Raw genomic sequence first — 144179 nt, 5'->3', positions numbered from 1 at the left:
ACACACAAATAGATTTACAGTAACGACAGACATTGGGTGTCCATTGAACTCACCTCCCAACTGTCTACAGGAAATTGCCTCAGCAAAACATTTCAGTCGTGTGATTTGATACTGCATCATACGAGGTTACATCAATGTGCCCATAGCATGAGCCACCAGAGTTTTAGCTCAACAAAGAAATCAATGCACTGCGGGCTCATAAAACTATTGAACTACCAGACGAAGAAAAAAGAGAAATACTCCCAGTCAATGAGCTGCTGCTTCAACTATTATGAATGAATGTGCTTGACGGGATTTAGTGGAATTTCTATCACTCTATGAGCTTCATTGTGTTTGACTATAGTCCCATCAGAGCTTTTCAGAATTCAAACATAACTTAAACCATTATTTGAACGTTATTTAACGCTTAACCCCAAATACTCCGCTGTGGAGATCAAGTGATTTCCCTGACAACACAAAGACACCGGTGTCAGGTCTCATCACCACAAACTCTCTTGACACCTTCGTTTTTTCACTGGGCGATATTTGTTTTCTTATTAATTTTTGCATCAGTCGCTCGCTGGCAGTGAGTCCAGCGGGGGAACTCCTGCTGTGCTCTCACATCGACTTCTCCTAGATTTCTACAGACATTATTCTAGGAGGCCAGGCGGAGAAGGTCCGCAGAAACTGCAGAGCAAGATGATGGTCTTGTCCCTGTCTCTCTCCTGAAACGTCTCCCCTACTCTCCTCCCTCCTGACCATCTGTTGTGCTGACTGCTGTGTGGGCTGATGCTTGTGGAGGAAACAGTATCCTCGACAACACTGGCTGACTGCGACCTCTGTGGCCTCACACGGGACAGAAGGTTAACTCCTGGCCGAGGTAGAAACCAAGTGGAGTTCACTTCAGATTCAGACTTTAAAAAACACAGTGACTACGTTTACATGGGACACCACTATTTCGATATTAACCTGATTAAGCAAATAGTCTGAATCACACACTGCCATGCAAACAGCATTTTCTGATTACCTTAACCTGAATATGGTCATACTCAGAATAAGCAATAAACAAATTAAGACATGTGGAGTATTCTGACCTTATAGTCACATTTTGTAGACATGTACATCTTTTAGCCTCCTATTGAAGGTTTCACAGCAATTTGTGACATCGACATACTGCAAAAGGAGTTGTAGCTTTTGCAAAATTAGAAAGAAAACACCCAAAACAAGGTAGCAACATACATTAAACTATTTAAGGTTGGGGGTTTTGAATTAACTGTTGGAGTAACGTTGGATGTAATGGAGTAGTGGACATCGGGGTATGCTCTGTAACATGTGAACAGGAATAGGAATGGAATATTCTATCAGCAACTCATCATAATCGAAATAATGTCTTCCTTTGAAGAGGGTCCATAATTGGAATATTGGTGTCAATGTAAACGTAGTCATTGTCTTCCAAGGCTGCAGCTCACATATATCCACCAGATTTTCAAACTACTTTCATTGAATACTTAGAATAACAGGTTTGCAAATATTGGCTATTGTGCAAGTTTACTGCCTCTAAATTTGACTCTGACAGATCCTGGTATTTATTCTATGTTCATTATTTCCAAAGATAAAGAAATGATGCAGCTGAATGCACTCCCCACTCGCGTTTAATGAAAGGAGGAAGGAAATTATGGCTGTGGTTGCGAGCACGGAAAGACTCAGTCATCTGGGGACACAGTGTGCTGCTCTTTGCAGAGGTGATGTTCCCGAGGTTTGTCACTCTGTTCCGAGACGATGGAACATTTTTACTGCTTTATTTACTCCTCAACCAGGCTTCGTTTTTTTATCATCATCTGCTATTGTTTGTTTTATCTCTCATTGATTTTTTATAACATAAGTGTGAAGCACTTTTAAGTGGAACTGATTGACTGCAAAAAGGAATCCAAAAGAAACTGCCTGAAGCTTTAATATTGTTATAGTATATTTATCGTCAGTAGATCATGAGAAGAAAGCCACTGTACTCACTAGTGACAGTGATCAGCATCCACCAGCATAGGTAAGATGATGCATCTTACCTATGTGTGCAGCAATGTTCTGTACACATCTGTCCTGTTTGACTCAATTAATTTAATCACTCTAATGGTTTGTCACACAAAAGTTACACACTCAGACAAACACAGTCCCATCATAAAACATGCAGAGAGCCGGGAACAGCCATAAGCATGCATTATCATTACAGATAACTAGTTCAGTTGTCATAGTTCACTAGTTCAGTTTTCATTCATCACATCCTGACCTATACAGTCTATGATCCTGACAAGTAAAAGGCCTTTATGCCAAAGAACATGTCCCAAATATGTGGAGGTATATTATCTAAAGCATCTTGGTGTGCAAACTTAAGTTAGTTAGTTAGTTTATTGTCCCAGAAGAGGGAAATTCAGTTTTACAACACTGTACATTCACCTGAACAAACCACGTCAACAGAGCAATAAAAACTGTGCACATCACTGAACAACAGTGATGGGGCTGTGCACGGTGACATTTATTCTAACAAGCTGCAAGTGATTCAAACTTCTTTTGGATTTTCAATTTTGGATAAATGGAGAGTTACATAATACAGATATATCTGCCTCCTTCCTGTCCATTTCACAAGTCGTTCTTTTCTCTCATTCAGTCTTTTAGAATTAGTACAAAAGAGAGTATGTGTGTGTGTGTGTGTGTGTGTGTGTGTGTGTGTGTGTGTGTGTGTGTGTGTGTGTGTGTGTGTGTGTGTGTGTGTGTGTCTGTGTCTGTGTGTGTGTGCACGCAGAGGTTTCACTACTCTCTCTCTCTGTCTCTCTCTCTGTTTGGTTTCAGTAAAAAGCTGTCTAATGTTTAAGACTGCAGTCACGACCTGGACAGTGAGTCAGCACCCCGACCCTGCTCCTCTCCACACACACCAATACAGACAGAGATTTAGCATATGATGCAGACAAACATTCATATTCCTGACACAATCAAAGTACCCCCCCCTCCCCGGAACCCAAAACCTCTATCTCTCTCACACACTGATGAACATTGGTAGCGCTGCGTCGTGACTGGGGGCGATGTGTTCCTCTTAATATGCACAGACGACTGTCTGAGGATCACACTGGCATGCTGGCACACACAGACAAAGATCCTCTCCTCTGCTTCAGCAGTGCAGAGTTTGTACTGTATTTGTGTATGTGTGTGTGACACTGTGAGAGAGAGAGCATCCACTCCACGGAGAGAGGAGCACTCTTGTTATCCAACATGTTCTCCTGCTGTGCCATGGTGTTAGCCTACATTACCCAGCATCCCGCAGTCTGTTGTGTACCCACATCACTTCCTGTTCAACAGTTTGTATTACACATTCCTAGACACCATCACATAGTCAGTGGAATGATGCTCACTGGCCTAAAAAATTGGAAAATCCCCCTTTTCCTACTCCTGAGGCTCTCCCTCTCTGAAACACACACATTCACGTACATTTGTACTTGTGCCTGAAGGAAACATCAGCAGCAGACACATGACCCTGTGAAATTTTGGTTTGAAAAATCAAGTGCCAAACAAATGGCATCACAATGCCACTGTACATCACTTTTTGATGGTTCAGGTTGACCCTGCTACAAATGACTTATCACCTGTTGCAGCAGCCTCACTGATCATAGCTGTGAATGTCTGGGAGCAGGGAAGTGCTATCTGTGCCACATGCTCTTCAGCTATGACATTTTTTCCGATTTGTTATACATTTGGTTGTAAACAGGATGTGCTGTCAGTGTCCCCCTTGAATCCACCCCAGCCGACCCCATGTCATATGACTCTCAGTGTCCCCATTCACCAACTTAAGAAACAGCTACGTTAAACAGTACTTCTGAGAGTCAGATCTGACTGGATTTCACAGACTAGTACACACACTGACCTGACAGAACACTATGCACCAGCAGTGTTAACTACAGGACTGGTACATGTTATCAACTGTACACACACAAAATACATGCACAAACCCCATGCACACACTCTTTTCAGCCACAACCTGACTGAGGCACATAGAGGCTTAGCAAACAAACTGCCAGACAAGCTTATAATAAAGAGACGCATCCCTATGGGGGCAAACGCACACACGTACAAACACACGTGCACACTAGATAATCAGACATCCATGTGATCGCATGCACACACACTCAATTGCAAACGCTCACATCCTCCCACCAGCACATGTGGACAGCCACGGCCAGGCCCTCAGTCTAGACAAGAGGCAGGGAAGAAGAGGAGAGAAGAGAGAGGCAGAGAGGAAGGAAGAGAGTAGGAAAAAAAGAGAGGTACTAGATGTACTTACCCCGTTTCTGGAGCCATCCCTCTCTAACGATGGTGACATCGCTCATGGTTCCTTCACGCCGAGTCTGATGCCGCTACACGCCTGCTCCACAGAGAGAGAGAGGGGGAGGAGGGGAGGAGAGGAGGAGAGGAGAGAAAGAGAGGGAGAGGAGGAGAGGAGGAGGAGGAGGAGGAGGAGGAGGAGGGGGGGGCCAGGCTCTCCCAGCCTCCGCGTCACTCTCCCTCCCTTCCTTTCCCGTTCACCCTCTTGTTCGCGCAGTCTCTCTCTCGGACGCGCACACACTGTGTTTGTGTACGCGTGTGTGTCGTTTTGCTTCCTGTTGTGGCTTATCTCCCTGCCTCCCCTCCCTCCCTTCTTCTTCTTCTTCTTCTTCTCCCCCTCCTCCACCACCTCCTCCTCCTCCTCTCTCGTTCCCTCTCCAGACCTTCCTCCTCACCAGCAGTGACTCAGCCTGGAAGGAAGTGAAAGGAGAAAAAAATATAATAGAGAAAAAAAAAAAAGGCATGGATTAATTTCTCTCCTCCTCTGCTGCTCCCTCGCTTTCCCTCCAAAGCCCTTTCATACAATCTGACAGGACAAACAACTAGTTATTGTGGGGACGACTCCACTCTTCCTCCACCCAATTATACACCCAGTTCCTCTTTCTGTCGCAAACACTCTCGCTGATAAACAGGATGAATTATTGCAGAGCTCTCGATGAAGCAAAAACTGACCTTGATTGCCAAAGAAACCTTCCTGAGCTCTACCTCTCATTCATTCACAGATCCTGTTTTATGCTGTTGAGCAGCTTGCGCCGTGCAGAAAAAGCCAGTCGAGTCTACCTTTCTGCGCTTGTGGTATTGCTGCATGTCAAATTATTTTGTCAACATGTGTGTGTGTGCGGGTGCGTAGGCTGATGTCTGTGCGTGGGAGGTGGGAGAGCATCTCAGGACCGTGGAGTAGGGCTCGGCTATAAATAGAAACAACGGCAGTTAGGGATGCTCTCACACTCTTTCTCTCTGCCCAAATCTCTGCACCTCTCTGTCGTCTCACTCCCGCTCCCCCTCCCTTCTCACTCTCTGCATAGCTGCCGTGTTCACCTCAAATGCACCCTACTACAATGTATTACACAACGTGCAAGCACACTACGCTGCTCAGCTTGAATGGAGAGCGGTGCTACGACGGTTATGGGCTAGCAGGCGTAGCTATCTAGCTGAAAATCAGTATTCAGATCAGCTAGTGTCTGCACTGTGCCGCCGACACTTGGAGGGACTGCAGCGTCATGACGAAGACTGAAACAGACTTGCAGACGCATTTACATGCAGGCACACACCCTAGTAGACGCTTGCTGTTGAAGCAGCAGAGTTGTGACCAATCCAAGTAAATACAGACGAGTAACAACACATCCATGTTCCTGCTCTCAAGGGATGCTACGGTGTCTTTCACTTACGTTACCGTTATTTTTTCAAATTTCTGTCCCTTTCATGAGCTTAGTTGCCAAAAGGATCAACTTTATCACTCAGAATAAAATAAAAATAGATGCAAGCACAGGCACAAAGGTTTTAGTGCATTCGAACTGACTGAAAATATAAATATAAATATATATTTTTGTGAAAATTAAGATGGCAACCATTTTAGTTCTAGGGTATTTTTTAACCAGCAGTTCCTTGGGCTGCTGTGAGTGGCTGTGAAATCATATAATTATCTAATAGTTCTTTGAGTCATTAATAAAAAAAAATTATATTTGCTTCTTTTCTTAAGTGTTAACCAAAAGGAAATCACGAGAACAAAGAAATAAATGTTGCACTCTAACGAGTATTTAAGAAAAAGCTTCTTGGATTTACCACATCTAATAATTCCATTGATCTCTGACTGTATGTCTGAAATGTATATCTTGAGAACCATTCATCTTATCAGCTTCACACTTGCTGTGTGCATTGGTAAGGGCACAAAGAAGTGCAGTGATCGAATTTGGTGCAATTTGGACACGTGATACGTTCAATATAAATAAACTTTGAATAACCAGCGCTCTGTAGCAGCTGCAACTGGGACTCATCTACGTAAGTAACAAGTAACAATAGAAAAACAGAGCAAGCGTCACTAAACTTAAACAGCAGCGGTGTAGCTTCAGGGTTCTGGGGACTGAGTCCAGCAGCCAGTCTTTACTTACTGCGGCTAAATTACTGTTGGCTATTTTTGTAGTTTCAGAAAGAAAGCTGCAACAAGTATTAAAACAGCCCATTTCAAACAGGCAGGTTTAGAGCATTTTTAACGACATTATCAATTGGTACCAACCAATCATCTACAGCTGCCATCAAATGTCTGATCTGACTCATAATATTGAATATTCCTTCACTTCCTTTGATTTATGTCATACTTTTAACAGTGTAGACTATTACACTTAAATCAAGTTTCTTCAGGAATGTGTTATAGACACGTGAATATAGAATATTTATATTCGTAGAATCTAAGGTAGTAGGTAAAAAGTGCTGTTTTTGTACCGATAAAAAGAACTTGGCTCAAATCAAATTCAAATGAGACCCACCCCCAGTAATTACATCCAAGGGTATTGAATCCTTTTTATAGGCACTGTGCAATTCTGGATTAAGCTTTCACACTGCCGTGTAATTCAATGACGCTTCAGTTAGCTTTAACCTTAATCGGGTCGAGCACGGCCCTGATCACACTTAGTGCAGGACAGGTCAGAAGAGCGCAGAACAGGTCAGGAGTCAGGACAGGGTGTCAGAGGGCAGGACAGGGCAGGATAGGGCAGGACAGGGCAGGATAGGGCAGGATAGGGCAGGACAGGGCAGGATAGGGCAGGATAGGGCAGGACAGGGCAGGACAGGGCAGGATAGGGCAGGATAGGGCAGGACAGGGCAGGATAGGGCAGGATAGGGGCAGGATAGGGCAGGATAGGGCAGGACAGGGCAGGATAGGGCAGGATAGGGCAGGATAGAGGGCAGGATAGGGCAGGATAGGGCAGGATAGGGCAGGATAGGGCAGGACAGGGCAGGATAGGGCAGGATAGAGGGCAGGATAGGGCAGGACAGGGCAGGATAGGGCAGGATAGGGCAGGATAGGGCAGGATAGGGCAGGACAGAGGGCAGGATAGGGCAGGATAGGGCAGGACAGGGCAGTGGAGGGAAGGACAGGGCAGGACAGGGCAGTGGAGTGAAGGACAGGGCAGGACAGGGCAGTGGAGTGAAGGACAGGGCAAGCCGGGGCAGGAGAGGGCATGAAAAACCAACCAGGTCAGGGGAAGAACCTTCCAGGCAACATATGTGATACTGGTGTGTGAAATTAGTGCGATCAGGTATTTGAGAGAATAGGGCTGTGAATCAATTGATTCAACTAAATTCAATGTTACCCTATGTTCGTTCACGAGCCTGTTCTACATCATGCATCAGTGATGTGACCTTAACATGAGGAGATCTTACAAGGTGAACACTTATATTGTAATTCCCATTAATTTTGAAGATTCATTTTGAAGTTGCTGGTGCAAACGTTTTCATTAGTTTGATAATAAATAATTCAGTAAATTGCAGTTGTGTTATTATGAAACTGCCCAAACATTTAAGTATTTGATGCTTTTCAATACTTAGGAGTCAGGAGACATTTCAGCCAGATTCAGAAACATCAATGTAGGAGATTGATGATTCAGCTGCAGCATCAAAACATGATTCCCATCCTTTTCATCATCATTAACATCAAAGACATAATATTAATACTTTAATTACAAATTTGCACGACTGAAGTTTCAAGGATGTTTGGTCCTCAATCCTCCATCCTGTGGCTTGTTCTCATCGATGAACTTTGTTGTGTGAATGTAGTTTTGAAACCTTAACCGTTCTGGTTTCTATTGAAGTTGTTATGTACAATATTTTACAAGTATGTCTGAAGACAGTTTTCTTTAATAACTGATAATTAATTAACTTTTATAATTTTTATAAATTTCTTTCGTTTCTATTTTTAGGCATTTTTCTTATTTAATATTATTTCTCAATCTTTTTTATTTCCTCTTCTTTTAAATGTCATTTTAACATGTTCTTATGTTACTTTAAATCTGTTCTCTCATGTGAATTACATTGTAATATGTTTGTATTGTTTACCTATATGGTATGGAACGTACTTTGAGCTGCATTTCTTTTATGAAAGGTGCTTCACAAATAAAGTTTATTGTTATTATTATTATAAAGACAATTTAAGGAAAAAGCAGCAAATCTGTTTTTGATTTGAGAAGCTGGAGCCATATATAACTACTTTTAAGATTATTTATTTACTCATGCCATTAGGAAATCATATTATATATTATAAATATACATATGTCAGATAAATGTAGTGGAGTAAAATGAAATGACAAATATAGAGTAGCACGAAAGGAAAATACTGAAAAAGAAAGTATTAAAGTGTGGTATCTACTTGAGTACATGTACTCAGTTACACTGCACAGTCTCTACCAGGATCTACCAGGAGCCTGTTGCATGACAGTCAGGACGTTAAACAACAAGCAGAATCACAGACTGATCGACATGAAGCTTGGTTTCAGCCCGAGCTTCGTCCTCAGGTGATCTCTCCTCACATCGCAGCATCAGAGCCACACTGTGTGGAGCGGTCTGCCATGTTCACGGTCCCCAGCGGGGCAGCAGCTAGCTGGCGGTGTTACCTGTAGCGGCAGGTGCTGCGGTCTGTCCCCGTGCACCTGCTCCTCCTCATCGGCCGTCACGTAAAGCTATGCGGGCCGGACTCCGAGCCGAGCCGAGCCGAGACGAGCCAGGTTAAAAAGGGACCGGACCGGAAATAGTCGTTTGAATCGCGAAAGGCTCAAGAACGGGGACAATTTCCGCGGAGGGAAAACGTCACCGCGGCCGAGCGGTTGTTTTGACTTTCATGGAGAGCTCGTGACGTCACCCGGAGGAACGGCAACCCCCTTTCTCTGGAGGCGCGCGCGCAAACACACACACGCTCACACATAGAAACACACAAACACACACACCCACCCACACACACACACACACACACACGCGGGTCCTACCGTCTCGCCTCGTCCCCCAGTCCTCGGTTTGTGAAGATGTCCGCTCCGCCTCTGGTTCTCCTCCACTTCATCTCCCACATCCCGTGAGTCGGTGCCGGATAAATACTGCAGCTATCGCGAGAGTCAGGTGTTTGAGAGCCAGACGGGAACAGGCCTGAAGTTTCCTCACGAGGAGGAGACGTGATGGAGACGTGATGGAGACGTGACGGTGACTGTGGCCTGTTGGTCATGGAGCCTGACATGTCCTCCAGCTGCACTCACACAGCAGGGCCCACTCAGGAGTTAGTTAGGTAGTTAGTTAGATAGTTGGTTACTTCACTTACTTACTTACATACTTACTTTGTTAGATAGTTAGTTAGTCTCTTTGAGGTAGTTTTGTGTCTCTGTACATTTCGTTTGGCATTTGCGTTTGTACACATTTTGTGATTTTTTTCGTACACAATTTGTGTTTCCTTGTATTTGTTTTGCGTCTCTTCATACATGGTTTGTGTCTCTTCATACATGGTTTGTGTCTCTATGTACATGTTTTGTGTCTCCATGTGCTCATTGTGCATCTTAACTCGTTTCGCATCTTTACGCATTTCGTTCTCTTTGGTGTTGTTACCTCTCCCGTGTCACCCATGTCTGATTAGGACACCCAGAAAATGTTGTATCATTTTCTTTAACATCGCAAAAAAGGACTTTTCTTTTTACATTTTAACTCATTTCCCAGGTAATATAAAAAATGGAAAATGCCGGAAAAAGTTGCCAACAGTTTAACAGTGCTACTGAAAATCCCTTAGACACTAATAACACTTGCATTACTAGCGGGTCTACAACTAATTACATGAAGGCATCTGATGTCAGATGGTAAACTTAGCCCCTGGTTCTGTGGGTTGGAGTCAGTCAGTCTTGAGCAGAACCAAGTCTTTGTTGTACTTTGTGTAGCTGCGAGCTTATTGTTGCTTTGCTTAATGACTTTGTGCTGTAGGTTGTCAGGCATCAGCTGGTTCGGCTTAGCAAACATGTCCAGTTCCTCTTGTTTACATTTCATGCCCAATGCCTGAAGGAGCCGATTCAGACGTCACGGCAGACTCGTGTTGAAGAAGTTGAGGTCGGTTCATGATAAGCATTATGTATAATAAAGATGAGACACAGAGATTCATTTAATGTTTATGATGCAGAACATGTTTATTTTTGACAGGAACATTGTGGTTTCTGAACAACAGTGAGTCAGTGAAGTCAGCTGTCCTTACTGCACCTCTTCACATGAGCACATCGTATCATCTTCAATGCTGTTTGCAGCCGGAAGGATCAGACAGCTGCACAGCACATGACTGAAATCTCTGCTCGGCAGCTGATAGTGTAAACAAATTGTTCTGTGGAAGTTTACGGCTCTGAATTGTTGATACAATGCATTTTTTGAATTTTCTGTGCAGGTTGTTCAAAGGGTCAACTGCCCTCGTAGTGTTGTTATGTTCAGGGTGGTGGTGAGATAGAGGACATTGTCCTGTGCATCCTCCTCTTCTAACATCGCAGTAAATATATTTCCCCTCGTGACTTTCCCACATGTTAAAATTCTGTCTGATAATTATCTAAATCTTTTATATTTTCACAATGGAACAGTGATGTAAATTAATAGAATCAACAAGGACATTGTCCCTCATCTGTTCCCTCGTCTCTGTCTCCCCAGGTGGCATGTGGAGCTGGGCAGCAGTGGCAGAGGGTATAGGTATGGGGCCATGGCTGCAGACACAGGTGGACCTAGTGTGACATATGATATATGTGTGTACTGTTCTGGCCTCTCTTAACACATACACACATTGCCATCAGCTGGCCTTTTGCTCACAGCCCTGCGTGCAGAGGGGAGTGTGAGCAGAAACCAGCAGCCAGGCTAGGTGTGTGTTTGTGTGTGTGTGTGTGTGTGTGTGTGTGTGTGTGCGCTTGCGTGCGAGTGCATGCAGAGGAGGCAGTGGAGGTGGGGGTAAAGGGACAGCTTGAAAAAGAAAAAGGCATCGCAGGGGAGACCTTCTGTCGCCATCGCTGTGGCCAGACGTGTCCCTCTGACATACACGTGTACACACACACACACACACACACACACACACACACACACACACTCACACAACTTAAAGTCAGCTGTCAACTTCACATGTTGGTCCTGCATTCTTACAAAAACACATCAGTAAAATGATTTGAATGACCTTTGAATCAAAGTAGAATTGGACAACTGGAGACGCCTGTAAACAATAAACCTAAAAGAAACAAACAAGTTAAAGGAGTTTCATGACACAACATTTTCTTAGACAAGGTCTGAACAGTGGTTTATTAGTTGTAGTTTATTGTAGTTTGTATATTCAGACCTATAAACCTGGGGAAGAGGAGGCAAATGCACAGTGCTGATTTGAGGTAAATGTTCATTGTTAGTTCAACATGTTGAGGTCACTTTTATTTGTATAGCACCCAATCACAACGCACATTATCTGAAGGCACTTTGCATAGTAAGGATAGTGTAGCTTTATCCGCATGCTAACAGTGGTTTTATTACAATTTTACTATGAAGAAGACGTACATTTGTGTGGCTTTTGTTTGGCAATCTCTTATAATTGTTGTCTCTTAAAATCACATGTGAATATCATGATGGAGCTTGAATGTTACAGTTTGATGTGCAACCATCAAATCAGTGATGAGTAGTTGATATTTTTAAGTCATGACCAAAGTGGGGGACCAACTGACAGACTTTATTATCAGAGATTATCATTTATTTGCCCAAAACACTGATAGTATAAGCCTCAGATTATATTTTTCAGGGCTGTTACCAGATTCCCAGCATTTGTCAGGTGCTCAAGTCACAGTTGTTTGTCCTTCCCTTTATTTAGGTCTTTGTGGCCTGTCTTTTCCTTTGGGAACCCCATGCAACAGTGGCCCCTGGGCCGATGGTGCCATCACACACACACACACACACACACACACCTGACACTCCAAAGTGACACCAGAGCACAGGAGGTCTGTTCAGGTTGAAAACGACACACACATACACAGACAAACACACTCCAGCTTTTGACTACAACATCCCTACCCCCATTCCCATACCTCCTGTCTCTGCCCTCCTGCCACACACATACCCCCTATCCCCCACCTCCCATCCCATCCATGTTTGGGACTCCGTTCACCTCCTGCAACACACCCAACCCTGCTCCACCTCTCCACGCTTCCCATCCATCCCCACTAACCTTAACTCCAGCCCCAGCTCCCCAGCTCCCAAAGCCCAGGGAAGCAGCAGCCGTGCTGGCCGGCCCAACACCCCGTACCCCTCCAGCCCATCCCAGGTCGCTTTGAAGTGACTTCAGGAGAGAGAGGTCAGCCTCGCCCCGGAGACCAGCATAGAGGTAGGGACAGCTGCGGTCAAACAGATCCTGTGCAGGGGATACGTACACACAAGAGCAGACACACACACGCGAATGCACACACGAGACGGGACAGAGCAGCTGCAGCCACAGTGCTGAAGGTGTGCTGTGCAGCAGGACAGCTTGGGAGCCAGTATGGTCCAGCATGGCTCTACGCTGCTCTGTTCTGTTCTGGGTCACCTATTTTGCACTCAGGTGTGAAATGTGTGCTGTGGAGTACCAGATGACCAGATAAAAAAAAAGATATATATTAAACTTCCAGCCTCTAAACTATTTTTATGCCTTTTTAATGCCGTTGCTGCAGAATCCAGGTTGATGTATAGAGAAAGATTATTTGAATAAACCTTTGATGTAGGGCTATTATAATTGATTTAAGATGTTATTTTGTTCCGTCCCCAGTATGTGATGATGATGGCTTGGTTTAAAAATATATCTGCACACTTCAGCAAATTGAGTGTGTTCATCTTACGTACTGTGTGCAAATGAAAAAACAAGGTTAGCATTTTTTTTAAGTTAGACCTTGATGCCATTAGTTTTAGACTTTATGTTTGTGTTTTTGTGGGTGTTTGTCTGTGCATATGTGCCTACATGTGTTTGCCTGCTAGCCTGTTTATGTGCTCGTATATGTGCATATGTCCACATATGCACATATGCAGCGTGTGTGCACCTGCGTGTATGTGGACACCTTCTGCTCACGTGCAGACAGGTTGCACTGCCCCCAAAAAACACCCTGTCCCCCAATCCTCCATAACACACACACACACACACACACACACACACACACACACACACACACACACACACACAAAATACACATTTATTTTTATGAACCTCTGCTGTTACTGAATTACATTTCAGTTCACATAGTGTCGTACGTTGCCTTATCCCTTTCATCTTATCATTCCACTGCATTTAATTGCAACAGACTCTGATACATAAAGAAAATGCATTCGGAAATATATGCATAAAAATAAAATCAGGTGGTAAATGCAAATAGGGCCTTTTAATGACTGCAGAATTCTGATTACATGTTCATGTTTGGTTAACTTCTCACCTTGGAATTGGGTATAACAAATTATTTTCTAAAAGCTCACACTTGTGATGACGGCCAGAGAGGATGTTTGAGTGCAGTGTCTATACTGGAAAGTTGTATTTCTAATATCTTTGACAGCAGGATTATTTACAACAGAGGGTAAAAGCAATTATGTGATTGACCGCTGCTTAGCAGCAGTAATGTAGGAGTCAATTTGCTCCATGGTGATAAAGAGAGGGATGAGCCACAAAGCAAAGTCTCTTAATTTACTGCTTCTTTTTGTTCTGACGCATCCTAACGTCACAAGCTCTCGGCTGTGTCTGTGAGACTGCAGATTTCAGGGTGGGGTTAAGTTTGTTTACAGGACCAATACAGGAAACTGAGAGGATTAGGTTGAGATGTTTTGTCCACTTTCCTATGTTGTGTGGTATTATCCACGGTGTTGTCACTGTCAGCTACCAGAAGTGTTTTGAGTGAGTATCAGGTTTGTGGGTCCCAGTGTTTGTAGACAGATGTTACCTGCGTGAGGCTGCGGGAGCAGCCAGAACCTCCATCCTGCCTTCAGTGACACAAACATGTCCGGACTGTGTGACATGAACACGCATGTGAATTCTCTGTCTCACACACACACACACCCATGCTGCTCTTCCAGCTGCATGCTGAAGTTCCACTGGGTGCCATCAGTGCAGATTCTGCTCAGTGGTCGAGTCAGTGAAGCAGTGGAAAGATGCAACAGAGAGAGAGAGGGAGAACTTTCAACTGTTTTTGTTCCAGAGGACGCTGCCACTGTGCGACCTTGACATATGGCTGAGCATGTATACTTGACAATGGAGTAAAGAGAAGATGTGCTACAAAGCTGCATATACAACAGGAGACGTTTTTAGTTCTGCAAAGAATATTCTTTTCCTTTTACGTCAACTTGCTGACAGCCATTTTCCCCATGATTATACTATCTACTTTTTCTTTCCTTCTTCTCCTCTCACACATAGATGCCTAAAGGCCCTTAAAACCTATTTTCTCGATAAGCAATTTACTGTCAGCAAAACATTTAGATATATATTTTATAAATCTGAATTCAAAATCTGATGATAGTGAGGTGGTTGTTTTCTTGTTTAGCCAGACCATATAAATGAATAAAATAAATAAACCACATCAATAAAATCTGATAAAAACACAGGCTCATCTTTTGAATATTTAAAGTCTTATTAAAAATAACTTGAGATGTTTTTGCCCAACTTTAGATTACTGAAGATATTTAATATTATATATAATGTATCAATATTTAATGCTATTGAAAAATACTTAAGAGTTGAAACCAGGTTTGCAGGAGCTGTAACTTTTGAACTACTGTATATTAGCTTGAACTAATGGCAAGTATCTATTAATTACAGAAAATGCATTTACAGTATGAATGTAATTGAAACTATTATGGTCACTCCCTTTGTTCATTGCATTGTGTTGGTCTGTTTGAAAGCCTCTGATCACCTTTGTGCTGAAATGGGAACAGAGAAGCAGTTGTCCACTACATTAAATGTATTATAGTTGAGTATTGGTCTACTATTGGACATGACAGGACATGATAGGACAGGGTTAGTGGATAGGAAAGATGAGACAGGACATGTTGGGAAAGGTCAGGATAAAAATGGGACAGGAGAAGAAAGGCTGTGATAGGCTAGAATCTGATAGGATATGATGGACGCGATGGCGGTTTAGGAAGGGATAACAAAGGACAAATATGGTAGAATAGGACAGAATAGGATAGGATAGGACCACTGGGGATAGAATAGGAGGACTGGTCAGGACTGTAAGGATAGGATGGACCAGAATAAGATGACAGGACAAGACAGGATAGGACAGGACAGGATATGATAGAATAAGATAGATACGGACAGGACAGGGCAGGAGGAGATGAGATGGGACAAGACAGGATGGGATTGAATTAAAAACAACAGCTAAAACATCACGACAGATGAAACCTAAACGTCCCACCACTCCAGACCATCACTATCAGTCTCCTGCACCCACCTGCATCTGCACAGCTGCAGAAACCACTCCAGGCCACTAGGGAGAGCTGCATTAGTTACAATTCTACACAGGGCTCCAGCTGTTTGTCTTTCTCTCTGTCGCCCATCTTTCTGTGAGATTACGGCATGTGAACTTTACACACCTGGATGAGGAAAATGTGTGTGTGTGTGTGTGTGTGTGTGTATTATAATTATCTATAAAACATCTGGAACATGGACATAAGTCCCTCGAGAACTCAGCAGCTCACCACAGCGTTGGTTTTAGGAAATATTGTGGAATTTGTTGAATATCAGAAAGATTGTCCCTAGAGAGGGTACATGGAGGACATGTGTTACTAGTATGTGTGTGTGTGTGTGTGTGTGTGTGTGTGTGTGTGTGTGTGTGTGTGTGTGTGTGTGTGTGTGTGTGTGTTTTAGAGGAAGTTACACAGATTGTACACAGCACATCTGTCAACATCTGGGTGCACAGGCTGTGTTTGGCTTTCCAACAACTGGATAAGATCAACATCAAAACACACACAGTTTGAGTACAGCCAGAGGATAGAGTTACACCCCCCACCCCAATACACACAAACACATTCACCCACTTGCAAAGCTTCTGATGGCCCCTGAGGGCCCCAAGTTTCTCGTCCTGCCGCTTCCTATTTCTGGTCTGCGCCTCCCTTACTTCTTTTTCTCTTTGTCTCCCTTTTGTCTACACACACACACACACACACACACACACACACACACACACACACACACACACACACACACACACACACACACACACACACACACACACACACAGACTCAGAGACACATTAACACTTTATGTGTAAATGTGATTTTCCCCAGGCTACTCGCACCTTGGGGAGGCACAGGAGGGATCGTCTTTTCCTCCTCAGAACAAACTGCTGTGTAACATCTGTGTGCAGGAAGACAGAAACAGATGTGAGGAAGATATCTGTCACGGGAGAAGTCTGGGAGAAGGTGTCATGTTTTCTCTCAGCAATTTGCATTTCCTGAACGTGTCGTGCGCTGTGTTTGATATAAAGTTGTCATTGCAGACTAAAGTGAAGAAGTTAACGCTATTTCTCAGCTACTTACAGACATGTGTTTAAATTCAAAAGTAAAAGACCAAGGACATTATAATCCAGCTCAGTCATACACCCCTAACATCTGATGCCTATGAGTCATAAAACCTTGTGAAATTATTTAAAAATCATCTCTGTTTTGATAGCGTCTGTTGACAAAGATGTTTTTTAGAAAGATAAACAGATTTTGGCATAAATACTGACATATGACCGAGGTAATTCACATGAGAAATAGATTGCCCTGATGTCATCTGTGGTCTTTCATCACAGGTTTAGGCGATTATATCCTACACCCCCCAAAAAAAACCCCTAACAAATACAACATCGTCACCCCATGTCCAGTTGTTGTTTACTCAGCCCGTCTGATGGCTGGCTGGAGGTCCCACACAGGGGAGGGCTGCCCTGTGTCGTCCCAGTGACAGATCACCATATGGGGGGGAGTGGATGCTCTCTAAGCCCTGTGGAAGTCCACGCACATGGATCTCACAAACGGAGCTAAAGCGCCATGGCAGATGCCACCTCTGTGGTTACTACAGTACACACACACACACACACACACACACACACACACACACACACACACACACACACACACACACACACACACAAAGCCAAATCTGCCCTAACATCACAGCTACACTCGTCCAGATGATCAAGCTAATTGGGTCCGACTGTTTGATGGTGAATGCACATGTTGTGTTTTTACTAAACTGCTCTCCTGTTTACCAAAATAATATTTTGCAGGGATATTGGCTGCCAGTTGTTCTTTGGCTTTAGAGCTCATGACCAGAACAGAGGGTGACCTCACAGTAATCGAATCATAAGTCAACATAATGTTGTGTTGTGATGCTGCACACATGAGCTTCCTGTACACTAATCTCACTGCTGTTGGAAGATAATATAATTATGTGTATCAGTCCATATTAAAGGGTTTAACGTTACAGCTGCATTAGCGATATCCTTACATTGAAGTTGCTTGTAGTGACCAACCCAAGGAGAATTATCACTAAACCCCTCATCACCTCCGCAGCGCATTTTACTGTTGTGCAGCTCATTCCTTTGGTTAAACCCTGACTTTACTGGTTTAGGTTTGGCAAACTAGAACAGCACTCATTAGAGCACATACCTCCGCCAAGGCCCCATTAACAGTCGCTCTGATTTTTTTTTTTTCACCAATAACCATTAACTATTCCCTGGGAAAATCGTGGCAATGTCGAAAAAAGCCTTATCTTGTGACTTTAAAGGAAGTGGAAGAAAAATCTGCACCAAAATTTAACATACGTTCAGTTGTTTTTGTTTAATCTTGTTTACAAACCAACCAACAAACAAACAGACAGGTAAAAATGAGTATGTGATGCTTAATGGTTCTTGTTCAGTCTGACTTCTTCTCAGTGATATCAGTGCAAGAGTTTAGCAGTTACCTTGGTGAATATGTTTCCTTATAGCCAATAGAAATTCAGTAATCTGTTGCATAATCTTGTTTACAATCGAAACCAACCAACAAACAAACGGACAAACGGACCGGGGTGAAAACATGACTTTGGTGGAGGTAATGATGGCTACATCTAAGAAAACCTAGATTACAATGAACCTGAACTATAGATGAATGTTTCGGTTTCATTTTTACCTTCCAAAGAGACTCTGAATTCAGTTTGTGTCTGTGCAGAATACAAATGAACATGCAGAGGCTTGAAACTTTTTTTGACACAGATACAGTAATTCATCAAAGTGGCATTTAGTCAGATGTATTACAGTTGTTATGATTCCTCTGTGAGCTCAATGAAGAGTAACAGTCACATCACGTCATCTCTATCTCTCATCTGTCACTCTTTCCAGACCTCTCTCTTTCTCTCACTCCTCTTTTATTCTTTCAGCGTCTCTCCATCTCTCCTCTGCTAAAAAAAAAAATGGTAGCAATTTACTAGTCCCAAATAACGTGAGTGTGGCTCCCTCCATTTAGCCTGAGGCTTACAGAACTAACATCTGGGCTGTTTGGCAGGCTGGCTGCCATTGGCCTTGTTGGAAAGCCTCTTCAATGCTGCTCCAGATGCAGGAATGGGAGGCCCAGCACACACAGATGGAGACACACATACGCACCAGAGCTGGCACACACACAAAGACATGCACATACACACACACACACACAGGGCACACAACGTTAGGAACATCCATACATTCATATACACACTGGCACCATGCACACTACACACAGCAGAGGCTGTGCAATCATGCACACAGATGTGAGCACAAATACAGATGTGGGAAGAGGCGGCTACAGTAAGCTGCAGACAAACAAATACACACACACACACACAAATTCAATCTCACACCCAGATGGAGACAGAGCGGTGGCTGATGTGGTGGGCAGAGAAGGCGCATTGTTGGCACAGGTAACATGTTCTCAACAGCTGGCGCAGGTTAGGCATTCCTGGGAATTGGAGCCACAAGGCAAATGTTCCCGCTGGCTCGGGGGCTGGTGCTGTGGCAGGCAGGCTGGCACGCCATCGCCCATACACACACACAAACACACACTTAAAACAAGACTGATGAATCCAGAGGAAAAAAGACACATGAATACTGTTACATGCAAAAACACACGAACCGCATGGGTACGTATGTTTGTATATGTACATTCACAGCAACATGGGACAAACAAACATACACAAGAGTCTTATGGTCTCAAGCCGGAGGAAACTTTTTGCATCTTCCGCTGCACAGTTTTTCATTATCCACTTGCTTTCTTCTGAGCTCATCTTTGTGTGTGTGTGTGTGTGTGTGTGTGTGTGTGTGTGTGTGTGTGTGTGTGTGTGTGTGTGTGTGTGTGTGTGTGTTAGCCTTTTCACTGCCTGGGGGCTCATTTCCTGCCGCAGCTGTTGGCTAGCTCCTCTGACATCTGGACTGAAGAGAGAGAGAGACAGGCAGGCAGGCAGACAGAACAGAACAGAGACTACAGTCGCGCTTTTCACTTCTACTTGATCTCTGAGATCTTACAATAAAGATTTGAGGAGATCACACCGCTGTTTATGTTCTCTCGGGCTGGACTCAGCTGTTCCACGTCTGCTGTGGCTGTATTTATTTTAAGCTCGGTACATGTCAGTGTTCGAAACTCTTTTCTCTCTGTATGTTCTTGTATTCATGTAGATCTAGTAACACACATGACCAGGGCCGTAAACTCACATATTGGGGGGCAGGTGGCTCAGGTGAATATAAGGCACCCTTATTCAAACTAGTGCTGTCCACGTTGTAAGCAAATGCCTGTTTGAAATGGGCTGTTAGCTTGGCCTGTGGTAATGTTGCGGAGCTACCTCAGAGGTAGGTCCTTGTCATTATTGTCCTCAAACAGTTCTACAATATACTGTCAGTTTTTAGTCTATGGTTCAGTGTACAGTTGGAAAACTCTGTGTTCATCCCTACCTGGTTTATCTGCAATGAAGATTTTACTTTCAATGTTTGACTGAACCGCACCAAATTTGACACTGCACCTCCCTGGGCCCTTGACAACCCACTTACCCAGTGTGAAGCCGATAAGATGAATGGTTTGCGAGATATGCGTTTCATATACAAACAGACAGACATTTGTGAAATTGGTGGGTAGATAAAGTTATATGCATTTGTAATATATCTTTTAGTTATACTTTTATGTATCCAAGTACCCATACACACAGACAGATGTTTAATACTCACGCAGAGAAGATAATCATGTAGTAACAATTTCAGTATTTATAAATAGTGTGTATTTAGTAGCCTTTGTGCAGCGAACATGCGGGGTATGAATTGCCATTCTGATGCTTTTAATTTCACAACAGTGACAAACTATATTGCGGTTTGTAAACACCATCATTACCTGATTGACACCAAAAAATGGCAGATCAGGGAAGCGTAGCCTTGATGCCGCTCTGCAGGGTGCTCGATTCACGGGAATAAATTGCGGTGGCTGTAATATGAAAAGAGGGAGGGGCAGAATGAGGTCTTTGCAGAATTGGAATTGGAATTAGAGAATGTTTTTAATTGAGAATGGATTCCATAATTGGAAGGAATTCAAATGAATGTCGTCAGAGGTGAAAAGGGCACGGGGGGTTTATCTGTGCATGTGCCTGCACCTGAACATTTCCATAACTGGCTTTTGGGGGATGTGGTTTCTTGTCATGTTTTCTATCAGGACAACAAATCATAAACTAAAACTCCGTTCCAACCATGTTCTAGCATTTCAAAAAGACTTGTAATTAATTTTGATTACTATCTTGACCGTGGACACTGTGATGATCTTGTCACAAAACAGCGACAGCTTGTTTTCATTTACATCGAGGATCTCCTCATGCTCTCACAAAGCGCCGCTAGTCTTGTTACACTGGTTGCCATGGCTCCTTTTGTGCCACTCAGATACCTAAAGAGCGGTTATGTGATTTTCCTCAGATGTTTGTGTTTACTGTGAAATGCTTGCAATACCCATGCAGAGGTGAAATACCATAAAACCCCCAGGACGCTTTTTACAGTGATTAAAACCCGGTAATATCACAATTGTTTCGCAACAAGCCGACATGACACACTCAAGGATATAATTGCTATAATAAACTATAAGCACCTTTCACCCCATTGTTGCTACTTTCTAGTTTACCTCACAGTATCGCTCCAACATCTGTTATACATTTTATTTTCTCTTGGCCTCGCCCTCCTCGTGTCTTTCCGGACCGGCTCCACTCTTGAGCTGCTGCAGTCTCCATCTGCTTTTCGTTTCTGCTCTACTGTTGCAGGTTGTTCATGAGGACAACAGAGGGGTCCGGATGGAGTATTTGGTTATTACATTCCGAGTGGCTTTATCCTCCTCAAGTCTTTTCTTTATGTATATTTATATGATCATGATCGGGAGGCTGTGGATCAGGAGGTATAACGGGTTGTCCACCAATCAGATGTTGGTGGTGGGATCCCTGGTACCTCCAGTCCACGCGTCCAATTAGGGAAAAATACGAAATCCAAAATTGTCCTCGATGCCTGTGCCATCACTGTGTGAATTTATGTGGGATAGAGAAGCGATGTTTCCATCGGGATGAATTGTAATTACATTTACTTTGTATTTAGTGCTCATTACTACATGTTAGCTGCTAACATGCTAAAAGAGGATGGGGAACAATAAACATACGTGCTAATGTGACGATAATGTCATTGTGAGCATATCAGCAGGCTGATGTAGCGTTTAGCTCAGAACAGCCTCACAGAGCCTCTTATATTTACTCTTGTTTCTTTCTGTTATTTGTTCATATGCGAACTGATAAGATAAATGACAACGTGTTCTTCGACTGATGAGGGTTTGTGAGCCACCATGAAAGCAAGCATTAGGTAAAGTCGCTCAAAACGAGAGGTGGTACAATTTAATATCAAGCTGCATTAATACTAGTTTAACTCAGCTGTTTGCAATAGTGCCTCGTGGTGTTTGTGCTCAGAGCCAAATGTGAGGCTTTTTCTACAGTTTCAAACGCAGCACATTTGGCTGTGTGAACACAACAATCTGATTTTGTTTGGAGTATACTCTAAAGATAATACAAAAATACAGGGTGTTTGTCTGTGGCAGGATGGCTGGCCAGATGTAACCCCCCTCCCACCCCACCCCCCCACCCCACACACACTCATGCACGCGCACACAGACACACACTCTCAGCCCAGCAAGGGGACGGCCGGCTGGCTGTTGGCTTGGAGGCGCCATTAACCAATTTAGCTTCCAGATGTCCATCAAACAGCCACAGCCAAAGCTGCACAGCTCTCTGTGAGCTTCACACGCACGGGTGTGAACAGCCCCCACACACACACACACTCATGCACACACATACATGCACTGCTGAGCTGTGATGTGCTGACGCTGAGATGAACACAAACAGATACATATAGAATAGCAGAGACTTCAGATATACAAAAGACACATTCTCTTTAACACATCTCACACACACACACACACACACAACCCCCACACACACACACAGCACCAACTGCAGCAAAGCCACTCTCCCTGCTTGTGTGTGTGTGTTTGTGTGACTGACTGATTTTTGATTGACAGGCACAGATCCCGATAAAACTGAGGCTCACTTTTTTGATCGTTTCTAAAATGATCCTCAGCCATCTGGAGTAAAGCAAGTTAAATACACAGTTGTTTCTCCTGATGTCTGGTCCCCCTGAGACATGGACACACACACAAGGAGACTGAGACACAGAGAAACACACACATAAACCCGAGCATGCACTCACACAAACATATATTCACTTTCCTCAAATGGACAGATGCTGCACCTCTAGAGGCACAGAGACCCAGCAGCTGTTCCCCAGCCAGTCAGATGGGCTACCATTGATAGTTCATGAATATTTTACACTCAGTCAAATGGCTGCATTCCAGTCCGCCTACAACAGCAGCCGCACTGGGCCAGATGATCAGATCATTAAAGTATATGGACAGACTTCACACTGACGTCAGCTAAAAAGAATAAAGTTGCTTCCATACATCTTGGAGGTTCTGACAGACATAAAGTTTGTGTTGTGGTGGGACTGTCTGATAGTCTCTCGGTCAGTTAATTTTATTGGAATGCAATACAGTGTATATTGTATTCCAATATATTTTAATGGCCATCATTTTCATCCCTTTGAATCCTTTTGATGCCACAAAGTTGTGTGAAGTAAGCCCAGTTTTTTTAAAGAGAAAAATCCTGCAGGAAGGATTTTTCCAGTTCCACTTTGGTGTTGTCAGTTTGATCTTTGATTCATAAAATCAAACTTTGTAAAAAATGAAGCATGACAGATCTCATGGGGCCATAAAAGAACTCCCTAGCATAGAGAGTCACAGAATAGGAAATCGTGAAAATCTTTATCTTCAATTCCTTGGATGAAACCAAAATGTTCAAGGTTTGATTATTGCAATGTCTTATCAGAAAAGTAGAGGGGGACTTAGAGAGTATCTACCTCCACCATGGCCCAACAGTCCCCTTATTAGGTCTGCATCAAATTGCTGAACACCCTATCTAGCATTGTTAAAGAAAGTGGAAATGCCAAGTTTCATGGTAATCCGTCCAGTAGTTTTTGGTGTAATCCTGCCAACAATCAATCAAACAAACAAATACAGATGAAAACATAACCTCCTTGGCGGAGGTAATAAACATCTCCTCATTGTTACTGCACACACACACTATAAATGTGTGGTCAAGGACAGATGTGTGCATGTGCGATTCCTGTTATTTCACCTGCAACAGATTGAGTCTCTTCCAAGCTGATAATTTCTTCTCTCACATTTCTAACAGATTTATCATAGGTTTGCTGCTAACCTTGGCAAAATAAAAAATAGAAAAAAGGAGCATCAGGATGTCGGGGATGCAGAGAGGAAAGAGCCAACTAATATTCGTGGCTTCCATCTCTCTATCTCGCTCTCTGTTTCTGTCTGTGCCTTGGAGGATGGATTAATCTCATCAGCCCCGGGGCTGAGATTCAAACATCTGTCTGCCCCCTCCCTCCTCATCTTCTCTTCCTCTTCCTCTGTCAGCCAGCCAGTGTCTCCCAGAGTGTCTCCCCTCTTGCATGCCTCCATTACAGGCAATGATGAGGGAAGCTGTGGGACACTCTGTGGAGGAGAGCTGCAGGTTTTCAAGGCTCTTGAATGAATGAATGGATGGCCAGGATGTGAACCCAGCTCAAACCACCACGGGTCTACAAGCAGAGAGAGAAGGACTGGTGATTTGCCCACACCTGGACTGGAGAATCTCCCTTTTTTTAAGCCCACTAATTGAAAACAACCAACTGACTTTTTGTTCTGTTCTCAAATCAACCAGAATCATCCCTGAAATCCTCAAAAAGAAGTGAGATAATGATCTGGGATGCTTCGCTCTCTGTTGCCCCCGTGAGCTGCTTTTTTTCACGGCTTTATTTCATTATTTTGGCTCCCTGCTGCTTTGAAGCCCAGCTAAACAATTTACCAGACAGGACATAGCTGCATATTAACATTTTCACTTTTCAGGAAAATGCCTCTCTTACTCATTCAGAGTGACTCACAATGAGGGTAAATTAATCGTGTTGATTCCTCAAATTGACCAGGGACTTCACAGTCAGATTCCTGGTAAGAAGGCAGAAGATGGAACGGTATATCTGTGCACATAGCAACAAAAAAAAAGGAAAGATGTTTAACGTCAAACGAAAACACTGTGTTTTTTAAAATGTTTTATTTAATGTATTCTCAACACATTTATAAATCCCTGGTGAATCACTCTTAGACAACCATATATGCCTGAAAAATAGGATCATCATCAGAAATCCCTTTTCAGAGGTGCTGAAGAGTCGCTCTCTCACAGCTGTCTGTGTTAAACACCTTTTAATATATAAACCCGTTGACGAGGCAAATGTAATTAATGCCAGAGAAGGGAAGGCAGAGCCTGTGAAGCATGTACAGTTGTAATGTCTCAAGGATGGCCAGAGGTTTTCTCACAGAATCGCTTCTTCTGCCAGACTCACAAAATGATTTTTCTTTGCTTCAGGGCGAGCGGAAATAAAAAGCGGTATTATACACTTTTGTGTGGGAAAAAGGCAGAACAATTACAGTGATTAAACGGAAAATAATGTAATTGTGGCCCTTAAGGCAACACTTATTCTAAATTAACCAGGTGAAGAAATTATGTAAAAAATATAAATATTCACATATCATTTTTGAATGATCTTTCACTAATTGTTTCCCTCTATATACTTAACATCTCTTACTTTTAATTATGTTATTGTATGTATTAAGTATTTAACTCTATTTAGATGTCTTGACAACATATTTTTAATTAAAATATCACGCCTCAATATTTTCATTGAATAAAAAGAGAATTGAGGGTGTGAAAGATGGGATCTACAGCGACCTCCAGAGGTGTGAAGGAGAAAATCAGCTGAAGTCAGAGCTCTTGTTTGCACCAGAACAACACAAACCCTGTATTGTTTCCATATTTAAAGGAAAACGAACAGCTGAAGGTGCAGGCGTCATCATTTTATCTGCGTTTGACCGGTTCCTACATAAGAGTGTTTGGGGATGAGTGCATTTGATTTCCTCTCAGAACTCAAACTAAACAGGAACTTGTTGTCTTTTACTGCGGCCGCATGAGCACAAGCTCTGCTTTGCATATCGGTCTCTGTTTTTGTGTTTTTGTCTGTTTTTTATCTGGCTGCCTTCTGCTTTGTCTTTGGTTTTCCCTGCTTTAAGGAGGATGAAATAGTGGTACATGTAATTTCAAACATCTGGCTCCGCTTTTTTGTCTCACACACACACACACATACACACGCTCACAGACACACACAAACACATGCACACACACACACAGCGGGCTGCATTCTGGTTTCTGTCAGTGGCAGAACAATATGTGGATCAGAGAGGGGCAACACAGGAGCAGTGGAAGAAGTTTAGAAAATTGCATAGTGGTCTCTTGTGGCATTCACAGACACATTCAATAATACATACTGTACATACATGGCTATCAGAGATGCATCTTTCTCTTTACATTATCCTGCACATTGCAGCTGCCCAGTCTTCCTCACATCACATCGACGTGCACAACGAAAGAAAATCAATCCAAAAAAAGAGCTTAATATTCAGGGAGATCTACAATTAAGTGGTTGTGGCCGCTTTATATTTATTGCTGAAATTAGCTAGTAGTTCTGAAAGCCTGTCCTTAAATCCAATTTTCTGTTCTGTGGAACCGTTCCTGCCTGTGGGCCTAATTGTATTTTCGTGCATGAACAAGGGGCTCATTGTAATGCGCTAATAACGCGGATGCCTAAATTGATAGACACATAACAGGGTCATCATTCATTTGCATTTTAACAAGTCCTTCAGCTATGACACCGGATCGTGTGAATTCATTACCATACAGGGCTACAGTTCATCCAGCCACCTATTAGTAACGCCAATTAGTTTACTGGGACAGGTTTACGGGATGCAAATAGGCCCACAGACTCACTCAGGCAACCAGAGCGGCCCAACTTTTTTTGTTTTTTTTCATGTCAAAGCTCCCATGACAGACGTTTGATAAAGGTTTTTGTCCCAGTGACCCACATCTGAGAGGAATCATTTAAAATTCTTAGAAAATTATTTTAGGAGTGAAGGTAGTTTAATTTGAATAAATGATTTATGTATTTTCTGACCACCTCCCCCCCTACGAATAATTTACTTTCAATTAACTTGATGTTCATGTGTTTCTGGGACCCCTTCAATTATAGTGTGCCGTGGTTTGAGCTCTTGAACGTGTCTTTCCTGAAAATGGTGAAACAAGCTGCCTATTCTTTTTTTTTTTTCTGGACAAAGAGAAACTGCTGCTGAGGTTGCTCTGTGTCCTAGATTTGCCGTTGTCTTCTCTTGGAAGTCACGTAGGAAATTTACAACCTAAACGTCTCCAGCTCTGCTGCTCTGCTGCTCTGCAAATCACATTCTTCATCAAATACGTATTAAAATCAACCACAAGCAGATGTATGAGAAAAATACGATCTCACATGAAGCTGTAGATAAACTGTGAAGACAACAGCATGATCAGATTTTTTTTGAGATTCGTTTGGCAGTGAAGGGTTCGGAGCAGTATGCTGTGAATACATTTAACAACCTGTTTATCACCTCCGCCAAGGAGGTAATGCTCTCACCCCTGGCAGTTTGTTTGTTTGTTTTCAGAGGGCGGATCGGGGGAATTACATTTTTTTGTCTTTCTTTAACATTGCGAGATTGTAGTTTCTCAAAGTTTTCCCCATTTTCCCAGGGATTCATTCTTGGATCTTGATGAAAAAAACAGGCATTTTTAGGGAACTGGTTTCCATGAGTGTGTGGAATTTGGTGCACCTTGTTGAATTTAGGGGGACTGACTCATTTCATCTCTGCTAGAAAAGTGCCAGTCAGACTCTCAGTGGGTACAGGAACCTGTTTCATTCATAAGAAGCCTCCTCAACTCACTGTGGGAACTTTAGAGATTTGTTTATGCTGGCAAATCATCTTAAGCTGCAGTAAATCAACGTGTCTTCCTCTACTTTGACAAAACAGGCACGTTTCCTTCGACTGCACTTTCGCTGCATCCACAGACGTCGTCACAGAGGATTTGTCCTTTCCACTTGTAGAGCTGAGACTGAGAAACTGACAGCGCATCACAAACTGAAGGCAGCCATGCATATAAAGTATACTCAGTGCTCAAAGTGACACTATTGAGACGTGTAGCGAGGCAAAAGGAAGGTTATCCTCAGTGTGCCTGCAGGGTTTTCTCACATTTTCTCATCAATAATTGAATCTATAAGATGTAAAAAAGAATAGAACTCATAACTTAGTTGACCCCAAGTGTCTTGCATGTTTTGTCCTGACAAGAAAAAGAAAAGAAAAATAATCAAATTCAAGAAGTTGTTACCAATCATGGGTTGCCAGGTTGTGGCACGACACGTTTTCACCTCTGGCCGTTGGTTTGTTTGTTAAACTACTCAATTCCCACGAAATGTGATGGAACACATAACATGTTGGTACAGATTTCAAACAAAGTGCCAGATCCAGGATTCAGAAGGATATCTCTGTCTTTAACATTGTGGCATAGGGCTTTTTGTCATTGGTTTAATCAGGGAATAATTCATGGGTATAGATGAAAAAAAAAATCCGGCATATTTAGGGGAATGATATTTATGAGTGTGAGCAATTTGGGGCGGCTTGATTGAATTTAAGGAGACTGTTGGACCTTGGTGGAGGTTCGTGCTCGACTGATTCTAATTAACTCTTTAAGTCATTAGTGAGACCTCTCCAATGGACTGTTTGACCACTTATCTTCTGGAAAAGAGCTGCTTTTACAGCACTTAACTTTTATGACTTGTTAGAGCACAAGCTCGAGTATTTTACATGCTTAACTTATAAATGGAGTTTGAATCAGTGTTTGTGCACGTGCAGAATTTAAAGTAGTTCAATTGCAGAAAGGACAAAACTGTAAATATGAAATATTGATTGTAAAAACCTGTTTTAATTCACCTCGTACCTTGTACCTTGTTAATTAATATTTTTGTCACAACGTATATGTGTTTCTATTCAGTAATTATGTAGCTATTCATGTTGGTAAACCATTAATAAGCAATTATGGTGTCACAAAGCACATCAAGAAAAAAACCTATATTTACAACATTCATGAGAAAAGACAGTTTTACATTAATGAAGAGGTTTATCAGTGTTAATTGAACACTTAGTCACCTGCTGGTGGTTTAAATGGTATTACCTCCACTAAGGAGGTTATGTTTTCACTATTTGCTGTTTTTGTTTGTTTGCTGAATTACCAATAACTGTTAAAACCATTTCCACAGAATCGTGTTGCAGGGATTCAGCGTGGGTCTGAGAACAATCTGCTACATTTGGTTGCAGGTGTGTATTAACAGGATCCAGGATATTTATTTATTTTTTCCACTCAGTCTTTAATTATGTTTCATGACATAAACTATTCTGTTATATTCGCAGTTTCAAGTCCACTTTGAATGTCGGGGCTCACGGACACTTGATGACACCACAGGAACAGTATGGAGGTTATTTATGTGTTGTCTTTTTACATTTGAAGAATCAGTCACCATTTACTTCAATTGTATTGGATTTGGCTGCGACGCCGTTTACTCCTGAAACTCTTGAAGTGTTTTCTGGACTCAACCCCCCCATCTGCACAGTGGTAGATGGAGGGGGGGCATTTCAGGTGAACTAGCCCTTTAAACTCTGGGTTCCTTTCCGTCCTCCTGTGAAACAACGTGTTCTCTTCTTCCTGTCAAGGTGGTTGCACCTGCTCACACAAGCCCCGCCCCCCTTCCCCCCTCGCCTGCTCCCCCGGCTGGACTACAGTACCCAGGCGGCACCGCGGCGCTCTCGCTGCGCCAGTCCACCTCGCGGAACCAGTTGGTTTGGCCCAGTTTCTTCTTCTTCTTCTTCTTCTTCTCCTTCTTCTTCTCCTCCTCCTCCTGACTGTGTGTGTGTGTGTGTGAGTGAGCTCCGCCGCTGCTGCTCCTCCTGCTCCTGCTGCTGCTGCTGTTGTTGTTGTCAACCTTCGCCGACGGAGAGAAGAAGACTCCCCCTCCTCCCCTCTCCTCTCCTCCTCCTCCCACCCTCCCCTCCTCTCTCTCTCTCTCTCTGTGAGGAGGGCCGCTTCCAGTTCGCCGTCACTTTCCTCCCTCCTCGCCGGCAGCACCATTGGCTTCCGCGCGGTGCCACTCAACTCCTCTCCCAGCCCGAGTTGAGCAGCAGCAACAGCTCGGAAACATCTGGCCGCCGCAGAGTGCTCCGACTCCCCTCGTCCCCCCCCCCTCAGCTCGCCCGCTCCTCCTCTCCTCCTCGCCTCGCCTCCTTCAGCCCTGTTATGGAAATTAGTCCAAAGTCAATCTAGTTTGGTCTCCGGCTGGACGGACACACCGGCGGCGGGGGAACGCGGAGGCTGGACCGGACGCAAGGAAGCCGGGGGAAGACGTCGGACCGTGTTGTCTGTGAGTGCTGCCTCCAACACCGGAGTCCGCTCGAAGCAGGCTCCGGGAGGGAGGGAGGGTTACGGAGGAGGAGGGGGGGGTGAAAAGTGGCTAAACCTCCCTTAGCATGACCGTGTTGTCTCCACGCACGAATAGTTGCCATGTTAGCTGCGGTGTTTTAGCAGCTGTTGTCATAGCACCGGGGCCTTCGCAACAACTGTTAAATAGCCCGATATTGTCGCCTGTTCGCGTTACTTTTGTTAGCAACGGTCGCGCTATAGCTAGCTGCGTGGGTCACCGTGTGTGTGTGTGTGTGTGTTTGTTGTGTCTCCTGGTCACAAATGGCTTATTACACGTCCTCTTGTGTTGTTGGTTCGTCACAGCAGCAGCAGAAGCAGCAGCAACGGTTACTTTGACTTTTACGCTCATTTCCTCCTCGGTCCCCCCCCCAGAAAAAGCTCTCGAACACACACACACACACACACACACACACGCCATTGTTGATGGTGGAGGAGTTAACAGGTATTCATTGTCAGCTGCTTTGTAACTTCACGATCCCGCCGGTGGACCGAGCGACGCTGTCACGGTGCAAAGTGAAACTCCCCGAGAAGAAGTGAGAAGTTGACGTCGGGATCGTTTTTGACGTGTCCGACTTTTGGGAGCAGGGTTAATTTTTTACTTTAAGCTCATTAAAGATTGCGAAAGTTGGAAGCGAAGCGAAGCGCTCGCGCGAATTTGAGCAACACTCCTGCTTTTTTATTACCAAGACATGTACGTAATTAACTTTTTTTCTAAATGTTGCACACTCCACTTTAATGTTCTCCTAAAAAACGATCCCAGGTTAAGACATACTTATTTTCTTATAATAATTCCACACCCTCGTGCTGTTTTGGATGTTTTAAACTTTATTCGGACACAATAATTAAATGTAGTTTCAAATGCTGAAACGTGCGCACTTCCATTACAGACGAAAGATAATTATCACCGCCGCTGTGATAAGTTTCTCTGCGGCTTATTAGCGGCGTGTTTTGGCCTGTTTTGTTTAGGATGTGCTCTCATTAGTTTCCCTCTTTATGACTCGCTCCCATTGTTTCCGCATTTCATTTTTTTGTTCCTGTCACTTGTCCGAAGGATCTGAGCAAAAAAGAAGAGGTGGGGGTGGGGGGGTGGGTGGATGGATGGATGGATGGATGGATGAATGGATGAATGAGTAAAAGGACGAATGAATGAATGGGTTACAAGAAGAGGCAGCGGCGGTGAACCGTAAACAAGTGGAAAACAATATCAGCTGCGTTTGTCTGTCCATTGCAAATGTGCTGTGTTGGCCTTTTGTTTCTGGTTCTACTGGAGTTGGAGAGAAAGACAGGAAGGAAGGAGGGTTTCCAACATCTCACAACGGAGACCGCACAAAGTTTTTTTTTAATCCACAACCTGTGTTTGTATTTTACACATTTCCCCTCTCCTCCACAGTCAAACTCTCCTGTGTCCCCCCCCTCTCCTCTCAACAAAAAAGCATCCCAGTGCATTTAGTAGATCCATGTGTGTGTTTTTTTTTTCCACAGAGAGAGAGAATGGGGGAGAAAGAGACTAAGTTGCGTGGTGTTGGTAGAATGAAAGAGGAGTCTGGTGGCAGGAGTGTAGAGGAGGCAGCATATGGCTGTAGAAAGAGCACAGCTGGAGGTAGCATCTCCATCTGAGGATGATGTCAGAGCAGCTGACAGGCTGCCATCCACCCCACCTCCTCCCCCTCCTCCTCCTCCTCCATCCCTCCACCGCCTCCACCCCTCCCCAGTCCTTTATTGTGAGTCTCAGCGGCAGCCTGGGAGAGTTAGTGCTCTGTGCATGTGTGTGTGTGTGTGTGTGTGTGTGTGTGTGTGTTTGTGGCTGCCGATCAGTTAGGAGGAGGAGGGAGGTGGTATCTCGTTCCCCCTCCAACATCTCCTCCACTTTGCATCTGTCCCTCGCAGTTTGAACAGCGTGGTTTTTTTTTTTTTTGCCAGCCTCCCTCTTCTTCTTCTCTTCTACCCACTCATTGATTCAGAGAGTGCGAGCGAGGAAGAGAAAGAGCAAGGAAGAAAGAGAGAGAGAGAGAGGAGAGAGAGAGACAGACACAGCCATTCCCAGCCAGCCAGCCAGAGAGCCCAGCTATTCTGCTACAGTGGAGTTAATCAAGTTGATGCATTCTGCTGCAGGTATCGTTTTGTGTGTGTGTGTGTGTGCATGAGTGTGTATGAGACCCGGTGCTTGGAGTAGAGTCCGGGGTAGTGGAGTAGTTATTTTGTGTTGTTGTGGGGATCTCCGGTGTGTCAGAGCTGTGTGAGCGCTGCGTGAAACTGCTGGTGAGTGCCTCAGTAGTGAACTTGTGTTGGTGCTGCCTGTCTGAGGGGTAATTGCTGTCCGGGTCTACCAGTCCGCTGGGTTTCTTTTGAGTTTGGAGTCTGGAGAGCTGCATTTACAACTCAGCTGTTGTTTTGTCTTCTGTTTGCTATTTACATTTATCAGTCATTTTCCGTGGGGACACATTATTTTGAAAGCAGAGTTACATCTGTCAGAGTTTCGTTTTCTCTTTATAAATCAAGGGAAATCTTCATTTAAAGTTCTGCTTTTTCAACAAACATTAATCCAACATTTTTCACTCATTTTGCAATTTGTTAAATTTGATTAAAGACGCTTAAAGGACTTTTTTTTTTTTCAAATAACAACAGATTTAATGTTTTAAGCAAAAAATATAGTGAGCAGTCATTTGATCCTAATCATCCAACCTGTGTTTTTTCTCACTCGCTGTTAAATTACTTGAAAGCATGTGCGGTCTGCTCTACCCACTTTTCTCCCCTCCTGTCGGCTGGAGTAGAGGAGACTAATTTAGAAGTTGCAGATTTGAGCTGCCTGAATTGGCTAGACAGCTGTAATCGCACTCCCTCCTAGTCTTAATCTCTTTATCTGGCTAGCAGCTGCCATATGGCCCCCGTCAGCTGGATCAGATGTGGGTAAGCCTCCCTCCCCGGCCGTCCCAGCCTCTCCCTCACCCTCTCCCTCACTGCCCCTCCGTGTCTCTCTCTCTTTCTCAGACCCCTGCCTGAGCCGGCCGGTCCGGGGCCGGGTTGGCCGGGTTGACAGGCGGCTGCCCTCCTGAGCCTCTGCCGACGGCTCCCTCCCCGTTCGCCGCCACAGCCGTCTTTATTTTTAGACATCTTTAAGGATTAGGATTGATGCTGTGACGAGCAGGGCACTTACAGTGATTGTATTGTAAATCTTCTCTTCTGGGTGGTGGGTGGGGTGGTGGGGGTTGAGGAAAAGGGCAGTTTCTACTATGGGGCGGATGTGTAGGGGTTTTTCTTGTAAGATTTAGATGGGAACGGTAGTGTGTGAGTGACGGATGGTGAGTGCGTGGAAGGAGGAGGTGGAAGAGGAGTTTGACTGGACAGGGGGTGGGGGTGTGGAGAGGTGGGAGGTGGTACACCCTTGTCCCCGTAAGCCCCCTCATTAAAAGCAGTTTGAATGAGCTGTAGGGCGAGCACACGCACACATACCCCACCACACACACACACACACACACACACACACACACAGTCTCTCACACACACTGACATTCTTGGTGTAGCTTCATTTAAATGAGGTGATTTAACTGCTTTGGTTAACACAGTGCCGAGCGGGGCCGATGTATTTTCTCAGGCAGGAGAAATCCACTCGGTTAACAGGTGGGATTTTACAGATTTCATTCTCGTTAACGACTTCTGAAATCTTGCCGAATTCCTTTTTTTAATTTCTTTTTAATCGAACTTTTTTTTAACTACACCTGACGAGCAGCAAGTTTTCAGTCCTTTTTTTCCTCCTCCTCCGTCTAAACTTACACTTAAAGCCGGCGCTCGCAGGTTAAACAAGGGACAAGCTGTTTTCTTTCTCGACAGTGCTATTTCAATTGGGCAGTTTTCCTGCTCGACTTAGCCTGTGGAGGTGGTTGGTAGGTAGGCTGGTGGTGTGTATATGTGTGTGTGAGTGTGTTGTGTACGTGAGGACAGTGTGTGCAGCTGAAAGCCGGTTACCTAAAAGGGCTGTGCCAGGCCAGGCCAAAGTGGGTTAATAAAAATAACCAGCGTAGGAGCAGCGACAATCCAGGAGTGCAGGCAGAGGAGTTAGAGAGATTCAGAGAGAGAACGGAGAGACAGAGTAGAAGAATCTGTCGCTGGTGGTTTACCTGAGTCTTTCTCTGGGTAAAGGCAGAATTAGACACTATTCTTTAATTACTCTTAATTGCCTTGATTTTATTATATATTTATGAAAGGATAATATAATTAATATAAAACGATTTTGTGTAATTGTAAGAAGGAATAGGTGTCTGACTTTACAGTAACCTCCGTGGTGTATTTTAATTTGAGCAGAAATATTTCTGTTCATGTTGTGATTGTGAGTCAAATTTTAAATATATATATTGTATCTTTGCTGCGTTTTTGATATGAGTTTTTTATTTTTTATTTCGATATCTTTAAAAAAAAAATCTGTTACACTTGCCTCCTCCTGAAGTGTTTCTTTCGCTTGCGTGTCTTCTTCGAATGCTTATTTCAAGCATCTCTTTTCATTTATTTATTTATCTATTTTACTTTATTCTATTCTTTTATTTTACTTCAATCTGTTTTCAATGTCTCTCAGTTTAAATCCTCTTTTATAGATTTTGCTTTTGTCTATATTTCTGCTTATTTCTGCTAATTCAGATTAGTTTTAATTCTTAAGACATAATGGGCGATGATACCTTTATGAGATGTACTGAGATCTGACTCTGCTTCTGTGTCTCTGTGTTGCTGCAGGTTATGAGGACGGCAGGATGGAGTTCCCAGACCACAGCAGACATTTACTCCAGTGTCTGAGCGAGCAGCGGCACCAGGGCTTCCTGTGTGACTCCACGGTGCTGGTGGGCGATGTCCAGTTCCGTGCGCACCGTGCTGTGTTGGCCTCCTGCAGCATGTACTTTCACCTCTTCTACAAGGACCAGCTGGACAAGAGAGATGTGGTGCATCTCAACAGCGACATTGTCACAGCCCCGGCCTTTTCCCTGCTCCTGGAGTTCATGTATGAGGGCAAGCTGCAGTTCCAGGACCTTCCCGTGGAGGATGTGCTGGCAGCGGCCAGCTACTTACACATGTATGACATTGTGAAGGTGTGTAAGAAACGTTTGAAGCAGAAGGCCACGACGGAGGCGGACAGCACGCGCAGAGAGGAGGACGGTGGGTCCAGCTGCTCTGATAAGGCAGACAGTCTATCAGACGGTTCTACCGGCCGGCCTGCAACTGCTGACCTGCTGCACAGTGATGAGGAGGAGGAAGCAAAGGCAGAGAGTGCACCGCTGTGGCTGAGGCTGCCGTCTGCGGACAGATCAGCAACACCGGCCTTGGCTACAACCAGCCCAGGTCACAGTGAGGCTGTGACACAGGCTGGGGAAAGTCTTCGGGAGAGAGGAAAGCTGCTCTCTCCGGCCGGAAGCCCCTCCAGCTCCACTGGATCCCTCTCCCAGAGGTCGCACCGCTCTGTCAGCTCTCGTGGAGCGCACAGGGGCAGGAGGGTCTCAAATGATGTGGCTGACTGTGTCCTGGACCTGTCAGTGAAGCCTATCCCCAGTAGCAACCACAGTAACCACCACCAATCCTATTTCAGCAGTGCAGCCACACCAGACAGCATCCAAAGCCCATTGGCTGTGAGGGTGAAGGTAGAGAGGGGCGTGGCTTCAGACGAGGAAGAGGAACTAGGAGGTGGGGACTATGAAATGGAGCACAGCGGCATCACCAAGGCAACAGTTCCCAGCGCCAACGGGGGCCTAACCCACCACGGGGTCGGAGGGCCTCTGTCAGTCCAGCGGCGGCTTGGCCTGGAAGCGCACCTGTCCGCTCTGCGAGAGGCCTCTCTGGCCTCTGAGCTGGAGCGAGATGAGAAGCCTCCAACCACAGCAGATGACGAGGACCTACTGGGAGGTGAAAACGAGCGCGCCCAGGCCGAGGTGGCCAGCATGGATAGTGCCCTGCTGCCCTACGTCTCCAACATGCTGTCAGCTCAACACACCCAGATCTTCATGTGCCCGCTGTGTAACAAGGTTTTCCCCTCCCCGCACATCCTCCAGCTTCACCTCAGCTCCCACTTCAGGGAGCAGGAGGGCATCCGCGCCAAGCCCGCCGGAGACGTCAACGTGCCCACCTGCACCATCTGCAGCAAGACCTTCTCCTGCATGTACACGCTGAAGCGCCACGAGCGGACACACTCTGGTGAGAAACCCTACACCTGCACCACCTGCGGCAAGAGCTTCCAGTACTCACACAACCTCAGCCGCCACGCAGTGGTGCACACGCGTGAGAAGCCGCATGCTTGCAAGTGGTGCGAGCGGCGCTTCACGCAGTCCGGGGACCTCTACCGACACATCCGCAAGTTCCATTGTGAACTGGTCAACTCGTTGTCAGTAAAGAGTGAACCGCTGGCACTGCCCAATGTCAGGGATTGGGCGATTGAGGACAGCTCCCAGGAACTGTGGAAGTAGAACAGACTGCTGGGTTTGATAAAGGGAAAGAAAGAGCAGAGTGAGAAAGGCAGAGAGCCATGGGGAGGTGAAGAGAAGTTTGATGTTCGGGGTTTAAGTGAGTCATGTTCTTGTGTGTCGCAAAATCTCATTCAATTGCACTTTAATAGCACATGAAAATGTTACTACTGATTTTTTTTATTCTATTTTATTCTGAACTCTTATTTTTATTTGGCGTAAGTTCTGTTTGGTGGTTTTCATTGCGTCTAAGGACATGGGTCCCAGTGAGAATGTCTTGCCTTTATTTTTTTGAAGAGTTTTCACTCTGTTTGTGTTTCATCTCAGAAACAACACTCCGACGCTGGCCAGCGTATCGGTCCCAGTCCCACAGACAGCAAACACCACTGCAGGAGTTCAGGTCGAACACACTGAAGTGAAAAAGCATTACAATACACTAAACGGGTACTGTGATCGCCACAAGTCGATACCACCGCACACACAGTTTGAAGAAATGTGTGCGTGTGTGTGTGTCTGTGTGTGCGCGCAGTCCCGCACTACTCTGGCAAAAAATTCACCTGATGTGCGTGAGTGTGTATGAGTGAGTTTTGTGTGTATTAATTTTATTTTCTACTGGCATGGAGGTGTCGTTGGCGAAGCGCTCCCCGCTTCTCTCGTTAAGCTCTTTGGTGTCGTGTGTTCAGGGGGAAGCTGACTGACTGACAGACTGATGGCACTCATGCAATGCACAGCCTCCTTTTTTCACTTTTAATCAATTTGAAGTATTTTCTAAAAATGAAAAAGACCTTTAAAATTATTATTATTATTAATATTATTATTGTTATTAATAGATTTTGTTTCTTAAATCTAGCTGGCAGTCTTTAAAACATCTCTTGTTGGAAAAAAGTAATTTAATTTAAGGTTGTTGTATATTGTTCTGCTATAATTTTAAAAACTTAAATCCTTTACCATTTTTTAAATTAATGATTATTATTATTATTTTGTTACTTTTTTTGTAATGGGACCTGCTGTTGTTGCATGACGTCCAAACCTGTATACTTTAAAATAAAATGTGAATTTGCTGTATTACTGTACACATTGTAATTGATCAAATATTTGACAACGGGCTTTTCTTTTTACTTTTCTTTGTGAATACTACTCCAGGGTGCGGTCTGTTGAAAAATCTGAATATTATTCTGGAAAAAAAAATGCATGAAAATTTGATTTTGTCTTAAACCTTTTAAGTTGTGGTTTTTGCATCGGGGGGAAATGTGTGAACGTTACACTCTTTGACAGTGAAAAGTTGGGTTTTTCTACTCGTTGTAGGTCTGTCGCTGGGCTCCTAGAAGAATGTTACCGAATGTGTTACCCTCGGATGTTGAAGCGAAACGATGAAGCATTTGAAGCCTGTGTCTATATGCACTGATCTCTCTGCTGTGTGTGTGTGTGTGTGCGTGTGTGCGTGTGTGTATGTGTGATTATGAGCATGTGACTCGGTTATTACCAGTCAATTTAACCTACTGACGATCTGCGTCCACCCAGCACTTCCTCCTCCTCCTCCCGCTCCTTCTCCTCCTCCTCAGGCGATACATTTCTCCATCGCTGCATGTTGGTTTTCCGTCTCTCCGTCCTCTCCAGCTCAAGATGCCGTCATAGCAGTTTCTCGGTTTTATCGTCTCGCTGGGCACTTACTTCAGGTCTGAGTGCAGGTTTGTGGCTCTGAGGTGGCTACAGTGTGAAGGATGCGGAGCGAGAGAGAGAGAGAGAGAGACAGGAAGCAGAGAGGATGAACCTGAGATGTTCTACTGAAAGTTGAAGGGTCAGATATCTTTGTCACACTATAGTGTGGCGTCGAGCTGAGCTGTGCTGAGCTGTGCTGATTCTGTACAGTAACTCGCTCGGCTCAGCGCGGTGCGTCGTGAATGTGATCAGATGTTTGTGTGTGTGTGTGTGTGAGCGTGTGTGTGTTTTTCCACTTCAAACATGGTCCTGACTTTGAGAGAGACGGGAGAGATATGGCATGCCTGAATGCACCTTTTTAGGCTAAAAGACATAAATTCAGATTTTTTTGCTGAAAAGATGCCTTTATTAAAATAAAAAAACCAATTTCTGACGCTATGGAAGTATTTGATACTGTAGAGCATTGAGAAATAGTTAACGTATAAATTCAAGGAATTTTTTTGAATTTGTCAGAAAATGATGTCTTATCATATTTTGATCGTGTGATCTGAATTTTTTGTTTTGTACGTGGATGTTGTGTTTGGGTTGGGGCTACATCGGTTTAATTTTTTACTTTTACTTTTAAACCTCAAATTTGTTTTTGCAGAGTAATGGTCAAGCGTTGATACAATCCAAACCCATTCAACGTAGAGATGCTGAAACGCGAAGGCTCCGCATTTCCCCTCACTCAGACGTGTGTGGGTGTGGGTGTGTGTGTGTACATGCCCCCACTGGTGTGCATGCGGTGGCTGTATGTGCCGCCCCGTCATCTGGTGGCACCTACAGGCTTTGCCAGTGCAACAGTGTGGGTGACATTGCGGCAGTTTTAGCCGCATTGTCTCATCTTTTTTAATTTTTCCCATGAAAAATTATTTCTTCACTGGCAGCGTCTCTGCATATGGGCTCACTCCATCCTGCTGTTGTTTTCATCATTACTGCTGTTTTATTTATTTTTTTCTCTCGTTCCGTTCTGTTCCTCTGGTTGTACTTGACCGCCTTAAACTGCTGTAGTCCGGGCTAATTTTTATTTTATTTTATTTAAATTAATGTGTGAGTGGAGGGTGGAGTTTGTGGTAGTGTTGTCAACGGCTCACGATGCTATGAAGTAACCACCCTGATGAGACATCTCCTTCTTTTGCTGTGCTTACTTGAAAACAGGGGAGGGGGAGTTTTTTTTTAAAGTAAGGTATAAAAATGAAATGTTCAAATGTCATAGACAGGTTATGGACGACAGATGGGGAGGGTGGGTGTGGTGTGGGGGCGGAAACGACGAGTTTGTTTTGAAAAAGGACAATCACTGTCGGGGGCGGGGGAACAAGCAGATTTTGATTGAGATGTATTTGCTCTCCCTTGAGATTAAAAAGAAAAAATCTTTTCTTTTACGTTTCTTTTTCAGATTTAGTCATTTTTAGCTTTGACAATCATAGTTGGGTTGATTTATTTTGTTTTTTTCGTTTGTTTTTTTCTCAAGGGGAGTGAATTCTAATTGTGTTTAGTTTTGTAATTTTTTGGTGTGCTGTTGTTGACATTTTTAAAATTGTGTGCAAACTGCAATAAATTATAAGAATCTTGAAAATTCAATCTCACGTGTGAAATTCTGTTTCGGCTTTTCCTCTCTCAGTTTCTTTACTACTATTAGAATAACGACTGAATATTCAAATGTAAGTTTTTGTGTAAACCTGTCTTGAACACACACACACACACACACACACACACACACACACACACACACACACACACACACACACACACACACACACACACACACACACACACACACACACACACACACACACACAGGTTGCTGAAAGGCCAGAGCCTCCCGTCCCTCACTGACTGGAGATGTGGGTGGAAGTTGAGAGTGTGCATGTATTCGTGCACGTGACGAGCTGAACAGCGAGCCGTGCTGATGGCCTTCACACTTGCAGTATGCGTGTGTCGTGTCACTGTATTCTTTTGCGTGCCCGCACAACTGCTATATCAGCTGCAGCAGAAAATGTGCAGCAGCTTGTTGGGATCCAAACCGCCAGCCACACACACACACACACACACACACACACACACACACACACACACACCCTCCAAAGCTCCTCAAGCCCAGTTTTCCAGTAAAGAAATCAGCTTTAGCTAATTTCTTGCTGCTCAGTAAACCTGCTCTTACAGATGCATTAAAGGCCCCTGCACTCGGAGGCCAAGGAGCAGCGCTCATTAGGCCCCAGATGGTCTCTGCTGTAAGCCCCCAACGTACACTCACGCGATAAGCTCACAACTAATCTTGATGACATTGTCCTCTGTCTGATAAATAACTTATTGGTTTAAGAAACTTAAAAAGACTTCAGTTCCATGTCCATTTTCCAGGCAGCGTTTTATTGCGAATATCTCAAACCAATAACTTTCAGTTTATTTGACTGGATGAGGTTTATTATACATTTTGGATGTTTGCATTACTTGATATGTATTTTATCTTTTCATTAAACATGTTTTACACGTTTCAAACCGTCCACACTGTGTACATGGTCCATGATTCTGAAGTACCTGCCCTCGGTGCTGATTTCAGTCGTCACTTCAGACAGACATTGTGATAACTGCTGCAGAAAAAACAGCAGCTCTATCCTTTGGTCACGCGCTGCCTGCTGATCATTAATTGCAATCTGCAGTGTTGTAAGTGAACATCTGCTTGTAGACAACTGCTCTCTCTCTGTGAGCGCGAGGAGGCCGTGCGAGGTTTGCTGTGAATGTAGGTCATTAATTTGTTTCTGTCCTTTGTTTACTTAAGGAAGGGGGACAAAGGGGCAGCTGCAGAACCATTTGGCTGTGCCCAAGGCGGGCCAGCTCAACATGTTGGGAGGCTGAGACCAGCTTGGGCTCCTGTCTGGGGCCCGGGCCCCTGCACTCCGCCGCTTCGCGTGAGGGAGCGGCCTCTGCCAAGCTGCCAGCGAGGGCTCTCGTGCGGGGATAAAGAGAAGTGTCACGTGAACTCGAGGCGTCCTGATGTTTGACTGTTGCGCTTTATTTTCAGAACCGGCCCCCGGCTCGTCTCTGTGAACCGACATCTGCAGGCTTGGCTGAGGAAGCGGTTCCTCGTAACTTCGGTGCAACTTCCAAAATCAGCTGCAGACAGATGTTTCCATTGAAAACCTGAGAATAAAAAGGCACTTTCAGTTTGTTTGTGCGTGGCTGTTTCCAAGAATTCAGTTTCCTCTGCATAAAAATGCAGTTGGTTAAAGTTACAGTAAGAACAAAGCTTGGTCACAGAGACCTCAGCAAACAGGATTCCGGCTTTTAGCCTTGACACGACCGCTTTCATTCAAGGCTTATAACTCAGTATTGAGAGGAGGAAAAAACCTCCTGGATCCTTTTCATGTCTGAGACTTGTTGATTCTCTGTGAAAAAAAGGAAACACTCCCAGGCCAGGTCTCGCCACGGAAGAACTGACGGAGAGAGAAAAGAGGAGAGCAGTCACAAACGTGTGTGTGTGTGTGTGTGTGTGTGTGTGTGTGTGTGTGTGTGTGTGTGTGTGTGTGTGTGTGTGTGTGTGTGTGTGTGTGTGTGTGTGTGTGTGTGTGTGTGTGTGCAAGTGATCGAGGATTGTCTGCATATTTAAAAGAGCCCCTTTGTCAGGCACTCAGCACAGCAGGACAGAAGGCAAGCAACAAGCGGCCCGCCTGCGAGCAGACAATACAGTGGCACTACACTGGCTGGGGAGGGAGGGAGGTGGAAGGGGGGAGGCAAAAAGGGGGAGGGGGATCTTTTTTTTTTTTTTGGGAACATCGGGAGGCACAGTGTCCCAGCCCGCCGTCCATCCATCCAGCCACTGCACCCTCCTCCCCCTCCCTGAAAACAAAAGGCGACACAACTCGAACTTGAGTATCTGTGTGTCTCTGTTGAGAGGGAGGGAGGGAGGAGGAAAATACTACTTACCCATAACCCCCTCTGCAACCCCCCACCCCCCCCACACCACACACCTCTTTACACATATTTAGTATTCATATAGTTAAGTATAGTATTTATGTCTGCATGTGCAAGAAAAACTTCAGATAAGTCATTCTGTGGTCGTGCACGCACAAGGAGATCACAGGTTTATATAACCTGTGATCTAGCATGAGCGTGCACACACGCACACACGACACACACGCACACACGCACACACACACACACAAAGGCCTCCAGCTGGTGTGTCTTTAGGGGCTGGGCTACGCAGGGATTAAACAGTACTTGTTCTTTGTGCGATTCTTGTATGGAAGGAGAGCGGCCTCGAACTCCCGGGATAAGTGAGGGGAAAATAGAGAAAGAGCGGAAGGGGGGAAAAGGGGATGGAGTGAAAACAAATGCTCCAATCAGAAAGGTTCATTTGAAGGAGAGCTAAATTAATTGGCTCTAAGGTTAAAGCAAAAAAACTAAACTTCCTCTGCCATCCTCTCCCAGCTGTGTGTGTGTGTGTGTGCCAGATAAGGGGCATCACCAGGGCGTGTTCGGGGTGTTGATGGAAGCTGCTGGCACTGGGACACATGTGCACGACTCAGCACTTTATCATCGCCATAGTGACCTGATGGGGTCACGCAGGGAGGGGTCTACTAGTGTCACTAACTCAACCGACTGGGCTGCTGCTGCTGCTGCTGCTGCTGCTGCTGTTGTCTGCTGTCTGCTGTGTAGATGTTAGAGGCGTTACTGTACACGTGTGTGTGCATGTTTGTGTATGTGAGTGTCAGACATCTGCTGCACCTGCCTGCTGAGATGTATACAAGTGTACGTACCACACACACACACACACACACACAGGAAACCACAAAAACACATGTACACACACGACAAGCAAGCAGCCAGCTGTGATGATGTGGAAGAGTGAAGTTCATTCTCGCTGTCACATCTTTCCTCCTGCAGAAATACAGTGATGAAAGCCGCACACACACACACACACACACACACACACTCACACGTACACAGTTTTGGGTAGTAGCTCATATCCCTGTTGTTGTATCGTACTATTGCGAGTGTAACAAATCACAAAAATCATTTGATGTGTCACTGTGCTGCCAAACTGCAACACATCTTCAAACCAGCAAACACACGGAGCGGTGTGTGTGTCTGTCACCTGCAGGTGTCGGTTTATAATAACGTTTAACTTGACAGAAGTTTAAGGTTTCAAACTTTGGAATGAATCATTTGGTAGTTTCCTGAGCTTCCTGAGCAGGATGTAACTTTACGCTGCAAAACCAATAATATGTGGAGACAAAAACAGGCGACATCTCGTCGGCTGATGAAAACGTTGATCTGATTCAGTCAAATATATAATTACATGTGTGTCCAAATAGAAGAATGAAGTCATGTTCAATCTATTGTAAATGGAACAAAATGTAAATAGCATGAAACCCAAACAAGGTGTCAAAGCCTGACACATTGAAACATTAAGAATATCTGAATTGAGAACCGGTACTGAGGGATATTATTAGTTATAACATGCAGTGTAGTCTGATGCAAGTTGGTACAGTGTGATGTGGTGAAATATAAAAATGATATGAAGAAGTATGTGTGAGCAGATCGACACAGAGACGCCTGTTTAAACTTTAAAAATGAATTTCCATACAGAAACCGATGTGTCACTCAGTGGAGCCCTGAAGTCCCCTTGAATTAAATCAAGCCTTATAGCCAACAAACCAATGGGGATCATGAAATCATAATGTCTGTTGCGGGAGAATGATAAGATCTTTTTTTTTTTCCAAGATCCATGAATTATTCCCTGGGAAATCCGTGATAATATAATGAATAATAAATTCCTGGATCTGCCCCCTTTTTCCAGATCTATGGCATTTTAGAATATCCCTCGTATAGTAGGATCATTCTTGGCTCGTGTCCCTTCCTTCCACCGAGTTTCATGAAAATCCGTCCAGTATTCTTTTGCGTTTTGGAGGCAAAAACATGATTAAACTCCTAAATGACACACACTGGAACATGTACACTGACAAAGTCAAACCATGACACAATAGAAGGGTAAGAACACAATAAACAAAATAACAGGAATGAACACTTTATTATTTTTATGTTGAAATAACCACACAACCAAGTACAGCATCATCCAAATGAGAAATAACATATCGACATAAACAGTAGTGACACATGAGTAAAATACCACAACCATTAACATAAGAGGGCAGAGAAACTCATATAACTAAGAACTTGACTAAAATAATGCAGAAGTGTTTCTCTATCCATGGGAATCGTCTCTGTAAAAGGAGAAATGAAAATGAAAATGAAAATAAAAACAGTCCAGCATGTTGAGATCCTGTGTCCTCAAACTTCAGGTCACGCTGGTGACACTGGTCCCAAAGAGGATCTCCATCCATTACTGGGACGACTTTGGGAATTTCTGAAGTGAGATCCTGAATCGTCTCGGTCTTCCAGTGAGAAAGTTGATCGCAGGAGCAGAAAAATAAAAATTTATGCAAACAATATGTCGGAACATTTCCGCTGCGCCGTTTATTTGACGATTTATCATGTGGTCGACGTTTTCTTGACACGAGGGGAGACATCGACGTGCTTCCTGACAGCAGAGACTGTGCATGACGGGAGTTAACTGGCGCACATGCATGTGAGCGTGCAGTCATTGTGTGTGTGTGTGTGTGTGTGTGTGTGTGTGTGTGTGTGTGTGTTTGTGTGTGTGTGTGTGTGTGTGTCTGTGTGTGTGTTTGTGTGTGTGTGTTCTCTCACCCTGTGATGCCAACCTCTCCGCTCCCTCCCAGCTCTGGCCAGGCACGACCCATCTGTCACATTCCTCCTTCCATCCATTCTTCCATCCCTCCCCCCAATCCGCCGCACTCTGTCCATCCCTCCCTCTGCGTACCCATGCTTCTTTTCCATCCCTCCATCTCTCTCTCTCTCTCTCTCTGCCTCCATCACGTCCGACCAGCCTCTCCCTCGCTCCTTCCTGAAGAGGCCTCGTCTCCGTCTCCATCTTCATCTTCATCTCTTTTATCTTGTAACAAGTTCCATGTCACTGTTCGCTCTTCTTCCTTTCACTTGTTTCTTCCATCTCTCTCTCTCTCTCTCTCTCTCTCTCTCTCTCTCTCTCTCTCTCTCTCTCTCTGATGACCAGGCTTACATTGATGAAAATGAAAACATCTGGCCGCTCCAGCTTGTGTAATAATACTAATAGTCATCATCAAAAGACAACACAATGAAGCCCCGGGGCTATTTTCCATTGTGGCCCCAGCTATACTTGAGGCCAACTTGGGGCCCTGTAGGCCCATGTAGAGCCCTAAGGGCCAGTGTTACTGCTCCATGCTGAACCAAACTGAACCAATCTGGGCCAGAGAGACAGGGGTCCTGCCTAGGGACCTGGCACTGTCTCTGTAAATGTATGTGTGAGTGGTGTAGCATCAGGGGTGTAGCCCGGGGTGTACTGGCATGGCTGTGCATTGGATTATTGAAGGCAGCTTGGGACCATCTGTATGGTGGGGAAGAAGTAGAGAAGGAGGAGAGGAGAGGAAGAGGAGTGGAGAGGAGAGGAAGAAGAGGAGAGGAGACAAGACGAGAGGAGACGAGAGGAAGAGGAGGAGAGGAGAGGAGAGTAAGACGTGAGGAAGAGTAGGAGAGGAGAGTAAGAGGAGGAGAGGAGAGTAAGACGAGAGGAAGAGGAGTGGAGAAGAGAGGAGAGGAGGAGGAGGAGAGGAGAGTAAGACGAGAGGAAGAGGAGGAGAGGAGAGTAGAGGAGAGGAGGGGAGATGAGACAAGAGGAAGAGTATGAGAGGAGAGGAGAGTAAGACGAGAGGAAGAGGAGAGGAGAGGAGGATAAGAAAGACCAAACGAGCGAAGGAGTCATCGTCTTCTTTCTTTCTTTCTTATGTCTTCTTGCTTTTTGCCTCCTTGTTCAATGCAAACAAATCAAACACAGCAAAATTATCGGCTTTAGTCTCGTCACCATGAATAAACTGTATATTGTCTTTTCTTATTATTGTTGGACTCCTCCAAGTGTGACATGGGATATGAAACAAGGAACATACAACATGTTTCCATCATTCTGGTCCAGACTGAAAGGCCTCGGCAGGATTCAGGTGAGGGGTGGAGCAGCAGGCGTAGGCAGGAGGTAACATATTATCCGGAGATCACGTGTTTGTTTACACACACCGACACCAGCGGGGGCCCTTAGCACCGGAAACTGTCTGTGTGTGGCTCCGCTTTTTCATCCGGAGATATTTGTTTTCTTTCAGCTGCAGGTTAGAATCCTCATCAACACCCCCCACCTGCTCGCGGTGAATCCTGCGGAGAGGATCTCCTGCTGGGTTCTCACACCGGCTCCTCTGGAGGGGGCCAAGCAGAGAGACTCCGCAGAAACCCCTGAGGCTCTTGCTCGGACATTTGCATTAACACAGTTCAGTGCATGTCTGACAGCAGCTACAGGTAATCTGCTGATGTTTCCTGCAGCGCCACCATTAGGTCAAGATATTAAAGGTGTTTTTTATCTCAGCTCATCTGATTGACTGAGAAACCTAAAGAAGTTCTCGTCTCCAGCAGACATTGTGAATGAAGCACAAGCTGCAGCAGTAATATTTCTCTGTAAATGCATCATGAAAGAAGATGCGGAAAAAGCTGTAGATAAAAACATTTGACTGTGGATCGGTAGCGATTGATACCTGAGTCCCTGAGTGAGGTGACTGATGGAAGTGTCTCTAGAATCCAGGCGGACAGCTGCTAGTGGACGGAGGCGCCCACGCTTCACTGAAAATGTAAACGTTAAAGTCTCCATCACTTCATAAAGGTTTTATTGACGTTCGATCTCTAGTGTACGGGAATCGGTTTGGATGAATGAGGCAGATCCACGTATAAATATCCCAACAACTGCTCATGTAGGTGTCGTGTGTGTGTGTGTGTGGGTGTGTGTGCGTGTGCGTGTGTGTGTAGTAGGTCTTCCAGAAGGTCTTCTCAAGAAGGGAAACAGGCTGGCAAGCAGCTGTGGTTGTAACTCACACAGACACACACACACACACACACACACACACACACACACACACACACACACACACACACACACACACACACATTCTCTCTCTCTTTCTCTCTCTCCCACACACACACACACACACACACACACACACACACACACACACACACACACACACACACAGAGAGAGAGAGAAACACACACAGAAACACACACAAACCAAGGAACCCACCCATGCACATGCATTCTCTCTCTCTCTCTCTCTCACACACACACACACACACACACACACACACAAAACACAAGCTGTTGCTGCTTAACGACTGGGCTGCTCCAGAGCACATCTGCACTCTGCATTATCATTAGTTCTCTCCCGCATCCCCAGGATCGCTGACAAAGTGAACAATACCGACAATCACCCCCATCAGCTGCGGCCATATGGGCGCCATCCATAGCTGTGCCCCCCCCCTGGCTGGCTGGCTGGCTGTGGGGTGGCGGTGGTGGTGGTGAGGGGTATAGAGCGTGGTGGTGGTGGTGATGGGGAGGGGGATGGCAGCAGTTGCACCAGCATCTGTTTGGCACTCACTTGCTCATTCTGCCATTTTTTGAAGACGAGTCGGCCGCACCGCCGGTGGAGAAACTTTCTTTTTGCTGTTGTCACAACAATCCTGGTGTGTGTGTGTGTGTGTGTGTATGTGTGTGTGTGTGTGTGTTTGTCGTGTAATGATCTCGCCGTCCCATCCATCTCATTTATTACCTCTCCTTTGCTTTCCTCCCTCGTGATCTGCCTCCCTCCCTCACCCTCCTGCTTCCCTCCCCTGGACAGTTTAAATGCATTGCCAGGTACGCTCCTGTCGGCTGCGTCCTGTCATTGCCACCACCTTAATCCTCCGTCCTAATGGGCTGGGAGGAGGAGGAGGAGGGAGGAGGAGGAGGAGGAGGATGGAGAAATGTGTGTGTTTGTGGTGGGGGAGTTGGCCCAGATGGCACAACAAGGTGTGCTCCACCACTCTTCCGCTATAGATCCCCCAAATCTTCCCCTTCCTGTGGCCCTCTCTCTCCCTCTTCCTCTTCCTCTCCGTCTTCATGTCCCTCCTCCCTCCTGGACTTTGAACCCAGCTGGCGGAGGTGTTTTTTCTGGGATCAGCAGCAGAATCCTTCACTGCTGTTCTAATTATCTTTCAACTCCAAACCCCCAACTGTATATCGTTCTTTTATATCCACCTTCCTCCCTAACTTCCTTCTCTCTCTCCCCTTCTGACGGATCATAAGCAGAAGCTTCAGTCGCTCGTCGGGGACGTTTGGAGAAGCACGACACTTCACAGCACGTGTCACCTTGAGATTAGCGTTTGTTGATGCACAGTGTTTAGCCTGTTGGTGTCTCCGCTGTTGTTTCTGTACAAAGTATGAAAACGAGCGGTGCAGGTGTAGCTATTAATTGAATCCTTTTTTTTCCGGAGCCATGTTTGTCACCTCTGCTGTTCAGTGCCTCAAACCCACGAGGAGGAAAATGTGACACAAACTGGAGGGTAGGATCAAAAGGATCCTTGAATTCCCTCTGACTGGATGCAGAGAGGATTGAAATGTACATATAAGTTCATATATTACTGCACAGTACAGAAGGACTGACACTCTCCGTGATTACAACTCAGCCAACTCCATTCACAGACGAAGCCCGTCAGGGGCTGTGGAAAGCTTCAGTAAAAGAAAGTATGTGGAGTTTATTGTCGGGGAAATCAGGAGGTAGATTAGTCTGTTTAGTTTGTTAAAGTTTATGGTTCTAGTGCAGCGTCCGTTCTAAACCTTTCTGTTTCGGCCTGTGGTGAAGCTGGTTCCACTTTTCTTTCTGAAACTGTAAAAGTAATCGACCGTGAGACTCAGTCCACAAAACCCTGAAGCCGCCGCTGCTGCACAAAGAGCTGTTCACCTCTTTATTCACAGTTCGGTGAAGCTCGGACCCCGAACTCGAGAATCAGTTGTTGACATTGTTGTGAACACACTGTTGCCTTGGTTGACATTCTGATGAGTCCCAGTCGCTGGTCGTCATATTTAAAGTTAATTAATGTTGAACGTGTCCAAATCGAATCAAATTCCACACTGCTCGTCCACGGGCCCTTTTCAATACTCATGGCAAGTGTGAAGCCGATAAGATTCTGTAGATTTCCAGGCCACACAGAGACAGACAGAGATTCCTGGAGTTAGTGGCGTCCTGGGTTTTAGTCTGTTAGCTGTGGTCGTGTATCTTGTTTTGTGTTATCTGTCCCTGCTTGTATCTATATATGAAACTTTTATTTCATTTGCAGCCCATGTTGACAGAAGAGATGCTGTGTGGGACACTGAGACCTTCCTGCTCAAATAAAGGATAAATGAGATTAAAAATGTGATCGTCTAAACGCTCTAATAATGCAGTCAGGTGATAATTCTCTGGGATTGTTAAGATTATATTTTCACCTTACATTTATCCATATAATAAATTGTCTATATACAAAATTTGATAATAATAGTCTTAAATATTTCCATTTACCACATTAAAAGTACTCAGAAAACATATTATTACACTATTGTGACACAGGTACAATTACTGAAACAAGCGTTGGTTTCTCTGCTTAATTATATATTTCTTTTGCTGATATTTTTGTTGTATTATAAAGTTGCCTTTTCTTTATATTTGTATATTTCCTTTGTAAATCTTAGGCACAATTTGATTCGAGTACGACTTGTGTATTCTTGAATCTTGACTCTGAAAGTGCACACACGGAAACTAACTGACTTCACATCAGATATTTGTGTTTTTTTTTTACAAGCGATGATGCTGTGAGGTGCAATAAAACTCCCCAGTTCTCTAAACATCCATTTGCTCTCAGCTGTCAGCTCCTGGTGTGTTTTCTTTCTTCCAGTTGTCTGCAGATCTTCACCGGCGGGGGCCACAGATCAGTTGGGTTCTCTCTGTTCAACTGTTTTTCTTTCTCTGCGATGGCTGTTTGACTGCTGACAGGCTTTTATTCTGGCGAGACAAAAAACAAGACAAACCACCTCTCCATCGCTGCCCAGGTGTGTGTAAACACAGAGAGGTGGAGGGGTGGGGTGGGGGAGGGGGTGCACATAGGTGTACATATTCATACACAGAGAAAATGTTTACGTGTGTGTGTGTGTGTGTGTGTGTGTGTGTGTGTGTGTGTGTGTGTGTGTGTGTCCTCTTCAAACCCCTCCTTACCCAAACAGAACGAGCGCCTCCTGGGCAAATATTTAAAGTCAAAACAGGCCGGGCCCATAAAAGCTGAGAGGTGGGAGGCAGTGGCTACATCTGTCGGGGGGGAGGGAGGGAGGGAGGGAGACTTGTGAGGAGAGGACTGGGGTGGGGGAGGGGAGGCAGCAGCTGCCGAAATGAGTCTGGACACTGCTGACACCAACACCTGTCCATACTGGAGACACGGGGCCAGCAAATGTCCAGCCACAGCCCTGCAAACACACACACACACACACACACACACACACACAACACACACACACCACACACACACACACACACACACACACACACACACACACACACACACACACACACACACACACACACACACACACACACAGGATCACATCACACGCACAAGAACACGCGTGATATTATCTAACTGTGGAAGAAGCCATTGGACGAACGCACACATGACGTCTCTCGAATACAGACTCAGACACACACACCTAACCCAGCCCTTTGTCGCCCACCACACCCCTCTCCTCTGGCTGACCCCCATCTGTTGCCTCCCTGGGGAGTGTGTGCGTGCATCTGTGTGTGTGTGTGTGTGTGTGTGTGTGTAAGAGTAGGAGGTCAGGGGAGGGGACAGGCAGGCGTTGGCCCCGGCTGCCCATTGATCAACAGCTGCTCGGCTTCTCATGCCGCGCTGGACGGCTGGGGAAGGTGACAGCAGCTGGGTCGGGGAGAAGGTAAAAAGCTCAAGGCCAGAGGCTGGGACCTGGAGCTGGAGTCGACGCTGGGGCCGGGGGGTTGAAGTTTTCAGGCTCGGGCCCGGAGTAGCCAGGGTCCGGGCCTCGGTAAAGAGCCGGACACGAGTGAGTTTTCAGCAGAGGGCAGAGAGGCGATGGGGGGGAAACAGGCGAGGAATGGAGGGGCCAGAGATGGACAGTGAGGCCTTGGACAGCAGCCAGATGCTGTGCAGTGTGTGGATGCCAGACAGAAACAATGAGGTTAGACAGAGCAGAGCAGGAGTGTGTCTGAAACAAACTACAACACATTAGGCTTCATCTGAACATGTGTGAAGAGAGAAGAGTTGTGGCTGATTCCAGCGGCCACACAGAGTCACGTGGAGCGAGGAGACGTCACGACACAAACTTTCAGCAGGACTCTCCTCTCGACGCTCATGATATTGCTGCATGTTGCTCCCATGAAAAGTGACGCAAGCTCATATCACACTGTGCAGTGATGAATGTTGAATAATCAGCTTCTGTAAATCAAAAAACAATGTCTTTGAAATATTTGATGCTTCTGAAATCACATAAATATGAATTTATGTCACCTCTTACCAAGGTCTAACACACTTCAGTATAATAATGTGGTTAAGTAGAAAGTCCAGATGAATAAATCTACTGAAGTAAAGTAGAGATACATGAAAAATATACTTAAGTACAGTAACCAAGTAAATTTACTTCATTACATCGCAGCACTGACTGAAAACCACCTCTGTGAACGTCTCATCTCACCACGATGACACACACATGGTGAAAAACAAAAACCCTCCACGCTGTCACACAATAAGTTATTTTCAGTGAAGGAGGAAAAATACAGTCGACCGCAGACAGATGGATTTTCCTCTTTATTCACTGTTCCTCTTCTCTCCGGGGATTCTCTCTGAACAACAGTCGCCTACAGAGCAGAACTAAAATGGCTGGAAAGGTATAGTCACAATATGGTCAAGCCGAAGCTTCTGCCTTTGTGGATGCTCACAGGAAGCGCTTGAAAACGAGGCCTCTGGGTAATTTTCCAAAAATATGATATGAATAACATTAAAAATCAGTTAATTCAGATGCAAATCATTGTTCTGCTTTATTTAAATAACTACACACTCAATTAATGTTTAGCTTAAATTAATTGAACGTCAGGAAGCAGAAATGTACTAAAAATGAAGTTAGACTTTTGAGTTTTCTCGTGAAAAAAAAAAAGTCTGATTTGACTGCTGACGTTTCTGCTGCGACTGTTGTTCGCAGGACATGTTGGCGTGTGGGGCTTTGGCCTTTAGCAGGAGCTGATATAGGAGCCGACAGCTGTTAACGGTGTCGGCCGTCACACATCTGCTGCCGCGGCCTCTTTTTACAGAGCGGCCACAGTTCAGGGGCTGCGGAGGGGGGGGTGGGGGAGGACAGGGGTGAGAGAGGGAGAGAGCGAGGGAGGGACGGAGAGAGGAGGTGCAGCAGGTGAACGAGGGCCCGAGAGAGACAGGGGGTAAAAACAACTTTGTGTGGCTTTTTACGGCCGCGCATTCCACAGGGAGGTCACAGTCGCAGGTCAGATCAGGTGGAGGTTCGCTGGCTTGCTCGAGAGCACTGCGGAAGAGAGAAGAGACCCTAACCCTAACCCTGAAATCACTCTTAAGAATAAAAGATACTGGTTGATGTGACGTGGGAATTGAATGTAGGAAAATGTGCCCGAAGAAAAACCCCCAAGGCTTCTAGATGTTGACCTTTGCTGTCAGACCCCCTTAACCGAGCGCAGGTAACATGAGCTGAGGAGGGTGTCAACTCATCCCACCAGGGCATATTTCCACCTGAAACCAAGTCACCTGTCACGTAGAGGAATAGCCTGATATTTAAGGAAATGGAAGGATACCAACTCCATATCCACAGGACAAATATGGAGCTCGAGCCTAGCTCAGCATAAAGGCCCCGGGAAACCGGGACACAGCGAATGCAGCCTGGTGCTGTGAAAAGCACAGACTGTGAGAAAAGATGGACGACGCATCTCCACTTCCGAAATGAAGCAAAAATATCCCTGAAGCGAACGCCGGAGTCAGATGAAGTCAGATTTTAACTGGAGTGTGCAGGATCATCGTGAAAGTGAAGCAGGAAGATATGTTCGTACGCTGCTGTGTGTCATGCACGTCCAGGTCAAAGGTCACGAACATGCAAAGGAAAGAAGGTCAGTTTATAACAGAAGCTGAAAAGGTGCACGTACGTGTGCGTGCGAGTGTTTTGACAGATGACTGCATCAGAGCATGTGTGTGTGTGTGTGTGTGTGTGTGTGTGTGTGTGTGTGTGTGTGTGTGTGTGTGTGTGTGTGTGTGTGTGTGTGTGTGTGTGTCCTCACTCTGCAGTTGGCTGAGGGAGAAAACTCATTTGCTTGTCCATTTACTCTGCTTCCCTTTCCAGCAGCGGCCGCACAAAGAGGCCTCACTGTGGGATTCAAATGAAGGAGGGAGGACGAGGAGCAGGGAGGATGGAGGAGTTGTTCGGTGGGACACTGAGGTCGAGTTCGGAGGTTGGAGGGGGACTGAACAAGAAGAGGGGGGGGGAGGTGATAGATGATGAGGGGTGAGGAGGAAGGAGGGGCGTCCAGTTACAAAATTAGCACAACCCCAACCTAAAAAACCGAGGGGCAGCGGTGCCCTCTGGCCCGGCCGCTCATCAACATGGTCACACAATACTTAGGAAGGTTGGGCTTCATGCCAGATGCCAGCGTGTGTGTGTGTGTGTGTGTGTGTGTGTGTGTGTGTGTGTGTGTCTGTCTGTGTGTGTCAAGGTGACAGTTTGTTCAACAACACAACCTCAGTGTATACTACAGCTGTTTGGCCTGTCTCAGGAAAATCAGGCGAGAGGTTTTTGGTCCCGGTCAGAAAAGCAGACGTCTCTGGGTGAATTGTGCCTGTGTGGGTTTGTTGAGGTTGTTGTTGTTGGTCATATTCAGATGTAGTCAAATGCTGGAGAGGAAGCTGGGTGACAGCAGGGAAATGAGCTGCAGGTGAGGCTGTGGTCAGACGTTTTGACGGGAAACACTGACACAGAGGAGGGATGAGATGAAGAGCTCCTGGTTTCAGACGCTTTGTTCTGTTTTCAGTCAACTAACCTATAAAACCTTTATTTTTATCTCCTCAGTGACTTCATGATACTTTCCATTAGAGCTCCTTCTCCCCCTCGTGCTCTCGGCTCATTAACAAGTGTGTGGCGCAGTCATTCGTAGTCACATGTCTCCCTCTAGTGCTCATTAAGGAAACGGTAAATGATCTGGATTTATATGACCCTTCACACACATTCATACACTGCATCCATGAGCAGAAACATCAACAACACACTACAGGCCCAACTGTCAGGGGCCATTTGGGGTTCAGTATTTTGCCCAAGGATTGGAGGCGGGGATCGAACTGCCAACTTTCTACTTAGAGGACGACCCGCTCTATCTCCTGAGCCACAGCCGCCCAGAGACGACTGTTCTCTACATTAACATCATAAGAGGATATTTGAGAACAAATTCAAAAGAATGAAATAATGAAATTCTGAATGAAAATAAGAATTGGTTCATAGGAATTAAAAAAAGATAAATATATATGAAATTTACAGCATTTAATAATACATTTATAACACAAAAAACATCCAACAAAATAGTTTATTATTAATATAGTTTATATTATCAAGGTAATAATCGATAATACTTGATTATTCATGTCCAGAGATGTTATATTATTTTCTCTCTCTCTCTCACACACACACACACACAGACAAACACACGCACACACATAGAGTGAGAGAGAGGCTATAACTAATTGTGTGAAAATAAATTTAAAGAAAAAACGTTATTTTGGGGTTCATGAGAAGGCAACATTTTCTGTCCTTTAGGCATTTTCTGTAAAGTTGTTGGTTATTTAAAGTTTTAAAGTTCAAAGTCTTCTAATGTTTTGTGGTGTTTCTGTCTCCTGCACTGTGGATGTGAGCTGGACTCATTTCCTCCGAGTGTCTTATTTTGTGATATTTGTAAGAAGCAACACCTGAAACACAGCAGGACCTTCCTTCAATACCTGGACATAAATATTCTATTGACAACATGACTGACTTGCTTGTCTTTGACCACTTTCCTTATGTGTAGTGTTAATGACATTAATATTCAACTCTAAGGTTCCTGAGTGTAAAATCAATACATTTCTTCTCCTGTAGCCATTACACTTAGATTGTCTTGTTAAAAAGATCAAGTGTGTTATGTCTTTTCTGCCTTTCTCACTCTTTATTTAAACATAATTCATCGAAATGTGCATTTTAAGTTTTCTATGTTTTTACATGTGTCTTCTCCTCCTCAGTTTCTGACACTGAATTTGGATTTTTTTTGTACGTCCCTAAAAAGCTCTGCAGCCAAACTTTGTTCAAACCCATAGAACTTTTTTTTATTTTCAATTCCAGTTGAGTTCTCCAAAGTTTCCAGAGAGACCAAAATACCACATCAGGATGAAGTGTTTTGATTTTTTTTTTAACCAGAAAACAATTTTACTGGAAATAAAACTGCACATAAAATATAAAACAGAAGAATTATATGTTGTGTGTTTGCCTAAATAGTCTTAAACATTCATTTAGTCTCTGGACCAGAGGCCACAGCAGGAGGACATGAGATTCTGTGGAGGTTGGCAGTGACACAGGTAAAAGGGAAACATGTAAAGTTTCCACTTTACATATAAAGGAGTAAAAACCTCAGTGTGAACAAACAGGAGATACAGGGTCACTGTTTTCATCCCTCTTCACCACCACCAGGGGGCAGACCTGAGCACCAGTGGATCAATGAATCTCTAAGTTTAGTTCTGTGAATGATTTTCTTTTGTTTCATCAATGGGAGGAAAGCACATTTTTGAGAATGCACCTGGTGGTTTGTAGTGTTGGTAAATATGAATGTCCTCAGAGAAGTGGCTCAGACTGTTTATCACTGACTTTGACAAACCAGTGTTATTGTAAAATAACATATTTAACCAGAAGTTTTTGAGCAAAATGGACGATGACAATTCACTGAGGGTCAGGAAAGAATCCATTTCATTCTGGTGCAGATCCGGATCAGGAGGCAGATCCAGGAACTGTTTTATCACTTTCTTTAACATTGCGAGATTGAATGTTTTTTGACTTCAACACAGATTTCCCAGAGAATAATTTATGGATCCTGATGAAAAAAAATCACACACATTTAGGAAACTGATATCTACGAGTGTGGGAAGTTTGGTGCAGCTCGATTGAATTGAAGGGGACTGCCGAGCCTGGCCGTACTAGTTTATACTTAATTGTGTATTTAGTCAAATTCCTGAACTGTTTTACTTAAGCTCCTGATTAAAAAAACAAAAATCACATCTAGAGATAATTGATTTAAAAGTCAAAATTGGGGAAATGACTGTTGTGAAACTATGAAATAAGTTGACAACAGTTATATTTCTAATGCAGCTGCTCCAGTGCCACATTCATGTCATGTACATGTTCACGTCATCATTTGACTGGGAAACTGATTGAGTGTCAATTCAAAGTATTTATTAAACTCTCATTTACTAATTCTGCAACTACCCAACCATCTTGATTTATATTTTAAAAAGTCAATCTTTCCCATCTCTACTGTCCATTTAAATATGGCCTGATGAAGGAGCCCATTGTGTTGCATTTTGGGAAATGTCGGATCCAGCATTTGAGGAACCCACACTGAGTAAAAGTCAAAGATATATTCTGCTGCTTCAGTTACGATCATTAAAACAAAAGAGCAGCGCTGCACCACTGGAGCGTCCCTTCATTACAACAACCCAAACATTAATATACTTTATGATTCAAACTGGAAGAATAACGCATCATTTAGTTAAGACTGTAATTAAGAGTCAGAAAGACACACGACAGCCGGCTGGTTGTAAGTCAGAGAAATGGAGAAGCTCTGACAGCGACGCACTTTTCTCACTTTTCTCACTGTTCTCACGATGGCTGCGAAGATATCAGCCCAAATTTTGATGATTTAACAGTCGGGGGGGAACAATCTCAGAACAATGTGTGATCAGCAACGTGATCATCATCTTTCTGGTTTTATAACGACGGCCCAAATTTACACTTTTCTTCTTTCTGTGTAAAAGTTGTCTTCCTCATTCTTTTTTAAAGAACACTGCACTGAAAAGTACCAATTAATCAATTCCTGTTATAAGATACGATAAAGTGATAAGTGACAAGCTACAGGAAATTTAAGGCAGATTTTTTGGGGGGGGTTGAATGCAAAGGTAAAACAAACACCAACACACACATGTAAAATATTAAAGGATCCCTTTATCAAGTCAGGATGTGTCGTACACCTGGCAAAGTCAAACATGAAGCGGATAAAGTCCAAAGCATCTGAAGAGTTAAGAAGTTAAAACCCATTGACGGTTATTTACTGATTCACACCGGATATGGCGCAGCGCATTTAAACCACAGCATAGATCAACAAAAAAATACACTTGGACAAAGTTTGACCGGACAAACGTACGTGTGTGGACAGTCCCTGGGGGGAGTGATCCCTGTCTGTGTCTGTCCCTCACGTCTCCTCTCTCAGACCTGAGGGCAGCTGGTGTTGCTGAGTGTGAATGTCTGAAAATAAATGGCTGCGACATAAATAGCAACAAATTACAGAGGGACTTCGACAGGGGAACTGATGTCCTTAAGTTTACAGCGGTTAAAAAACGCAGATGGAGACGTTGGGAACCACTTTCAACAGGGAGGGGGGTCCGATCCAGAGAGGTCCGGTCTGTGACGTGGGACAGTCCGATGACACGCAGGCGTAAGGAGTTAAGAACAGACGTGGTGGTCGTTTCTCTGTCGCAGAGCTGAGACAGGTAGGTAGGCTGTGTGTGGGGGGTGAGGGAAAGAAGTTGATTCGCTGCTGTGCGTCCTCTTCGCTCGCGTTCGCCCTCCCTCCGGCTAGAACAGCTGGATCATGGACTCCCGAGACTTGCCCACTCCGATCCATTTGACTGAAGGAAACAGAGACGCAGAGGAAAGTGTTACAAAACCTTATTCCATGATCAAGGAACTATCGAGTCTCCAAACATTTAAAATCAATCAGAATTCCGTACCAGGCACTCCCACATGGTCCTCAATGAAGTGGACATATTTCCGGGCGTTCTCAGGCAGGTCCTCGAAGCTTCTGGTGGCCGAGGTGTCGCTGTTCCAGCCGGGCAGCGTCACATACTGGACGTCCACCCGCTGCAGTACCTCCTGATTGGCTGACACAGGACCAATGAGAAGGCCAGGTTATCAATAGGTCTCAACCTTAATACTGAGCATTCAATACGGTGTCATACAGACCAGAGGAAGTGGGATGTAGGTGAAAGAGAGGTTAGAAAAACTCCACTGAAGTTAGAGACTTCAGGAGAAAACTAAATGACCAGATCCACTGAGAAGGTGGATGATGAATGAAAACTACTGCATCTCAATCCCATGAGAGTGAGTGTGTGGGTGGAAAGGGAACATTTTCAATCTTCAGCAAAAAAAAAAATGCAGAGCAGAGGAAAACTCGATTTGTCTCTTAGACAAGAAGCAGCTTTCAGTCAAAATCCAGGAAACTCACCTGGGAAGTGAGGTATAGGTTCGTTGTCGACGTTGTAGGCGACGCCCACTTTGATCTCAGAGAACACGTCAAGTATGTCGAGCTTGGTGAGCGCTAAACTGAAAGAGAAGAGGGGGGGCGAAACACTAAGAAAACCTATAAACACAGTAAATCATTGAACTGGACTGGTCTACCTTAAATTAAGTAGGAAAATAATTTGTTTATGCATAAATATATATATTTCTTCCAATTCTACTGTTTCTTTTTTCAATTAAAGATAATATTTAATGTTCATTTACAGTAGTTGTAGTGCAAATCTCATTTAATCTAGTTTTTCTTTTGTTTAGCGCTTTACTTTAAATGATATATTTGTAAATAAAGTTCTGAATTATTGACGATTTAAAAAAATAACAAAGCTACATTCAGCCGCCTCCCTCACCACAACAGACACACAACATAACCACATCATACTCACGCTGTGAAGCCATTAATCATGTGTGCATATTTGATGAGCACCACATCCAGCCAACCACAGCGTCTCTTCCGGCCCGTGGTCACGCCCACCTCCTTGCCTCGAGTCTGAAGCAGCTCGCCGATCTCCTGCGAACGAGAGCAGACAGTGTCAGGTCTGACTTTAGTGATTCAGTGATTCAGTCATTAGACACCAGCCTCTTTGCTCAGGCGTCAGTGTGAGCGGTGAGCAGGTGTCACAGGCAGATATATGTGGATTCTGACAAATTATTAAGTTTACTAAAGCTGAACCTCCTCTGGGGGACGCTGTCTGAAAACAAACACTACTCCAGTGAGAAGGACGACGAGGTGAAAATCACATGATTGTGTTTACGTTATGCGGAGTGGAGGAAAAACAAGTTCTCTTTTCCAACAACGCTCTTTTTCAACTTGAGCTGCAACAATTATTAACATGTGAGGACTGTAAACTTTTCTGCATCACACAGATTCTAGACTAAGTGTCAGAAATAATCATAACCATTTGACCCGATCCTTGACATTGTATTGACTAAATGATCCCTCATGTTTGTATCCTGATGGGAGGTGGAAGTCTGTGTGTGTGTGTGTGTGTGTGTCCTCACGTTGGTCTGCTCTGAGGGGAACGCTCCGATGCCCACTCTGGTGGTGTACGCCTTGACCACACCATAAACCTCCCCGACATTCTGAGGTGGCATGCCGAGACCTGTGCACACCCCGCCCACCGTGCAGTTGGACGATGTCACAAAAGGGTACGTCCCTGCAAAGACACAAGAAGAAGAAGACTAATGAGATTTTGTGGAGCTGTAGATGTTGGCTGGGCAAACATGCAACTGCAAGAAAAATGTGGAAAGGGTTTGTCCAGAGCACAGGTTGTCAAAGCTTCAATCTGTGGACTCCCCGGAACATTAAGACGACTGTGGAACTAAGTAAGCACCAGCTCAAATGACTTGGACAGGGAGCAGGTGGGGGTCAACGGGTTCCAGGACTACTGGTCGCTCACGTCTGTGCTTCAAGGATTTCTGCAAGCACGACATGAAGCAGACATCGAGCCCAACAGCTGGGTGGAAGCTGCAGTGTTTGGAGACGGACTGTTGCGGCAGGAAGCCGAAGAAACCGAACAGGAAACTATGTGCAGATGAGCAGCAGCTTCATCTGAACCAGGAGCCTCTTCACTCGTCAGTTTATAGAACTTTTTAAATCTGGTTTCTATTTGACATCTCAGATCATTGAACCGATCGTATAATCCTTGGTGTACAGGAGGTTATGTGACACAAATGTGTTTAGCTGCACCTGGACGTTTCTTTGCGTCCTCATATTATTCACATAGGTTCACAATCTATCTATGAAGGTGTCATCATGGTGCAGACTGAGATTCCTCCGCCGCTATTGTTGAGGTTTCTAACATTTTTTCCTCCGTTCTGAGTTATTTTCAGGGAGTTTCTCCTTATCTGATTTAAGGGTCTGTAAAACCTCCTGGGGCGTATATATTGGGTATCGGGCTCGATAGATTACTCTATAAATTAAACAGTTTTGAGCAGGAGCAGAGCAGATTGGTGCTCCAGTAGCAGGCTATTCTAACTCTGTATAAAAACCATCTTCCTTGTTGGTGAGCAGTCAAATCAGCAGCCAAACCAAATCTTTGCGTCATGGCTCTCTAATGCTCCATCACAGTTGGAAAACCCCGGGTCGAGAGGAAGGAAGCACATTATCCTCTCAACTCATTCATCTTTAAATAGAATTATTTCTTTTTTCACCTACAGTGAAGTGTCTCCGGACAAAGTACGACTTTGACAAGGCAGAAATGTACGTTTTCCGCACTTGTCATGATATAGTTGAGCTTGATCCTGCATGGATTGATATCTCTGACCTACTTCTTCTTTCAGTGACTGGACAGCATTGAGTCTACACCAATGAAAAGAGTGATATAAATAGGTTTGCCAACACACCTCATGAGACAAATACATTTTGGGTGTAGTCCCTGGTGGAAAATCTGAAACTTGACACAACTAGAAAGTCTCTCAGTAGCAAACAAACTCCACCAAGGCCCAACAGTCTCCTTAAATTCAATGAATCCTTGTAGCTGGGCAAACAAAACAATGCACACAATGTAATCATAATCTCCAGTGTGGTGGAGTTTTTCATCAAGATCCATGAATTATTTTTTATTCTTTAACTATTCAATCTGTGAAAATGTCCAAAAATGTCCAAACTAACACAAATCCAAACAACCAAACGGGCGAAATACCTCGACTCGACAAACTGGCTTCTCGATGACGTGGACTCCTTCAACAGAAAGAACCTTGTCCATGATCTGACAGGTCAAAACACTCAGGTAACATTTCTCTAGCGATACCTGAGGACGTGCCTGAGGGGACAACCACTCTCAGACATCCATTGTTCTCTGGAAAATAGGTTTTTGAAACAGTAATAAAAGCAAATACAAATAACTTCCCACGCCTCGATGCTGGAAGCTGACAGCAGGCAAATCACCCCAGTGTTCTGAGCGACTGTTGTGTAATCAAAGGAGGTTTATGTCTGCAGCAGCCAGTTTGTCCATCAGCAGCCATGTCTCCTGTCTGAGTGCTCTTCAGTTTCACGTTGATGACCTACGTGCACGTCTTGGTACCAGTGCAGATACATTCAAGACCCAGTGCTTCTACAATGTTTGATTTCTGATCAAGTTACAGTCAGTCAGAGAGATTGTTCAGAGCTTTGTAATGAAAATCGAATGTAATTTAAAGCAACACCATGTAACTTCTACTGCAACAGCACCCTCTGTGGCCACAGGTGGTGATTCATTCTGTTGGGCTCCATGTCCGAGTGATTAGGTGTTTTTTTTTGTAGAGATACAAAAAAAGTCTGGGCAATCTCTTCACTGAACTGAAACACAACTGAAACGTGGATATTACCCATGATCCCCGGCTTCCTGAACCAGAAAAGCTGCCACTGTAACTAATCCACCAAACTCTGTTAAGAATTCTTCATAGTATAAAAGTTTCCTGGCTGAATATTGGAGAAAAAACGCAAGTCTTTTTAACTGATCTACAATTACTTTTGAACTTGTTGTGCTTGATTCTGACAATTGCAGCTGTTACTATCAGTCAGTTCAATACTTCTCACAGGAGATCGTACCCACTCACCAAAGTCACATAGAGAAGTACAGACGTTGAGGGTGAGGATTGGGAATGAGAGAGGAAACATTCTCCCTGCTCCAAGTCAGAGAAACATCAAACTCATTTTTTAAGCTGATATTTTAAGGTTTAAAAAGTTGTAAAGTGTTGCTTTAATCTTCTTAAAATATATAGAATAAGAGCAAGTTCAGTTTGGGGTTTCATTATCCCAGAGGAAAAATATTGTCATGTTTTCAAACATCAACCTTTTGGTGAACGTTTCTGGATTTAATGTTTACTCTGTCATTCTGACGGACTGCTGATACAGGGTGCCCTCGTGCTCATGCACAGACATGTGGCGTTGAGTGGTTGTAACTTGTGAGCGTGCACGTGAAGCCTGGATGCCATGAGCACGTGAGTAGCAGTTAGCAGACTTACCGGTATTCCTAGTCTGAGCTCCAAGCAGGCTTTTGTAAAGAGCATCACAAAGCTTTAATGTTTCTGGGCAACATCACTGGGTCAGTGTAGATGCACCGAACGGTGCTAATGCAATTAGAAATTAAATTTATTGTCAGGTTAGCACAAGGAAGGTGTCTGAGCATCACAAGGATCATTGACAAATATAAGAAACCAAAGAAGTTAAGAGGAAGGTGTGTTTAATGCGCACACATGTACTGACCAAAGTCTATGTCCAGCAGCGCTGCGTTGGCTCCTTCCACCAGGATCTTCTTGGGAGGACCATGAAGAGCCTCGTACATGTAGTGCACTCCGTCTCTCACCATGGGCTTGATCTGCTCCACATAATCCTAAACAACACACACATGTTACTACACAAAGGAAAGACTCATGTTTCCAGAATTATTGTTCTGTTTGATATCTATTACCTTTAATCTGAGCAGCTCTCCCTCTATGTCAATCTCCAGAGTGGGGTACATAGACTTGTACTGCCGGGCCAATAGTTTATACCTGGAACACGTATCATTGATCAGTTTAATAACTTCCTCTCAGTCATTAACTCCACCAACTGGGCTGATAAGATACATCATGTTTTAATGAGATTGAAACACAGGAGGCACAAAAACGTGCAAACATATAAGTGTACATGTAGCGTAACAGTGATATTTGGTATTTGATTCCACAGTCTGACTAGCCAATTTATTTAGATAACAAAGGTTTTGTTTGTGCAGCTCTCTTCTTCACCAATTGCTGCGTTTTTTATTGTCGGGCTGTTTTTCAAAGTTGTTCTCGTCAAAATGAAGGCAAAGCTCCTGAGCTCCTTGGTTCAAGGAAATGTTTCATCGAGGGAAAGGGGCATGCTAAGTCATAGAATAATCAATTACATCAGATTTAATAAGTTAATAAGTAATCTTAACAAAGGTCGTTGGAGCACTTTCCCACACACACTTTAATTCACTTAAACCCAGAGATCCTGTGGATTGGCACAGACCTTTCAGAGAACTGAGTGAAGTCAGCAAGCAGGTCACATATCCTGAGACCACTGCGAGCAGCCTTGGCCGAGTAGACCGGACCAATCCCCTTCTTAGTGGTCCCGAGACTGGGCGGGGCCAAGAGAGGAGGAAGGGGTAAGAATAAAAATAGAAGTAGTGCCGGTGAGTGATCTCAATCTACAACATGCTTTATTTTTTCATTCACATAATTACTGTAAAATACTAAAAATGAGCAGTAGTTTTAATACGTAGGAAAATCCCAGGAGCAAAAAGTTCATGTGACGACTTTGGAGCCGTGATTTGACTTTAAGATAAAACATGCAGATTCGACATCAGACTTTTTAACATCACCAAAATCATAGCAGACATTAAATATATTACAACTGATTTATTACTTAGAATTAGACCTTTTGCTGATGGTTTGCTCCATTTATGCATGACAGAGTAAAAGATAGATGTACATAACCCGTTAAAGCAGTTAACCATTTTATATATGACACACTCAACATGTCCCTTTTATAACTTGACCTATAAAAAGGAAAAGTCTTGGCACAGCAGAATCTGCACACACCACACGCAAACTACAGAATGGAAAATGGCCAAAGATCCTCTGGGGTTTATTTGGTTTCATCATTAGCAGCAGCAGCAGTGTCCGATCAGCAGTTCAGGGTGTGAATGAAGAGTCAACACAGTTTTGACTAAATGCACAAAACACCAAAGTTCGCACTTTAATTAATCCTGAGAGCTGTTGACAGACACAGAACTTTAATGTGCAGGTTTACAAAACTGGTATTGACTCCATTGACTGATATAAATCCTGACTGTTCTGTACTCTGAGTTCCAACAGCAGGTTCACCAGCCTCTCCAGCAATAATATAACAATTATAATGACACACTAGTGAAAATGCATTCTCTCTCTTTCTCTAACACACACACACACAAACACACACACACTAGAGTCGGGTTCCGTTGAGTTTAATATTCTAAACACTCCTCAGGCTCAGCTAAACCTCCTGCACATGAATTACTGCCTGGACTAACAACGTATTCAAACTAAATAGTTTTAAAATAGTGCAGATTGAAACATACAGCTGACTCCCTGGATTAGATAAGTGAAATGTCTTTGTGTACTGTGTCACAATGGGACCCCGACAAGGGAACACACTCGTCTATCTGTCTGTTCAGAACCTCCACCTGCTCCAGGGCTGATACACTCAGTCTGAGGAGCCTTCAGGCAGAGCCGTGCTTAGATTATAGGTGTGTGTGTGTGTGTGTGTGTGTGTGTGTGTGTGTGTGTGTGTGTGTGTGTGTGTGTGTGTGTGCACAGTAAACTCATCTACATACAGGAGATGAGGATAAATGTGAGTGCAAATGAAGAATGGATGATAAGATTAAAAAGTGCTGAAATACACTCCACTAAAACGACGTGTGCGTGTGTGTGTGGCGCCCATTTTCAAAGCAACTGGTTTCTTACTTCTTGCCTGCTTGCTCTTGTCTCTGCTGTTCCTGAACACCATCAACCGCTTGGTGGAAGTCAAACACTGCGGAGGAGGGAGAGAGGGGACACACACTCTCACACACCTCAAGAAAAAGCAGGGCTCACACCCACACACACACTTTGTTTGCATGCACACATTCAAACATTCACACAAAGTTTTTAAAAAACCCGACCGAGGAGGGGGACTTACCAATGTGTGCTCTGTCTGAGATGATCAACCTTTTCTCCCAGCCTTTGAGACCTACGCACACACACAAACACACAGCGCTGGCTTGTTGTTCCTGTTGTTATGTGTGTAAGTGTGTGTTTAAACAACTGTTTACTCACTTTTGCCTTTGCGTGCGTTCTTCTCTGCCTCTTCAAACAGGCCTGGAAGGTGGATCACGACACCGTTGCCTAAAAAACAAATGAAACGGAACAAGACAGAGTTTGATGGTTGTGTACGGAGATGCACCCGTTACATATGATTTCATTTAACAGGATTTGCACAACTTTTCCAGTTTGTTATCCCCAAAAAACGAAGCATTGACTTATACCCTCTCCTTAAGGTTGATATAAATATATCCATGAGTTGTGAGCAGTTGTAAGAAGAGTCTTTACTTCAGTGAAAGTAAGTTTACAAGTATTATCAGGAATATGTATTTTAAAGATAAATATTTGAAGCACATGCATCTCAATATAAAGAGTTTATATTTAATTTCTTGGCTTGTCATGGCAGACGCATGTAATCAGCATGTTGTCTTTAGCCAAGGTCTAAAATGCTCTATAGCCCTGAGTCTCTATCTAATCACCACATTTTAGAACCTTATCATATGTTTGTGTCCTGTGTCTCTGGAATAACACCTAATACGTTTTGTCATCGGTTCTTATGTTTTGTCAAACGCTGAAGGCGACTCTCGTTCGGTAGGACATGGCCTCTCAGCTGAACTTGCATGCGCATGCACCCACACACACACACACACACACACACACACACACACACACACACACACACATTGGAGCTGCTAGGTTGTGGCAGTGGCAGCAGGCGGTCCACACATTCCTCTCTACAGCAGCCTGCCATATTTTATTAGAATTAGAAGCCAGCTGGACTTAATTGAGTAGTTGGAGCCAGCTCTGCCGGTCGATCCCCGTAAGTCTTTCTGTGAAAAAGGCAAAAGGCAGCTAAGAGAAGAACAAACATTGTGTAGCTCCACCCCCTCAGGCTACGTGACTGTTAGGGGCCTCTCTGCAGAACGCTCTGTCCGCTGGGCTCCTCTGCTGCAGGCTCTGCTCGCTCAGGTCCGCTCGAGACATGACCCAAGAGAGGAGCCCAGCAGGAATGAGAAGGAACAGGAAATTTAAAGTGGCACTCTGCAGGATGACCCGTCTCTGGAATCCGACTGCAGGAAATTCGTCATAGCGACCGAAAACTTTAATACATGTATATTACTTTGTTGATTTTATCCTCTACATTAGCAAAACACTGATTAGATTTAAAATAAAACTGAGTATGACTACAGAGCACTGACTTGAGTGGATTCTTAGGCCCAGTAGTACTTTGAGCTAAATGCTAACATGGATCACCACCGGGTACACAAGGCTTTATCTGACACTTGACATAAGGAAGATATTGTGGTTGAAATGTTCGTTGTAAAATCACTGGAGTTAAGTGTGTTGTGATCTTATCCTCAGTTAACATCACTGCCATAACCAGCACCTATTCTTTTACTCTTTGATTATGTGTTTACCATATTCAGCATGTCTGGTTATCAACCAAAGTATTGGACAGACATAGATTTTAATCTGATGATGGAGCGAGATGGAAAGAAAAGGGATCGTGAAACAGTCCTCAGGGGGTCATTAGCGTCCGTCAGTGGTCACTCAAAACCACATTCAAGGAGGAGATACTGAATATAAAATTTCCAGTTTGTTCCCCAGTGATAGAACAGCTGAGTCCCCACCTTCCAGCGCAAACAATTAATAGCTGCTAATTGTAATACGGACCAAAAGAAAAATTGTGAGAGAACAAATAAGTTATTGATAATTCAGTTCGTTAACCTGAGCGAACAAGAAACTATATTTAGTTGCATTTTTATATTTAAACAAAACTTCTGTCCTGTTTCTATTGTTTTTACACATTAAAATAAGCAAATTACGAATAAATCGAGGGACAAGATCCATGTGGTGAAACAGCATCGACTGAAGTGCAATTCATATTTCATACACTGTGCCTGCAGAGGAACATCGATGTGTCGTATATCAAAAGAGGAAAAAAGCAGAAACGTGATTAAGTATCGACAGATCACGTACAGTATCTATTCATGTTGATATGTGGAAGCTCAGGAGACAGAAAGTAAGAGCAAGACGCCATTAGCTAATGAAGTTACTGCAGATGAGTGGCTGTGGCGAAGCCTGCAGTCTGGCTCCGAGTCAAGGCAATCACACTCACTGGAGCAGTCGTCAAAATGGAGGCTGTAACAGTGATGACGAGCATCGACAAAAGGAAGGAAAGATGGCCTTGGAACGGTGTGTGTGTGTGTGTGTGTGTGTGTGAGAGACTGAGTTTTAGTGTTTCTGCATGCTTGCATCGGTGCACGTTACACACCAATGAAGGCAGTGACCTTGGGGTTGATGATGCCGCTGGGGAGGAGGTGAAAGTCGTACTCCACCGAGCCAACCACGACGGTGTGTCCTGCGTTGTTACCTCCCTGCGAAGGAGAGACAAGAGAGAGCGGTGAGCGGGGACAAGCAGAAACACAGAGAGGAATGAGATCACTGGGAGGCGCTGCGACTTATGCTCGATGGCGCTGGGAGGCAGGACAAATAGTTTGGCGAGCAGCAACAAGTAAATACACAAACGGCCGCCCCACTCTGTCAGTGCTCTGTGTCTGCAACCGTGTGCTGCTGCTTGGAGAGGCCTGCTCACTGAGCACTCACATCTCAAGGCCTCGCTCCAGTGTAAACCAACTGACACGCGTGTCAGCAGAGGACGAGTTAAATGGAGTCAGTGCTGTGGATTGAACATGAGGGTGAATAATCTTCTAACCAAGGACATGTCTTGTCAAGAACTGCTGCTCCTTCCACCACATAAAGAATAAACTAAACAATCCAGGACTGACTGCATTACTTCATTGCCAGTAAACTTTAGCCTCTAAGCCGCCAGCGCTCAACACAAGATATGAAGAAATCGTGTGTGAGAGCCTGAAACACTTGATAAACAACAAAACATTTTCCAAATAGAGGTCGATCAATTATGTGTTATACTTTCTCACCCTGCTTCAGCAATGCATAAGCATTATATTGATATGTACTGGACTTTTGTTATGTTTCTTGAGATAGCAACAATTATAGATATAGTGTTATTGTCCTGCTTTATAATGTGTCACCACTTGGAGTTGATGTTTTTTTTTGTCATATGTGTATATAATAATAGGAAACTGGATATATTTGTGGCTCAGGAAGTGAAAGGTCAGTGGTTCGATCCCTGGCTCCTCCAGTCTGCAAGTGTCCAGACACTAAAAACCCAAATTGTCCCGAACGGCTGCGTCGTGTGTGAATGGGAGGATGCAGAAGAGGTTTTATATATAGAACCACTGTAAGAATGTGTGTGTGTATTGGTGACTGTGACTTGTAGAGTTAAGCCCTGTGCGAGATCATCAACGGTTGATCAAAATAAGACATCTGAAGACGACACATTGAGCAACATGTGAACTTTGGTCTGTAAAAGTTAGTTGCAGTCCAAATCATGCAGTACATCAATTTATTCCAGTGTTTTTCAGAATCACATATTCATGCTTGTTAAAGGTAGAGTTGGTAGGTTGTCTGAAACACTTTATATCCCATTTGATAAAATGCTCTTTGTTGTCTGAGACGTCCTGAACAGGCAAAGACACTGACAACATGTGTTGGCGGGATCTGTAATGTGGATGCTGCTTGTTTTTGTTTTCCCATGACGATAACCCAGCTGCAGGTCCATTCATGCCTCTGCAGCTTGCGTCACAGCTCACTACCTGAGGTGCCGATTCAACTTAGTCCGTCCTGTGACCAGGATGTTTTCCTCACCCTGTGGATATAAATGAAGCTCAGCATGTGCCTCGACCACATGGAGTTATTCCTGGCCACGGCAGTACCCTGAAGGTGGAGAGGGGGGGAAGCAGATGGGGAGGGGCAGATGCCTCTCCTTTTTAGCTACATTTACGATCCAACCCATCCCCCACAGAACCTAACTCCACTTCTCATTCAGTCCCATGATCGGCTTCTTATCACGAGAAGCTCAACTTCTGGTACTCAAACGCTTGGTCTGTGGTTTGTTTCACTTAAGGGTCTGAAACAAATTCTGCATGACAGACAGATGGATGTTTTTCTAACACCTCTTTCAGAATAAAGTTAGAGTTTACTGTTGGCATTGATGGATCAAGACCCGATCTGAGCACGGATCAACATGGGTGTGACGATCCCCAGCTTTGGAATCGAAGGGCAGACACGAGTTGGTCCCGAGAAAATAATCAATAATAATTATAACCTGGGCTCTAGGAAGCTTTATTGCGACTTTTCAGTACATCGCTTTGGTTTCATGGTTCTCGTGACTTTCAAATGTTTTCAGCTGCAGCCACCAGGGGTTATTAGCTAAAAAGCTCTAAAAACCAACTTTACACTACTTGCTCAGCACATCACAGCCGACAGTAGTTAGCAACTAGATGGTGAATTACTGGAGCATTTAGCAACTGTCAGATGTGTTTACAGCTTGTTTCCTCAGCCTCTGAGTCACACAACAACCGTTTAATTCCCAAATGTTTGCTGGTAACCACTTTTCAAACACAAGGGGCACTCTGGTGAACACCTTTGTGCTCATTGATTGACAGCCAGATTCAATTCTTTATCCTGTATCAAACGTGTGTGTTGTGTATGACACCGTGTCTCCGAGCAGCAGGGTCACCTGGTGAAAACAGAAACCGCCTCCTGAATAGGCTCAAGGTCTTGGCAACCACTTTGAATATTGTTTAAACAAGAAATTGAAGCCAGTCGGCTGTTTGTCTTCCCACAACTTGTATTGTTCCCTCGTAATGAATCACGATTGTTCATTGACGTTTGCTGCATATTGAGTCACCAAATCTCCCCAAGTTAAGCATAGATCCACAGGGGAAGCAAGGCGACCCAAGAGGATCATGGATCAAGAAATGGAGGCGAAGACAACTCCCATGATCCTACGCTGCTTCACGGCATCATCAAATTAGGACTTTTGTTATTGTTATTTTGATTGAGAGACCCCTCCTGATAGAACAAAGCTACATTTTATAGGTTTAAGAATCAAAATATCTTCATGCATACAAACTCTATTTACCTTAATGTCCAGTGAAAGGACAAACACTGCAATAACCAAGCCTTGGTTTTATCAAACATCTCCATAGTAACCCAAGTCCAGTGCTTCCATGAAACCATGTATTATTGTTATGACACAACACATGTCAAGTTAAGTGTCTCCTGGCGAACAAACACAAAATACTGGCTTAACTTGTCATGTAATCAGAACAGGGCATCTCAGAAATTTACAACTACAGGCAGGAAATAACTTGATGTGCTTGTTTCAAAGCTTTTACTCCAGATACGCTGCAGGTTACAGCAGGTGAAATTTGAGACTATTTAAGACCATTGAGGATTAAGATTGAAGGATATGGAGGAAAATCCGAGTCACAGAATTGTTTTGATGTTTTTCATTTTTTTATGGTGTCATTTTGTTGTTTTGTTAAAGTGCAATTTCCCCAAAACACATTTAAAAGCAAGTCTGAAGTTTAACTTTATAAAAGTGGTATTAACTCGTTAATGGAATCAATGTTTAAGACCTGTCATTCTAAAATTCATATTATTAGATTTTAGACTTTTTAAAGGACCACAGAAAACTTCTTGGAATATGGTGCAGTTAGTTTTTTTTCAGGCATCCTCTTGATTTTCTAATTTCAGGAATCTGAACTCTCCTTCCCTCTCATTCATTCAGCTCTGTAGTTGAGTAATACCTCAGAAAAAATGACTGTGGCAAGAAAATCATTCCGTGTTATCAAAGTTCATCAACCTTTCTGTGGCTCCTGGCTGATTATTTGATTTCTCCAGCTGTCGCTTATTTTCTAGATTGATTAATTCATTATTCTGCCTCTAAAATGTCAGAGGATGTTATAGAAGAATCCATAATAACCCAAGACAACACATTAAAACAGCTTGCTTTGTCCGAACAAGACTCCCAAATATGAACATGAACAAGAAAAGCAGCATTTTTACTTATCACACTAGTACTTTGTTTTTGTCAACTGACTGATTCAGCTCTAAAATATGTATTCACTCGTCACAAGAAGAAACGCCTGAAGTCAGAAACATGCACTTTCTCCAATCTGTGGAAAAACATTAGTTTTTTTATTCGTGGTGAAGCATCATATTTCTATATGATCCTGCCACCAGTGGCCTGAGATGTTTTGCAGCTACACACTGACGCTAACTTCTAGGAAAGTAGACATCCGAGCTGTAAGTAACACCGAGCAAGAATGCTGGCAAAGCCTATTTTATAAAAAGATCAATGCTATCAGCTGCAGCACTTCAGCCCACGCTCACACATCAACAAGCCCCAACTAACATACACACACACACACACTAACATACTGTAACGTATGGAGGAGACATTGTGGATATTTTTACATGAGGAAATAAAGAAGCTGAGGAGAATGTCTGTTATGCCAACTTGTTATCGACTGACACAACTATCGGGCATATGACTATACAGAGTTAATACACGCTGGGAAAGGATAAGAAGAAAGACTGGGTGTATTATGAACGATGCTAATGAAGGTGGTGTTAAGGAGGAAAGAAATAATGATTTTCTTAATTGACAAATCTGCTGATTATGTCCTCATTAAATCAATTTGTTCTAAGAAATGTCAAAGTGATGAATTTAAACTGCTTGTTTCGTCTCATTTCAACCAAAGATATTTCATTTGGAGTCGCGTGTGATAAAATGCAGCAGATCCTTATAGATGAGAGGCTGTGATTCAAAATGACTGATCAATAATCAACATTTGTTACATGTCAATATCCTCTCACTGTTTCTACTGGACAAAAATGGCACAACACAACAATCATATACATTTTAATGATTAGAAGTAAAAGTGAAACTATTGGGGTCACTCAGTTAAGGTCAGTAAACACGGGGGGGGGCTGAAAATGTGTGGGGGGGGGGAATTATGCGACTCTGAATAAGGCAAACAAACAAACTTTTCAGATCAATCGGATTTTTCACACAACTCCAAAGTAACTCAACTAATTGAGTAAACTATGATGGGGCCCGTTTCCGAAAGAAAGCTCAAACTTTGACGTAGCTTTAACTGCTAATTCACAATAACAATGTGACAGTGGTCACCATAGTAACAAACCTACAGAGAATCCTCCCTGAATCGGCAGCTCCTCTCAGCTTTGTAAGTTTGAGCTCATTGTTTAAATATTAGGATTACAACAGGAACGACATGTTGACGATGTCACACTGTACATACATCAATGTGTGTAGAATGAGTCACTGTTTAGGTTCACCCGCAGCTTTGGCAGCTCCTGTTCCTGCGAATGCTAAATATGAGAGTCAATCTTTAAAGATCGGATCCCAAACTTCAAAGACTTAATTACTTATTAACTTGGTGTTGTGAGTACAGTTTGTCGATCTTCTCCATAGTACTCACTTCTCCCTGAGAGCGGGGGAGGCTCATAGAAACAGCTGTTTATGGCTCCGGTGCTTTCCCTCTATCTCTCTCTTGTTGACCGTCCATTCACTTCAAATTTCGGCAGAAAGTTTTGTTTACAACTGAGAACAACCTACTCAACATCAGTAGGTTTAACCTGGTTCCTTTATTCATTGATTTCATGTTTAAATTCGAGTCTCAGCAAGAGGCAAAGCAGAAAATAATCCAAAAATTAATCACAACAATAATTGGTTGACCCCAAGTTAACTGTTTTGGTAACATATTGTTTCTGAACGCAGCATGCACCAAAAAAAGATGCTCACATTAAGAGACCAGTGAACATTGTGGAGCATTTAGCAGCTAAAGAGCCTGATACTTCCTTCAGGAGATGGTAGAGACCAATATAGAGCAGCGCAGATGAGTTTGATTCCACTGTCAGAAGAGTATTTCTCCTCAGGACATGTACAGACTCCACAGCAACAAAAACAGGATGAACTGCACGGTGCTGTCAGCCAAACTGAACTCAGCTGAGCGGTGCCCAGACATAAAGCGATGCCAAGACATAAGGTTACTATCCAGTCAATTTGACCGTATTAACTTTTAAACCACTCCCTTTGGAGTAGATGGGCTTTGAGCATCGAGAGCATTTCATCAGACGCTTTGTGTCGCAGCAACTACTGAAGATGTTTGTGATCCCTTAAATGCGAACTGCCACTGTGCACGTGCCTTAAAACTAGGTGCTCCACTGTTTTTTGGAAAGAAACGTCATTGGTTGGTTACACTCCAGTTATATGTTATCAACGCATGTTCTCACTTATCTTGTTTTGCACCACGTCCCCGCCCAGCCTGTTCCAGTGTATGAACGGGGCAGAGCAGGACATTGTGTGAGGTGAACACAAACCTACAGTGTGTGGGGGTATGTGCGAGGGCAGCCTGCAAGGATCAGGAACGAAAACTGTTTTTAAGCTAAATAAAAACATCTGAGTATGAAACCGTCGGTGCTTTTTAAAACCCAAGTGCTTATTAACACACAGCCGTGTCATTATTATCAAAACACTGGATTTCAACAGGGCACAGTGACATGAGAGATTTAAACAACACAACGGGCTCTTCTGCTGCTTTGTCGATCTTTAAGTCGTTAATATGAGTAACGTTTGGGTTGCCAGGTTGGGGAAATTCCTGCTCTGGCACAACACTTTGCTCATCGGTCAAAAATAGAATAAGGTCAGAAAAAAATCATTATTCTCCTCAAGGCAATAAAACAACAGACCAGCATAGGTTTCTGTCTTTTTCCTGTCCCGTCTGTGTTTGTGACTACTACTGACTCGCCGGAGGAGGATTTTAGAAAATCTTTTAAAAAGCTTTCATCAATGAATTACTGATTGTATTCATCACAACTCCTCCTCTCATTGGCTTGAACCTGACAATATTTCACATCTTTTCCCTGTTTATTTGTGGGATTATGAAATGATTAATTAATAATTGTGGACTGACTAATCCAATAATCGTTTCCGGCCCACTTATGTCTGTTCTTAAAAAGCTGTATTACATAATCTATTGCTCATTAATAAACCCATTAGTTCCTGTTTATAAACCTGTGTCTAATTGTTGCCTTATCAGACGGTGTAATGGAGCTGACACGGAGTCAGGATGGAGATCATGGAGGAGACAATCAACTCTAATTAATGAAACTCATCATGTACTGAACTGTTCAGACAGGATGAATTCAGGCTGTTTGTGGGTCGAGTCCCTGTTTGCTAGCGAGGCTTCCTGCTGTTACGCGGGGGTGGGTGGGGGCAGTGACCGGACTGAAGCCGCGGTGTGAAGCCGCGGTGCGAGGTGATGCTCTCGGTCACGTCAGGCAGAAGAAGCCGCTCTCGTCCTCCTCGTCATGTGCACACGACAGGAGCCGATTCCCCGCAGCGGTGGAGGTGCGAGGCGCCAGAAAGCAGCTAGCGGAGAATTCAAGGTGACATTAGCAAAACACGTCGGGAGCAGCACGCAGACCCCGGGGTGCTGCAGCTTAGCTAGCCGGCTCCCCGTTAGCTGCTCCCCGGGTGTGACACCCCAACTGGGCGCCGCGGTGCTCCGGTGCTCCGGTGCTCCGGGCTGGACGGTGCCTGCTCTGCGGCGGAGGGGGGTGGGTTTTCCCGGTAACTAGCTTAACAAGTGACGGCGGCACGGAGGAGCTAACACCAACCTGACATCTGCACACCATGTCCGCGTCCTGTGCCAGCAGATCCACAACTTTCCCCTTCCCCTCGTCGCCCCACTGCGCCCCGAGCACCACGGTCACCCTGTTGCCCACGGGCGGTCGAGGGGGCCGTGTCGTCCCGCTGCCGTTCGGGGCCCCGTCGTCTTCCTGGCTCCCGCTTTCCGACATCTCAGCTGGGTCCCTGGCTCAGTGGTTCACTGGAGCGGTGGTTCACTCGTGCGCCTCTTTTCTAACGCGCTGCCGCACCGACGAGAGGCTGAAGTTAGTCTGCGCTTCGACTGTTGAGGGAAATTCACACGGTCGACTCCCTTTTATACGATCGATGGTCGAGAGTCTGATGGTTTTATCTTTTTGTGAAAGGGTTCGAATGAAAAACCACGTTCACTTCCTGTGGAACCTTTATTTTATTTATAATCAGTGGCATTGACAGTCATTTCACCATCAGACCACATCAGATGTGACATAAACACAGTTTCAGATCTGATACCTTTGTTTTATTCATGAAGTAATTGCAGTGACACTGTATTTTCACCATTAGACCACTACAACAGGTCTTAAACCACAAGTTAGACTTGTAAAACTTGGACTAGTTTACCTTATAAACACTTACTTATAAATTATTACATTATAATAACAATACGTACCTTTTAAAACCCAGCTTCAGATCTTTGAGACCTTTTATTTTATACATGATGACACTGTTTTTACCATCGGGATCACAACAACAGGTCAAAAACCAAATGTTAGATTTGTCAAACCTGGACTAGATTAACCAATAAACACTTTCTTATAAATTAATACATTATAATAACTACATTTTTTTTTTGTCTCACAGATCTTTTAAATCTTCTGATCTGTGAGATATTTTTATTTTATACATGATGACACTGTTTTTATAATAATGTCTCAGATGAGTGAAACACACAAAAAGGAGTCATTCCACATCTTTCACAGAGTTAGACTTGTCTCGCCTGGACTAGATCAACCCATTCAAACACAGTCCCAGATTATTGAGTCTTTTATGTCATTTGTGAAAACACCGTTTTTTAAAATTAGACTCCGATGAACCCAGAGCATTTGAATTCAGATTAAAACACAGAGTCAGGTTTGTGAGACCTTTGTTTTATTTGTGTATTCGTTGAGAAAAGACTGTGAAATCATCTTTATTTTATTTTTAAGAATAAAACAAAGGGTTCGCACATCTGAAAATAGTCTTGGTCAACCTGGGAGTCCCTCTTAACTCCCCCCCCCAACCGTCCAATGGTAAACTAACTTCAGAGAGGAGCCCACTCCACGGCAACGTTAGACGCGAGGAAGTAACACACCTCGCGCATGCGCACAAGTATCTCCAAACAAAACGCTACTACACTTCTATGTGAACAGGAAATAAAAATAAAGTGAAAGACATGAGCAGCGGCAGGTTTATATTTTAGTCAAATTCCATTTACCATGTTATCAAATAACCAATGTATAATGCTGTAACTTGTAGGTTTCTGGAATTAAATAGGAGGTGAATCCTCTTGATGCTTTTACAATCTTTGAAGACACTCCCACTTTACTGGAGGTGCGTTAAAGTCAGAGCTCAAAGAAAAGAAACATCCAGGGAAACATCCAGTGAAACATCCAGTGAAACATCCAGTGAAACATCCAGTAAAATATCCAGTGAAACATCACGTAAAATATCCAGTGAAACATCCAGGAGACATCCAGGAAACATCCAGTGAAACATCCAGTGAAACACCGGTGAAACATCCGGTAAAACATCCAGTGAAACATCCAGTGAAACATCAAGTGAAACATCCAGGGAAACATCCAGTGAAACATCCAGGGAGACATCCAGGGAAACATCCAGGGAAACATCCAGTGAAACATCCAGTGAAACAGCAAGTGAAACATCAAGTGAAACATCAAGTTAAACATCCAGTGAAACATCCTGTGAAACATCCAGTAAAACATCCAGTGAAACATCCAGTGAAAGATTCAGTGAAAGATTCAGTGAAACATATAGTGAAATTTCCAGTGAAACATCCAAGACGTCCAAAAGTATTTGTAGCTGCACCTTCGTCTGCTCGGAGAAGATATGCATAACAGAAACAAGCCGAAGGTGAGAAACAAGTTCAGCTGGTTAAATGATGTTTTGTAAAGGTAGGTCATTTTAATGATTTCATGGTGGACCTCATTTCAATAAGTCTATGTTTGGTGGTTTGTAGTGTTTAGAAACCTCAACAGGAAAAACACAAACAGAACAGGAACAGTGACACAAATAGAATAAAACCAACAACACATTTACATGAAATTTAAATGAAAAAGCTTCTTCTGGATCTTATAAAAGTAGAAATGTCTAAAAAAGACTAAGTGACTTTTTAAAGCCAGATGTTGTGTTCACGTCTCTGCAGTCGCTCCATGATGATCCAGTGCAGCTCCGATGTTTCCAGTGCGAGTGAATAAGACTGAAGACTGAGAGCTGAGGAAGCCTGAAGGTCAATTAAGAGAAGAAATGACATATTTCAAAGGTGACAAAACAAGTTTGGTGCCTTCATCATTCTTCCAACAATTTTCAAAGCTCTCTAATATGCATCATCTGCGTACGTTTCAGTTGGTATACTCAAAGAACATGTCATTGTTTGAATTATTTATTTCTGGATGCATCCACAAAAATCAATAGCCCTCACAAACAAAGCAACATAAATTCTAATATGTCATTTGTGGTTTACAGACTTGATGTGGGTGGGAAAACAAACATAGGCATGCAAAGAGAACTGGTAAACTCCCACCCCCCATTAACCCCAATACCCCCAAGAGACTAACCACAGTGTAGTAAGGATCTACAAGAAATTCAGCATTTGAAGTAGTTCAAGTTGCCATTTTCAAACACTTGCATGTACAGAACATCACCGCACAGAACAACAGCACAGTAGATTTTATATTATGGACACTACAATAGACTTTGAACTCAACACTTCTCTGTTTTCCTTCAATGTGCAGCAGGTATTTGGTTAAAACATTAACTGGAGCTGACACACTGGAAATCAATGTACGAGTTTCGATGTGTTGTATCTTGAATGATTTGGCTCCCTCTGATGGTGATCAAAAATACATGCAAGCGTCCCTTTGCTCATGTTATGGAGCATTATGCTGAAAATGTTCTGAACCTGAACCTGAGCCGAACGTGGTTAGACTCATTAAGTAACTGCTGCATGAGGAGAGGTAACATAAAGAAAAATAACAACATGAAACAGCAGAACCCTCCAATTATCTGAGTGCAGAATACAAACCGTTGACTGTCAAAGCAACAGAAAATCATTCTCACTCATTTTGTTTTATTTTTTGCAGACTTGTTGTTTTTGTCTTTGCGTACCTGCTGCAGATGGAGGAGCACAGTGCCAGGTACAGCTCCCATCACGACTGTCCTCTCCTGTCCTTTGAGCTCAGCGTGGGACAGATGGTCGTGTGGGTGTGGACGGAGGGAGAGAGCAGGGAGCTGTGGGCACAGGTCACGACTCAGGCTCCTACGAACAGAAGCCTTTGTTATTAACAAACTGACGCCACTTGTGCAGGGTTTTCAAACCTGGGTTTTATGAGAATGGTCAGATGAATGAGGGTCTATAGATGACTCTGGTTGGCAGGTTTAGGCAGACAAACAGAAAATCCCAACTCTAAATGCCCTGAGAGACACTGGGGGGCAGAAACAAAAGCATAAGGTTGGACTGAGGAAATAAAAAGATGAATTGACAGATGAGTGAGTGGTGACAGGGCTCAGTGGACGAAGGTGAAACAAACCAGGGAGGGCTGACAATCACAAAAGCAGGAAAAATAGACAAAGACAGGAAGAACACCATCCAACAGACTTACCTGAGATATCAAAATTTAAAAAAAACTCAGTCTCAGGGCAGATCCTGTGCCCCTTTACTTACAGTTTAACAATAAACTCATATTATCTATAAACAACATGTGATTATCTTTCTCTTCTTAAGAAAACATGCATTTTATTATTGGTAAACATTTGCATCCACAAGAAGAAATGAATGGACTCCAAATCTAAATTGTAACTTTTCCATCAAGAACAGTGTAATATAATATAATATAAGTATAAGCATATAAGTTTGGGGATGTGTCTGTGGCACGGACAGGTTTTGTGTATATAAGTATATAAGTTGTTGATATAAATGTATTACTTGAGTAAACTTTTACATTTCGGCAAAAACATTATGTTTGGAAGGCATATTCCTAAATTGACCTGGGGTGCCAGGCTATTAGTATTTTTAAAAATCATTATCAATATAATTATTATTTTATCATGTGTGTATTTATGTATTTATGTATATATGTATTTTAATCATTTGTTTTCTTGTTGTGCAGCTCTTTGTGGTTGTGCTCTATAAATAAAGTTAGTCCACCGCCGCTGTGTTCCTGCAGGGGGCGACAGATCTCTGACATGCGCACCGCGGTTTGTTTATCGCTACTTCCGTAGCCTGTCAGCTAACAGCCCAGAGAAGTGACCCCGTGTTGGAAGCTGCTGTCCGGGGGAAGATTAAAAATGTCCGCCCCGCTGCTCCTCAGGGTTTTCGTGACGGAAAGACTAACAGCTGCTGCCGAGGAGATTCTGCAGGTGTTTGAACGAACCATCGAGAAATACGAAGAAGAAGCGTCCAGGTCCAAACAGGAGAACGACCGTCTGAGAGGTTTACTGCAGGAGTTCTCCCACCAGAGAGGTCTGTTCAACCCTTAGTATATAGATGATATCATTGTTATTATCTGTATTATATTATTATTATTAATAAAGGCTGAGTTTCCCACTGCCCGGAATCAGCTGTTAGAATATTCCTGATTGTAATAATTGACGTTTTATTTGTTTTATAAACCTTAAACTCGATGATTAAAAATAAAACTACAGTCCATGAAATTCAAGGTTCAGTTCCCCTCAAGTCCTGAAAAGTGAAATACTGACTCTTTATGTTTATTTCAAGAAGGTGTTTGTGTTTGAATCGCTCAGATGCGCACGTGCACAACATCTGTACCACAACATGGACAACTTGATTGACTCCCTGAGTGATAAGAGGGTGATACAAATCTTTAAATGTATACACATATATATCTGATACTTAAAATCGATTACAACATAGGTAAAGATATTGGTTGATATTTTGGTTTTTATTTAGTTGTGTCACGTCACATTTTCAATAAGGATCATTCATCAAACTTTTCTGGTGTAAGTGTAACAATCCAAGTTGATTTTAGGGAAATTAACTTACATTTGTCATTGTTTTGAATAAAAATGTTTATCAGTGGATGATTGTAGCTTCTCAAATGTCCAAACTGACATAAACTGTGTCTATTGTTTGTTGAACAAAGAGACACTTGATAGTTGCTGTTAAATGAAAAATATTAAGTTGCAGAAGTTTTAAGTTCTTCACCTTTTTTTCTAGACCTCCCTCAGTCGTCCATCTGTAAAGAGGAAACTCCCGCTGAGCGGCACCACTGTGAGCACGAGCCCAATCTCAGCACCAATCAGACGGAGCCAGAGCCTAGACACATTAAAGAGGAAGATCAGGAGGTCTGGGCCTGTCAACAAGATGGAGAACAGGCTCGAGAGTTTAGGGATGCTAACGACATGTATCTACCCCTTTCAGCTGTGTGGGAGGGACACGAGCAGGAGGACACTAAACCGTCTTTGAAAACTCCAACTCAAAACAGTGACAGCGAGGAGCAGTTCGAGGAGTTACCCGAAACTAAAGCTCTACAGTTCATGCCCCATTTCGCCCTGTTCCCGCCTCCACAAACTCAGATCCAAGATGGTAGGGAACACGAACGACCTGCTGCGAGTTTCATGTCAAACCAGACAAAGACAGATCAAAACCAGGGTTCAATCATCACCTCCAGAGAGTCCGCTGAGGTATCTCATATGAGTTCACTTGCACCTGGCTATCACTGCTATTTGTGCGATAAATCTTTTGCCTCCAAACACCACTTGATAAACCACGCTTTGCGCATGCATTCAATGGATGCAGGTTTCCCCTGTGCTGTGTGCGGAAAGGCCTCAGAGTCCACCGAAAGTCTTAACGTGCACCTTAAATCACACAAGGCCTCCAGGTGTTGTCACGTGTGCGGTAAACAGTGCAACAGCAGCACGGCTCTGGCGGAACACATGACCAGCCACACGGGGGTGAAGCTGCACCGCTGCCAGGTTTGTGGGAAGGAATGCAGCCGGAAAGGAGACTTAAAGATACACATGAGGATCCACACGGGCGAGAAGCCTTTCTGCTGCTCTTTCTGTTGTAAAAGTTTCACCCACAGCGGACATCTGAAGAAGCACCTGAGAAGCCACACGGGGGAGAGACCACACCGGTGTAACGTCTGTGGCAAAGGATATCTACAGAGCGCACACCTCAAGTACCACTTAGGGACTCACACGCAGAAATATTGATTTATCCTCATCCACCAGGCCCCATAGCCAATTTTTCAGAACCCAATCACTAACCCTACCTTTTAATGACGGAATAGTCGTCAAGTGCAATTTGAAGTTCAGTGTCTTGCCCAAGGACGCTTTGGCAGGCAGCCTTGAGGAACCGAGGATCGAACCCCCAACCTACTGATTAGTGGACGACCCACTCTATCTCTCGAGCCGCTACGTAAACAAGAAGTCAATGGAAAAAGTTGTTAACTTCTTGCTTCCTCTCGCATTGTTGATCATGATCAGTTATATCACTTGTATAATTCAGACAGTGAAGGTCTGTTCTCACCTTTTTTCCTCTCCTGCTCTCACTTAGGATCTTCTGAGGTCTTTTTATTTCAATGCTACTTTAAAATAACATTTATTAAGTTTTGAGAGTTGGTGTCGAAGGGAAGAATTTAAACTTTTACATCTCTGGTTCAGAAAAACATTTCTCTGTTAGCGGTTTGATAAATTCTGGCCCTGATGTTTACAACATGTTCCTCTTCGCTGTTGATATGACCCTTGTTCTGATGGGAAATCTTTTACTCATTGACAACAAACAGAGATGTGCTTTGTGCGAAGTAAGAGTAATAACACTGTCGTTAACATTAAAAAAATAAACCGTCTTTGTCGGTATTCTTTTTTTTTTTTTATATGAGAACATTTGAGTAATGTTGACCCTGTGTGTTGTTTCGATGATTGAGTTCAAAGTTTCTTTAAACAGAACTTAACTGAGAACAAACTGGAACAGGAAGCAAATCTTACTTTATCATGTGAAGTTTTATTTAGCAGGTTTACTGTTAATGCTTCTGCAGCATTTTGTCTAAAGCAAATAAAAAAAACTTTCAGAGCTGGGCACTGTATTGTTAAACAACAGATTATATTCAGAAATATTCTAGATAATTTTTTAATTGTTATTGCTAATAATGTTATAGGAACTGTGTCATTTGATATAAGCTATAGGAAAAAGTCAATTTTCCTTTTTTTTAAAATCATGGTGGGAAAAGTTAACAGCACTTTTTAAAAACCTTTTATAAAGTTGATATGAACGTGTTGGAAAATATTTACACTTCCAGTAAAGCTTAGCGTCATGTTTGTCATTGTATGATCAATTTAAGTCTAATATTCACCCACAGTTTTTTGGTCTCAACCAACTCCTGAGGAGAGTATCAGGTTGTTTAGCTTCCCTGCTTTACCTACTTCACAAGCTAGTTGTTTTTTTTTATCTGCTGTTTTCAGGGAATATGGTGACTGAGCGGGGAGACTGAGACAGTACATTTTTGGGCATAAACCAAAACAATTAGCTTAAAAGCACTGCAGAGCTGAACCTCCATTTACCGTTATTAAGATCTTTAATATCCAGCAGAGGTCACTGTGACAGCTATGAATCTGAAACATCCCACTATGCCTTGGATTTCATTTGCACCTATTGATTTGTATCTGGAGACATCTTTTAAGGACGGGATCAGCCACAATGCATTCCAGAGGGAAATCAGAGGTGAGGGTATTTCTCATCTGTTATCGTCACTAAAAACAAAGTAAACATGTTTCCTGACCCCAGTCAAACTGACTTCAAACACTTTTAGTTCAAAGTCTCGAAAGTATTTTGAAAACACGTCATCATTGTTTCCTTTGGGGGGAAACTATAACTTAAAAGGGTCAGAAGGACCTGGAATTAACAGCTGGGATTCTCACTGTGGCTTCATTTCTTCATTCTTAAAGAAGTGTTGAAATAGTTTAGACTTACAGATACATGTCTCCACATTTGTATGAAATGTATTAAAACTGAACTGAACTTTTAAAGCAAAGAGTAACTGTAACTGACTGCTAAACCTGGTAGGTTATGCAGATTGTTTCATTTATTATTTGGGTTGGGTTTATTGTGTTCTCTATGTTCAAGTATGTATCGTGTTATTTAAGTTAGTAATTTGTTGTCCTTTTTAAAACGTAGCGACTCACCTCGCGTAAATGCCTGTAGCTTTCACGGAGCGTACCGATATAATATAGACACCAGATCCCTCGCTTCCGGTCCGAGCCTGATATAAAACACCTGCCGTGCAGCTGCGTCTTGATGATGGTAGCAGCGGAAACGACAGGACGCCAGCTGTACGGCGATTCCCCATCTTACGGACGTATTAATCCTCGTTTAACACCCCTCGGCGAGCGGAGTGAGGTAGGAAGCAGGTTTTTATTCCCTTTGCTACAGGTAGCGCGGAACGGGCGTCGCTATGTCACATTAACCCGTCAAACTTGTCTCACGTTGTTTAGCTGATGTTTAGGCATTTTAACGGTTGTATTTGTCTTTTTTTATTAAATGATTATGTTGTACTTGTTGTCTTTCTAGTTTTACGGTGTTTCTACGGCGCCACGATGTAATGTTTGAATAAAGAGCCGTGACGCAGCAGTCTGAAACTCTCTGCGTCATGCCTTGCCAGCCAGGGGCTGTTACAGTAAAACCCAACGCTACATTTGGAACGTCTTCCTGACCCGCGTCGTCGTCCTTACGAAGAAACAACCTACAAACGACCGTAAGGCAAGACTGGATAACGCATCAAAGGTGCACGCACGATAGATGCACTGAGAGACATGAATAAAAGACAGTACATAGACTGTACTATGAATATGCAAAGTGTTTTCACATGTAAATACTAAAAATGCTGGGGACTTTCCTGCCGTCCTAAAGTCAAAACTGATCACAAAATGGGAATCTTTGGAGAAGATGATTGATGATTATAATGACCAATGGTAAATATTATGTGTTATGTTGCAACTAACATTATTTATTGTCATGTCTTTGAGGAGTCTAAACAGTGACAGTTAAACTGTTTAACTGCCTAGTATAGTTTGCTAAGCACACTTATAGCGCATTCTCTTTCGATTTTGCCTGTTGAGCCTTTTTCTTTCTAGTTACGATATTTATGTTGCATCTGTTTTTGTACTAAAACTCTTTGAGTATTTAACTGTTTTGTATGTATGGCAAGAGAAATAGCAGTTACCAAATTAGAGCGACTACTTGCAGAGGTTCTATTCAGGCATACTGCATATTACACTCAAAGATTAAAGTTCGATAGTCAAATCATCACTCGATGCAGCAGCAACAAGTAAATCAGTTCCCACACATCAAGACAGACCAAGCTCGCGGCAAAGAATAATACCAGAGAAGGTCCAAGAGCAGCACAAAAATACTGGCCTATGAGTCCTGGAAATTGTCAGCGAGAGAAGTTCGGACTGAATTGAAAACCTACTGCTCTCCAGATGACCTTGATAAAATCCAACGAAAAATTATCACAAATCATGATGTGGTGCACCATCATTATGAGCCACTTGTACGCAACCAAACCTCCACTCCAGATATTGTTGGTAAAATGGACACCTGCTCCGCTCTGACTGAAGAGATCCTTGCTCTTGTGAGTAATCGCAGAGACATCGTTGATGGGAACTATAATGAACGAGTCGAGAAGGAGAGCGTGAGAATAGTGCTGAGTAAGGAAGAGCATGGCTCCATCTTTGGATTTACAAAAACTGAAACCGCACTTTCAGAAGCATCACGGAACTCCGATCAATCAATTGCAACTTCCACTAGCTCTAGTAAACGACAAGATGCAGAACTCGCAGCCAAGCAAGAAGAGGCAAAGGCGACAAAAGACATTCTAACTCAGCAATCCAAGCTCAGAATACTGGAAAGTGAATGGAAACTTGAAGAGGCGGTCATGTTGACCGAAGTGGAGCGTAAAAGGACAGAGACAATCAAAGCTAGAAGAGGAAAGAACGAACCTGCAGCAGCTAAAGGCAGAGAAGGAAGTCCAGGTAGCAGCTGCTAGAGTAAGAGCATATAACAGTTTTGAAGATGACTGCCAAAATGGGATGAACCATGAATCAGATGCTGCTCACCAGGAGACCAAATATGAAGCGCGGCTAAATTCAAATGTGTCATTTCAACCTCAACTAGCACCTCTGAGAGCAACTACATCTGAAGATACTGTCTCTCTGGCCCAAGCAATAGCAAGCGCACTCAGCATACATCGCTTTCCCGTACCTGAGCCAGCAATGTTTAATGGAGATCCCATGAAATTCCTTGATTGGAAGATGTCTTTCACAACCCTTATTGATCAGAAACCTCTCTCACCAAGTGAGAAGATGTTTTACCTAAAAACTTACCTCGTCAGAGAAGCCCGCAAAGCGGTGGAAGGGTTCTTCTACAGGAACTCGGAGGATGCATATACAGGCGCCTGGAAAGTCCTACATGAGAGATATGGGAACCCATTCCTTGTTCAAAAGGCCTTTCGAGACAAGCTCGCCAGATGGCCTAAAATCAGTGCGACTGATCCTTTAGCACTTAGAGAATTTACAGACTTTCTCCAAGGTTGCGCAGAGGCAATCCCACATGTTAAAGGTTTGACCATCTTGAATGATTGCGAAGAAAACCACAAGTTACTTAAAAAACTACCAGAATGGATTGTACGAAAGTGGGGCCGAATTGTCGACGATAACCTGTATAAGTCTGGGGATTACCCCGATTTTTAAAAGTTTCACAACATTCTTGAACAAAGAGGCCCGGATATTTTGTAACCCTATTACCTCCCCACATTGGATGAACTTTAAACACACAGACGAAAAGGGAGCCAGATCCCTCAAAACATTAGTACTTGCGTACCGTGCTGCGAACGGATCGGGTCCAGTCTACATCCAGGACATGGTCAAACGTTACACCCCAGCCCGTTCACTCCGCTCTGCTTCGGCCAATCGGCTTGTTGCTCCCTCACTGCGAGCTAAACACTTATCAAAATCACGACTGTTTGCTGTCCTGGCTCCTAAATGGTGGAATGAGCTCCCCATTGAAATCCAGACATCAGAAAGTTTACACATCTTCCGCCGCAAACTAAAAACACACCTCTTACGACTATACCTTGAATAACGTTTTTAAAACTAACAATTTAGTAGCACTTAAAATGGCACTTACTTATAGCACTTTGTAGTTTTGCTTTTTTGAAGAAATTGTACTTTCTCTATTCTTGTTGTTCTGGGTTTGTACCCTCATGGTTGAATGCACTTATTGTAAGTCACTTTGGATAAAAGCGTCAGCTAAATGAAATGTAATGTAATCCCTTAATACAACTGCCCAATTAAAGAATGCCAGCCGAGATGAACTTGAAATGTCCAATTATAGGGGAAGACCCCCATGTGTGGTCTGCCAGGATGAAATGCATGGCATTGCCAGGTGCCCTTCTTTTGCTGCAAAACCCATGGAAGACAAAAAGGCATTCATCCATTAAAACCGACTCTGCTTTGGTTGCTTAAGGAAGGGACATATCAACAAAGACTGTAAAGGGCAACATACATGTAATACCTGTGGTCGTAGGCATCCCACTTTCCTGCATGAGGAGTGGATGAAAGGACCAGGGGAAGTGACGAAAAATGGCTCTGCCCTAGCAGATGATGGCCCGAGTGAAGAGGTTCTCAAGGTCACGTCCTATGCATCAACCCAATGTGCCCTCGTTACCTCAAGCATAGTCCCAGTCCTGGTGTCGTCGGTAAAAGAGCCGCAAAGAGAAGTTATCACTTATGCATTACTTGACACACAGAGTGATGCAACATTCATTCTAGAAGACTTGCTTCAGGACCTGGATGTGGACTCAAAACCAGTGAAGCTGAAACTCAGCACAATGACAGCTGTCGACACCATCTTGGCAAGTACGAGTATCTGCGGTCTACGAGTTCGAGGTCTTAATTCCGATAAGCACATCCATGTAAAGCAAGCATACACCCGTAGCTTTATTCCGGTGGATAAGTCTTATATCCCAACAAGAGAAACGGCACAAACGTGGCCTCACCTCAGACATCTAGCAGACATGTTGCCATCACTTCAAGACTGCGAAGTAGGACTGCTAATTGGGTATGATTCTCCATCAGCACTAGCCCCACTTGAAGCCGTCATAGGCAAAGACAATGAACCCTTTGCACAGAGAACTGAGCTCGGCTGGAGCATCATAGGTTCATCTAATCCTCATCTGGACAGGCAACGAAGTCAGAGCTTCGTTCACAGAGTTGCTATAAAAGAAATTCCTGCCCCATCAGTCGATGTTTTGAAAGCCCCGGAGTTAGACTTCAATGAAAGGGTCTATGAGGACAAGTATGTATCTCAGGAGGATGTTCAGTGCATACAGTTCCTCAGCAAACACATCAAGCAGAAGGAGGACAGACACTTTGAAATGCCCCCCATATCCACGGTGGGAGGAGTGGAAGGTCGGCCTTCTGAGGCTAAAAGATGTTACCACCCACTAGACTTTGGCAACCTAATCAGAACAGAGTTACATCACTTCTCTGATGCCAGCAGCAAGGTATACGGGGCCTGCTCATACCTCAGGTACAAGGATGACCAAGGTAGAGTGCATTTTAGCCTCGCAATGGCCAAGGCAAGAGTCGCACCAACAAAGGTGACAAGCATCCTGAGGCTGGAGATCTCTGCGGCTGTAGTGGCAACCTCCCAAGGAATCAGTGGCTACTAGGACGAGTGGTTGACCAATTCCAGACAGCGACGGTCCCGTTTGTCGGGTCAAGGTTCAAACAGGAGAGCAGAAAGCAACAAAAGGGCAAGGTCTTTCATCCAAACCCTCATTCGTCGAGAGGCCCGTCCAGAAACTGGTGCTCCTCCTCGAGAGCAAATAGTATAAACATGTTGCACATAGATAATATCACATGCATAACACCCCTAGATATTTTAATTTAAAGGGCAATTAGATATGGCCTAGAAATCCTGTATAGTACAGTTGGTTGAATTGTTTATATCAGGATTTGGTGGGAGTGTAACTGACTGCTAAACCTGGTAGGTTATGCAGATTGTTTCATTTATTATTTGGGTTGGGTTTATTTTGTTCTTTATGTTCAAGTATGAATCGTGTTATTTAAGTTAGTAATTTGTTGTCCTTTTAAAACGTAGCGACTCACCTCGCGTAAATGCCTGTAGCTTTCACGGAGCGTACCGATATAATATAGACACCAAATCCCTCGCTTCCGGTCCGAGCCTGATATAAAACACCTGCCGTGCAGCTGCGTCTTGAGGATGGTAGCAGCGGAAACGACAGGACGCCAGCTGTACGGCGATTGCCTATCTTACGGACGTATTAATCCTCGTTTAACACCCCTCGGCGAGTGGAATGAGGTAGGAAGCAGGTTTTTATTCCCTTTGCTACAGGTAGCGCGGAACGGGAGTCGCTATGTCACATTAACCCGTCAAACTTGTCTCACGTGGTTATTTGTTTGTTTAGCTGATGTTTAGGTATTTTAACGGTTGTATTTGTCTTTTACTAAATGATTATGTTGTACTTGTTGTCTTTCTAGTTTTACGGTGTTTTTATGGTGCCATGGAGAAATGTTGAATAAAGAGCCGTGACGCATCAGTTTGGAACTCTCTGCGTCTTGTTTGCCAGCCAGGGGCTGTTACAGAGAGTATCAGGTTGTTTAGCTACTATGATTTATCTACTTCACAAGCTAGTTGCTTTTTTTTATCTGCTGTTTGCAGGAAATAAGGTCAATGAGCGGGGAGACAGTTCATTTTTGGGCATAAACCAAAACAATTAGCTTAAAAGCACTGTAGAGCTGAACCTCCATTTACCGTTATTAAGATCTTTAATATCCAGCAGAGGTCACTGTGACAGCTATGAATCTGAAACATCCCACTATGCCTTGGATTTCATATGCACCTATTGATTTGTATCTGGAGACATCTTTTAAGGACGGGATCAGCCACAATGCATTCCAGAGGGAAATCAGAGATGAGGGTATTTCTCATCTGTTATCGCTAACAAAGCAAACATGTTTCCTGACCCCAGTCAAACTGACTTCAAACACTTTTCGTTCAAAGTCTCGAAAGTATTTTGAAAACACGTCGTCATTGTTTCCTTTGGGGGGAAACTATAACTTAAAAGGGTCAGAAGGACCTGAAAATAACAGCTGGGATTCTCACTGTGGCTTCATTTCTTCATTCTTAAAGAAGTGTTGAAATAGTTTAGACTCACAGATACATGTCTCCACATTTGTATGAAATGTATTAAAACTGAACTTTTAAAGCAAAGAGTAACTATAATAAAAAAATATTTGTATTTACTTATTTACCCTCTTATGCACTATATACATTTTCAATGAATGTCTTAAAACACATTACAATGCAGTTGGAGGGTATTTAAATCCCCTATAAAGACACACACACATATATCACTATAAATGTGTTTGTCTGTATTGTCATTCACTATCATTATGGACTTCTAACTCATTAATTAACTCAACTACATTATAGATGTCATAGAGCTGCATGTATAAAATGTTTATATACCTCAGCTTAAATATGATATATTATACAAGCAAACTGAAAATCTACCTTTTTCAATCAAGTTGAATGTTTTTCTAAATTATTATTCCTTCATATCTTTTACATTTGGTTTTATGATTACCTTTTGATCTTTTCATGAATTGCTTTTATTTCTTATTTGCATTAGTCTCTATAGTTATTTGATTTGTCCTAAGTCAGCTTCTCAGACCTCGTTCTTGCTGCAACACAAATAAAGTTTGTTTGATCAATGGATTATTTTAAATTCAGTCCTGGTCTGAGAGGAACATGATCCACCAGTAGGTGGCACTGCAGGAGCCTCTACGCATCACACTATTTCCTAGAGTTCACACAGACTTTTCAAAACGTATTAAACAAAGGGAGCAGAAGGGAGGTTTTTGCTGTTTGACCTTGTTTGTATCACAGAACTCAAGTGATGAAATGTTGTCCTACGATACTGACACATTCCACTATTGTCTGGAACATTTTGCTGATCTTGCAAACCGCACTGCAAAGTTCTAGGACGGACAACATGAAAACTGTTGCAAGTTAAAATGTTATTTCATTAAACTCCACTTGGGATGTTTTGTTCCAAGCTCTCATTCCTAATGCAACAGGTTCATTGTTATTCCAAGTCTTTATTTCAGCTTCTCAGTGTCATGGAATAGCAGCAGCAAAATTAAATTCACACAGTCACCATGCTTGAGCCATTAAACCCTGACTTTGTGGTTTAACGAAGGACCATTAAGGCATAAAGAGCTGAGCTCGGACCGCTCCCCGGTGGCCTCTATCTCACACAGGAGCTCATTCAGGAATCTCTGTGTTTGGGAAGCTGCTTCGGGCGATTTAGATTCTAGATTGTAGAGCTAAAGGGCTAATTCGGGCCCCAGTGACCTCCAAGCCTAAAACCAACTGCCCTAATCTGGTTATGCAATCCCCCCTATAGACCCTGGATCGCCTGCAACCTGCCCTGGAACCTTTGGGTACAGTTTCCCACATGTTAGCTCAGGTCTCGTCCAATGCCAAAATCCCAAATTTTTTTTGGAAACATCATGAGCTCGAATCACGTCTCAACTTCAGAAGGAGCGAGCCTGAGCTACAGGGTGTCGTTACACTGAACTGTACATTCCTCTGCATTGGACCCAGACTAAAGTTATTACAGCAAACTGCCCCATTCTTTCCTGAGATAAAAAAAGAAACGGGGGCAAGAGGTTAATCTTCTGTGGAGTCCAGGGAACTGGAGGGATTTTCTTTATGTGGGTCAGACGGGGTGTCACAGATTAAAATGACACGGGTGCACACGGGTAGGTTTTCTGTGTGTGGGTGTGAGAGAAAGTGACATTTTGCACATACGCGCTGTTACGGAGCGGCATTCATTAGGAATTCCTCCGGCCTTTCGGTTGCATAACTGGGTCATTGAGTTACTTCACCGTGACGCCCAGTAAAGTTTCTGCGCAGGACCGAGCCGGCTTCAAGAATCTTGAGGGAATCCAAAATGTACTGTACACCCAGGTGGTGATGGAGTTTACTGCAGAGACGATGAATGGATGGAGGAGGAGATCTGACAGGATCGTCCTCATGGGTTCGGTGTGGAGGAGGAGAGAGAACATCTGGTAGACATCCAACAAACTGCAGAATTGAGCAAATGAAGATACACATTTGTACAAGCAGTGCTTTACTGTAGTTATGTTCATGTTCTGAATCATTTCACACATCTGGTGAAATGTGGGCGAAGACATTGTCAGACAGGAAAATCAAAGTGATTAATTTCTTCTTTTTATTGCATAACGACTTTAACATTGATGTGAAAGGGCAGATTTCAGTTTTAAATTTTCCAGTCATGCTGTTATGTTTTAGCTTCACTGTGTAAACTCAAAGATGTTTATTTTTGTGGAAACCCCTGGGGGGGGGTCCAGAGAATACATTCGCCCTGTTGTTTATTCTCTATTGCTAATCCCAGTGTGTATAAATCACATGCTGGACCTTTCATACAGCGAAGAGCTCGGCTATTAAAAGCAGTGAGAGTGAGTGACGCTGCTGCTGCTACAGTTTTGTCAGTGGATGGGAAGAGTTCCATCACAGTTTCCTCACAACCCCCCCGACACAGATCTGATTACTGGCTCAAGTGAAGCCTCACCTGTCGTCTCTTGCTTTATTTATACAGTCAGATTCACTACAGGATTTTAGTCAGGAACATGGACGACAGATATGGAAGGGTACCCTCACAGGAAGGCTACACTAAGGCGTTTTCAGACCAAGGGAACTGGGTCTGGGCTTTCTCCGGAGGTTCCCTTTCACACATGCACAACACAGCAGGAGATTCTCCTCAGCAGCCACAGGTTAGACGTAACATATTCATTCTGCTGTGGAGATAACTTGTGTCAGTTTACAGCACATCGACACCAGTGTCTGTTCATATCACCAAAAGCTTGACGTCTTCGTCTGTGTCTTCTAGGTGTGCGATGCTGCTTTTTCATCCCGAGATTTTTGTTCTGTCGCATGTTAGAAACCTCATCAACACACCCACTCACTCACGGTGAATCCTGCGGAGGATCCCCTATACTATTTTCTCACATCAGCTCCTCTGGACTTTCTGCTGTCTTTTTAGTAGGGGACTGGCTGGAGAAAGTCGGCAGAAAGTCCCACGTCTCTCACTCGGACATTTGCACACATTCAGCCCCTCCAGAGAAAGTCGGGAGGATCTCCGGAGCTCAGTGCATGTCTGAAAGCAGCTTTACTGTGAGATGCCCCAAAGGGAAGTTTTTAAGAGGAATCGTTGGGAGGGTTTTAAATCCACCTCCTCCATTTGTCCCTCTTCTCTCAGTACGACTCTCAGATTGTCCTCAGCTGTCCTTGAGATTTCACTCAATATGTTTTTCATTAATTCCCCGATATCACAAGTTCACAGTTACATGACATTCATCTCACTCACTTATGTACTGGGTCAAATGTAAGGCTGTATGATACATTTGACACTTTTTAATACAAACCTTTAATGGTTGTGTTCACGCACCCAAAGCACTGATGATACTGAAAATCAAACTTTACCCAGAGTGCTTTTCTTGCGTAAGAAGCAGAGTCTGGTCATCTAAAGATCTGAGCTTTGTGCCTTCACCATCCACACTGACCACTTCCCTGTGACTTGCACTTTGTTCCGTGAGAAGAAAAGAAAGGAGAAGAAACCGGTCGTACTTGTGCTGTGCTGCCAGCTCATGTTCGGAGCCGTATGTGTTACAGAGCCAGTCAAGGATTTGTTGTACGAGAAAAGATCTTTTGAGTGGAACAACTATGTCTCCACTCTCTGATCCAATATCTGGCTTTGAACTCTGACACATGTTTGAAAAGGGCTTATAGTCTGGTGGTTTATTCATTTGACACTTTTTAATACAAACCTTTAATGGTTGTGTTCACGCACCCAAAGCACTGATGATACTGAAAATCAAACTTTACCCAGAGTGCTTTTCTTGCGTAAGAAGCAGTCTGGTCATCTAAAGATCTGAGCTTTGTGCCTTCACCATCCACACTGACCACTTCCCTGTGACTTGCACTTTGTTCCGTGAGAAGAAAAGAAAGGAGAAGAAACCGGTCGTACTTGTGCTGTGCTGCCAGCTCATGTTCGGAGCCGTATGTGTTACAGAGCCAGTCAAGGATTTGTTGTACGAGAAAAGATCTTTTGAGTGGAACAACTATGTCTCCACTCTCTGATCCAATATCTGGCTTTGAACTCTGACGCATGTTTGAAAAGGGCTTATAGTCTGGTGGTTTATTTGTAAAAATCCAATGTAACCAGCTGGTCTGCTATTTGTCGGAATCTGGGCCAGTCATGGATCCCCCTGCCTCCCCTCTGCGCCCCTGCAGCCTCTCTCTCTCTCTCTCTCTCTCTCTCTCTCTCTCTCTCTCTCTCTCTCCTCTTTCTCTATGTGCCAGCTGCGCGGATCCATACACAGCGCTGAGTTGAGTTTTGCTGCTGAGCGAGAGACAAAAAACAAGACGAATGCATGCATGGGCGTTGTTGCCTACGCACGGACGTGCTGCTCAAATGTGAGGGCATCGCAGGCCGGTTATATGAGGGTAAGTGTGTGTGTGATTCTCATGCATCATGCGATAGAAAAAGTAAAAGGCGTTGTGCAGCATGTGCCAAAAATACTGAGCTGATGTGGGAGGTGGGGGGGGGGGAGCAAGGAGGGTAAGTGCACGTTGTTGTTCTGCGCTCAGCTGGTGGAGGAGCACCAGGAAAAACGGTGACAAGGTCAAATGGTCATGAAGGCGCAGTGCGCTGCAGCCTGGACGTGACCGGACCATCGTATGAAACTGTGCCAGCTGATGTGTGGCTGAGAGTGTTTGCTGATAGCTTTTCTAGATATGTGATATCAGACAGTGTGAATGCATGAGTGCTGCTGCTTTAATGGTCCGACTGGGGACCATTAAACCCAGTAATTCAGCAGCGGGCAATGTTGTTGTGTTCGCTGCGGAGGGAGTTGAAATCTTACCTTACTCAAGGTTACTATGAGCCAGAGACTCACGCACACGCACACATACCTAACCCTTAACCTAAACACAAACCCAATTCTGACCCTAAAAACAAACTGTCCTCACTATGCCAGGTCTATGATATAAAATGTTGCAAGTACACACACACACAGTCATGTTGTCATTACATTGACCAACTCTGATTTCCTGGAGACTAGTGACCCAACTACTGGCACAACTCTACTACTACTACTACGTATTACTTGCCAAACCCATAATGTGACTGAGTAAAGAGATTAAGGTCCCCATAACATGAGTAATACCTCGACCACACACACCTCTCCACAATCAGCTTGACACGATGTTGGTGGAGTGTGTTTGATAACTTTCGAAGCTGCTTGCTTATCAGCCGTCCTGTGGCTTTGAGAAAGCTGCTATTCTCACAGTGATAAGCTGGTCTGTTGCTGTCTGTTTTCACCTGCAGTGAACAGCACCGACCACGTCAACGGGAGAAAGTTCCAGATGCTCAGCTCCGCTTCAAGAAGCTGGAGTTGAGAGGGTGGAAACTCGTCTATTATCAAATAGCAGATAATGAGCAGATTGATTTTAACAACTAGTTCATTGTTTTTGAGTAAATAATCATTTAAAAATAGCAAACAATTTAAAGTTATATCATTAACCTGTGTAACCCTCATCACTCACATCATCAGAGGTTATTTTCTCTGACTTAATCATAGACTTTAATAAAGATGCACAACGCGTTTCCACTTTTTTCTTCAAAAATGTCACAGACATGAGGTTGGAGTTAGAGGTGTCATGTGTGAGCGACTTTGAGTAAGACACTGATCTTCCTGTTGCCTTGTAATCATCCATTAGTGCTGCCTTCATCTCAACACGGCTGCACTCTCCCTTTAAGCGTCTCTCTCTCTCGAACACCTGATGTCCCAGCAGGACCTTGTGTCCCGAGACAACCAGACGACTATAATTAGAGAGTTGTATCTGAAGACACGCAAGCAGGGGCAGCAGCGGCGTAATATGAGGCAGTGCTGTGAAACCAGGTGACTCAGTCTGGATCATTAAAGGCGGCATTGTGTTCATATAGCAGATGCCCTGTGGGACACAAGGTCTGGAATACTGATGAAGCAGGGAGATTTCCTCAGGGCACATCAGGGAAACAGAGAGGAGCAGACTATGGCCTTGTTACCTGAATATCTTCCCCTCCGATTTGCCCACATGGCATTCATCAAGTTCACGTTGTTTTACTAAATATTTCCATCCAAACAAGAACACAGAAAGAACAATAAATGTTCAAACAAGGTAGACTATCACCACCACTAGGTGGTGATAGTCTACATCAATAATCCATGAAGTAACAGAGATGAACGCTGGGGTCACAGGAAGTGAGCTGTGATGTCATCATTACACAGAAACTGGAGTTTTTGACTCATCTGCACTTTTAATGGTGAATTTAGTTTCATTATTAATATATTGTATTTGTTGCTTCCAGTTTGGCCAGATTGGCTGAGGAAAGGAAAAGGGAAGGGATTTGTCAAACTGAAAACATCCCTGTAGTTGTAAACTTTAAAATACTGATTTTAAAAAAACGCAAAGTTGAAATACTTAAATCATATTTGTTCAGAAAAGGTCTTTCCTCGGGTCAGTTTGGTTTAAACATGCTGGAATGTGGTCTAAGCAACTTTCCATAAGAAAATAAGCTTGGGTTTGTTTTTACACCTTGAATAAAGCAACACACACACACACACACACACACACACACACACACACACACACACACACACACACACACACACACACACGTATGAGTTTGTTGAGTTTAAAAGAGGCAAACTGGGGACGGTTGGGTTTTCATTAGCAAATATTCACACAGATCTATATTCATCACACTGCTGAAATGAATACTATAGTTCAGAGAATGTGGGATAATGTTTCTGCATAAAGACAGAGGGTAAGAAAGAGATTTTTCATTATGAGATGAGATGATAAAAACTCCCCCTATTAGTTCAGGGAAACTGGGAATAATCAGAAACATATGTTTTCTGTTTAAAATCTTCAAAAAAGAATTCGAACATTGTCATTTTGTTGCCAGGGACATTATGTTGATTATTGCTCATGAGCTAAACTTACCAAACACAAGAGTCAGAGGAATCACAGCACTGGTGTTGGAGAACATAGATACAAGACAATCCTGCAAAATCTATCAGCATCATTATCTTTTAGTTTTAATGCCAATATTTTGGGTCTAGGTTTTTGGTTCCAATCCAGGTTTGCAGGATGTGTTCTAACCATTTTCTCCGGCTTCCTGCCACAGTCCAAAGATATGAATGCTGAAATTCTAAATTGACTGTAGCTGTGAATGTGTGTGTGTGAATGATAGTTTGGCTCTGTATGTTGGCCTGGCGATAGACTGGTGACCTGCCCAGCGTGTCCCCCGCTGCTCGTGCCTAACGTCAGCTGGGATTGGCTCCAGCATCCCTGCCCCCTGGGCAGACGGAGGATAAGTGGTATAAATGGATGGATGTTCTGTCTGGGTCCTGCAGCCCATTTGTCCAGTTAGATACTTAATGACTTTTCCACGAGAGTTGTGTCATTTTGATCTAATTACATGTTTTAGAAATCTGCTACAGAAAATAGGGAATTGCTTCTCTTTTGTGAGACAAAAAATGAGAAGTGGAATGTCAAGAAAATACAATGGTTAAAATGTTTGGTTTCTGAGGTAAATGTCAGCTGTAGTACAGTTGAGGTTCGGCCTTTTTGTTCACTTAGACAAAAGTTCTCACACTCGTCATGTACTAGGCATGTTACTAGAGTATTCCACTAGGCGCCACACCACAGAACTCAGACTGTATTCTGTAAATAAGAACAAAGCTACACGGAACAAGGCCTCTGGCTACTTCTGAGATCACGACAGAAAAAGAGGTTCGTGGCTCCATCGTGGCTGGTTTGTGCCACCCTTAAATCAACAACATTGTGATTGAAAAGACATCTCCAGCCTCAGGGAATCATCATGGTGATGGTTAATAACTAAGAACCATGGGACCTGCAGGAAACGTGCTGCAGGCCCCCGTGCATCCACCACACTGACCTCCATCCTTACTTTAAAGGTCACACTCTCACGCACTGGCACCAAACACACCAGACATATATAATGAGCATAATTCCCATGCAGGGTTGAAGCTGTGATCACATTGATTGTTTATTCTGCTGTAGAGGTTTGGAGCTCGTTCGGTCACAGACTTTATATGTGTTGGACTTGTTGACAGAAAACACGAGTAACATATATGATATCAGCACTTTTTGCCACTCTGTGCTACAAACTGAGCCTCGGCTGCAACGATTTCCCCAAAAACTAAACAACGGTCAAGTTTACTTTTGATTCTGAGATGGGAAATTTGTGTTGTGTGAGAATGAGCCAAGACCACACACAGAGTTTTGGTTGTGAAACTCGAAGGATTAAAGTCAGCGTGATTTGAAGGTCATGTGTTTTCTAATGTTGGCTAAAAAAAACACCATCTACAGGTCGAAGAAAGTTAGATGTTGTCCTTCAGTCTAAAAGACCATATGTGTAATATGTCCTGACCCTCAGATATGACTCATATAGGAGCAAACATTTAGCAGGCGCGTCAGACCTTCATTGTCATGGTAACAATAATAAACACATGGTAAATGTCGTGGAACGGTCAAGGATTGTTTAAGTACATTGTCACGGCTTCTAGAGGCCGTTGGGTCAGTGTGTGTTTGTCCTGTGAGTTCTCTGCTTCAAGACGTAGAAGCTGTAGAATAATGTTGCTGCACTCTTTGACGGATGAAGCGCTCGCTGACAAAGCTCTGTTTGAGAAACACAAATTCACAAACAGACATTCACACACACCCTTCTTGAGGTTTGAGGGGTTTTTTGTTGATTCTGACATCAATGTGGCTGCGACCACAGCTGGACTCAGCTTCCTGTTCAGTCTTGATGTAATAAAACAATGCTCCTGGAGCCTGACCTGGTTTAAGACCTACAACTCTGAAACCACGCGACCTGGACAGTCTCTGTGCCGATAGAATCTGTCCATACGTCTGTCTCTCTGTAAGCAGCTGTTTTCTGTAGTCTTTGTTTCACACCGATGCTACAAAGGTAAATATGTTTCACCCTGTGTTTTATTCAGATCCTAGTCTAGTGTCATTTTACCTGGACCAAATTAAATGTGTTCTAAATGGCATTCGGGATCTGCACCACATTGCACATGCTCGTAAATGTATTGAAGACGTGCGGATCTGGATCAGGGGGCAGATCGAGGAATTATTTCTCACTTTCTTTTACGTTCTGCGATGATTTTCACCATTTTCATTGATTTCTCCGGGAATAATTCATGGAACTTGATAGAAAATCCCATCGGGCTTGTTTAGGGCACTGACAGTTATGAGTGTGTGCAATTTGGTGAAGATCCAAACAAGATCTAGTGAATTTAAATGTGGCTTCGTTAGGAGACTGTTGGTTAGAGTGTGAGTTCTCTCAGTGCCTGGTTGTTTTTCTAAAGCTGTAAAGGGACTTTAACAGGACTGTTTGTTTTCATTGTTACACCCTCCCTGTCTGGTTTGTAACTCACAGTTTCTGTTGTCTCCAAAATCAAGCTGAGGTGTTTTTTTAACGCCCCCCCCTGAGGGCCCTGGAATACATCATAAAACTGAGTGTGGCGTGTTCTCCTTTGAGGCCTTACAAACACATTGAATTCATCTTCCCTCCTTAAAAAACATTTGCAAAGCATTATTAGCATTATTAAATCCACCTGCGGTCTTTGCTTTTCCTCTTCTTTTCCTCTCGCATTCATTCTTTTCACTGCACATCACCACTCACTGATCTATTGACACAGTTGTGCAGTTGGTTGTATAAGTGTGTCACATCACTCCAATAAATGTGGCCTGCATGTGTCTCATCGAGCTGCATGAACACGAGAGAAACACTATGTTTGCTCTACAGCGCCACTAGTGGTCAGAATCTCCACACGTGTACCTGTAATCTGAAGTGACAGACCTCACTCAAAGAAGTGTTGTGTAAACTGAACAGAACCAGTTAAGTTACAAAAATAGATAAAAGGGAGACATCCTGTTGCCTAACGTTGGTCTACTTTGCGATTCTTTTTTTATTGTTATCTGTAAATACCAACCTCTGTCAGCTTCCAAGTGTAAACCGAGGTTTCACCTTTCATTGTGTCGTGACCCCGGAACAACGCAAGGGATGCGGTGCGCGACTAAAAACAGCCCTGGGGCAACAACAAAGCAGGGTCTGAAATGCGGTCATTTGACTTGAACCCAATTTGAGAACTTGAACGTTAAACATCTTTAATAGTGACATTAAAACGTTACCTTTGGATCTTGCCTGGTAGAAATGTGGAATTGAACCTTGCACCCACTGACCCATCTGTTGGATTTTTTTGATTCAGAGGGGTCACATTTTCACACGCGGTGCTCGTCGTGCATGTGGCAGATGCGTCTCACTTGATCATATGGGTGTCACGCAACCATGTGTCCATACACAGCTGAGGGATCTGGTGACAGCCTGTGAAATTAGTTCAACCCCAGCCTGTAAAATAAACCACATACATAACAAATATGAAGCTGTTTTGTCATAAAAATTGGGAAAGAGAACGTATATATGGGAATGTTCTTTAACTGGAGACTCTAAAATGCCCGTATGTGTAAATGGTTGTTTGTCTCTTTGTGGCCGTTTGCAGACGTAAACTGTAGACATGATATATTGAAAACATTCAGCAATACTAACATTGAGAATGTCTTCGTGGGTCTGATGGCTTCAGCAGATGGCCTCCAGCTTCCAGACAGTCGAGCAAACAAGTGGAGCTGGGTGCAAATGTTCAAGGCTCAATGGGTTGGTATCTGTAGGACTGGAAAGTACGACTGGTGCCGTCGCACGCAGCAATCAAAAGAACAATTGAGTAATGGGTTTCAAATGGGGTAACAAGATGTTAAATGGACACGCCATAGAAATCACGGAACTGGCAATGCTCCAAAATCCCTAAAGAAAATAAGACCTGGTCCTTAGTTGTATTTGATTAGTTATTTTCAATGTGAGGATGGGCCAACAGGATGGCTGATAACAGAGTCACAAAGAGACACAAATCACTGAGGAGACAAACACACCTATAGGTGGATATAAGATTACTGCAGTATGTCAACAGCGGAGACCGTCAGCGGGGAATTCAGATTTCCTGAATTCGTCTAACAGGTGATGTTATGCATCTGGGAACATACTGTACAAAGAAAACACATCTGATTCCCTACGTTACACACTGCTGCTGTGTGGTGAATCTGACAAATTGTCATGTGCGCAGCAAAAGGACTGAGCTGACACACAGAAACCACCCGAACACCTCACATGCTGGTTCAGACTGTGATAAACACAACAGCATAGCAACCACTAAAATGTTGTTAACAATAAAACACCTAATAAATCAATAATAGAATAGAGTTAATTTAATAGAATTGCTCTGTGACTGAGCAGATCGAATGCAAACTTTAATGAGAGGACGGAGATTGCATCAGACCGTCAGCATGAAACTATTTCTAGCAGCTTGTCCCAAAAACCGTGATTGCAATTTATGAACCGTTTTGTGTTTTGCTAAAACTGTGGAAACAACCAGCATGTAACTAAGTGACCAAGCTCCTTTTATTTTGAGTTAATCATAACCACATGTAAGTCAAGGCTCAGTTCCAGCTTGATTCTAAGTAAAAGTGCACTTTTAAAACCCTTTGCTCACTTTGCTCTCATCTAATCTTTTGTGTTAATTGCATCTCATTTGCCATTTGGTTGTGAAATATGAGCGTGAACCTAAATAAGCCGATGTATGGAACTGAATTTTAAAGTACATCAGTGTTTGTGGGCAAAGACTAGACTGTATTAAGATGGATAACAGTAAGTTCTACTGACTACCACCCCATAATGTCCGAGTTATTGATGAAATACAATGTTTGTGACATCACGGATTTAATCTCAACTCGTAAATTGAACCATGTTTGACTGCAGAAGTTTTCTGGCCACGAGAGTCAGGTTTGGATTTAACCTCAAAACCCTCTGGATCTGACCCTGTCAGGACAGCAACTGTTGCTGCAACTTTAATTCACAGGAAAATGAGAGGAACACTCGCTCACACAGTTCCTCCAGTCTGACATTCTTCAGAGCTGGAGGAAGATGAAGAAATCCCCATTGGCCAAAATGCTGGATGTGAACTCCTCTGGGTAAATATTTCAGCTACATGCTCCTAAATCGATCACACGCAGTGTTGCTTTATTTTTTAGATAAGCTGTAAAGATCGAAGGAGTGAACGAAACGAATTCAACAAATAAAAGTTGATGTATTTTTGTGAGGGTTTGGGGCGATTTCCATGGCCACAGAGAAGAATGTGAGCCGCAACCTATCACAGCTGCAGATATTTTGGGGACAAATGCCAATTGGTGAAGTTGCTGCACTTAAACTAAAGAGGTGAATGTCTCAAACGTTGCTGGATTCCTTGATTGAGGGGAACTCATTGTCCGTGCAGCCGCAGCTTTGTGCTTCGACCATCGTGACAGGGATTTCATACCAGTGCGTGACCTCTGCAGACCACTCGCACTCTGCTGGGAATTCGAAAGGGCTCCAAAGGTAAAGCTGAGGAGGCATTTCAGACCAGCAGGCCTCCCTGAGGAGTTTTCTTTCCTTCGTCGCTTCTCTCCAAACCTTAATCCTCCTAAACAGAGCCGGGTCTCCAAAGTTTCTAATCTCAAATGGGATTTAGTTCACCCCTTCTGTGTCTCCTGAGCCATGTCGGGGTTGAAGAGGCCATCCACTGGAATTCCTCTTTTCTACCTCTGTCCTCTTAAACCTCAGGGTGTGTTTAGAAAGCCACTTCCAGCCCATTCATGCCATGCCCTCCACCTCTCCCCCAGCCCGACTCGTACGCCTCCTGACTTCACAAGATATTCTCGATTTAGACGTGTACGATGTTTATTTGCTCATAAACTTGTGTTCTAAAAATGGAGTTAGAAGGAACTGTCTGGGGTTCAGCAGGAAGCGAAGGAGTTGACAACATAGGATTTCTTTGTCTGACAATAGAAATGCATACAAACATGCAAGGAAAAGGAGGCAACTGAATGTTCCTCCGTGTTCCTCCTCACATGCATGTTACATACTATGGGGACATGTGGGTTTATCAAAAGGTTGCTGCATGCTCAGCTTCTGCAGACTATAAATAGCGTCACGGAAAATGTACATTTTATTATCGCATAGGTGTTACAGAAAAGAGAAACTGCTTTTAGACGTGCACTGAACTCGGGATATTCTCCTGAAATTATCCAATGGTGATACCATTTTTATTTCTGAAAATGGCTTTAGTGGCAGAACCTCAACCACACAAACACCTGTTTTAGTTTTGCAGTTGACGTTTGTTTCCAACTCTCTCCTTTCTTTCATTTCCGCTCCAATTTCACAAGTCTGTACAGAAGTTGAGTAAAAACAATCCTCTCGATTTTTTCCTGTCTCTGCTTCACTCTATCCCTCTTGTTTTTCTTCTTCTTCTTTCCTCCACTCTCCGTCTCTCTCTCTCTTCTCTATGGAAATACACAGTCAAGGCTGTGCCCTGACACAAGGGTAAACCGCTGACTGACTTTCCGCTCTGGCTACACCAGCCAATAAACAAGTGTGAGGCTCAGACAAACGCGGAGCGAGCAGTCGACACATTCAACTGCATCAAAAATAAAGACGCTGAGGAAATGAAGTGAGGCTTTGTGTCTTCACACCAGCGCCGAGACACAGTCGTCCCTCAGTCCTCCGCGGCTCCAGCCTCTTCTCGTTGGGGTTTGGGTTAAAGCGAGGAAGCAGACGCATTAAAGCTCCTTCACAGATGATTTGTGTCACAGAACCGCAGCCTGCTTTTTTTTAGACTGGGTAGACAGGGTGTGGATGACTGTGTACCTACCACGACTATATGAGCAAACAGAGGAGACCAACACTTAGTGTCCAGACTCAGACACGGCGCAAAAACAACTCCTCTGCATGGCCTCACGTGTTATGATGAAATTATACATTGGTGTGAGTTCTCACAGACACTTAAGAAGACAAGATGTACTCAAAAAGCAGTAAAAGAAACGATTGTTATGTGTTTACTTTGTCTTTTTCACAGTGAGATTTACCGCGGGGGCTCTCATGTCAGGAATTCAGTATTTGTAATTGCTATTTGTACAGGAAGAAACTCCTGCTTTCTCGACAGTTGCATGAAAACAAGCTCCCTCAGGCAAACGCCATCTTTCCTCTTTCGTTAGCTCTCTAGTTTGTCCTTGACTAAACGCCTGAGACTGGGAAACACAATCAGCATTGACCTTTTGCCGGAAAATCACGTGCTACTTTTGAAGAGACACTGTGATCAAGTATGAATAATGCAGACTTTTGTTAAAACAGCTGCCTCCATGCATATCTACATTTCCTTACTTCTTTGGAACAAACTTTCCTCGTGATTTCAGGGCGATTTGAAGAAACAGCTCATTAGTTTTTCCAATGAAATATTTTGGCCATTTTGGCTCTGTCTAGTGTTTCAAGCAGTCTTTTTCCAAGAGCATGACTCGGGTCATTAGAGAAAAAAAACAATCATATAAAGATCCAGGCGAAAACACAAAGTAGCAGGGGTCAGACTAAAGGTAAATGCCACTAAGTAGAGCACATACCCAAGCACAGCCCCAACAGTCCTCCAGTACGTTGTTGTCATGAAGATCCATGAATTATTTCCTGGGAAAACCTTGAAAATGTCAACAACAACAACAAAATCAACAACAAAACACGCTTGACCTTGTAATGTTAAAGAAAGTGAAAACTTCTCCTGGACCCGCCCCCTGATCTGGATTCTTCCCTGGCTCTTAATGCATCCTTCCACCAAGTTTTGTGTCATCTTCCTTACAAACAACAAACAAACAAACAGATATGAAACTATAACCTCCTTGGGAGAGGTAAAAAAAAGATAAATAAATAAAATACACAAAAACATGCTGAAGATCAAAACTGTGAAGCTATGGCACATGGCAAAAAGAACAATCTGGCAGAGAGAGAAAAGTAATATATATATATAATTTGTTTATTTTTGAATATTAAAGCCATTGTTAACCATTGTTTACCATTTTAGTAAATCACTGCATGTATGTAAACATTAAAACATTGCAAACTAAAAAAAATCATATAACATTTTATTTGTAAAGCACTTTTCACACAGGTTAGTGCTGTTTAGAATAAAAATCCACAATTGACTGATGAGTCGTAAATAAGACAAACTAATAAAAAGGCTGAGAATGAAATTCAATAAAAAAAGATTTTAAAGGCATCAATAACAAAAAAAAACAGGTTAAATATATAAAAGAACAAGTCAACAACATAATATTCATAACAAACCGGTAAAATGGAATAAAGTTTATAACATTGATGCAATTAAAGTAATGTCTATAAAACAAACTTAATATTCATCGGAGCCTATGAGGACTTTCTTTATACTTTACACATAGTTTTATATCTGTGAACTAAATATCAGCCATATAATGTAGATGAAGGAATGTGGGATCACTCTATAATCAGTGAATGTCAAGAAGCTGCATCTTTGATATCATAACCACATTATCACTGGATATGTCTGCTCATCTACAAACACACAGAGGTTCTTCTTCCTCATCAGAGCTGGTTAGGAAACTTTCTAACAGTTGGCAGAGTGTTACACATTCAGACAGTAATGGGCTGCAGATGACATTTTAATGTCTTCCCACATCAAAATGGGGAGAAAATCCCCTCCACATGACTGCTGCTGCTGCCTTCAGAGACCGCCGGGAAATCAGATGGCAGTTTGTTAGGTACACCTAGTTGAAACTAAGAAAACAGGCCTGCAATAGGTTCTACATTCATGGTTGTTATAATGTTAAGTAAAGAGGTGTTTATTCAGATTTATGGCTATTTTAGATGCTGTTGAATTGTATTGCAATATACAGACAGGTGTTTCTATTATTCTCTCTTATACACAGTCCTGGCTGTCTTTGGAATAATCTCTCTGAGGAGATCCGATGGGCAAACTCCCACAGACACACTTTTATATGTGTGTTTTCTCCCAGTTCTGATCTTACTGTCTATTATAACCATCTTATAATGTTTTATTCCATCTTGTTTTTATCCTTTTCTCATCTGTACGTTTTTTTAAAATATCTGTATCAGATTGTTTTGTGATCCTCAAATTGCTTTTGAATAGTTTCTTATTGTTTGCTTGTTTTGAACTGTTTCCTATTGTTTGCCTTATAATTTTCATCTTTAACTTGTAAAGCACCTTGTAGCTGTTTTTTGAAATGTGCTATACAAAGTACATCATCATCATCACCATCATTATTATTATATAAGACAGTATCGTTCATTACAAACAACATCCTCCAACATTATCATACAGTTGAAAACACAAGTACATTTTAATAAATGATGAACAGTACAGGCTTTATTCCACGATTGAGTATTAGACTTCACTTGCTTTAGTTTCTTTTTAACCAATCTGTACTTATTCTTCCTTGGAACAAAATCTAAAGAAAATATGTACGTAATGAAAATAATAAAGTGCATTATCCAGATCCAGTGGCACTTGTGGGAAATTAACAGCAATCAACAATCACAACAGATTTGTGATGACAAGTGCTTTAGTAGAACTGTAGCTTGAGTAGTATGAAAAACGTCCTGCATTCCACTCTTAGCGTGGTTCCTTCTCAATCCCTACAAATGTAATCAATTAGCGGTGACAAGACGTTTATCTGTCGCATGATCCCATTAATTGCGTTATGGGTTTGACGCCACGTGTGTGCGGGCACGAACACACTCGGAATTTCCGAGGGGCCGTGAAAGCGTCACAGTTGTAGCACTTGGATCCACAGAGTCAGACTGGACTCGACTCGAGCTGCTTCACGGACCCGGTCCACAGGTAGGACTCCCCGCTGTGCGGGTTAACCAGCTAACCAACCACAACCACCCGCGGGTTCGTACTCAACCAACTTCAATTCAACTCCAATTCGAACTCGACCCGGAAAGACGGATTTTTTTACTCATAAAGTGTCGCTGCTGGTTCCTGGTGTCAGATCCCGCTCCTCTCCTCGCTGTCACGGGGAGGTGTTTGGTTCGCGTTACCGGGTCCGCGCTTGTGTTTCTGACCGGGCTCCGGAGAGGCTGAGCCCGGGGACAGTGAGACCGGGGACACTGAGACCGGGGACACTGAGCCCGGGGACACTGAGCCCCGCGGTGTGAGGCTGAGCGGCGGCGTGCGAGCTTCCTTCTGTTGACGGCTTCTGGCGGAATTAAATTTAGCGCCAACATGAAGCATGCTCAAATCCACGGGGACGTGTTAGCTTAATGCTAAGTAAGTTTTAGCTTCACTCAGCGGGGGGGCTGGGGTTCCACTGATGAGGATTCACTTGCTGGCTGACGGATGAATTTAGAGAACATCTGTATTTTAATATCAATGACAAACAGATGCGTTTAATGTGTTCCTCTAATATTGCTTGAAGGGATGGTTCACCTGAAAATGAAAGTCACTCTGTCTCCTCACCACTGTGCTGATGGAGGGGATGGGTGGTGAAAGTGTTTGAGTCCATAAAACACTGTCAGGAGTTCCAGGGCTGAACAGCGTTGTAACCAAATCCAATACAATTGAGTAAAATGGGGACGACGTCTTCAAACGTAAATAAACAGGGAAAAAAATCTAATTTAGGTTAAAAACATGGTGTAAATGTTGCAAATTTGAATGTCGGGACTTGGATGATATCACAGGAGCGGTATGGAGGCATTTTATGTTTTTTTTTTTCTGTTGTGAGTTTGTTGTTGTTGTTGTTGTTGTTTTGTGGACTCATCACTTCACCGAACTTTCCATCGGCACAGTGGTGAGGAGATAATGAGTGATTTTCATTTTTGGGTGAACTACCCCTTCAATCTCATTTTGTCCTCGACAGCTGCAACTTTTCATTAATATGTATTTTTATTCAATCATTTGCTCTGAAATGCCAGGAAATGGTGAAACTGCATTTTTCAGTTTCCCATTTTTCTCAAGTAGCAGTTCCCGAAACTAAGAAATACTAATTTTACATTGGTAGCTAGAATTAAATGACCAATTCTAGTTATCAATGTAAAATGAGTAGCCTGTAGTTTCTGTTCTCCTAATTGAACAAACTGCAATTTTAGGGCGTATGACTCAGCCAAGGTCCAACAGCCCACATCAATTTAAGTTCCCCACCCTCACAGATATCAGTGCCTTGTATGGGCTTGATTTAAATTTTTTCCCCAATAGCCATGAATAATTCCTGTGAAATTCACTGGAATGTTAAATCTCGCAATGTTAAAGAAAGTGATTTTTAAAATTCCTGGATGACCCCCCCCCCACCTCCTGATCCAGAGCTGCACCAACATTGAATGCTTTCATCCCTTCTGCCAAGTTTCGTGTGAATCTGTCCAGTAGTAAATGCGTAATCTTGCTCCAAATCAAACTAGCAGACAGGGATGAAAACATAACGTCCTTCTCAAAAGGTAATAAATGGATTATAGCAACACATCTTCTTGCTTGAAAAGCGACAAAGTGGTTATTGGATTGTTGGAATAGTTCATTTGCTGTCAATAGTTAATATTGTGGTAAATAACAGGATTAGAGAAATAATTGTGGCAATCTTGAATGAATTAAGTTCGTTCAATGACGTGATCGCCTACGTTCGTTAGTCTCAGTACCACGTGGGGCACATGGAGACTGTCGCTGCCTTCGGGGGGGGGGGGAAACCATGTGCGTGACAGGCGGCTTCAATGCAATGTTCAGTGGCAGCACGTGGTGGGTTGTTGTATCACAGGACCTGGCGGCAGAAAAACGTTGTGTGCAGAGTCCTTTGAATGTTTTAAACGTGTGTTAGTGATGACTCAAAGCAGAAGTGTTTTTATAATGAGGCGCAGATGTTCCTATTACAGTGTTGGACAAATCTACTCTTATGTAGATCACCAATACAGGTCACTAGTTGTCATTTTGTTTCTCTAAATTTGCCCACATAGTGAATGTATTTATATTGATATTTAATCTTGCGTATGACTTTAGGATTTGCGGTGATGCTGTCTTGCGCCACATTACAGGAATCTCCCGGGGCTATGAGTTAGTCAGTGTTTCCTCCGTGTCGGACGTGTCGGACGTGTCAGTGCTGTTTGTGACTCTCCTGACCCCTGAAGCAAGTCGCCGAGCGCACCAGAATAGTGGCTTTGTTTTTACACAGACAGCTGATGGGACAGCAGCACCGGCCCACCACTGTGAGCGCACAGGAGCATCTGTTTTATAGGAGGAGGGGGGGGGAGTGAGTTGTCCCACCTGTTGAGTTGCTGACTTGACCACTAGCGCTGAGCTCAAAGCAAGAAAGACATGTGGTTTATTATTAGTACCAACGCTGGCTCAGTGAGGCATTGATCTCTTGGCTGGTGGTGCAGCCTCGTGTGATGATAAGATTAGGTGAAACCGACTCATTCCAGGATACATGCACCACGTCCGGCCCCGAGTGTTAGTCATTGAAACCCGTCAGTGCTGTGAGTGTAATCGTCACATTGGTGAGTGGAGTTGCCAGTTTATCAGTCAGCTATTTAACCAGAACTCTTGAGCCGACTGAAAAGACAGCCAGCAGGAGACCGGCTTTGTCCTTGCTGTCTCTGAGTGGCGGGAAATGATTTGAGGCACACAGGGTCGGGTGAGGCTGGAGACAATGGATTCGACAAACCCTGCACCCCCACCCTACAGGGTTTCCCCCCGGGGTGTCCTTAATGCTGCTTTCATTAGTTTCTCATGAAAGTCTCTGTTCCGGTCTCTGTGCCAGTGTTTCCTGCTCTTATTTGTATCACCATGATGACAGCCCAATTCTACAGAACACGACAATCTCTACGATCTAAGATCTGTGCCTGGATTAAAGCTGTGTGACTAACACAAAGCTCCTGTAATCAAGGTATCTTCAGGTCTTCAAATCACTGCACTGCAATGTAACAGATATGTATTAGGTCTTCTCGGAACAGGTGTGTGTGTGTGTGTGTGTGTGTGTGTGTGTGTGTGTGTGTGTGTGTGTGTGTGTGTGTGTGTGTGTGTGTGTGTGTGTGTGTGTGTGTGTGTGTGTGTGTGTGTGTGTGTGTGTGTGTGTGTGTGTGTGTGTGTGTGTGTCGGTCATTCCTGGGAAGGCTGTGTAATCAGAAACTTGATTGCCAGGCACAGTTGTCAACAGTATGTTTTATTACTGTACAGTTTTATGAGTTGTGCAAAGGAAGCTTTTCTAAATGGTGTGGCGTCCACATGCTTGATGAAGACTTGGCGTCTGATGGCATTCAGAGGAAACGGGGTTGAATGGGGCTAATTCTGATTCAAATTCAGGGTGGTGTCGCTGTTCACACCATTTAACCTTCCCCAAACTCCCATGGTATTACTAATATAACCAGCTAATTAACAACCACACTATAGACTACTTTTATATTTGTATTTTACGTACTTATATGAAACACACAAGGCGTGTTATTTATTTTCTTAGTTGCCATACAAACATGGAGCGTTAGTAGCAACTTTTTCAAAATAAAAATGAAATATGTCACCGCTAATGACATAAACAGAAATGCCTCAATGTTATTAATATACCCTGCTTGGTTTTATGAATGTCATTGCAGTCTAATACTGTTGAGAGAAAGTGTTGAGAGTTAGATAAGTGTCCGCTTTCCGTAAGTACTGGGAAACGACCTCGAGAGAAAGATTTGGCGTTCCTTCCCATGATCATATGACCAGCATCGGGATATTTCAGTCTGGGACTAAAGGCAACCCTGTTCAACAGGTATTGCAATAAGATAATTATGTGCTCTTGTCCTTTCTATTAAGATTACGCCCTTATTAACCTCACCTTTTCCCATTTGTTCCTCCTAGTTTGTTTCGTCAACCTCCCAGTGCACTGGTTTCCATGTCACTGCTGTCTTGACTGTTCTACAGTCAGACCTGACACATGGTGCTACCAGCTTCTTCTTTTCACTAGCCAGTAAAGAGCTTTTACTGGAAGAGTGTGATGTGCAAGAGGTTCACACCCCACGCTGTACAGGCCTTGGGACCAGTCAAGCGTGTGTTACACTAAACTACAGAGAACAAGACTGGGGATTTTTGCTTGGTGACATCAGTGTGTCCAGATCACACGTTTCTTTTTCAATATAGAAATCTCCCTAACTCCTCGTCTACTATACAAAAAGTCTGGCTAGTTAGAAGTTGCTCAAAAAAGCCACAATTCCTTCTTGTACCTTTTTGTGCTAAAGTCCACCGGATATACTTTCTGGCAAGAAAAGGAAAATGGATTAATATGTTATTAATTAGTGACAAGTGGACCCAATGAGTGTGCCAACGTTAATTTAAATAAGGCAGTTGGTTTACGGAGAGGTTTCCTGTAAGGCATGGTCGGTTAGAGCTCAGTCATTTTCTGACCAACAGCAGATACTATTGGGAAATCCTGTCCTTTTTGTGGTAAGAGGCCGTAAACGTTTGGGCACAAATGTGACAACTTTCCCAATGAGGTGTCAAGAAAACCAGTTCCAACTCTTCCTGTTTGGCAAGATTTGACATTATTGGCGGAAACAATAAATTGCTGTCTCTTTTTCTATTGGAGCGATGGTTGTTGAAGCTGTAAGTACCACTCTGTAGCCTACAAAGTGCCTGTGTGTGTGGTGGGCACCATGTCAACACCAGGCAACTCATGCCAGTTGGCTTGTTTGGTTGAGAGGGGGCTACCATACAGGAATCTGGGACGTGACTAAGAGAGTATATTTTAAAGTGTGAGTCCTAGTGTTGTCTACTGGAAGAGAGAAATGTAGGAGGCAGAGTGTAAAAATACTAATCTGGGTATGGTTTTCTCAAAACTGGCAAAAGTATATAGGAGGCACACAGGGTGAGTTGAATACCGACTGCTCAGCGGGGGTTAGGTTACGCTAGTTGCTATTAGTTTAAATGATATGTTGTCTGACTGCTCTGGGGGTGTGTTTATAGTTCTTACCTAACAGCCGCACTCGAAGGTGGAGTGACAAGCCGGGCCTGACTTGGAGAGATATTGCCAGATATTGTGATAATGGGGCCACATTTTCAGACCACATCTCAAAGTGACAGTTTGGTTTACCAGGTTTTTTGAGACCAAAACTGATATTGTCACATAAACATGCCTGATTTTTTTTTCCCCTTTTAAGATTCATGAATTATTCTCTGTGAAGTTGCCAAAGAAAGTGGAAAGAAAATCCCCTCTCCTGATCCATGCCATAAATAATTTGTTTCTCTCTTGCTCCATATCCCATCCTCCCTTCAAGTTTCATGGAAATCTATTCTGTAATTTTTGCGCAACCCTGCTGACGAACCAACCAATAAAAAAAACATGGACAGGGGCAGAGACACAACCTCATTGGAGGAGGTAATACGACTTGTCAGGGCTCCCTGGTGGTCACACTGCAGATGCTGCCAGTGATGGGGCGACACGTTGACCTTTCTGATTAATCTGTCAGTTCTAGTTTTCATTCAGTTTGTGCCTGGTCTTGTGGTAAATCTCCGTGTAGGCAACCACCTATAGACCTGTTGATTAACATACCTTCTTCTGAATGTTGGACTCGTGCAGATCTTTCTCATAGACAGACGTTTCTCAGACTTAAACTCCAGGCTCAGCCAAATTGGTATAGTTTAGGAGGTGCATGTTACTTAATGGCCTGTAGCGTGTGTGGCCTCCTTCATATAGGACCGTCTCTGTCCTCGCTGAGGGTAAACTCATGACCAGCCACATCAACCATTGGCTTCCTCGTGTCTGTCAGCAAAAAGACACTTAGTGCGTCTATTTATCGTGGATTAAATCAATCACACATGCCATCTTATGTTTAAGAAATAGAGCCTGACTGGTTTTCAAATCAGGCTATATAACGGTATCAGCATTTGTTTGCCGATATGAGCTGAAATGATCAAAATTTTATTTTAGAATAAACAATACAGAAAATATGTACTTTTACATAAATATTTTTACATAAACTGTATATTTACAGTTTATGTAAAAAAAAAAAAAATTCTAGCCTCGATTACATGTCTGTGTCATAAGGGTTTGATAACGACATGTAATGAGTGAATGCCATAAAAAAAATACATAAAAATATTAGTATCAGAAATAGTTTTAACTTCCTAATATAGGTATCGGCATTGACCCCAAATACACATTAGTCCGGCTCCAGTATGTGTTCGGCTCTTGCCAGTATCCATCACTTGTTTCCATGTTTTATTTATTAGCCCTCCCTTTGGCAGGAAAGTGTCGCGTTACCCAAACATGTTGTCGAGCATTAGAGCCAATAAAACATCTCCTCATAGCTCTGCTTGTAGTCAAAAGCTTTTGTTAGCTTATTATAATAGGTGATGGTCCGTCAGTGTGTGTCCTTTTAGAGCTGTTGTATTTAAGAAGACATGATCCATGTATTTAATGAGACAACCTTAACTCTGCTCTGAGTTATTTAGCTTTGTGTGTGTGTGTGTGTGTGTGTGTGTGTGTGTGTGTGTGTGTGTGTGTGTGTGTGTGTGTGTGTGTGTGTGTGTGTGTGTGTGTGTGTGTGTGTGTGTGTGTGTGTGTGTGTGTGTGTGTGTTTTTTTCTTTACTAAGGAAGTGTGTTGAGGAAAAGTTTTTCTGTTTAGAGAAGGTGTCACTCAGCTATCTGAGCACATGTCTTCCATCACATCCAGGGGAATAGATGCTCAGAAGCAAGAGCACGAATAAAGACTGGAGATGAAAGCAGAATAACATGGAAAAAATATGGATGGGGAGTGATAGATGAAGGCCAAGGGAGCAACCGACTTGAAAGTAATGAAAAAGGTTTAGTGGAGAAATGGTCGATGCAGCGAGGCGAGGAATTAGCAGACAGTAGGAAACATAAGGGGGAAGTGGAGGGAGAAATTAAGAAGCCCTGGGTGTGTGGATTGAAAATTGAGATCGTATGTAGAGCAGAACAGATGAGTTGACTCAAGAACATTGTGGACTAATAACAATTTGGAAAAACACACCCTTCACTTTCTCCTATGAGCTGCTTCTTTTTCAAACCTCTAGTTTCCATCTCACACGATTATTCAACCCTCACAGCTTTCTTCTCGAGGAAGGGTCTCACCCCACTGCCCTGGTCAACCTTTTTTTTTTTTTGTTGAATGAAAGAAATCTGGGCGTTGACGTTCCACACGGCAGAGAAATGTGTAAATGTATAAAAGAGGTTGGACGGAGGAGAGCGAATGGGGTGTTTTGAGGTAAAGGAGAGGGGGAGGAGGAGGGATGGACTCTGAGATACACAGAGGGGCCGGTCTAATGCGCAGCAGACAGTGGGGTGTCAACCTACTAAACCTCTGGATGGTATAAAACGAATGTGATGTGACACTTGTTCAGCCTTTGTTGCATCTGACCAGAGGAAAGAGGAGGTTTGAACCACCCACCCCCGTACTGATTACTGTGAGTAATATGATAGAAAGTGACTTTAATGGGAGCAGAAACTTTCCCACACGTTTGGGTACTGTGATGTTTGTCTTGTGAGTTTCGTAACTTTTTGTGCAACTTCGCCACAAACCAGTAAGAATGATTTGTATCTTGTTGTGTTTTAAAACCCTTGTGGAGCTTTTTCTCAGCGTAAAAAACTAAAGCACAAATTGGAAAGTTTAGTTGTTACTGTTCTGTGTCGAGTTGTGAAGTTTGAGGTTATCTCCCACTGCTGCTGGCATGAAGCCACCAAACTGGGAGCATACTGGTAGTTTTTGCATGAATTGGTTTACTGTGTCTGTTCAAATGACATTATTAAATTTCCCATTATTGAATTGCTGCGACGGTCTGTACATAAAAGTGGTTTCTAAACTAAACTAAATCTAAATGAGGGAGAGGAGGGCCAGATGGCAGCCGATGATTAAAACGTTGCTCGGCAGAGATATTTTATGCTGAGAACCTGTTTGTTATCTGTGTATTTCAGACCTGGTGCTGCGCTGATCCAACTCTAACTGAACACGTGACCCCGTCTCACCAACAACAACCATGACGGCCATCAATGCTCCTCAAGACAAGTAAGAGAAACTCCTAGAGGAAGGACATTCCTTTGTCACATCTTGGATGGACAACTTGATGTTGTTTTCATGTTCTGCTTCATTGTGTACAAAAGGGTTTTGGACGGGACCCAACCAATGCCATGATCTAAATTGTTGATAAGACGTTGAATGACTTAATTGATGTGCATTTCATGTGAACTTCCTTTTTGTCTCTTTCCCAGATACAATGCAGTATGGATCATTTTCTTCATCCTGGGTCTTGGGACCCTCTTGCCATGGAATTTCTTCATGACGGCAACAATGGTGAGTTAGGCAACGGCTTCAGACCTCTTGAGAATTTTGCAGGAACAACAGACCGATAGGGGAAAGGAGGAGCCCTGCTGGTGGCCTGGAGGCGCGGACGAGTTAATTAAAAAGTTGGACTCCATTTGGACAAAGGTCACCTAACTTTGAGAAAATAAAGATGTTTGTTTACCTTTCTCTCCAAATCCACCTGGTTTCACTCAGGATGTCTGACCTGACCCCAACCAGGTGGATTTACATGAAAGCCCCTCTAATCCCCCAGCCATTGTTTTTGAGCCTTAAAGGGTTAACTTCTCTAAATGTGGAATTTTACGTTTAATTTTCCACCCTGAAGCGCAAATTACTCAAGCCACATAAATACAACTAGGCTGAGCCAGTAGACCTACAAATAAAACAATCTATTAATGAAAGATACTGTTTTCACATCCACATTGTTATTTACGTGCACATCCTTCTTTCATTTCTCTCCAGTACTTTACCAGCCGCTTGAAGGACCCACCCACTGCTCTCTTCACCAATGTCACGGCTAACAGCTCAATGGAGGGCGCGGACACTCGGAATGTGCTGGAGTCCAAGTTCAACAACGTGATGACTCTTTGTGCCATGGTGCCTCTGCTCATCTTCACCTGTCTCAACTCCTTCATACACCAGAGGTATTCACCCTGCTGCGTTATTGACACGTTCACACCAAGGGAAAAAAATGACCATGGAGAATTATATAACTTGCGGACTCGTGTCAAATAACTGATTAAAACCCAACGTGTCAAACATCAGTGTGATAAGAAGGAACTTAAATGACAGAAATCATCTTTGGATAAAAACTTTTTTTTATCCAAAGATGATTTCTAACGTGCACTTATGGCGAAGTTTATGATCTGTACTCCAGCCAGCCACCAGGGGGTGATCAAGATGATTTGGCTTCATTCACTGTCATATCGTCTAAAATGAGTTAAACCTGAAGGCCAAAACATCTGCTACACGATTATCGCATTCCACCATCCATGCTTGAGTATTTCAGTTTATTGCAGTGAGAGATTTAGTCAAACAAGATGTTTTTTTTTATAGAAAAACTCTACACCTTTATTTCTGCTGTTCTTTCTACCCCCCACACTGCTTATCTTTGCCCCCGACCCACTGTAGGTAACATGATCCTGTTATGTGAATGAAGGTCTGTGTGCCTCCAGTTTGTTTGCTTTAATTAAGTTGGATTGGGAGAGATCTGGGGTGGACCCCGACAGTGGCCGACTCTTCCCCTGCACAAACACACCCAGGAATGCTTTTTATGTTCTCAGCTTCACCCCATCATCTTCTTCTTCTTCTTCTTCTTCTTCATCTCCTCCAAACTTTGCCTCTGTTCTTTTTCTCCTGCTGTCCCGCTCTCCCTCAATATTCTCACTTCATTTCTGCTGACCGTTTTTTTTTTCCACCCCTCATGAACACAGGCCTTTGTAAACTGACACAGCTTCTCTATTTTCATTTTTCTCGCACTTCAGATGACTAAAAACACTGTTTCTAGGAAAAGGGAACATATTTCTGATTTGACCTTTGTTTTACTAGGAATCATTGCCCAGTTTCCACATTCTTGCTTTTCTTATCAGTCTTTTTCTCTTGATTTATTCTCCATTATAAAACAAATAGTTGTTGACAGTTGGTCAAATTCACTTTAAACATCCTATATTTATATTTTAAGGACTTATTTTATAAATTAACTCCTCAAGCGTCATTAAATGGTTATGGGTCATGTTTTTGACCAGTGGTTTTGGATGGTTGTGTTTTGCTGGTTAGTAAATTTTTTATTTGTCTCTTGTTTCACCCTGTGTGACTCAGGATTCCTCAGAAGCTGCGTATCTCCGGCAGCCTGACAGTCATCCTGGTGGTTTTCCTGCTGACGGCTGTCTTCGTCAAGGTGGACATGGCCCCAATGACCTTCTTCACCGTCACTATGATCAAAATTATCTGCATCAACTGTGAGTTTCCAAATACGTGATGATTATATGATTCTTCTCTAGTCACTGCGGAGACTCTTATATCAAACTATTTAACAGCAGAGACATAACAACCATTTCTAAACTTGTCTACTTTAGTTTCTATTAGGGCTGGGTATCGCCTACAACCTCACGATACGATACGTATCACGATACGGAGGCCACGATACGATACGTATCACGATACACATTGCTTTTGAATAATGACCATGTCCTGCACAGAATTTACTACAACAGCTGTTTTTTATTATTCCATATAACAACAAAGGCAAAGCCTTAAGGATTGCACAACTTAAAACACTTAAAATTCTGGCCAACAAAGATCTTCAATGTTAAATAAAATAATTCTCCTTCAACTCAGAGTTATTAATAAATGCAAATAAAATATTCCTTAACTTTTAAACTTAAAATAGCCATAATACTCTGGTTTCACTTGACTTTAAGTGCACTTCCATTTGCTATAAGAATGTCCACAGCAAATCAGTTCTTTTATAAAGACAAAATTATAATAAAAAAATAAATAAAATCTTTTTTAACAAACTTAAAATTGGCCTTGTACTGGCAGCTAAGGCTTAACATGTTTTCAGATTTTTGTGCAGAAACACCAGTTGATCCACATGCTCAGGTTTCAGAGCACTCCTCTGAGCTGTAACTATGTCTCCAGCGGTGGAGAACACCCTCTCTGCGGCAACACTTGTACCTGGGATGCAGAGGGTATTCCTAGCTAAGTTAGATAGTAAGGGGAAAGCAACCTGGTGCTCCCTCCACCAACTGAGTGGATCCCCAGTAAGAGCCAATGGCTCTGCCTCTTTGTATTTCTTGATTTCATCAAGTGCCTGATCATGTAGTGACATAGGTGAGTCTTGTCTTTTGGGAAGAGAAAATGTCTCTCCAAATAAATCTGCTAGAGCACAGGTAGAGTCCTTTCTTCTCTTGCAGGGTGGGGAAGAACAAGTTTTTGCCTTTTCTTGTTCTGGTACATAGTTCTGGTTCTTCTGAAATCAGAACATAAAAATGTACTTATAACATAGACTGTATATAAAGCTTATAACCAAGACCACATAGCATCACAGTTGAGTCACAGTTGTATAGTTATATCATTACATTATACTGCACAACCTGCTGTACCAAAGTCAAGTGAAAAGGTCGTTTTGTTTTTCGGGCAAAAAAACACTTAGTAAACTAAGGTTAATTAACCCCCACCTGAGAAATCCGCGCTGCCTCTGCTGCCACGGTGGTATACGTGTCCTGTCTTTGGTCTTCTTCCAAGAAGGGCAACGCTTTAAAGCGTGGATCTAGTGCTGAGGCGATGCACAGAAAGGATCTGTCGCTCACGTATCTCTTCCCAAGATCCCCGGATACGGTGTTTTTAATGTCCCTCGTAACGGCCGAGTCTGTTGCTTGGACATGAGCGCCGTTGCACAGCTGGGCATGCAGCGGTGCTATAACAGACAGCGTAGGGGTCTTTTCTTCTGACATAACGAGTGTTGCAACTTTTAGCGGCTTCAGGGCTTTAGCCACATCTTCAGCACAGGCCAGGTCCGCTCAGTTAAGGTCCACAACTCCTTGGCATTCTTCCGCACCTCAGTGGAGAGTAATGCTGCGCAAATTGCGGGCTGCTGTTCTAAGAAAGCTCCAACATATCACAGGCGCTGTTCCATCTCGTAGCTACATCTGTCATGAGCTTGTGTTCGGGGAGATTAAGTAGCTTCTGCTTTTCATTCAGAACATGGCTTGCAATTGTGCTTTTCCTAAAAAAAGCCACGATGCTGCGAATTCTTCCCAGTAGACGGGAAACAGTGGGCGTCTTGAGTGCCCGTTGAGCGGCCAAATTCAGACTGTGCGCAAAGCATTTCACGTGCACTAACTTCGCCAATTGTGCCGCGATTGTCATATTAGAGGCATTATCTGTCACCAACACAGGATCCTTGTCAACAAGCCCCCATTCATTAACCACGTCCCGTAGCAAATCTGCAATATTTGACCCGGTGTGGCTTTCAAACATAGCTCTGGTCTGCAGGACGTGTGAGACCATTTCCCAGTCTGGAGAAATATGGTGGCATGTGAGAGTTACATATGACTGGGGGTTGCTCTCTTCGTCCAGGCATCACATGTAATGGCAACTCTGTTTGCAGAAAAGATCGCTTCAGTGACTTGTTGCTTCACATCTGCGTACAACTGGGGAACTGCAGTCTCTGTAACGAACCGAGAGGGGGGATTGTGTAGCGTGGCTCACACTCATTAAGCAGTTGCCTGAAGCCTTCGTTATCAACAACACTGTACGGGCGCAAGTCTTTACATATAAAGCATAAAAGTGCATTTGTGATCTTCTTTGCCCGTTGGGATGTTGAGGGAAATTTTGAGTTGAAAGCCTCATTCAGGGTTGGTTGAGACGACACACGCTGTGTAGTACCTGTTGCTAGCGGCTGATCAGCGTGGTGTCTTGTCATGTGAAGACGGAGGTTGGTCGTGTTGCTGCAGTATTTTACTTTGTTTCTGCATAGCTTGCATATTGCATGACTCATGTCCAATTCCGACTTCCTGGTGTCTGCAAAATCCGAAATGCTCCCATATCTTGGCCTTGAGTTTTACCGGCGGTGGAAACAGTTTTCATTGTTTCCTTCCATGTTTGTTCTGGGTTGAGACGTGTGCTCTTTTTGCCTAAGCTGCCACCTATTGGCTTCATTGTGCACTGCACCATAGGTGATGTTTCGTTTTCAAAACAGCCGTCACAGCATTTGATGCCGTATCGATACAGTAGCATCTGCATCGATGCGTGCATCAGCAAGGAGGACGTCACGATATATTGCCATATCGATTTTTTGAGCACAGCCCTAGTTTCTATAAAGTCTTTGAGAAAACGACTCTACTTTTCACTAAATATGGTTACTTCTGGTTTGAGAAAAACCAACATGGCGCTGGACAAACTTGAGGCTTCAAAGCGACGGCTCTCAAACCAATGGGTGACGTCATGGGGGGGGTCGCCACTTGCTCGACACATATCATTCCTCTGGTCATGATTGCTGATTTCCTATTTGAATGTGTGGTCTGACCAATCAGTAGCAAATGAATTATCCATCTCAAAGATGTGATTTTCAGCCGACACTAGTGAGGTTGAACAGCAGCAGTTCCTCACGTGTACAGCTGTGTGGATCTCATCCACACTGATTATGTAGGAAGACGACGTTGACCTTCCTAGTCCTGTCCACAAAGCTCCGATTGTTATTCCTCAGTTTTCTCTAACAGCGTAAAGACAAGACACTTGTATTTGGAAACTGCACATCTCACACAGCCTGACAACAGAAGCAATTTACATCTGTGAGGTTTGACTTAATAGATATAAAATATAGTTTAATTCACAGAAGCACAGCTTCCAAAACCTTTCCATGTTGAACTCGAGCAAATGATTAGTTCCACGTGTGTCTTCTTCTTCTTCTTCGATCAAAATCTTCTGCATCCACTGTGTTGGGAAAGTCCCTCTCATATGGACACACACACACACACACACACACACACACACACACACACACACACACACACACACACACACACACACACACACACACACACACACACACACACACACACACACACACTGTTGTTTGATGCTGAGCTTGTTTATTTACTATGTGTCCATGAGCAGCAGGGATAAGCTCACCCCCCTCCCTGTCCCCTGTTGGGCCAGCCCTGACCCCCAGATCCTCGGGAGGATCAGCCCATCGTGTTTCATTTAGAGGGGAGCACGTTGTGACCTTGAAGCTTTGATATCAGCAGTGGCACATTCCTCTTTGTGGACACATGTTACAAGATTTCTGCAGCTAATTAAAATCCCAACTTGTTGTATACGCTGTAGTAATCTACTGGTGTGATGCAGGTTTGTGTCTCACTGGCTGTTTGTAAACTGAGATAAGGAAAGTAGAGTTATCTCCATAAAACATTTGCTACATGTCATTTTTAGAAAATCCTCTCACTGGTTGTAAATTTTTTATGTGGCCTTTTTCCAGATTCTGTGGGACAATGAGTTTATTTTCGTTTTCACAATGACTCTCATTCTTATAAATGCTCCTCTTGTCTCCTCTGTTCCTGCTCAGCGTTCGGGGCGATTCTTCAGGGCAGCCTGTTCGGGCTGGCCGGGATGCTGCCTGCCTCCTACACCACTCCCATCATGAGCGGACAGGGGCTGGCCGGCGCCTTCGCCGCTTTCTCCATGATCTGCGCTCTGGCCTGTAAGTGTCTCACATAGTAGCAGTGGTGCTATAACAAAACTGCTGCATGTCCTGCGGTTTAATGATTTTTGTAGCATTTTGTAATTTAACTGCTCATAAGATATAAAGTGACAGGGATTTAGAATATGTTTGCATTAAATGAGTTTGAAACACACAATTATACAAAAACTTTTGAATATTAAATGTGTTTTAGGGGGAAGTTCAGCCAAAAGTTAAGTCATCAGAAATAAAAACATTTCAGGCTGCTCTTTGAATTTGGCCTCTTACAGTGAATAATTAGGATAATAGAATTAGTTTCTCAGAATTCCCTTTGACTCTTGAGATTTTTCTCCGAGCTGCTTCAGCAGACTTCACAGAACATGACACATTAGCTGGTGAGGCTGTGAGGGAGGAAGAGGAAGTTCTTAAGAAGAACTTAAATCAGTAAAATCAACACTTAGTGGATAGTTTTAATAACACGTATGATTCTATGTGCCTTGTGTTTGTGTGCAGCTGGATCCGCCCTGCAGGACAGTGCTTTTGGTTACTTCATCACTGCCTGTGTTGTTATTCTCCTGGCCATCATGTCATACTTCGCCCTGCCCAGGATGGTAAGACCTCATTAAATAGAGTTAAATAGTTGTTTTCATCGTGTGGTATTTGTTTTACAACCCTTTTGGACAGAACTCTGTAAACTCTCAATAAGAGTTGACTTCCTCTGCTGCCTTTGAGGAGATAGAAAACACCCGATATTAAAAGTCTGCAGCATCTCAGCAAACGCGCTGTACTCCTTAATCTTTGCTCCACTGGCTCAGTGCACTCGACTAATCATCATTGTTGGTTTTGTCAACAGGAGTTTTTCCAGTACTACACAGAGAGCAATAGATCCAGACCAGCTGATGATGATGAAGAGAACAAGATGGACTTTCTCAAAAATGGTACAAATGATGCTCTGTATGCTCTGAGATCTTGTGCATGCACCCAATGAAACTTTACTCCACTTGTCACTTGGACAAAGCAATGATAGCAAGATGTTTGTTTCTCAATCAGAAAGTCCAGCAGAGAAGCGACCGGTGGTGAGTCTGATGGAGGACGAGGCCAAACCCAGCGTGTCTGTGGTAAACATCTTCAAACAGGTGAGACGATGACTTTCAGTTAGAAATGCTGAGCAGCTACAGAAGCAGCATTTACCACTGTCCACCTGTGACGGCGATGGAACTGGTTGCATCATATTGATAACGTGCTCCGATGCTCTCTAATCAGATCTGGGTGATGGCTCTGTCGGTGTGCTTCATCTTCACCGTCACCATCGGAACATTCCCAGCTGTGACCGTTGAGGTCAGGTCCACAGTAGCAAATGGAGGCGGCTGGGGTGAGTCTCTGTTTCCTCCATTAGCACAAAGACTATGACAACTGACATTTGAGACGGATGACCGCTAGTTTTTGTCCTTTTTATGCTCAAACTTATTTAGTTTGATTCTAGGCTGGAAAACTGTTGAATCCTAGTCTCACACAGAAAGTTTGGGCGCTCTGTGGTGCAAGGCAGATGTTTAATTTTAAGACGAATCAAAAACACCTATTTATCATTAAAAAACTGAAAACTGTCTCACACAGGCAATGAAGCACAACGGTGTTAGAAAGCTTCAGTGTACACTTGTATTGACTTTTACAATACTGTGTATTTTTCCTTCTCTGCCTCTGCTTTATTCTTTATTTATAAATATGAAAGCTGCCCATGAAAATGCCCATGAAAATATATATACATTTTAGTCCTTTGCACATACAGCATCTCCTATAACGAAAACTGAAACTGTTATATCATCCTGTGGTGTTGTGAAGCTCTGTAAAGTTAGCAGCTTTCTCCCTGGGGGAGTTCAGAAGCTATTGTTGGCCTGGATTCACAGGATCTGGAGTCACAGGGGGAAAAGTATAAAAAACCACAAAGTAGCAAGAAAAGTTCGTTAGGATCTTTTGATACTTGTCAGCGTCGTGACTCGGGGTCACAGCTGGGATCCTTGGTAACAGCTGTGAATCCAAACCGACAGCAGGGAAGGAGAAAGCTGCAAACTTTCAGATCAGATGTTCATGTGAGGTTGTAAAGATATTTTAATTGTTTTTTAACAACAGATTTTGTTTTGCTCCCTCGTCAGATACGTACTTCATCCCCGTGTCATGTTTCCTCCTCTTCAACGTGATGGACTGGGCTGGCAGGAGTCTGACGGCCGTCTGTATGTGGGTGAGTTCAACACAAATGAGATGTTTAATCATCAAGCTCGGTTAAAGTGAGGTCACATCGTAACAAAGCCAGGTTCGAACCTTCACTTAGTTTATTGACTCATTGATCAGGCTTCAGGACACAAGCTCTCGTGTGCAGATTTTCGGATCATATTGAACATTTTCTAACATGTAGTAACGATAATAACCACCGCATCAACTTTAACACCTCACACAGTCTGATAAACGAGCTCATCCAGTGATGTATGTTGTTTATAATCACATTAATCTCATAAAGTCCATTAGAAATGACCACATCAAAATATTTAGTGGGATCTGCTGTTTTTCTGGCTGGTGCTGGAAACAAGAGACCCACTAGTGGATGTTTTAATGAAAGACTCAGCCTGCGTAAATGTTTACATATAGATAAATCTGCCATGAGTAAGGAGTGAAAATAGAGAAGACATATTTTACTGTTGAGATCAGGTTTGTTTTCGAGAGAAGAGTCTGGATCAAGTTCATTTTTAAATTTTAGTGCTTTTGTTGGAAGGATTTTTGAAGAGTAACCACAACCGGAGAAGCTTTTCCTGCTGCTTTCAGTCTTATACTGGACGACTTCCAATTCCTCATCAAAACTTGCCGCCAAAACTAGAGACAATGCACTGCTACCGCCCACGGTTTGGTTAGAGATGTGGGTGTGTTCCTATGAGTCAACTGCCAGTCGTGTGTGTGTGTAAAGGAAGTGGTTTGGGTGTCAGGCTGGTGATTTGGATGGTTGCTCTCTGACACACACTGTGAAAGATGCTGGCAGCTCAGATGTTAGTGAACAACTGAAAAGCCTGGAGCTCTTCTCCACATCTGTACACTTCACACCTCTGGTTGTGAGTGTATTTATAGGGTTTATCGTTTGCTCCAGTTTGTTTTAGCTGATACTTCACCTCCTATAATCTCTATAAACAGATTCTGCATGTGAATATGTAGAATCTGTGGGCGTCTGCTTTTTAGTTTAGCAACCATCTGAATATGAATGTAGCTAGAGGTCAGCCAACATGTTGTCTGGATCTAAAACGCCCACATAAAGCATCGCTGTTTGTTTTAGAGGTAGAAACGATTGACTCATGTGATTAAAAAAAAAAACTTGTCCGACTGGAAACTTTAAGGCAACAGGTAGAGTCTTGCCGTTGATCTCTACTGTTTACAACACACGCCACAAAATATTGCCCGGTGCCCCAAGAAGCTCCTTCATCTTCAGATCTATTCAGATTTCTCCTCCTAATACTTCATTCCCCTCATTTGGTCTCATTTTATATTCATTCAATGAAAAGTACGTCAGGCAGATTTCCTTTTATTAAAACAATCATAATGTTAGTTTTTTTTACTCGTGTCTTTCTGGTCTCAGCACAAGTGCAGTCCACTGTAAAACTAAATCCAGAAACAGATCAACAATCAAGTCTGAGTTTCCTGCAATCCACAGGAAATCATCAAATTGAATTAAGTCACTCAGTACGAGCGGAGTAGGGTTTGTTAACACAGTGTGACCTACGCTGGAATGCAGCCTCTCGGGGGCAGATAGCAGGAGTCAGCTGCTCCACCACCATGTGAGGTTATTTATCATCATCATCAGGAAACAGGATCTGGACTGTTCCCTCTGAGCGGCTCTGTCACTGCAGAGAGGACGTGAAAATATGAGCTTAGCTTCACCGTTCAAAATATAAACTCCAAATTTAATATAATACATTTACAGCTGATGAATCTAAATGTTTTAAAACAATGTTCATGTTAAAAGACACACACACATTAGTTTTTAGTGCATCCACAGTTATAAATGCTACATAACAACTGTTCAATCTATTCAATTCATCTATCAAAGGTCATAAAACTGTGAAAATGTGCGTCACATGTTCCCAGAAACAAGCTGATGATTTGTCTGACCAATGTTTCAAAACCACTGAATATTCTTTAATGTTATCTTGATAAATAACTTGATTTAACTAATAGAGTAATGCACCACTTGTTAATTTGACCATCATTCAAAGATTCCCCTCACACACACACACACACACACACACACACACACACAAAGTAAAAACACCTAAATGTCTCTCTTTCTTTCTTTCTTTCTTTCTTTCTTCCCCCCCCCAGCCGGGTAAAGACAGCCTCTGGCTTCCCGTCCTCGTGGCTCTGCGCGTCGTCTTCATCCCCCTCTTCATGCTGTGTAATGTTCAGCCTCGTAACTACCTCCCCGTGCTGTTCAGCCATGACGCCTGGTACATCATCTTCATGATCTTCTTCTCCTTCTCCAACGGATACCTGGCCAGTCTCTGCATGTGCTTCGGACCCAAGTAAATAACACACACACACGATTAGCCTGAAGAAACAGTTTAACCTGGCTCTCATCATTGCTCCTCTAAGTTGTACATTACAACAAACATCAGTGAACCATGTGATCTTAATGAATTCTCTCCCTGTGTTGTGTGCGTACAGGAAGGTGCCGCCTCACGAGGCAGAGACGGCAGGGGCCATCATGGCCTTCTTCCTGTCCCTCGGCTTGGCGTTGGGCGCCGCAATCTCGTTTGCTTTCCGGGCCATGATCTAAAACCTCCCGCAGACGCAGAGCAGACGACCACGGCCTCCAACAACCTTCCCCGTCATGAACCCTTCAACATCCGGACTAACTGCGCTCCTCGGACTGAGAGGAGGCAGCAGAGACGACCAGACGACCAGAGGACGTGTACCGACTCGTCTCATCCAGTCACCATGGCAACAAAATGAGCTGAAAAGTTACTGATTCGTTTTTATTTAGTTTTTATTTGCTCCAAAAACTAAACTGTTCTGGGTTTTATGTTTGTTTTTATTTTTTTGTATCAATGCTACTGATCAAAGAGGCTGTTTCTCTGAGATGAAACCAAAAGATTTTTAAAAAAGTCAGTTGAAGTGAACTCATCATGTAGAAGACGACCGAAAGTTTCAAATTTTCCAGACAGAGAACGAAGACGTTCTTCACACTTAGCATCACAGAGCCCTCTTTTAAAATCCCTTTTGCACAAAGCTATGAAAACAAATATTGATAATTGTTTTAATTAAGTTGAAACATTTTCTTTTTTCTGCCTTTTTAGAATTCACATGAAGTCACGTTGGTGTGTAAATTAAGTCTCAACACGTTTGTATACACGCGGCTCTGCGAGGCAGGTGTTCGGCTCGTCTGCATTACCTTGAACACTTCAACTCATTCGTTAGTGAACTGGGATCCTCCACGTTTTTTTTGCACATCGAGCACGAAACAACAAGCAGGACGTCGCTCGGCCGTGACTGTTGCAGCTTTTAACTCTGATCAAGCCAAATACACAAAGACGTGGGAAAACGAGAAACTCTGAAGGGGGGGGGGGGTCACGACCCTGCAGAACCGCTCCGCTCCCTCCGTCTGCTTCAGTGTCGCCTCGGGCCACTTCTGTTTGTCAGCATAGAAAAACCCTCAATGAATGTAATATGGACTGAATCCTGCAGAGGAAGTTTAAATAGATCACATGGGCCGTTAACCTTTCCCTCTGAATGTTCATTGTGAGTATCGGTAAATTCCTCTCCTGTAGTTTTAAATGAAGTTTGACCACTATGTCTGTTTTATCTGAACACATCCTCTGTCCCGTCCTCTGAGGTCTTCGTCTACTTGTCAGGACACGTGAAGTCACCGTGTCTCCCTGACGAGACACACCCAAGTATTTTGAACGCAGTGAAAAGTTGTCGGTGACACAATGAGTGAGTGAGACTTTTTAAATCTCACTCTGCTTCTTTTTTATTTTTGTTTCTGTCTGTGCCATTTTCCTTCAAACGTGTTCTCGTGTAGGATGAGAATTTATACAAGTAGTTATTAGTTCATTTATGTTTTAATGAATGAAGGTGGATAAAAAGCCGTCCTCCTGTTGGTGTGATATTTTGGTCTCTTTGGATTTAAAAAAAAAAAAAACCCAGTCTGCTTTAGTTCTACACAGTTTTCACGAAGCCATCATTATAGCCCGTTTGTCTGAAAGCACGACGTGGGTCTGTTTGTCGGACCGTGGAAATGTTACTTAAACTGCAGCTTCAAACAGTTCAAAATAAAACTGTATTTTTAAAACTCTGGCTCCTCCTGTTGGTCATTTGTGGAAATGCATTCGTCCGTGAGATTATCACTGCTGATACTAAGCTTTGTATTTAATACGTATGATCAGGAAAATTGCATCTAGTTTTTAACCCTTTTAAAAATACATTTTAAATATAATTAAAGCTAATAAATATGAAATGCACATTTCACACTAATAACGTCATCACTGTTTAATCAGATTATTAACTTCAGAAAGTGACACCTTCAAGATGTAGTCAACCTTCTGTAATAGTATAAACTGTCAATATAAAAGACAGTAGCAGATTGTAGTGAAGTAAATTAAAATACTGGAGTTACATTTACACCGTGTGATTTATGTGGACGTTCAGAATAAAGCAGCTGCATCTCTCAGCTGATAACAGATCATTGCTGCTGCATGTGACTCAATAATGAAGTTAGTTTAACTGTGTCCAGGACACAACAGAAAAAGCTCTCAGCTTCCTCTTCCTCAGTGACCTGTGTGTAACGAGCCCACTGAGCGAACTGTCACCTTCTCAGTATTTACTGTGATGAAATGGAACATTGTGACAGAGAAATATAAAAACATGTCGTAATTCCTTAAAACAAAGACGATAGATTTTAACATCAGTCAAACCCAGGAGTTGAGAACTTTTTATAAAGTGTGCTCAGTTTAACACGTCACTTCTATTCTTAAAATACCAACATGATGGAAGCACAATTGTCAGTTTGATTCCTGCAGTGAACGTATGAAATGTGTAAATCTAGTTTAGAGAAACTCTGATTTCTGAGTTGAGCTCATGCTGAAACTGAAATGTGATAAACTGTCTCGTGTGACATTTTCTCCTAAAAGAAACAAAAAGGAGTCAGAAGAGTTGTGTTGATGTTTTATTCGTAAGGTAAAACATTTCATTCAAAAATAAATTACCAGAGATCTTTAAAAGCCGGACAGACGTCGTCTCCGACCCACTCATCACAATCTAAACGGTTTCCTGTCAGAAGCCAAATATTCACACGATGAACGTTCGTCCTCGGAGAAACTAACGGGAACCTAAAGCAGCAACTTGTCGTCTAACGAACCACAAACTGTTAAATTAAGAAAAAAAAAAAAACACAGCCACTGTCAAGTGATTCACTATAAAACGTATTCAAAGTTTATTTAAATATTTAATCCAACATACATGCCCGCTCTGTGATATGTCAACACAGACAGAGACCGAACAGGACTGAAACACTGTGGATGGAATCAATGTTAAGAGCTCAGACAGATGTGATGCAGCTGTTTGTGTGTTAACTTCAAGAAACAGAAGGGAGCAGTACATTTCTACACTTCATTAAATTACATCAAGTCTGGACACCAGTGGAAAAGTGTTAAAGATTTAGATTTGAGAGAAAGAAAAAAAGATTTGGATTCAGATTTTTAGAGAAAAGAAAAATAAGAAGAGAATCTTTTGACAACTAAAAGGAAAGGTTTTAGAAAACGAGTTCAGCAGTTAAATACAAAGCTATAGCCAGCAGCCAATTAGCCTAGCTTAGCATAAAGACTGGGGGTCAAAGCTAAGCAGCTTCAGGCAGTAGCCTCATATTTATCCAACAGATTTCAGTGTGAATCGTCTCATTAAACAATTCCCCAAGAAAGCAAATAAATGGATTTTTCCGCAATGCCTGAATTTTCCTGTAACAGTGATTTGAGCTAAAAAACTCCCTAAAGGCAAAAAATCTAACGTGCAGCCTTCATGAGGTCGGACGAGAGGAAGCAGTCGGAGCTGAGGTGTAATGAAAGGCAGTGGAGGATACCTGACTAATCGCTGGGCTCTAAAAGCTCTTAGCTTAGCTTTTATGCTACAACACAGCACCATGCAGAGGATCTGCTACAAGACACTAGAGGCCAAATAAAACACGTCAGTTCTAAAATAAAGAGCCCAAAAAAAGTCTGCTACAGTCGTCTTCAGTATGACAGAGTATTCAAGAGTGAGACAGATGTGTACAGAGGTTTGACTTTACCTGGTGAACACAACCTCCAGATTTAGAGATAAAAAACTGAATGAATGGAGGCAAGCAGGTGAGTTATTAGTACGTCAGAGGAGAAATAAATTACTTCATTTCCTGTTCATTTCAAATACGTCGGGAGAAACTGAATCGATTTACCATAACAGGCTGGAAATTGAACTGTTAAGACTTAACTCGTTCACAACAAGAACATGTGATTCCGCACTGACTTGAAATCTTAAAATCTGTTTTCTGTTTTTTACTGAGGTAACGAAAAACAAGAGAAAACAATCATCTCACTGTTACTGTTCTCAGCTGATTGGTCACTTGTGCTTGTAGGAAACGTTCCTGCACCGTGAGCTCTGAACTGTTTGTCCTGCGACACTGAGCCGTGAAACGCACAGATAAGTGTTTGCATCTATTGTTGATTACAGCTGCACAGACGTGACAGATTTCCCTGAATTACAGCTCCATCGCAAAGCCAGCAAAATGGTGTGTGTGTGTGTGTGTGTCTACAGTGTGCATTACAACAACTATCCCAGCGTGGCACACAGGAGGAGATGATCTTCCTTCAAGGTTTTGGCAACAGGCCGAAGCTGCCGGCTCCTCTCCTCAGTCCTTCAATGAACGTGCAGTTTCTGCTCTGAGGCACAGGGGGGCGATGAAGAGCAGCACAGACGGCAAACAGGTCAACGATGTCATGGTGGGTGTTTTGGGGGGGGAGAGAGAAGCTTTGGTGTTGAACTAGTTCCACAGTTCTAGGACTGAAGATGTTGAGCGAGGAGGGGAGGGAGGATCAACGTGATGAGGAAGAGGAGGAGGAGGACGAGTGTCAGTGAGTCTTTAACTTGGTGTGCTGCGAGCCTTGTTCTGTCAAGCTGGCTTTGAGAGAGTTAACCACCGTCTGTCTGACGTTGTCTTCCATATAATGTTCACTTAGCGGCTTCAAAACCTGCAGCAGGGGAAAGAGGAGAGAGGGAGAGAGATTTTATTTATAGGACAAAGAAGTTAACTTGTCTAAAAACGGATAATTAAAGGGGACAAGGAAACTGAAAGAAAGTAAGTTAGGGAAGAAAAACCTTAAAAAGGTAAAAATCACTGGAACCAACATGCTGAGCACAGACGAGCAAAATGAGTCACAACTGAACAAAACCTCTTCAACTGAAAAGAACTTAAAACCAGAATCATCCTTTCCACATTCATCAGAATAAGATGGATAAAAACCGTTGGGGCGAGTTCCACGTCCTCGAGATCCTGAGAAGATTCGCTCCTGTCAGTTTTCAGAGCCAGAGGACAAAGTGTCAGAGTCCAGCACCATTCAAGTGAAAGTTAACCAAAGAAAGCAACAAACTGCAGCAGCTTCAATATAAGGAGGTTGAAGGTTTGACACTGAGTCCACTGGTCACTGAGCAGCTAGTAATTCTTCTTGTAGTTGTTGTTGAGAGGAGTCAGAACGCCGAGTCCCAGCGTCGCTGCTGATGGGAGTGATGGGAGGAGAGAGGCGGGCCACGCCAGGCGGCTCCTGACGGGCTCCGAAAGTTTGAAAAACACCTGAGAGGGAACGGGAGAGTTACACAAGGGAACAGATAGACGAGCAGAGAGATGAGACGGATCCAGACGTTCAGAAAGAGGAAGTTGAAATCAGGAAGAGACAGAGCAGGTCCACATTGATACGATTCAATTTGTATTTAAATATTATTTAGGTGTTTTTTCCTTGTGGGCAGAGGTCTTTACAATAATCACCTGGAAATGATAAAGATTGTGAATATTTTGTCACAACAGCTTAATGTTGACAGAGTGAAAATAATTAGTCTTGACCTCAAACCACACAAATAATAATAATACAAGGAGAGCGGCAGAAGGAGTTGAAGGAGAAAGTAAAGAGAAAGGAAACAGGAAATCTGACACGATGTTGAGGACAGAAGACAGAAGTTCAGAGAAACGGGAAGCGACACGTCTCACCTTTCTGACCATCTGCTGCAAAGCATGTGAGGGGGGGAGAGAGACAGAGGGGGAGGAAGGAGGGTCAGACGAAGACGTCAGAGGAGACACGAGTTTGTGGTGGATCACAAACGCTGATGAAACACTTGCAAACAAGGAATGAAGAGAGAGTGAGGAAAATAAAAGAAGGTGCTGACAGAGTTTCAGTTTGGAGCTGAGAGGTGACACACTGGATATGAGGTGACGTGGATGATGCAGCTGAGAGAAGGAAAACTGATGGTCTTTAAAACACCTCAAATAAAGGGCAACATGAGGAACTTCAAGTAAACTAATACAGAAAATGACAGTGGAAACACACACACACACTTATTGTTCCAACCCTGGAGAAAGAAGATGATATGAAACTTGATGCGAGTCTAATTTCAAAGCTTTGACTTCAACGTTTTTCTTTTTAAACTCTTTCTCAGGTCAGATTATGTTTAAGTGAGAAGTGATGGTGCTTTAACACAAACACTTGAACACTTGAAGAAATGACCCCAAGAAAAGAACTGAAGAAAACAAAACAAAGCTTAAGATCCCATGAAACCGCTCAAGTATCAAATTGTAAACACACAAATCTCTCCCCTCAAATTAACCTTAAGAAAAATGAATCTATCTCATTACAAAGACGGTAAATTTAAATGAAAAATCGAATCTAAATCCAATATTAAACACAGACTAATACTGGACTTTTACAGCAGATGCAGATATTGATATTCAAGTTAAAAACCTTGAACGATAAATTAGCTTTTAAACATAAAACCAGAAAGTACTTGTTCTAATGTGACACAGGCAGTTGAATAAAAACACGTCTGTCCTGTGACACCAACCATTTTCACAACTGATTGTTCTGATGGATTTTAGCTGATAAAGCTCTGAAATAAAGTTACTGTTAAAATTGAACTTTTAGGTTTTGGAGAACTATGATAAAAAAAATACAACCTGAAGACATCATCTAAGACTCTAAATAATCACATTTTATAGTCAAAACATTAACTTCCTCTAAAATCATCACATTCATTTACATTGTGGTTTTTCACGCAGCAATTTCTTACTTATGCTCTGATACCAAACTATCTTTGATGACCTTATATTTGCTTTAATATCTAATGCGTTTCTATTTTCCAGATCTTTTCAGTTGAAAAACATTTGACCTCAAATCTATTGGCTTCAGCTTAAAGTACCAAATATAACTAATATGATCTTAATACCTAAAGACCACAAGAAGAACCATTAGAAGACATTTGACAAGTTACATTCAAACAAATCAAAAGTGAGCGAACCTGGACAAACACACACATCGTTGACCCACCTGTTCCCACAGTGTATCGGCCACCAGGTCTATCATCGCTCCCACCTCCCGAAACTCTCCAGAATACTTCACGTACGCCCAGGCGCAGAGTGACAGCAGCGCTATGCCCATGACAAAGTTAGCCAGCGATGCTAAGGTGCTCAGGCCGATGAAGCCCGTCACCCCAGACACCACGTAGGTGACAAACATGACTGCAAACAGCGTGGCGGGGGTGCGCGCTGCGTAGAAGATGTTCTTGCCGTCGTTGTGTTTGGAGAAGTTGGTGTAGGCCTCGTTCAGCTCGGACTCCAGCTGGTTCTGGTAGCGCTGGCAGAACTCGTCGCCACCCATTTTCTTCACGGAGCGGAAGTAACCCACAGAGTGCTCGCGAAACTCCTCGTGGCAGCGCTCCAGGTCGGCTGGGGCGATGTATGGCTTGTCCCCACCGCACATCTGAGGGGGGCATAAAAGTGACAGAGGAAATTAATTTGACTGACTAAACTAATGAAGACAAAGGTGTTTTCAAATATTACAGTAGCATGGAACTAGGATGTTGACTAGTTTGCAGGATTTCTATTGGATATTAAATGATTTGAACGGCTGGGGACTCTTTAAAAACAGACACGTCCTTACCAGCTCCATGTTCTTGCCGTACATGTCTTTGGCTCCTGCCACAGCCGTCAAGTTATTGGCTTCTGCCGTCGCCTGAGAATTGGGAGACAACAAAAAAAAAACAATGAAAGTCAAACAGCAGAGGGTGAGGCAATGGGTATTCAATATTCAACTTGGCCACAGGATGTCACTGAACTCTGAATAAGCTCTTTCAGGTTTGAGACACTCACCTGCAGCATGGACTTTGGGTGGGGCAGCTCCTCACCTTGGTAGATCTTTATGTAAGCCTGCAGGAAAATGAAATACAGATAATCACACCAGTGTTTCCAGTAAAATGTAAATATTTTGGCAGCAAACACTGGAACAAGCTGGTAAGTATGAGGTTAGAGCCCAGTCAATGGGTTAGTGTCCTGACAACATTTAAACAAATAAACAAAACACAAACACAAACACAGGATTTAAGACAAACAGTGAAAGAAAATTCACTGCATCTATAATCAAGTAGACGTGTTCCTTCCACTTGTGTGTCTTTGTCAAACCGGAAAGTTTAAACAAAAAATTTGCAAACCACAATTTTAACACGTCTTCATTAATGCGGTTTAAGTTTTCTCCTTTTCTCTACAAGGATGCCACCGTTTACAGTCGACTGTGGCAAATTATTTAAACAAATTTTGTGCCGTTTTATTTGGACAAGGCAGCCGAGTGTGTTCTTTGAGGCTTTGTAATTATCTTATTGTGACATACAAACTGTGAAAAGCAATGGACTTATGTGAAATCCTGCAGGACCTTGAAGTACTCCAGGAGATCTCTGCAGGTGACTTTGTTGCCTCCGATCTCCTTCACTACCAGTCGCTCTGGGGCCAGGAGGAGAGGAACCAGCTCGGTCAGCTCCCTCTTAAAATCACCATCGATGTCTGAAACACAAAAACATTTATCCTCATTGTCCCATCGGAGCACGACACTTCGGTCAAGCAGGCTTTAGCTATCACTCTTCATCGCCTCAGGAAGGGAGGTTGTGTTTCCGTCTGATTTCAGTAGTTTTAGTGTAATCTTGCTAACTGACAAAACTTGATGGAAGGATGTGATATGGGTCAGGAAAGAACCCATTACATTTTGGTGTGGCTCCGGAAAAAGGGCAGATACAGGTTTTTTTTTTAGAAACTTTCTTTAAAGTTGTGACATAGAACGTTATTCAACATTTTTGTTGATTTCTCAGACAATAATTTGTAGATCTTCATGAAAAAATCTGCCATGTTTAGGCGACTGATATTTATGACTGTGTGTAGTTTGGTGGAGATTCAAATAAAAAATCTGGATCTAGTGAATTTAAATGTGATTTCATAAGGGGACTGTTGGGCCTTGGTGGCGTTATGTGTTCTGAGTTCTACTTATTTATTCTTTAGTACGTATGCATGTTCCTGTTTATCACACCTTTCAGCCTGCCGTCAAAGTAGGGGTTGGTGGCCACCTTGAGGCCAGGATGTGGCAGCAGGAAGCAGCCGATGCTCGAGAAGCAGGAGTGGATGTGCTTCCTCACGTTCTGCAGCTCTTCATGTTGGTTGCATTTAACCTGTGTCAGCAGACAACAATGTGCTCGCTCAGTCAAAGTGTTAACTTGTCTTTGTCGGTTACCGATGTGTGAATTTGTGCACACATGCTGGACTAAGCAAACATCTGAACAGGCAATGACATTAGGTATGTTTGCGCTTTTCAAAAGGAGGCGTGGTGTCTCCGACAGCCAAGGTGAGTGTGAGCTGCTGCATTAACATCAAGGTGAACAAATATCAGGACAGAAGAATATTTCCTCTGTCCAAACAAGAATCCAACAAAAACAAATGTGCCTTTTTTTAAAGAATTGTTTTTTCTCACCTGTAGTCTTTTGTCCAAGAAGGCGTTGCCTCCTTCCAGACCGTAGTCGTGTTCATAAGGATAACTCCAGTCACGAATCAGGAACATCAGGGACTGAAACACACAACCAACAACGAGAGACACATGATATGTATTCTACGGTTCAGGGGACAAAATAAACTTTTAATTTTCTCTCTTGTTGTACAACTACATGCATGTACACACAGAAGCAGTCAGTACCTGGAAAGGTTTCAGGTAGATCTCTTCCATTGCCAGTCGACCATATTCTGTGAAAAGCTACATACAAGAGAAAAACAAATTACCATCAGAAAACAGGAGAGGATGATGCAACAGAGTTTGGTTCTGCTCTTTGCTGAGGGGAGGTGAAATGCCACAAACCTGCAGATGCTGCAAATCATCCTCCTGGATGTTCTGGGTGAGATTATACACCTGAAAACACAAAGTAATAAACACAACATGAAACAACTGATGATTTTTCTGAGCGAGAACAGGAAGAACATATTTTCCAAACTAAACATGCTTTAAGTTTCACCTGCACGGAGCTGGTCATTGTGCTGAGGGCGAACACAGTGGCACAGTCCTTTATGGTGGACTGGCTGTCGAACGCTCCCTGAGTGTCAACGAGGAGGACGGCTACCTGTTGTTTGTACATTTGTGTCAATGGAAACAAAAATCTGAGGGTCTTTCATTTTAACCATTTCTCATTTAGCTCGTTTGAGGACGATATTATCTGTGTGAAAACTCTCTACCTTGCTGCCGTCTGGCTTGTCGATCACAAACACTTCGCTCCAGATCTGAATCCCTGTGGTCTCCCTCTCGCAGCCTCCTCTCCACGTGAAACCTGTCAGAGGCTCATCATCACCTCCAATCCACGAATCACCCTGTGGCAAAGAGGGAAGTGACACAGAAAGACGTTTAAACTTTTTTAGAAGGGGACTAGCATCAGATCAGTAATCCGTACTGGTCTCTAAGCACAACATCTCCAAACCCTGTGTAAAGTTTCCCCTGCATATTCATAAAAAAAATGATTTTGTTGACCTGCAGTTTAATCTAACACCACCATCAGGTCACACTTTATCAAGTCTTACATAACCACCCTGTCATCTACCAGTGCAATGTTGACTGGGCATGTAGCTACTAAATGGGATGATATTAGGCCCAAGTAATGGTCTGTAAGTATAATCTCTCATTTGCCAATTTGCTCATCTAACAGGGAACTATAGCATCACACTCCACGGGAACAGGTGTGAACAGATCACTCGAGACACAGTAACATGAGACTCGAAGCTAGGTACAATGATACTTAGTCTAATGAGTATTTATATAAGAACAAAAGTTTAAATATTATATTGGCACTTGTCACTCTTTCCAAAAACCAGACAGTAAAGAATCAATAAAAAGCAAAACACTGTGACCTTTTCCCTATTTGCTGTTGACAAGTGAGGAGAGTTTCTGACCACAAACAGGAAATATAAATGCAAAATATCTCATTTGTAAGTCAAAGCACGAGGAACTGATTCCGAGTGGTGATGTTAACAGAGTGGATCTCTCCTGCACAACTAAACCCAATCTGATGACAGAACAAGGAGTGTTAGAGTAGCAGAAATATGATGTGTAACACCAACTGCTGGATAGAACTGAATATACTGAACAGAATAAATAGCATCAGTGTTTGTGGAAAAATGTGAACATGTGCAGATCAGGTCAGACTTGCACATAACGCTCATATTCATGTTGCCCAACAGCTGTGAGAAAGGGTCTTAACATTCACTCCTCCTTTCCCATGTGTGTGTGTGTGTGTAAGTTGATCCTGGCTTCATCTGTGTCAAGCTGCTGCTAGAAGGTCTGGCGAAATAGTTGTTGATACTTGAGTGGGACAAAGTTGTAAGATGTACTCCCAAGAGAGTGCGTCTGTATGAACTGTGTGGGTATGCAACGAACCACTTTGTGTCATTCAAAAGTATTAAAGCATGAGACCCAACAGAAAGAACTTGTCTTTGCTTGTCACCGTGTGGAACAGATGCGAAAACTGGTTCCACATTTATGTCTTCATCTGCCTTGTTTGTTCATCTAGCCTATAGGTCTTGTACATTAACTTGGCGCATATAAACCCTTTTAGCATTGATATCATAGTTAGTTGTGTTGTACACTGACGTGTATTATATTGAGGTCCTGCTAATATTCTGCCAAACAGGTTTTTAAGGACGTGTAACACATCAGGACTGTTGAATAGAAATGCATGAAATTGTACCGTTAAAATTAAACAAGATCCAATAACAATGTCACCTTATATTCAAATTAGAAACAGATCCCAAATCCCCAGTTTCAGCTAGTGCAAGGACCCATAGAGATTAAATCAAAATATCTTTTTGCATCAATTAACTGACAGCACTAAAATATTCAATAGCCACAGTCTTAAATTCTTAGTGGAAATTACTTTATTGTTCCCTATATAACAAACATTGGATAATGTGAATTTGTGTCCTTTTGTTTATATACCCTTGTATGTCCAGAGGCAGCGTTAAACCCCCACGCCATCTCACCTGACTGTGCATGTATCGCAGCATGAAGTCCAGCAGGAAGGACTTGCCCTTGCGGAAAGCCCCTGCCACAGACACCACCACCACGTTCAGGTCCTTCACGTGATCTTGCAGCAGGATTTTCTCCAGCGCTGCGGCGTCCAGCTCGAAGCTGTGCTCGTCCCCGTTGGCCAGGACAATCTGGATGGGCTTGGCCTTTGCTTCCTCTATCAAAGCCTGAGGACATGAGGTTTCAATCAATCAGGGCATTCAAAGGCTTGAGAGAAGTTCAAGGGAAAACACTGTGATGACGAGGCAGGTTACTTGAAGGAGACGGGGAACTGAAAATTACAATGAAGTCAGCATACCAAGCGACTTCAGGAGTATGACAAATAAATGACCACGCTGGAATTGATTTATTATAATAAAATACACAAAGAGGCAGACTATTTGTATTTTAAAACATTTCATATTAATGCTTTGTAACGAGGTAAGGAACTTTCTCTTTTCAGCTGTGAGCACCTCTGTAGCTTTAAGTGTTATCACCAGAAAGTACATAGTACATGTAATAGTTCCTGCTCTTGTTCATACAGAGTTCATCTTTCTTCTTGTTCCTTTTTCCAATCTTTCTTCAGGATTTATGTTCGAGCTGAATCCTAATTTTTCAAGCTCAGATGCCAAATGTTGATTGTTTCAGCTCCTTCAATGTCTTATTACATTTGCCAAGGAGGTTATGTTTTTATTGCCATTTGTTTGTATATTTGTCTGTCAGCAGGATTAGCGGAGGGGTGTGGCATGACCCACAATTCGGAGCTGATCTAGATAAACAGAACCCGGAATTTATTTCTCAATTTCTCTAACATGGCGTCTTAGGGCGTTAGCAATGGTAGAGGTATGCACTCTTTGAGTTCCATAATGTTATTATAAGACATTTGTTTTGGCTTGTGCACTCAGTCTCCAGGCTCTGGGAAAATATTATGCTCAGTTCTGGTTAGATATGTTAACCATGCTCGTTAATAGACAGGAATATGTCAGCAAACACATTTACACTTTACCTCCTCTTCGTGAATCCCTTCATCAGGTGAGGGGGTGCTGCTGGCATTTTTGCCAAAGTTTGAGGCCTTGGTCCTGGGAAGGAAATCATCCTCCAGATCTTCGGCCTTGGCTAAAGGAGGCCTCTTCTTATGCTGAAAAATGGGGACATCTTCCATGCCACTCAAGCCTTTGGATAAGACAACAAGTAGAAAGAAAAAGATCAAATTACAATGGGTTAGATAGCTCCATGCTGCATGTTAGTGTGCAGACGATGGGCGGAAAGTGACAAGAGGGAGAAGAATGTGGAGGCAGGGTTATCTGGCCAGTTTCATTGTAATAAGCCACTGTTCTGAGTTAAAGAAAAAGGGAAATGTCCTATACGGGTCAAATTCCTAATTGTACCAGCACTCTGCGCTGGGCTAAATACTGTTATCCACTCTGGTCTACCCATCTAGGTCAAGCTTGAAAATAGCATAGCACTGAAAATCACAAAGGACCAACAGAAAGGTCACAAGAGAAGGAGGTAACAAGGACGGCGCTTACACACTTTTCTTCTCTGTTATTTTGCTGCTTCTGTGAAACGTGTTTCCTCTAAAACCGTCAGCCTTCCTGCCTGTCACACTGCCACATCAGCAGTATCACAAATAAGCCTGTCTGCCATATGTTCACTAATGTTCATGTCAAATAACGCAATCAAATCAAATAAAAATTATAATTCTTTTCTTTATCAATATACAGGAATCTTTTATTGATTTATCAGTCTATAAAATGGTGAAACTGTCCCAGAGCCCAAGGTGATGTCTTCAAATACCTTGTTTTATCAAACCACAATTCCAAAACCCCAAAAAGTTTATAAAGATATGAGTTTATGGAATTCAAAAAATATACAAATCATTTTCTTAGACATACAACAAAATGAGTCACTAATATTCAAAACAGTTGCTGATTAATTATCTCATAAACTAATCACTCCATCTTTAATAAGTCTGTCTGACCATTTTGCGACAATTTCGAACATTTTAAATTTCAAGAAAGTTACGTCTAATTACTCTATGATTCATGTATCTAGTGCTGCATATTTCAACTAATTTCATTATTGATTAGAGGCCGATTATGGTCTTGATGTCGGAAAAGAGTGAAAAAATATGATTCTAACAATTGCATTTCCTGAAGTCCAACGTGGCATTTTCAAACGTCCAAACAACAGTTAAAAAATATTCTGTTTACTACGATAGAAAAGCAGCTCGCAATCGAGAACCTGAAACTAGAAATAAAATGTTTGGTTTGGATTAAGATGACACTCCCTAACAGTACGCCCTGAAAGTGGCAGGCCACTTGGTCAATTAAACAGGTATAACAAGTATTGTGCATTGCTCATCCAAATGTTTTAGTGATTAGACATAGAACTGCTCTAAAACGTGGGACCATATTGTCTCATAACTTTAAATCACAGTCAACAGAGTAATTAATGGGAAACACTGTGGTAAACACAAGGTTACACGAGCAGGCTTCCATTCTGACTGGTAAACGCCTGCGTCAAACGCTGAATGGGTCAGGTGATTATACGGCAGTTTATTCTGACCCAGACTATCACAACCTTATTTGAATTTTCTATAATCAACCAACTGCCAAACCGCACTGGTTTTATGAGACGGCAGCTGTCCCACCTTGAGTGATAACAGCATCCTGGCGTTAGCGCAGGGAGAGAAGGTCGTACATGGGACTGAAATGATGAGTTGACTCCTCAACTCTTTTGATAATCAATTAATTAACGTTTTTTAAAATAGTTTTTTTTTAACGTTCACCATTTCATGTGCTCCCACCTCTGCGCTATTTGCTTTTGGCTGAAAAGGACCAATCAGCATCCGATGAGGGAAGAAGTACTGCCAGTCTTTGGCGTGACAACAGCGTGGAGCAACAATGGCGGCTGATACACAGGTCAATGCTGCTGTAGCATCTGTTGGACAGAAACTAAAACAGGACATCAACTTGTTCACCAATTACTAACTCAATGATTAATAGTGAAACATAAATGAAAACTAGAACAAGGATATTCAAGGATCAAGTCGGACGTGGTGCAAATGTCCAAAGGGCAGCAGCAGTGCTGTGCTCGAGTCTGAGATGCTGCTGTTAGCGCTGGGCTGTTACAGTAACCTGCTGCCCAGCAAACAAATTAGCCCTGCACATTTCCTCAATCTGTTGCAGTGCAGCTCCCCAACAAACCCCCGAGCAGCACTCAGCAGGATGAAGTGGCACAGACTGCAGCCACAGAGGAGACCCACACAAAGACACTATTCTGCTGGGACTGAACTGTGTTGCAGCAGAATGTGGGAGGAAAAAAAAACAAAACACACAAGCATGTAAGGAAACCTAAGAAAGCCAGTTAAAAGCCATGAGTTTGCTGATATGCACGACACTCACATCATGATAACGTGGCCCATGCACTGTCCTACTCCTCAGCTTGCAGAAAACGAGGGCAGAACTAAAATTAGCCACCTTACCTTCCCTTATCTTAGGGAGGCAGCTAGCAGAAGTTAACTGGCCTACATGTTTTCCTGCTCACACACAAAGTTACCTAGGGATGTGTTTGTGCATCATGCAGACAAAGTGTCAGTCGTTCCACTTCTGATGGGAGTCTATCTTTAACTATGCACGGTAAGAATAGCGAGTGTCTACCTCAGCACAGCGTCCCAAATCAGGTCTGCCTCCCCTGGACTCTAGCACCATATCTGAGGCAGTCTCTGATAAGGCCACGGTTCACTCAACTTAAAGCAGCTGTCTAAATGCGTGAGGCTTCACACTTTAAAGAGGTGATTTCTCCGGCTTTTTCAAACGATTGAGTGCAGGAATGAAGAAATGAACAAACATTTGGGATTAAGGTCGCAGAAAATACATTTCACGTTATAATTTGGATTGTAAGACAACGTGAAAGAGAGCGAGGAATCCACTGTGACTTATTGAAATGCTGGTACAATGACTTCTCTGCAAACCAGCACCCAAAGGACAACCTGACTCTGCCTCTCTGGACTCGATTCAACGAGGGCAAACGTTCAATTGCAGCAGAGCAGACCAATCGGGAGTCTGTGAGGACAAAGTGCAGATTAAGAGCAGCCTCAGTTAGTGAAAGCTGTTGCCACAGAGTCAGCTGGCCTGCGTGGAAGTAGACATAAGGGTTATCATGATAAAGGGACTCAGTATATCAGCGATGAGCCTTGAAGACTGAATATTTACCATTTGCTAACCAGTCATTACTCCATTTGTAAAAGCAAATATTATCTTAATTGATTAACCTGCAATTTTGTCTAAATAAATGACAGTGAACTGTTAAAAATGTTCTCCCAGACTGAGGTGACTTCTTCAAATGTCTTGTTTCGATTGACTGGCAGCGAAAGATTTAACCATCATACATAAACGAGAAAGAAAAACATATATACGCCTCATATCTCAGGAACTGGAAACAGTAAATGTCTGATGTTCTTGCTTTTAAAAAAACTACAAATTCAAATTCTTCTGTGTTTCAGCTTGTTGCAAGACTTCAACAAACCCAATCAACTTAACATTATCGTGATCTTTACTGTCCCGTGTCAACATGATGAATGGTCAGAGCAGATAAAAGGGAGCCTACTGTTATCTGACTTCTGTTTATAGGACGAGTCCATTATCAATGATCCACTTTTAATGACCGTAGAGTCCACACAAGTGCAAACTTGAGTTCTACCCAGAGGGTCCGACTGAGCCTGGATCAGTCCGCTGGCAAACTGAACCCACTAATTATAGGTTCTTTAAAAATATCCCAGTCATTAGTGGGATGAGAAGATTAGCTTGTGTGTGTGTGTGTGTGTGGACTGAAAACCAGTGAACACACACACCGGGGCAGTTTGAACTGATCCCGGCTGTAGAGGCTTGTTTTGGGGGTAAAGACCCCCCGGACCCCGGTGGTCCTCCGCGGGGCCAGGTGAGAGTGACGGGCCCCGGGACAACATGAGCCGACAGGTGTCGCGCTTGAATTCTGTATCCGGGTCAAGAGACAGTTTTTTTGTCCCAGCTCGAGTTACGGAGGGAAAACACGTCTCCGCGCACAGAAAGCGAACAATGACCACAACACGAGTGTCTCTGGGGTTAATTCCCACAGTTTCCACCGGGTTAGACTGTGTGAGTTTAGCGGAGAGGAGGCTTGTTCCTGCGGGGGGAAGAGCCTCACTCCCTCGGTCAGTCAGCACCAGAACACCGCGGGTCTCCAACGGACAACACACCGCGGACTAACTGGGGGGGGGGGGAAGCGAGAGTTTAACCGGCGACAAATAAAAAACAACTTCACATCTCAACTCCGCCAACTTTAACTTCTCCCCCCCGCGACACGGATTCGAACAACGGCGGCTTTACCTTCGTCGGCGACGCGGCTCTTGTGTCCGGGCTTGAAGTGATTTCTGCCCCTCAGCCCGCTCACCTCCGCCATCTTGGACGACTGGGTTTCAAACGTGCGTGTGTCTGTGACGTCACGGGAGCTCCTCTCTTGTCACGCTGCGCCCGGAGCTCGCGCAGCTGCCGCAAAGTGTTTCCCTTAAAAAACAAAACGCATCGCTGTTTGTTTGTTTGTTTTTAAAACTCACGCATTCTTTTCCGTGCATTTTCAATTTAAAACCTTCAAAAAAAATTAAATAATAATATGCTTCCTCCAGCCTGAGGTCAGGGCTGCAGCGAAGGATTTGGCTCCCCCCCTGCAAGAGTATCGGTCTGTGCAGGAAAGCAAGGTCGTGTTCTCAGTTGGGCATCAGGTGTTTTGTGCCAAGGAAAAATACTTTGCATTTTTTTGAGAGATTTTCTTACAGCCCCACTGTCAAGATCAGTTTACGTTTAATAACAAAATATGGTCATCGTGATGTCATTTATACACTATGATGTCACTAAAGGCTATTGTCCACAGTCATGCAGGATGCAGAGATGCAGAGATGCCTCCAAAGATGCATCCTTGAGATATGCTTGATGAGGATAACTTTTCTGATCACTATAACTTTCAGATTGCAAAGAATATTGGTCTGCACAAGGGTCATGTCCTCAGTTGTGCGTCTGGAAAAATCTGAAGTTTTGTGCAAAGGAAGATGCTTTGCAGAGATGAGAGATTTTCTTCCTGTCACGGTCAGGAAATAATGCGAAACATAATGTAAACAAATCAGAAATTGGAGCAATCTAAAGGTTTTTTAAGGTTTCTACGTTGTCAAAGCAATTCAGTGATGCTTATGTGCACATGTCAGGTGCATAGAAAACAAGTAATTCTCCTTATTTAATTTTCAATTAATAAATAAGTCAAACATGTTTATGTCTCCCTAACAACCTGATATTAATCAATATTCAGGGTCATTCTTTAAA

General features: G+C 43.2%; 6 protein-coding genes and 1 long non-coding RNA gene across 21 annotated transcripts in view; 3 read left to right on the top strand and 4 right to left on the bottom strand.

Annotated features, from left to right (window-relative positions):
- The window catches only part of akt3a (v-akt murine thymoma viral oncogene homolog 3a), a 49258-nt gene extending 39819 nt beyond the window's left edge, over positions 1-9439 (bottom strand). The window contains exons 1-2 of one of the 2 annotated variants that reach the window (XM_035172557.2): positions 9318-9439; positions 4304-4754 (exon numbers count right to left, since the gene is read on the bottom strand). In XM_035172557.2, the coding sequence (XP_035028448.1) occupies positions 4304-4349 (46 nt within the window). In that variant the 5' untranslated portion in view covers positions 4350-4754; positions 9318-9439. Of the gene's footprint in view, positions 1-4303; positions 4755-8948; positions 9189-9317 lie in introns of those variants that run through there. The other variant, XM_035172558.2, reaches the window with a different exon arrangement.
- A 20503-nt stretch (positions 9440-29942) lies between these two features.
- Positions 29943-39643, top strand: zbtb18 (zinc finger and BTB domain containing 18). 6 transcript variants are annotated; one of them, XM_035172426.2, is made up of 3 exons: positions 29943-30291; positions 32271-32462; positions 35073-39643. In XM_035172426.2, exons 2-3 carry the CDS (start codon positions 32447-32449, stop codon positions 36785-36787), a joined length of 1731 nt encoding a protein of 576 aa, XP_035028317.1. In that variant the 5' UTR covers positions 29943-30291; positions 32271-32446; the 3' UTR covers positions 36788-39643. The 6 variants fall into 6 exon arrangements, 5 of the variants coding, with proteins under 5 accessions (XP_035028317.1, XP_035028319.1, XP_035028316.1 ...); XR_004698019.2 differs by lacking the exons at positions 29943-30291; positions 32271-32462 and adding an exon at positions 32480-33968 and having other exon boundaries at positions 35073-36884; positions 37112-39643; XM_035172428.2 differs by lacking the exon at positions 32271-32462 and having other exon boundaries at positions 29944-30291.
- Positions 39644-57660: 18017 nt separating this feature from the next.
- Positions 57661-75673, bottom strand: adss2 (adenylosuccinate synthase 2). Its single transcript, XM_035173412.2, has 13 exons — positions 75375-75673; positions 68071-68173; positions 65811-65879; positions 65674-65724; positions 65460-65526; positions 63985-64092; positions 63422-63503; positions 63217-63343; positions 60030-60184; positions 59414-59538; positions 58960-59057; positions 58466-58615; positions 57661-58363 (listed from the first exon to the last, which is right to left on the bottom strand). Exons 1-13 carry the CDS (start codon positions 75555-75557, stop codon positions 58311-58313), a joined length of 1371 nt encoding a protein of 456 aa, XP_035029303.1. The 5' UTR covers positions 75558-75673; the 3' UTR covers positions 57661-58310.
- A 188-nt stretch (positions 75674-75861) lies between these two features.
- LOC118119431 lies at positions 75862-83868 on the bottom strand. The gene is made up of 3 exons (XR_004698087.2): positions 83782-83868; positions 78748-78898; positions 75862-77863 (listed from the first exon to the last, which is right to left on the bottom strand). It is a non-coding gene; the product is annotated as an uncharacterized LOC118119431 (long non-coding RNA).
- LOC118119430 (zinc finger protein 37 homolog) lies at positions 79824-82448 on the top strand. Its single transcript, XM_035173420.2, has 2 exons — positions 79824-80101; positions 80816-82448. The coding sequence occupies exons 1-2, from the start codon at positions 79927-79929 to the stop codon at positions 81811-81813; spliced, it is 1173 nt and encodes a 390-aa protein (XP_035029311.2). The 5' UTR covers positions 79824-79926; the 3' UTR covers positions 81814-82448.
- An 8482-nt stretch (positions 83869-92350) lies between the features above and the next one.
- On the top strand, positions 92351-127532 carry LOC118119429 (equilibrative nucleoside transporter 1). Of its 6 annotated transcripts, none has more exons than XM_035173419.2 (13): positions 92351-92484; positions 114642-114732; positions 114936-115017; positions 115489-115670; positions 116845-116984; positions 121094-121228; positions 121721-121818; positions 122061-122145; positions 122258-122343; positions 122471-122579; positions 123358-123443; positions 125564-125763; positions 125906-127532. In XM_035173419.2, exons 2-13 carry the CDS (start codon positions 114704-114706, stop codon positions 126015-126017), a joined length of 1344 nt encoding a protein of 447 aa, XP_035029310.1. In that variant the 5' UTR covers positions 92351-92484; positions 114642-114703; the 3' UTR covers positions 126018-127532. The 6 variants fall into 6 exon arrangements, with proteins under 6 accessions (XP_035029310.1, XP_035029306.1, XP_035029305.1 ...); XM_035173415.2 differs by lacking the exon at positions 92351-92484 and adding an exon at positions 94063-94216; XM_035173414.2 differs by lacking the exon at positions 92351-92484 and adding an exon at positions 106472-106590.
- Positions 127533-128392: 860 nt separating this feature from the next.
- LOC118119427 (atlastin-2) lies at positions 128393-143490 on the bottom strand. 4 transcript variants are annotated; one of them, XM_047342175.1, is made up of 15 exons: positions 143196-143490; positions 138833-138999; positions 137802-138014; positions 136008-136139; positions 135791-135895; positions 135637-135687; positions 135478-135534; positions 135259-135351; positions 134821-134959; positions 134176-134303; positions 133620-133676; positions 133411-133482; positions 132799-133230; positions 131469-131483; positions 130481-131057 (listed from the first exon to the last, which is right to left on the bottom strand). In XM_047342175.1, the coding sequence occupies exons 1-15, from the start codon at positions 143266-143268 to the stop codon at positions 130920-130922; spliced, it is 1872 nt and encodes a 623-aa protein (XP_047198131.1). In that variant the 5' UTR covers positions 143269-143490; the 3' UTR covers positions 130481-130919. The 4 variants fall into 4 exon arrangements, with proteins under 4 accessions (XP_035029300.1, XP_035029302.1, XP_035029301.1 ...); XM_035173409.2 differs by lacking the exons at positions 130481-131057; positions 131469-131483 and adding an exon at positions 128393-130458 and having other exon boundaries at positions 143196-143464; XM_035173411.2 differs by lacking the exons at positions 130481-131057; positions 131469-131483; positions 143196-143490 and adding exons at positions 128393-130458; positions 141314-143070.
- Positions 143491-144179: the final 689 nt, after the last annotated feature.

The sequence above is a fragment of the Hippoglossus stenolepis genome, chromosome 12, assembly GCF_022539355.2.
Source record: "Hippoglossus stenolepis isolate QCI-W04-F060 chromosome 12, HSTE1.2, whole genome shotgun sequence".
NCBI classification, from domain to species: Eukaryota; Metazoa; Chordata; class Actinopteri; order Pleuronectiformes; family Pleuronectidae; genus Hippoglossus; species Hippoglossus stenolepis.
The sequence above is the reverse complement of the archived record's forward strand: the minus strand, read 5'-3'. Positions and strand labels throughout refer to the sequence as shown.

Coding starts and splice junctions, on each gene's coding strand:
- zbtb18 (XM_035172425.2), top strand. CDS start 33,929: ATGTATTTTCTCAGGCAGGAGAAATCCACTCGGTTAACAG. Junction 33,969..35,072: donor GAAATCCACTCGGTTAACAG/GTGGGATTTTAC, acceptor GTGTTGCTGCAG/GTTATGAGGACGGCAGGATG.
- LOC118119430 (XM_035173420.2), top strand. CDS start 79,927: ATGTCCGCCCCGCTGCTCCTCAGGGTTTTCGTGACGGAAAGACTAACA. Junction 80,102..80,815: donor GGAGTTCTCCCACCAGAGAG/GTCTGTTCAACC, acceptor CTTTTTTTCTAG/ACCTCCCTCAGTCGTCCATC.
- adss2 (XM_035173412.2), bottom strand. CDS start 75,557: ATGTCGGAAAGCGGGAGCCAGGAAGACGACGGGGCCCCGAACGGCAGC. Junction 63,504..63,984: donor TTCACTCAGTTCTCTGAAAG/GTCTGTGCCAAT, acceptor TACGTGTTCCAG/GTATAAACTATTGGCCCGGC. Junction 59,058..59,413: donor ATGATTAATGGCTTCACAGC/GTGAGTATGATG, acceptor CTTCTCTTTCAG/TTTAGCGCTCACCAAGCTCG.
- LOC118119429 (XM_035173419.2), top strand. CDS start 114,704: ATGACGGCCATCAATGCTCCTCAAGACAA. Junction 121,819..122,060: donor ACTTCGCCCTGCCCAGGATG/GTAAGACCTCAT, acceptor TTTTGTCAACAG/GAGTTTTTCCAGTACTACAC. Junction 122,344..122,470: donor TGGTAAACATCTTCAAACAG/GTGAGACGATGA, acceptor CTCTCTAATCAG/ATCTGGGTGATGGCTCTGTC.
- LOC118119427 (XM_047342175.1), bottom strand. CDS start 143,268: ATGGCGGAGGTGAGCGGGCTGAGGGGCAGAAATCACTTCAAGCCCGGA. Junction 139,000..143,195: donor GAGCCGCGTCGCCGACGAAG/GTAAAGCCGCCG, acceptor TCTTATCCAAAG/GCTTGAGTGGCATGGAAGAT. Junction 134,960..135,258: donor TCTTGGACAAAAGACTACAG/GTGAGAAAAAAC, acceptor CTGCTGACACAG/GTTAAATGCAACCAACATGA.